Genomic DNA, 144,179 nt, shown 5'->3' with positions numbered 1-144,179 from the left:
GCCGAAGGCAAAGGCTTAACCCACTGAGCCACCCAGGTGCCCCTAGATATGGTCTTTTTAAAACTTCTCCTCCAGTTTGGGTAATCTCAGTGAGTAAAGCACTGAAGTCCAAATTTAATGTCAAAATTTAGATTTGACAACATGAGAATTAAATGGAAAACTAATTAGCAATCATTATGCTCATCAAATATAAGTCTATTTAATATCATTTCTTTCACCTGGTTCAATGCTTTCTAGGCTTCCATGAAGCAACACTCTTAATCAAATACCAATAGCACACTTGTTTCATGTGATACTACATTACAGAGACAGTAAGAAAAATGTTATGGAAAGTTAAGAGAAATGACTCTAGTCTAGATGAATGAAACACAATTTAATTGAGAATATGGATCAGAAGACTTGATTTTTAAAAAAGCAATTTTCTCCTTTGAGTTTGTCCTAGCTTTATAGTTCTATGCAATTTTTTAATACCCAATACAGATCTCGTAGGGTTATTACTGCCGCCCACAGCTAAAAATGCTCATTTACAAATGTTTATCTTACCAAAGAGATAAACATTAAGGTGCTCTGTAATGGGTTTTTGTTTTGAATTTATCCATTGATTTGTTAAATTCAGAGTGTGCAGATCCCTGTGTTAGGCTTTTAAATTTGCAAGCACTGGAGTTCAATCAATTCCAATTGTTGGAGTGGGACCAACATCCTTAGGTGAAAGAAAACATTACTTGATAACTCCTTTTATCTTCTTTAAGCTGAGAAAAGCAGCAGTCTCATTCAAATGCCAACTTCCCAATGAGAAACACATACTTTCTGCTTTATCTCCAAAATAAGGCAGAAAGAAAAAGAGAATACAGCAAGCAGGAGAATATTACATCGTGTCTGAACATCTGATAGCCCCACACATCAGAAACAGATCTAATTGAATGGCTCGCACCTTTTAACGGATATGCAGCTATTAAATAGACTTATTCCTTTAATCATAGAAACCAAGTCTTTATATTTCTTTTCTCACATAATAAGTATTAAAAATTTTTATTACCTTTTTCCTGATTTTAAGAGTAATACATGTTCATTATAGAAATGCATAATAAGAAAACAAAAATCATCCGTAGTCTTATCACATTTAGAGATAAACATTAATGCTTGTATGTACTGCTTCTCTTTTCTTTTCCTATATTCATACATGTTTAGTTTTCTATATTGCTGAGATTATAATGTGAATATCATATCATATCAGTGTGTATCTTATGCATTTATTATTAAATTCTAAATATTTTTCAAACCCAATAATTACTATTTGAGTACATAACTTCTAGTGACTGTATAATAATGTACTGAAGTTATAAGGCACATGAGCATCCTCCTACTGTTGAACACTTAACTCTTTAAAGAGGTTAAGAAGATGTTTTCAGAATCAATGACTTGGTTCAATTCCTGGCTGGCTCTGCCACTTATTAGCTATGCGACTTTAGTCAAGTTGTTAATCTCTCTGAACTGATTTTCTCATCTGCAAAATTAGGAAAATAATACCAGCTACTTTACAGGGTTGTGACAGTAAATAAGATGATGCATATAAAAGAGCTAAGCATAGTGTCTGCCTTTTCTCATTAAATGTTAATTATTTTGATGCTATGATAAACATCTTAGGTCAGACAGCTTTGGTCTAGTTTTTTAATTTAGATATATGCCAAGAAGATTAGAAATAGAATGGGAGAGTATATTTTAAAAAAGAACTTTTCAGCTTTGAGCACAACCAAAAGAAACTGTTGAACAGAGACTAGACTTTGTCTTAATACGTTAGATTACTCAGATGAGGGGCGCCTGGGTGGCTCAGTGGGTTAAGGCCTCTGCCTTCATTCAGCTCAGGTCATGATCCTGGGGTCCTGGGATCGAGCCCCGCATTGGGCTGTCTGCTCCGCAGGGAGCCTGCTTCCTCTTCTCTCTCTCTGCCTGCCTCTCTGCCTACTTGTGATCTCTGTCTGTCAAATAAATAAATAAAATCTTAAAAAAAAAAAAAATCCTTAAAAAAAAAAAAAAAGATTACTCAGGTGAAGCAAACCAGCAAGACAACATGGAAAAGCTAATGGATTTAAATGTTGCAGGAACAAAAACATTTTGAGAATGCCTACTCTCCTTGGAATTTTTCATTCATTTCTCAGAGTGTTAAAAACAGAAAGATGACTGGTCCACTCAGTAAAAGACATTAGAAACAGATGATACGGGTGCCTGGGTGGCTCAGTCGGTTAAGCATCTGCCTCTGGCTCAGGTCATGCATGATCCTAGGGTTCTGGGATCTGGCCTCACACTGGGCTCCCTGTTCAGTGGGGAGCCTGCTTCTCCCTCTCCCTCCCACTCTGCCTTCTTGTGCACTGGTCCTCTGTCAAATAAAAAAGTAAAATCTTTTTAAAAAAAAAAGAAGAAGAAGAAGAAGAAGAAGAAAGAAAGAAATGACAGATGATAGACAGGTAGGAGACATATAATATTCTGTACATATCTTAGAAGAAATAAAACCTTTAATATGCAGTAACTCTGACCTGCCCAGGCTTCCCATCTGTCTAAACATTCTCTTCTTTCCTTTTGTTCATTTCTTACTCCACAGCTAACCTAGAGAAGTAGCTGCTAATTGCTGATCTTCTGTACAGATGCTGACTTCACTGAAAAAGACTTTCATACACACAAAACCCATTTATCCATAACTCATCAAATATGAGAAAAAGGAGAAGAAAAGAGTAGTAAAAGGAACTTAAAAATATCCAAACTCATACCCCTGAAACAAATAAGACATTATGTGTTAATAAAAAAAAAAAAATCCAGGGGCGCCTGGGTGGCTCAGTGGGTTAAGCCTCTACCTTCAGCTCGGATCATGGTCTCGGGGCCCTGGAATCCAGCTCCGCATCGGGCTCTCTATTCAGCAGGGAGTCTGCTTCCCCCTCTCTCTCTGCCTGGTTCTCTGCCTACTTGTGATCTCTGTCAAATAAATAAATGATTTTAAAAATCTTACTCTCACAATACTCTTAAAAATAGAAGTTAGTTACCCTAAAAGTCAATTTATTGCATTTGTCATATGAATATTCGTGTATTAAGCAGATAATTTTTTTTAATCTACATTTTTAAAAAAATGAAAACAAACAAACAAAAAACCTCACAAAACTTGGGCAACTGAGTTTACAGAACAACTGTGGCAGCCAACCTCTAGGATGGCCCTTGTATAGTCACACTGAATATGGTTCACCTGCAAAGCCAGCAGGGTACCTTGGAAAGTGACTGAGTGTGATTTCAGAGGCCAGGTCATCAAATACATTGTAGCTTCCACCTTGCTCTCTCCTGGACCACTCTGGTAGAAGCCAACCACCATGGTGTGAGGACACTTAAGCAGCCCTATGGAGAGGGCCAGGCTGTGAGGAGTTAAGGCCTCCGGCCGCTAGCCAGCATCCCCTCACCGGCCTTATGAGTGAGCCACTGTGAAGCAAGGCCTCCAGCCCCTGTTGAGATGTTCTAGCTGACATCTTGACTGTAACCCTATCCCTGAGACCCCGAGACAGAATCACTTAACTAACCTCGTCTGGGTAACCCCACATTCTTGACCTACAGGAAATTTGTGATATAATAAATGTTTATTATCGTTTTAAGGCAGTAAGTTTTGAAGTACTTTGGTATGTATGCAATGATATACAGATTGTACAACTGAAGTTGGTGTTCTTACAGTATTATTGTTATTAGAGAACTTGTTTAACTCACATTAGCCAAGTAAAACTTTCCTTCGTGATGTATAAAAGGAATATAGAATAACAACTAAAAAAAATTAACTTTGGGGTCAGGTAGGTAGGATATTCAAGTTTTCTCTAAGTATTTGAAAAAAAATACTCAACCTCATTAGTTATTAGGGCAATTCGAATTAAAACCACAACAAGATACCACCACAAGGTCTAGAATTTAAAGAATTTAAATTTAAAATTAAATTTAAAAGAATGATATACCAAGTGTGCAAGTGTACAATCTCTTTGGTCAACTATTTGGCAGTACAGTATGTACTAAAACTAAATTTATCCAACCTGTGCACTCCTAGTAATAAACCCAACAGAAATGCACACATCTGGGCACCAAACAACATGTACAAAAATGTTTATAGTCAAACACTGGGAATACTCCACATGTCCCATAGCAGTAGAATGGAGAAACTGAGATGTATTAATGCAATGACACACTACAGAGCAATAAGAAACAAATTACAGACATACTCAACAATAAGAATGAACCTCAGATATCCAGTGCAAGAAGCTAGTCTTTTAAGGCAAGAAAAAAGAAACGAAGGGAGGTTGGAAAGGAAAAAGGATGCAGTTGTGTAATTCTGTTTACAAAAAGTTCAAAACCAGTCACAACTAATCTATGTTGATAGAAGCCAAGATATGGTTATCTTTGGGGAGGAGGAGATAGACAAGGAAGAAGTGACTGGAAAGGGACTGGGTGGGGAGATTTGAGGTGCTGATAATGATCCATTTCCTGATCCTCCTGGTGGTTACTTTGGCATGATCGCTTGGCAGAAATTCATTAAGCTGTGTATCTTTGATTTCTGTACTTGTTTTGTATGTAAGCTATTCTTTGATAAAAAAAAAAAACTTCACTTGAGGGGCGCCTGGGTGGCTCAGTGGGTTAAAGCCTCTGCCTTCGGCTCAGGTCATGATCTCAGGGTCCTGGGATCAAGCCCCGCATCGGGCTCTCTGCTCAGCAGGGAGCCTGCTTCCTCCTCTCTCTCTCTGCCTACTTGTGATCTCTATCTGTCAAATAAATAAATAAAATCTTTAAAAAAAATTTTTCACTTAAAAAATATACAACATGCTAAGTATCAACTTTAACTTCTTTATTTTCATGGTTGAACTTCCATTAGATGGGAGAGAATTCTTGTATTTAGGAACCACATACTTAAATATTAAGGGAGAAGTGGGCGTATGTCTGAAATTCTCAGGTGGCTTAGGAAAAAACCAAAATATATAACTTACACACACACACACACACATAATTATATTTTTACACATTTTTCTCATTACTGGGTTTCTCCCTCTTTATATATATAAATAAAATGTATAAATTATACATATATTATAAAAAAGAGAAACCCAGTGATGAGAAAAATGTGTAAAAAAAAAAGTTAACAATGGGGGGGTCTATGCCAAAGTATGTGAGAGTTCTTTGTGTTATTCTTATAATTTTTCCATGAATTTGAAATTATTTCAAAATAAAAAGTTAAAAAGCATATTTAAAATACATCCAACAGTTCTACTTACTGACTGCATTTCTATGAGTTTATGGTCAAATCTATAGGTAAAATTCTCTATGCCTTAGAAATCATAGAAATGGGGATATTAATATCTATCCTTCATTATAATGATGGGAGGAAGTAAGAGAAATAATTGGTAACAGATATGTAACTTACCCTATGTCATACACCTAGTAAGTGTGAGCCAGAAGCTGAACTCAGGAACTCTGACCCAAGAATCTGCACTGTCAGCCAGCATATAAATCAGTCAACCAAATGACACAGTGAATGCCACAAAGCAGATGTCATTAACAGTATCTGTGGTGATGATGATGATGATGATGATGCCTGCATTGTTAGTTTGCTAGGTCTGCGATAACAAAGTTCCACAAATTGAGAGGTATAAAACAATAGAAATTGATTCCCCCATAGTTCAAAAGGCTAGAAGTCCAAAATCAAGGTGTTGGCAGGCCCTTGATCCCTCCAAAACCTCCAGGGGAAGATCCTTCCTTCTTCTCATCTATTATAAGGGCACTATTCATACTGGATTCAGGCCCCTCAATTCGGTTTGACCTTATCTTAACTTGATGACATCTGCAAAGACCCTACTTCAACATACAGTCACATTCACAGGTACTGGAGGTTAGGACCTCAACCTATATTTTGAGAAGACATAATTCAGCCCATAAAAAATGCTTAAGAATTTTCTGTCATATTCTTGCCAAACAGAGTAAGTTTAACTGAAAGAACTTCCCTGCTGATTCCCTGGAAGAGAGAAAATGACACTTGGGCAAGAGGAAAAGAAATCCTCTTATGGCTTTTCTGCTTTAAAAAAGTGAAATGGAGATGCTCCATTTTGCTTTCAGAAATGCAGTCATTTCAAAGTTTATGCAGTTCCTTCTGTATTAAAAGTTATAGAACAAAGGCAAATAGCTCTAGAGTACTTTAAAAAAGGCAGTTTTGAGGAAATGTCATTGATGGGTACCTCAGGATAATAAACATAAATAAAGTGTTATACATACATGAGCAGTGACCCTGGCAAATTGTTACATTAAGGTAAAAGTTTCTCTTCCTCTCTGAGAAGTATCTTTATCCCTGGGAAATACGTGTGTCTGTGTGTGTATTAAACTTAGTAACTGGAGACTTTCACTGAAAGAATATACGTCTATTTAACACTGGAGGAGGAATGGGAAAGAAAGAATGGAGAAAGAGGTTTGACTTAAATCTAGCACCCACATTTACCTAGCATGGCGAAGCCCCCAGGGATGGTATTCTAGCTTGAATAACTCAGATATTCAGAAATGTCATGCCCTGCATTATTATTCTCGAGACTACATGGTAGAGGAAGATCAGACACACATCCTTGCAAACAGAGAGGTGGGTTTCCCAAAAGGGGACTAGAGGTTCGTACTGCATAGACATGAATAAGAAAGCAATTGCTGAGAAATGGGGCGTAGAGGGCAGGAGATCAAGGGAAGAACCTGTGTTGTGTCCACAAAGGATATACTCCACAAAGGTTCTAGCCTCTGGGAGCTTTTCCCTTGGGCAATGAGAATAAAACATGTAGCATACGGTTTAAAGTTTTTCTCTGAGTCATAATTCTCTTTATTCCCAACACAGTAAGTGAGTCAGATATATCTGTACAGCCTAGTGAGTGAGGTATGGGATTAAGTAATAAAGGCAAGTGTAGCCAGTTGTTCATCTATCCCTCTGCATTCTAATCAAGGGAGGCCTATTTTCCAGAAAATGTAAGCATTGTTAGCATCAAAAAAGAGTAGTGATCAGTCCCAAAGCTGAACAGCATCAGATGGGAAAGACCAAAAACCCAAGAAAGGCAACAGTTGGCGGACTATTCAGGAGCTGATGTAAGATAAACAAAATTTCCTTAAAAATCCATCTTGGGAGATCTATGAATAGAGAAAGGGAGTGTGTAATATGACAGTCACTGCAAAGCTCTCCCACAAAATCCCACCACTCTCTCATTACTCTTGTATTGTACGTTCATATTTTATGACTTGTATTAAGAAAAGTTGCCAGAAATTTGCAGAAAAGATGATGCTGTTATCTTTTTAAGATTTTATTTATTTCATTTATTTATACATTAAGATTTATTTATTTATTTGACAGAGAGAATAAGTGAGAGAGTGAGTGAGTACAAGGAGGCAGAGCAGCAGGCAGGGGTAGAGGGAGGAGCAGGCTCCTCACTGAGCAGGAAGCCTGATGTGGGGCTCGATTCCAGGACCCTGGGATCATGACCTGAGCCAAAGGCAGCCACTTAACCAACTGAGTCACCCAGGTACCCCATATGCTGTTATCTTTTAATATCACATAAATAAGATCACGTAAGGGCCATCTAACCAGAGAATGTAACTTTCTTTGATTTATTTACTGTTCATTACTCATTAGGGTCTGATGTCTGTGAAGTTAGGCGTTTAACTTGTAGAAACTGATCAATTGCAAATCATGTCTGTCCTAAAAAGAAGCTAACCCTGAAAGTTATGGTTTACTGTCATGCTGAACATTAACTAGATTTGCATGTAATTTAGCAACTGAAATTCAGGACTCCTTTTATTTATATTTTTTACTTATATATAACAGTCTCATATTCTTGTTTGCACTGGTTTTGTTAACCAACTCATTAAATAACAGTTTGATCTGTGCTATCTACTTGTATACAAATTACATTTGTATTTTGAAATTACATTAACACTGGGACGCCTGGGTGGCTCAGTTAGTTAAGCGGCTGCCTTTGGCTCACATGATCCCAGTGTCCTGGGATGGAGTCCCACATCGGGCTCCTTGCTCTGCAGGGAGCCTGCTTCTCCCTCTGCCACTCTGTCTGCCTGTGCTCGCTCTCTCTCTCTCTCTCTGACAAATAAATAAATAAAACCTTGAAATTACATTAACACCTGCATACACTTGTAGCATATCCTATCAAAAGACAAATATTTGGGGGGTGGTGCCTGGGTGGCTCAGTCAGTTGGGCCTCCGACTCTTGATTTTGGCTCGGGTCATGATCTCAGGGTCATGGGATAGGGCCCCACGTTATGTTCCATGCTGGGCATGAAGCCTGCTTGGAATCCTCTCTCTCTCTCTGCCCTCCTTTGCTTAAAAAAAAAAAAGACAGGGGTGCCTGGGCAGCTCAGTTGGTTAAGCATCTGCCTTCGGTTCAGGTCATGATCCCTGGGTCCTGGGATGGAGCCCTGCATTGGGCTCCCTCTCCCTTCCCTGCTTCTCCCTCTGTTTATGGTCTCTCTCTCTGTGTCAAATAAATAAATAAAACCTTAAAAAAAAGTGTATCTTCAATTTTGAGCCTGGTTGTTTAGAGACAGAATGGACAGAAGGGGGAAGAGCAAAAAAGAATATACTGGACATTTCAGGAAGTACATTTATAGTTTGTAAAAGCAAACAATATGATATTTTATATTTGACTATAGTAAATAAAGTTTCAAAATTGATTTTGGCTGGTGGGAACACATGGACAACAATAATTTTCAGGTAGAGCATTATAGTTTTAGGTTTATTAGAAAAGGGGGATTATAGTCAAAAGAATTCCAAAATGTTCCTTTAGGAAACTGTTCAGTATTGTAAACCTCATGCTTGCAAATATGATGCACTACTCTGTTTATTATTCCCCTTTTTTTAAATTATATAAATAAACCAAAATGCTGTGCTTGCCACAAATATACTTTAAGACTTTATCTTTGGCGTTCCATAAATAATCATTTTGTAAGTTACAATGGTGTGTGACCAATTAGTTCAGCTTGTTAGTTACTGTGCTAATGAGGCCAAGGGCTCAGGCTTGATCCCCAAACGATCAAGCTAGTCTCACAAACTCAGGCTGTATCATTAATCACAAGAGGGAACCTAACATTCAGTAAGAATGTGGATGAAGCAGCACAAATCCATCAACCCCAAAATAACCTCAACTGTACACCCCAAATTTCACAGGTTGATAGCATTCTTTATTACACTTTATTACACTTTATTACACTACAGAAACATGTCAAACCTGGAGATCACTATGGCCAATGACTTTTTTTCTCCCTAACTAAGGAAAAATAAGAATGTTGACCATAAAATTTCACAGAATGCTTTAGTTTTAATAATCCATTCACAAATATTAATAGCTAGGGTTTCTCTTAGATTGAAAAACTGACTTTGCTCTAATCATCAGTTACAAACTGGAGCTCCATCTCCTGCGGACCTACCCTTGGCTTCTATTTAACTCTCTCTGACTTACCTGGTTTATCCAGGGGTTGTGGTTTCTGTCATCAAACCAGTTCTAAGAGTGTTAAAACCACCTGCAGCTCTTCTTTCTCTGCCATAGGCTTTTGGTGGCTTTAAGAAAATGTACTCCTGGGGCGCCTGGGTGGCTCAGTGGGTTAAGCCTCTCCCTGTAGCTCGGGTCCCTGATCTCAGGGTCCTGGGATCGAGCCACGCATTGGGCTCTCTGCTCAGCGGGAAGCTTGCTTCCGCCTCTTTCTCTGCCTGCCTCTCTGCCTACTTGTGATCTCTGTCAGATAAATAAATAAAATCTTTAAAATTAATTAATTAATTAATTATTTTAAAATTGTACTCCTTCTCAGTATCTAAGGACTCAGTCTTCGCTGGTCTCCTTACAAAAGGAAGAATTTTGTTTTTCTGTTCCATATGTCAAAAGCAAAGAAGAAGAAAGGGAATCCTTAATCTTTACTGAATATCATGACATATTCTTACCACATATCAGGTATTTTTTACTGATTGATTTCCTATGCAAAGTCCAACAGGATTTCATATCAAAAACAGCAGGTTCCCTAAAAATTTTTTTGGTACTTAGTTTTTGCAAGGCTATTCTCTGTTAAAGAGATCACATTTTTTTCAGGCAACATTTTACATGTATTCAAATGAGAAGGGCTCCTTCCAGGGGTTTCTCAGACGCTATTTTTATTCTATTATTTCATTATGCAACATAAAGTAAGTTAATAAAATCATCTTCTCATTTATATATGAAATCCACAGTATATGACATGGTGATAAGGCTCTATATAGAGAAAATTGTGCAGAAATGGAGAGAAAGCATAGGAGGATGTGAAGGGGATTCGCAAACATCTGGGTAGCTCTCTTTCTTCTCCCTCCAGTCTTTCCTCTTAGTGAAACCTGTCCTGGTCATTGCAATTTTATCACTTTGATCTGCTATCACATGTTCTGCTTTTTGTCAATAAGACTCAGGGTCAAATTTTTGTCTTTATTATGTGCATTACTTATCAGCTGCCTCCCCTTACTCCACGAGGCAACAATTTTGTCCATTTAATTCACTCTTGTATCCCAAGGTTCCAGAGAATTACGTAACACAGAGTAAGGGCCCAAGAGCGTGCGCTCTCTCTCTCTCTATGGAATGAATGGAAAGTGTAGTCAGCGACAGCTTCTCTGGAAAGCTGACAATGAAAAGAGATATGAAGTTGGTGAGAGGATGACCCCTGAAGGTGGACTTATGCCTGGAGAGTTGAAGAAGGAACAGACACTCCACTGTGGTTGCAGTGGAACAAGATGGCGAATGGTGTAGGATGAGAGGAAAGTAAGGGACCAGATGCCCAGTGTCTGGGGGTCATTTTAAGTGCTTTGCCCTTTACTTGGAGTGAGAAGGGAAGCCACTGGCAGTTAGAGCCAAGTTAAATCAGGATTATATATACTTTTATTTTTTTTTTTTAAGATTTACTTATTTTTATTTATTTGAGAGAGGGAGAGCATGCCCGAGTGGGGAGGGGCAGAGAGAATCCTTAGGCAGACTCCCCGCTGAGTGCAGAGCTGATGCAGAACTTGATCCCAGGACCCTGAGATCATGACCTGAGCTGAAATCAAGATTCAGCCGCTTAACCAAATGAGCCACCCAGGTAATGCAGGATTGTGTATGCTTTTAAAAGAATTTCTCTGTCTGGCTACTCTGTTGAGAATGACTGCAGGGGGTAGACATAAGAAAAACACTTAGAAGATGGTTGCAATAATCTAGGAGGGAGACGACAATTACTTGGTGGTAGTAGAGACTGGTCAGATTCTGTACACATTTTCAAGATGTAGTTGATGGGATTTATTGAGAGATTGGCTGTGGGGTAGGAGAGTAAGAAAGAAACTCAGGGTGACTTCAAAATGTTTGACCTTAGCAAGTGGTTGGATATAGATGCCACTGACTAAGATGTAAAGACCATGGAAGACATTCTTGGGGAGAATGAAGAAAGGCACTGAAAATCAGTATTTGTTAAATAGCATTTCACTATTATTCCCTTACTTAAGAAAGCTGGGAGAAGGGATCTTCTACTGAGCTACCAGCACCCACTTCACATTTAACATTGGCACTGTCTTGATCTTACCATGGAACATTGAGAAGTTTGTTGGTTTTTCTTTTTTTTTTCGCTTGAAAATTATTTCTTAATCTTAATGTTCCCAGTGCCAACCTAGTATAAGACACAGAACAGGTGAATGTTTATTGAATATATAAATCTTTCAAATGATCTAATTCCTTCAATTCCTTAGCCCGTAGCTTCTCAGCCCTTTAAAAACCTGCATGTCAGAGCAATCGTATTTCCTGTGTGCTAAACATCATCTGGTCATCACTGGCAGATGGACATACAAGTAAAGCAAAAAAGAAGTGGTCTTTCATAAGGATACAAAATAAGGGTGAAGAATGTATCCACCCCACAGTGTAACTGAACAGTGCTGCAAAGTCCACCTCCAGCAAAATATCTTCTATTTTGCCACCAACCACCACGATTACCTGACCTCAAATTGAACATTGCTATTTTAAAGGAATAAATGCTTTTTTGAGAAGGGAAGCATACCTTAGGATCCTTCCCTAACTTTATTAGTAAGTCAGGAATCATCGGTAAACATTACATTGAAATTTCAAGTGAGAACTGGCCCTAAGGTGATATACAAAATAAACACACTTCAGTATGAAACAGAAAGAGGGAGAATTAGATAGAAAGACAAGCCCAAGAATGAAAGAGTACAGTTCCACTATCACTTTCTTTAAAAGGTTATTAACACGTGTATACACACACACACACACACACACACCCACACAAATGAATACCAAGACATATATAAATTGAGTTATTTACATATACTATTTCCTTAAGTTTACAACATACTTTCTTTTTTTATATTTTAATCTTCTGAAATTAAAATGCAACTTAAAATTAATGTGGAGTGTTATACTTCTCTTCCTACCTAGCAATAAAAAACCTGATATAAAACCGAACGGGTACCTTAGAATTGAAACATTCACTGGTTGCCCTTTTCTAGGCTGAAATTTATGTTCCCAGGAGGGTGCCTTTTAACACATGCTCACGATTCCCTGTTGGCACCAGCACAGACTTTGGAGTGGGAAAAGTAGTTTCAACTTTTCTACACTGTGACCTTGAGCTTCTACGGGGCCCTTCTTTTCTGCATCTGAAAAATGGGTAAGAATAGGATATCCTAGATTGTGTTATAATGGAAATGAGTGATAAGAACACTTCATTGGCTTAAAAGCATTATGCAAATGTAGTTGGCTATTTTTGACTGAGATTCTGAGTTGCTGCTGACCCAGGGAACAACCCTCTACTGCTCCCTAGTGGTGGTATGTTCTCCTGGGGACTCTGGTTTAGAAGTAAATCATCTTTGCTTTCATTACTCTTTGAGGAAATGCTTTTCATTGATATGCTGAAAACTGTCTGTAGAACTGCATGAACTCACTGCATGAATATGTAGAGAATAATCTAAGCAGGAAATGGTTTATGTATTCTTCTGTGACCGAAATTTCTTGAACATTCCCTTTTGTCTGCCCTCCTTAAGCTTAAATGACCTAAATGGCCTCCTTTTATCCATTCCAATCTCCTTGCCCTTAACTCCTTAGCAAGGATGAATTTTTGGTGATTACACATTTATGTGGTGTGGCCCCTTTCTAGTTCACATTATCCTTAAAAACTAAAACTAATAATTTCATTTAAATATAGCTTTTCTAGCCTCCTTTCACTCTTAACCAGAACAAGTTAAAAGTTTTTCCTAAGAGCAAAAATCATGTCTATTCTTTATTATGTTATTTAAAGGAACTAGTCATTGCCCTGTACTCTGCTGCTATTACACGCTTGTTGAATCACTACTGTCTCAAAAAACAAATAAAGGAGACACATTCTTTTTGTTTTTTTTTTTTTGAGACACATTCTTAAATGCTTATTGAAAACTTGGTATCAAAGAACCCAAACACATTACATTTGCGTTTCGCAAAAGGGATGTAAAAATCATCCCTTTGCATGTAATGACCAGATTAAGTAGTAATAAATTATACTGATGCTATTCTGAAACAATACTTCTGCCTGGAAGTTCTTTTGACATCCAGGTTCAACGATAAATTGATGCTGCATGTATTCTTGGGTTTGATATTTAATCTTAATCCTAAACTAGATTCTTTATGGGGAAAGGAGACATATGACAGATGACAACTGTATTTGTCTGTAATTGCACATAGGGAGTCTTTTTTCTACTCTTGAAGGTTACATTTTTTTTTGTTTGTTTTTTGGTTGTTTTTTTTTTTCTGCAAGAAAAGCATCCAAGTATCTTATTATGCTCTTATTATTTCTAGTGATCCAAAATATTTTTCATTTGCTATTGATTTTTATATGGAACCTTTCCAGGTGTTAGAGTGAAGATTTTACTTTAACCTTGCAAACTGTCCTTTTCTCTTCAAACACTAAAGATATTAGTTTTAAGTGCTAAAAATATGATGTAATATTAAAGATTTGATTTTTATGAATAAATTCTGAGAAAATACAGCTGATTAAATGAATTGATCTATGTGAAGTATAGAGAGAAGTATGCAGCATAGTAATATAAAATTATTAGTATATATTTATAATGACACATATTTTGTAATATGTGACATATAATGACACATATACTGCTAGAAATCAGTATAACGTATTTTGCTGAAAGAAGATATAAAATTAATATAAATAATATAATATAATTAATATAAAACCAGACTATTTCCTTTACAAATCAATGCAAACAAGAGTTACAAAAACCCTTAAAATACAGAAATTTACTTTCCTATGTGTTCAGCCAAAATGTACACTTTAAAATCTATGTATGTATTCAACTATTTTATTTCTAAATTTAAAAACTGACATATTGGCAAGCAACCCTGAAATGAAACAAAACTTTTACACGGTGATTACTTTTCAGCATGAGGGAAAGGACAAGGTTCACCCACTTCCTCAGAGTCTTATATAGGAACATAAGGAGAGTCTATATCAGGCTGTGTTCTATTTCTATTTTTTTAAATGATTTTTTTTAAATTAACTTTTCCTGTTGATAGAAACATACCCTATGACAGAACCCAAAATCCAGGGTTTTAGGGTTAAAAGAACTTACATTTCTGATCTAAAGAACTAAAATAGTACAATATGCATTTATTTGTTCCTGCATATTACTTAGTATCTCAGAGAAAGGAGGAAGATACAAAAAATACTTCTGTAGGATCTGGTACCCAAATCCAGAATGTACATAAATCCTAAGTGTCTGGAACTCTTAAGAATTCAGGTGAAACCTAATGGACAGCTTTCCTCATTTTAGGGAATTTCTAAATTTGCAACTTATATTTGTATCTTGCTCTATAAATAGTATTGTAAAGTGTCAAATATAAAGCATTTCAAGGAATTCTGTGCCTTATCTCAATTGGCAAATGATATGACAATTCTTGGATTCTGCCTAGATTAGTGCTGTCCAGTAAAAATAGGGAACTACATATCTTTAATTTCATAGCGGTCATTTTAAAAACAGTAAAAAGAAAAAAGTAAATTTTAAGAATATATTTAACACAGTATGTCATAAACATAGTCATTTCAACATGTAATCAATTAAGTTATTAAAAATATTATATTTTTATCATTTTTTTCTCAGTCTTTAAAAACATTATATTTATTTTATACTTACTGAACTCTTAGTATAGACTGGGCACATTTCAAGTGCTTAACAGTCACATGTGACTAGTGGCTACCATACTGGACAGCACAGGATAGTACAGTTAAATAGTCAACAATACATTCTGTTAAGTGGGGATGAGTCCTATCCCTTGTTAGTCTTTTTCTGAAACAATTTTTTTTTAAATTTCTAGGATTTTTAAGCTACTTGTGTAGAAGACAAAAGCAACTGGCTTAAACAACAACAAAAAGAAATTAATTACTCAAATATCAACAATCTGAAAGTGGGGTTGCTCAAGATTTGGCTAATCCAGAGGCTTCATAATGGTATCAAAAACACAGATTCTTCTCATCTTCAGCCTCAAAGTAAATCTTGTAGTTAGAAGAGATAGTTAAAAGATGGTTGCCACAGTTCTAAGAATCATATCCAACAGAAAAAGCGTTCCTTTTTAAGAGATAAGAAAAGTTTTCCAAAGGCCCTACAACAGATCTTCTACTATGTCTCATTACCAGAAAAACTGGTCATGTGTGCACTCATATACCTATCACTGCCAAGGGAAATAAGATTACAACAAACAGCTTTTTTTGTAAGTATTTTTGGTCCTCTGAAAGGGGTAAATTGGAATACAATTGGAGATCTGCCAGCAATAAGTAAGGTGGGGGAATAACATTTTGCATAGGTAATTAAGTGTCTGCCACACATTGTCTTTAAACAAACTTCCTAAGGGGACTTTTAAGTTTTTCTCCAATAGAAAATAGCAAGGTCCTTATTGTCAAGTTCCTAAACTTATGTATTTCTTTCTGAACAAAGAATTTATGTGTCTCAGAAATGCATCATTTCTGAGATATAGGAATTCAGAAAGAAACATGGAATGAATCTCAATCTGTTAAGTTTTTAAGGTGTTACATTACATTCTGTTAGGTATAACCATACATCCGTTTTACCAGAACCATAAAATTTCACACATTCTGTCTGACTGTAATTATTAAATAACAGTGATGTTCACTCTCAAGTGTCTTACTTATTTAAAAAAAAAAAAAGAGGCAATAAAATTGCCTTTAAGGAAGCTCAAGTTTTGAATTTAGTGGACAAAATTTTAAAGTACTTATAATAAATATGTCCAAAGAACTAAAGGAAATCATATTTAAAGAATTAAAGGAAAGTACAATGACAATAATTCATTAAGAATATCAATAAAAAGATATAGATTATAAAAAAAGAATCAAATGAAACTTCAGAATTGGAAAAATGTAATAATGGAAATAAAATATTCACTAAAGGGGCTCGAGAGTAGATTTGACCTGACAGAGAAAGACTGTGTGAACTTCAAGATAGATTCCTACAGATTAAACAATTTCAAGAATAGGAAGAGAATGAAGAAAAATTAAGAGTCTCAGAAAAATATGTGATACCAGTAAGTACACCGACATAAACATAACGGGACTACTAGAAGGAGAAGAAAGAGAAAGGAGGACACAAACAAATATTTGAAGAAATAATGTTTGGAAACTTCCCAAATTTGATTTAAAAGACATTAATTTATAAATCTAAGAAGTTCAATAAACTCTAGGTAGGATAAAATCAAAGACATCCACAACAAAAGCATATTGTAATAAAAATGTTAAAATCCAAAACAAAGTGAAAATTTTGAAAGCAGCAAAAGAAAATGATTCATCATGTAGAAGGGAATTCAATAATAGTCAGAACTGACTTCTAATAAAGACCAATGGAAACCAGAAGGTAGTGTGATGACATATTCAAACTACTTAAAGGAAAAAAAAAAAAAAAGCTGCCAAGCAAGAATTCTACATGTAGCAAACCATGTTCAAAACTAGAAAGCAAGACATTTTCAGATAAACAGAGACTGAAAAAATTTGCTGCTAGCAGACCTACCTTGCAAGAAATACTAACTGAAGTTCTTCAAACAGAAAGGATATTAGACTATAATTTGAATCCACATGAAAAAACAGAGTGCCAATAAAGACAATTACATAGCAATTACAGAAGATAGCGTAATTTCAGTCTTCTCTTTTTTCCTCTTAAAATTGAGTTTTTAAAACAGTAGCACAAAATAATACCTATAAAATGGAATATGGGGATTTATAGCTTATATAAGTTTATATAAATACGAATTTCAGGGCTTATAGCATGGAGATATATATTTATTATAGCAGCACAAAGTGGGGAAAGGAGGAAATTATAGTGGAGCAAGGAAATGACACCACACAGTGACTCAAATCTACAAGAAGACATGAAGAGTATGGGAACTGGTTAAGAATGTTAACATAAAAACTTGGTAAATATATTTTTTCTTAATTTTTTCAAAAGACATATGATTGTATAAAACAATCATTGTAACACTGTACTGTTGGATTTGTAACACGGAATGGAACTACAGTGGAGCAATTTTTCTGTATCTCACTGAAATTAAGTTAGTATAAATCTCAAATATATTCTGATAAATTAAGATTTGTATTGCAATTCTTAGAGCAACTACTAAGAAAAATAACTCAAAAATACAGTTAAAAATCAATAAAGGAATTAAAATGGTACATTAGAAATTACCCAGTTAATCCAGAAGACATTTTAAAAAGAACAAAACAACCAAGATATTAGCCAATTGGATCCAACAGTACATTAAAAGGATTATTGATCATGACCAAGTGGGATTTATTCCTGGGCTGCAAGGGTAGTTCAACATCCCTAAATCAATCAGTGTGATATACTACATAAATAAAAGAAAGGACAAGAACCATATGATCCTCTCAATAAATGCAGAAAAAGCATTTGACAAAGTACAGCATCCTTTCTTGATTAAAACTCTTCACAGTGCAGGGATAGAGGGAACATACCTCAATATCATAAAAGCACATATGAAAAGCCCACAGCGAATATCATTCTCAATGGGGCAAAATTGAGAGCTTCTCCCCTAAGGTCAGGAAGAGGGCAGGGATGTCCACTATCACCACTGTTTAACATAGTACTGGAAGTCCTAGCCTCAGCAATCAGACAACAACAACAACAAAAAATAAAAGGCATCATGGGGCACCTGGGTGGCTCAGTCATTAAGCAACTGCCTTTGGCTCAGGTCATGATCCTGGGATGGAGCCCTGCATAGGGTTCTCTGCTCAGAAGAAAGCCTGCTTCTCCCTCTCCCACTCCCCCTGCTTGTGTTCCCTCTCTGTCAAATAAATAAACAAAATCTTTAAAAAATAAATAAATAAAATAAAGATTTAAAAAAAAAAAAAAAGCATCCAAACCAGCAGAGGGGGTGGCAAATTTGATACTCTATATAGAAAACCCAAAATATTCCATAAAAAATCGCTAGAACTGATACAAGATTTCAGCAAGTTCACAAAATACCACCACTGTTATTTAGCATAGTACTAAAAGTCCTAGCCTCAGCAATCAGACAACAAAAAGAAATAAAAGGCGTTAGAATTGGCAAAGAAAAAGTTGAACTCTCACTCTTTGCAGATGACATCAACTGTGTTGAAAACCTAAAAGACTCCACTCCAAAACTGCTAGAACTCGTAGAGGAATTCACCAAAGTGGAAGGATATAAAATCAATGCACAGAAATCAGTTGCATTCCTATACACTAACAATGAAACAGAAGAAAGAAATTAAGGAGTCGATCCCATTTACAATTGCACCGAAAACCATAAGATACCTAGGAATAAACTTAAACAAAAAGGCAAACGATCGGTACTCAGAAAACCATAGAACTCATGAAAGAAATTGAGGAAGACACTAAGAAATGGAAAAACATTCCATGCTCATGGATTGGAAGAATAAATATTGTTAAAATATCTGTGCTACCTAGAGCAATCTATACATTCAATACAATCCCTATCAAAATACCATCAACTGTTTTCACAGAGCTGGAATAAATAATCCTAAAATTTGTATGGAACTAGAAAAGATCACAAATAGCCAGAGGAATGTTGAAAAGAAAACCAGCATCTTAATTGTTGGCATCACAATTCTGGACTTCAAGCTCTATTACAAAGCTGTAATCATCAAGACAGTATGGTACTGGCACAAAAACAGACATACAGATCAATGGAACAGAACAGAGGATCCAGAAATGGACCCTCAATTCTATGCTCAACTAATCTTCTACAAAGCAGGAAAGAATATCCAATGGAAAAAAGATAAGCTCTTCAACAGATGGTTTTGGGAAAATTGGACAGCCAGATGCAGAAGAATAAACTGGGCCATTTTCTTTACCATACACAGAATATACAAAAAATAAACTCAAAATGATGAAAGACCTAAATGTGAGATAGGAATCCATCAGAATCCAAGAAAGAACACAGGCAGCAACCTCTGTGACCTTGTCTGTAGCAACTTCTTGCTAGACACGTCTCCAAAGGCAAGGGAAACAAAGACAAAAATGAACTACTGGTGGGGCGCCTGAGTGGCTCAGTGGGTTAAAGCCTCTGCCTCTGGCTCAGGTCATGATCCCAGGGTCCTGGAATCGAGCCCCACATTGGGCTCTCTGCTCAGCAGGAAGCCTGCTTCCTCCTCTCTCTCTGCCTATTTGTGATCTCTGTCTGTCAAATAAATAAATAAAATATTTTTTAAAAAATGAACTACTGGGACTTCATCAAGATAAAAAGCTTTTGTACAGCAAAGGAACAGTCCATAAAACCAACAGAAAACCAACTGAATGGGAGAAGATATTTGCAAATGTCTTATCAAATAAAGGGCTAGAATCCGAAACTTATAAAGAACTTATCAAAATCAATACCCAAAAAACAAAATATCTAGTCAAGAAATGGGTAGAAGACACATGAACAGACATTTTGCCAAAGACATAAAGATGCCCAACAGACACATGAAAAAATGCTCAACATCACTCAGCATCAGGGAAAAACCACAAGGAGATACCACCTCACACCAGTCAGAATGGCTAAAATTAAGAAATCAGGAAACAACAATTACTGGCAAAGATATGGAGAAAAAGAAGCCCTCTTACACTGTTAGTGAGAAGGCAAGCTGGTGCAGCCACTCTAGAAAACAGTATGGGGGTTCCTCAAAAAGTTGAAAATAGAGCACTGGCTGTTATACACAACAAATGAATGATTAAACATTACATCAAAAACTAATGATGTAGTATAATTTGGCTAATTGAACATTAAAAAAAAAGTTGAAAATAAGGTTACCCTATGACCAAGCAATTGCACTACTAGGGATTTACCCCAAAGATACAAATACAGTGATCTGAAGAGTCACCTGCACCCCAATGTTTACAGCAGCAATGTCCACAATAGCCAAACTATGGAAAGAGCCCAGATGCCCATTGACAGATGAATGGATGATGTGAGATACACATACACACACACACACACACACACACACACACACACACACACAAAATAGAATACTACTCAGCCATCAAAAAAACTTGCCATTTGCAACAATGTGAATGGAACTAGAGGGTATTATGCTAAGCAAAATAAGTCAATCAGAGAAAGACAATTGTAAGATTTTACTCATATGTAGAATTTAAGAAACAAAGAGGGGTATAGGGAAAGAGAAGAGAAAAGTAAAACAGGTTGTAATCAGAGAGGGAGGCAAACTATGAGACTCGTAATCATAGGAAACAAGCTGAGGGTTGCTGGAGGGGAGGTTGGGTAAGGGGTTGGGGTAACTGGGTGATGGACATTAAGGAGGGCATGTGATGTAATGAGCACTAGATATTATATAAGATTGACAAATCACTGAGCTCTACCTCTGGAATTAATAATACATTATATGCTAACTAAATTTTAATTTTAATTTAAAAAAAATTTTTAAAATTAGAAAGAACAAAATAAAAAGAGACACAAGGCTAGAAAACAGTAAAGCTGTAGACATAAATTTAAATATATTAGTAATAATGTTAAATGTATATGGGACAAAAAAATAATTCAAAAGGCAGAGACTGTCAGGTTTGACTTTGGATAATAAATGTGGGTCCATCTAAATATAATGTCATTATTCATTATTAAGTAAAGTTCACATTGGAATAATAGTTCTAATAATATATTCATAGGAGTTTCTCAAGGACAATTCTAAGGAAATCTGCCACAGAGCGGTATCAATTTAAAGTTTTTGAAAACTTTTTTTTTTTAACACATGGAGTTGAGGAACTGAAAGACCACAATATTGAATGGGTCATTGATGGGTACAGAGATATAACCAAAATAATCATAGAGGTTGAGGTAGAAGAAAAGACTGTGAGCCTGGTACCAAATCTCTATAAGTAAGGACGGTGTTTATGAATTTGAGGTGATGAAGACTGAGAGTAGAGAGCAGCAGAGCCAGATCCTTTAAGCCTCTACAGTTAATGCCTGTTATCTATTAGTTATTATATTAGGCATTCAGGTAACTACAGAAAAATAAATCAGAGTCCCTGCCTATAAAATACAATGAGACAGACAGCTTTATAAAGATGAATGCAATACAATGTAAAGATGTTATCATTAAGGTAAGCTCTGGGATTAAAGGAAGGGAAAGGATCACTGATCTGGGGACACAGTGATAAAGAAAGCCTTTAGTAGGGAAGAGCTGTTTTTTTCTATCTTAGGATTAACTTATTACGACATTTTATCATTTGAAGCAGGGTAGCAGGGGTCCAGTTGCTGAAAAAGTTCTAAAAACTACAAAATACTGATGTGGTTATTTAGTCAAGGGTGAAATATAAAGGCGTCTGGGGCTAAGTAGGAGTCTCCAGCCCTAGTTCTGACAAACAGGGACACAAGTGATCTAATGTAAGTGGCAGAGGAATTCAACAGTTGGGCAGGGCTGGCCAGAAAGACCAAGATTATTAGCAAATATCTGAAAATCCAGGCAGTTATGTCTAGGAAGAATAGGATAGGGGCACTGACAAGGAAGAGTCCCAATCCCAGCTGGGGACTGGTGTAACTGGTAGATGCCTGGAAAAGGAACTTCAGATTAGAAACCAAAGCTAAAGGCCTTTTTTGGTAAATCTTTGCCCAGAATGTTCATTGTCTGCACAGTAGCTGGAGCCCCATTTTCAGTTTTAGCATCCACTGATGATTCTAGTCTAAATTAATTCTTACTATCAGAACTGCAAAACTGTGATAATTTGGCTTTAATTTCAAGTACCTTAAATACCCAGGGGAGCTAAAGTTATTGCCAAAATGAAAAAGATACCTGAAAATGTTAAATGTAACAGGAATGTGTGAGTATAATCCATTATAGTTGCCTTTAATAAATTCATATTTAATGTCTTATTAAAACTGATATTCTCTTTTTTAAGACTTATTTTATTTTGAGAGAGAGCGAGCGCAAGACCATGAGTGCGAACATGGTGGGGAGTGGCAGAGGGAGAGGGGGAAAGAGTCTCAAACAAACTCTCCCCCCAAAGCCCAATTCAGGGCTGGAACTCATGACCTGAGCTAAAACAAAGAGATGGACGCTTAACGGACGGCACCACCCAGGCGCCTCTAAAATTGATATTCTATGCTGAGTTATATTTTATTCAATTAATATCAAAATAATAAAAATTCCATTTGGACCATAAAATTTATTTTCCAAATCAAGATACTTTGAAGGTAGGAGTTGGTGCTATTTACAAGTACCAAAGAACAAGATACGTAAACTGGCAAAGTCCCGGGCACTCCAATTAGTTTCTCTCTACGCTCTATCTTAACTTCACACTCACATGACCACGCTCTGAATAGGGTGCACAACCCAAACTGCTCCACCCTTAAAAACCCATTCTCTAAAACAGTGCTTCCTTCCGTCCTTCCAACTTGCCATAACTAAAAACTATTCTTATCTGCACATTTGACCTACTAAAGCCTTCCTCTTGTCTTTACTTCTCTCCCCCACCCCCAGCTCAGATTTCATAGCCTATCAAGTAAATCACATTTGCCAAAATACCAAAGTCCCTTGACTCTTGTTCTTTTTTTACCCTCCTGGCAAAACCCCAATCCTGGATGAACTGAACCATCTACCTTCTTTGTGTCTGCATGAAGACTATCTATCGAGCTGCCGGAGGAAAATCATAGACTTCAAGTCTCCATAAATTCATCATCACCATAAACTGGTTTCAGCATTGCCCAGCAATCTTCCTTCACCCTGGCTTCTGCTACCACCACTCTACTGAAGCTGGTATTGCCAACATCACCATTAACCTTGATAATGACAACACTGCTAGTCAGAATGATCAACTTTTGGTCTTCTTACTGCCTTCTGATAATATTTAAAATAGCTGACAGCTTTTTTTGACTCTCCATCCTTGGCTTTCATGACATCTAGATCTACTTCTCACTTAAGACTTAGTCCAAAATGCTCTTCTCATTCTGCTTTTTTTCCATGACAGATCTTTGTATGTAGCACACTACAAATTTTATGTGTCTGTTTTGTTAATGATTGTCTTCTCCTCTGAGAACCTAAACTCCATGAGGGTAGGGATTTTTTTTCTTGGTCTGTTTGGCTTACCTTTGCAATCTCATTGCCCTCTAGCCTGTGCATACTAGGGCCTCAGTCAACATTTTTTGAGTGAATCTATGAGTAAGTGAATAGCATCCTTGGTAAATATTCATCAGATGAACATTTGCCATAATAGCAATTTTTTATTACACTATCAGTTACCGTATTAATTACATGAAAGCTAAGCAGTTAAAATCCACATATACTCCTAGTGCATTAAATGCTTGCTTGAGCAAATTTCCTTTTTTTGGCCTTCTGACTTGGTCTATCTGCTGGGACTAATCAAGAAATATTGTCTTATTTCAGGCTTAAACTACTACTTCAGTGTCATTAACCTTCCAAATTTATCTTTAGCCTCACCTCTATTCCTGCTTTGTATTTCCAAAAACTTTCTATTTTCATTTTGATATCAATCATTATTTGTATTTCAAACTCAACATTCAGAAACTCAAATTTACCTACCCAAACTCTCACACTGACTTCAAATAAAAATAGACACATGCCGAAAATGTTTTCTCTCATTTTTTAATGTTAATTATTTGCTTCACGGGCTACTCAAATGACCAAGCTAGAAACAATGCAGTTTCCCTTATTTCTTTGCATTTCATATTTCCTCTATGCAATTGATCTCCAGGATGCTGGTTTTACCTGATTTTGTCTCACACAAATCTCTCCTTTTCCACGCTTTCAAGTCTTTGGTTAGGAGTTTGTTAATGCAAAACCTTCCTAATTGGTTTCCCTGCTTCCAGATATTCAATTCATTTTTTGTATCATTCCCAAATTTACAATTCCAAACAGCTCCATTCCTTCAAGGAAAATGTTAAAATTTCTTAATACGCCATAATATACTCTAACCTTTAGATAGAGAGGGTGTTGGCAGACAACACTTAATCCTATTATCCAAACTCCTGGGAATCACTTCAGACGGCAAACCACACCCACGTGAGTAGATAAACCCCAGAAATAAGTTAGCCCCAAAAGGAGCAGTTTTACTAAATCTTAGAAGTTGGTAGGAAATCCCAGATTTAGTAATGAGATGGATTGGAGAAACGGTAAGTTTACACATGGAACAAATAACATATAGGTCAAACAGATTATAGCACAGTTGAGGAACTGAAATCACTTATAAATATGTTAAATGTTTAGTTACAGTAGTCCCCTCTTATCCGCAGAGAAAACGTTCCAAGACCTCCCGTGGATACCTCAAACCACAAATAGTACTTTCTGAACCCTGTATATAGTACTTTTTTTCCTCTACATAAGAATGATAACGTTAAATTTATAAATTAATCACAGTCAGAGATTAGCACTAATAACTAATAATAGAATAGAACAATTACACGGTAACAGTAGTTATATAAATCTAGTTCTTTCAAAGTGTCTTACTATACTCACCCTTGCGATGATGCGAGATGATAAAATGCCTTGGGACAACACGAGGACGAAGATGTAGCAACCCTGATGTAGAGTTAGGCTACTGTTGACCTTCCGCTGATTCGTCATGAGGAGGATCATCGGCTTCCCTACGGCAGTGGACCAAGGATAACTGAAACTGCAGAAAGCGAAACCACAGGTAAGGTGGGAACTACTGTATAAAAAGATGATCTCTGGGTCTTTAACTTTCTTTTGGGAGGGATGTGAAGTAAGAAGTGAAGAAATGAAAATATAATTGCTAGAGTGCATGCATGTTCTTTTCTATCTGAAACAGTAATGCTAGTGATAACCCTTAGAGGGATAAATTCATATCTTTGTGGGAGCTTCTTCCTTTTCTCATATACTAGCTTGCTTATGACCAGCATTTTTAAGGAGGATGTACTCTGAAGCCCAGAGAGATAAGCATTTATTCAACTGCATCAGGGGAATGAACCATGAAGGAGATTACAAGTTCTTTATTACTCTTACCAGCCACTTCACAGTTTATACTTTCTTTTTTTTTTAAAGATTTTTATTATTTATTCACTTGACAGACAGAGATCATGAGTAGGCAGAGAGGCAGGCAGAGAGAGAGAGGAGGAAGCAGGCTCCCCGCAGAGCAGAGAGCCCGATGTGGGGCTCGATCTCAGGACCCTGAGATCATGACCCGAGCTGAAGGCAGAGGCTTTAACCCACTGAGCCACCCAGGTGCCCCCACAGTTTATACTTTCAATAGATTAATTTACTTCTTACAATCTGAAGAAGCCTGCAGAACAAACATTATGTCCATATTACAGACAAGGCAACTACGGTCCCTAAAGTTGGAATGATGTGGCCAGGATCACAAAGTTAGCCAAAAATTCATTTACTCATCTTGCCATTTAAAAGGTAATTATCAGGTCTGAACTTTAAAACTATGGAGGGATTTGTCAGAATTCATTTCAGTAAGCATCTTTACATGAATTCATTTCAGTGAACGTCTTTACATGAAAAAGTTGTGTCTTGGTCTGGAACCCACAGTTCATTCTTTCCTAGTATATATGACAGCTTTCCAAAAGATCCTGCAAAAATCGGTTTAATCCTGGGGGTGCCTGGGTGGCTGAGTGGGTCTCAGGGTCCTGGGATCCAAACCCACATTGGGCTGTCTGCTCAGCAGGGAACCTGCCTCCCCCTGTCCCTCTGCCTGCCTCTCTGCCTACCTGCGCGCATGCTCTCTCTCTGCCAAATAAATAAATAACAAGTATTTTTAAAAAATAGGTTTAATCCCATTTTTTTCTTTATATATTGATATTTTCTCATTGTACCTATGTTTCTATACTTTCATTCCGTCGTGAGCCCCTTAAGGACAGTGAATAGGTAATATTCATCTATTTCTGACACCGTATTTCTGCCATTTAGGCAGGAAGGTCTCAATAAATATTCATTAAATTAAATATTTGAAATTCACATGCAGGAAAAGTATCCAATGCCTAAATACTATTTATTTTCCTCTTATCACTTTTCTCAGCTTCTTTTCTCTGCTTTCTACTTTCTATAAAAACCTAATGGTTACTGGGCAGGGAAATTCAAAGTTGGCAAACACAGACTGAAGACACTGATAATTTTTCTTTTAGAAATGAGAAATATTCAGAGCAAGAAGTTCACAAATTCAGAAGTTATAAAACAGAGCTCTTGATTCTCGCCAATAAGTATTCATTTGGGGAAGTTAAGAGACTGGAAAAATTACAGAGGGTAACAACAAAAACACACATAAGTAACATACAGGTAAGAAGAAAACAGACTCCTTTCTGCAGCTGCAAGCCCCAGACTAAGAATAAAAGACAGTACTATTTTGTAATATAATTCTATTAAGGAACGTTTTTAAAAATCTCCGTAAACAGTAATATGTATTTATTTTGTGGCAAAGTGTTTTGTTTTGTTTTTTTTAAGAAACAAGCGTGCAGTTTTCCTATTTTTAATGAATTTAGAAAGGTGTTCCCTCCTCCCCCTTGAACCATTATTTTTCCTTTCACCCAGACTTGAGTCAAATATTATTTACTGATCCAAGACACCATCTTTAAGCAGATTTCGGTCTATTCCATACGTGGAATCAAAAACTTAGACGAATATCAATTTCACTTTGTTTTTACCCTTTGACGTGAGCTGTGGGCTTAAACTTTAATCATCGGGTCTTCGTTTTATTTATTTTTTAGTCTGCTAAAATGGGAGTGGATGATTGCCAAGATGCTTTCTACCTTCTCGGCTGTAGGAATTATGTCTGGTGTTGCTCTTGCTTTCCGCACTAGTGTTTTGACACTTCTTAGCTGCATTCCAGCTTCCGGGGACAGGCCCGCCCTGGGGAGCAGGCATTTGCCCCTGAGGTCCTGCAGCCGCCTCACCTCCGCGAGAAGAGACAAGCCACGCTCAGAATGGGAGCCTGGGGCGGAGATCCCTTCAGGTTCCGGCCTAAGAAAGCCAGCTGCAACCTCCCACCCGCCTTCCCTTCAGCCCTGAGGCTCAAGTTCCACGCCCGAGATAGAACAGGGCGGGGCTCCGGCGGGGCGGCTGGGTCACGTGGCAGGTCAGGTGACCGCCCGCCGCGTCCCGCTGTCTGCGCGCGCGCGCGCGCGTCCTAGCCACTCGGCGCCCATCCGCACGTGGCGTTGCCGCCGCCGCCCCCGCTTGGTCCCGACCCCGCCGCCCGCAGCCATGGCACCCAGCCAGCTCGGTGAGCCCCCCACGCGCCCTCCCGGAGCCCCGCCCGCGGCGCCCCTGCCCCCCCGGCGTCCCGAGTCCGCAATGGCGGCACCGAGCGGCGCAGCGTGACTGTGAGTCCCGCGGCCCGTTGGCCGTAGCGCGGCTTGCAGGTGTCTGACCCGGGGGGAGGCCCCAAGCTGGGCTTGGCCACTGTGGGTCGCCGTGATGGCCTCGAGATTTCGCGACTGTCCTCCCTTCCGCCGCCCCACCACCCAAGGCCTTGAAGGTCTTAATGTCCTGTACTGCGAGTGATGAGGAAAATGTCTTGTTTCAGCCTTATTTAGTGTCTCTGACAAAACGGGCCTTGTGGAATTTGCCAGAAACCTAACTTCTGTTGGTTTGAATCTGATCGCCTCTGGAGGGACTGCAAAAGCTCTCAGGGATGCGGGTCTGGCAGTCAGGTAAGGCACAGCGGAGTTCTTAAGCTCAGTCCAGTCGGAACGCAGTGTGATCAGTCCACCGGAAAGTCACGCACCCCGGGCACAGTGAGTAAAAAGACGTCATTTCCCCCTTCCAGCACCACTTAACCGCGTTACAGAAGAGGAACGTGAGGCTCAGAGAGGTGTAGTAACTTGTGCTCGAGTTCACAGAGTTCAGTGAGGAGTTAAGTTTAGGGTTGGAACCCCAGGACTCCCCATTTCAGAGCCCTCTTTCTCAGCCACTTCCTATGACGCATTAATTTAGGAGGGCCCTTTGTTATTAAAGAAAAACTCAAGTTAAATGAGTCACATGATCTCTTTTGACTGGCTCTTGAGTGAAGCTGTTGACAGCGTTAGGATTCAAGTCTACCTGTGTTCCCCTTACTATCCCTGTAAATTATTTGAAGGCACAAGTCTGTCATTTGTTCCCTTACCCACAAGCTGGTCGTTACCTAAGTGATGGGAAGAAGGAATGAGCAAAAGGTAAGTCAGGCTGCCATTCCTGACCTCAGGGAGCTGGCGTTCTGGTTGGAGAGGAAGGAACTACTGAGGGGTAGAAAATGAAAAAGGCTATAGGACAGCTCTAATGAATGGCAGTGACACTTCAGCGGACATACCCCCTCCTGAAATATATTTCAGCAAAGAAATGAAAGATCTATCTGCTTTTGTTGCCACTGAAAAATTTTGCTGCTTGCCCTCTGGGTCAGATTTTTTAATCATATAATTCTGCCTTCTGTGGGCAGTACACAGCTTTCCTAAATTTGACAAGTTGAAATGGCAAGAATGCCTTACTTTACTTACTAAATAAAGGCTTTATGTTTTCTAAAGTCTTCTTGCATCATCTTTTTGATGTTCTCTTAAGAGCCCTGTAAGAATCATGAGAGACAGGTCATTCTTTGCTGAAGAGCAGCAGAGTGAGAATCCAAAATCTAGACTGGAGCATGTTGGATGCTGTTGTTGGATCCTTCAGTTTAAGCAGACTCCTTCTGTAGCCTTTTTTCCTCCACCAAACTGTATTATGGAAGTATTACGGATATAATAAAACATGGAATAATACAATGAGCCTTCCTATTGCATATCCATTCCTCAGTTTAAAAGTTTATAAACTGTTGAGTCTTATTTGATCTGTACCTCTGCTGACTCTTTGCTTACCCATTGTAGCTATGTATTTCTTAAAAATTGGGAATGTAAATGTATTTCTCTCCTGTTAAAGTATAAAACTGTTCACACATACACACACACACACACACACACACACACACACTCATGTAATCCTTACAACAACTTTTTGGTGTAGGTAGTATTATCTCCCTTTGTAAACAAGGAAACTGAGGCACAAAAAAGTTAGATAACTTGCCCAAGTTCATACAACTAACACAGCTAATAAAATGCAGAGCCAAGATTCTGTCCTAGGAAGTTAACCTGGAGGTGTGAGGTAAACTGATGAGATTTTAGTTGGTGACTGTACAGCAGTGAGCACACAGAATTATCTGATGACTGCACCTGTTGCAGGCAGATTCTGAAATCTAAAGATGCAGCAAGCTTTTTAATTACCCCACCTGGTTTTTCATTCTAAGAGCACATCTCCCTTCTTTGACTTTAGCAGTTATCTTCTGTTGGAGGAACTGGAGTTTATTTCACGAATGCCGGGAAAGAGAATGTTGAATTGGACGCCAGGCTGTCACCAGTTTTTCAGTTTATTGGAAATATGTGAACCCTTGGTCAGATACAGTCATCTGCCAATGGGTCTTAATGGGAGACTCTACCCAGGAAATTCTATACCCTATTGGAATTTGCTGCTTTAAAATATTTGGGGGTTTTTTTGTGTTTTTTTTTTTTTTACTATAAAGGCCCTGTATGTTGGTTGTAGAAATTGTGAAAATTGTAGAAAATTGTAAAGAAGATAATAAATAGCTTATAATTTTGTTGAACATGTTGACGTGCTTTCTTCCAATTGCTTATAAACATATATTTATTTTTTAGCTTATACAGAAGATAATTTTGCTTCTTGATTTTGTTCACCTAACATTGTTGGCATTTTCTCATGTCATTAAAATTAAAATAAGCGGGCGCATGGGAATTCATGCCAGTGTGGTGATCTGAATCAATATTTAAGTATTACCTTGCATTTGACCCTTTGTCATATTTTGCAGTTATTTTTTCCTGCTTAATTTTTTTTCAGTGTGAAACTTAACATTTTACATAGGCAGATCTAGTAATCTTTTCTTTAATGCTTTGAGCACATTCCTCATGTATTGAATTTTGGTAGTTCTGTGATTTTTTTTTTTTAAATGCTCAAACCTTTGATTCATTGGGAATTTATTTTTGTATGGGCTAAACCAGTATTTTAACACTAACACCACCTTACTTTTACTTTCCCATTCATTTGATTTGCCATCTTTACATTTGTTTAATCATGAAGATAAATGCTTGTTTTTACTTTAGTCTGTTTCTGAAACAAAGATGTTTTTAGTGGTTTTTGTATATATTACTATAAATTACTTCTCAACTGAATGTGTGGCATATGATTCAGTTTCTGAACTCTGAAGATTCAGGCTTTAGAAAATTCTCCCAAATGAGGACAATAGATGTAATGTTAGAAGATTTGCTTTAGAATTGTGTATAATGACAATTCAGCAGAAACAGCAATATTCTGTTCATCTATTTTCAGAGATGTCTCTGAGCTGACGGGATTTCCTGAAATGTTAGGGGGGCGTGTGAAAACCTTGCATCCTGCAGTCCATGCTGGTAAGTGTTTGGTACTTTTCAATTTCAAACAATCAGTGGTCTTCAGGAATATTTTGGTTGATCACTTTGTAGAATAAATGAGGAAAAGGCAGGTCATAAGCTCAGAAAATTATCTGTGAGTCTACATTGGTTTCATCACATTTGCTGCTAAAGTTCACAATTCATTAGAACCTGTTTAAAATCTAGTTTGCCTCATTATGCGATAGAATCACATTGTTTTCCTCTCCCATCTATTAGTCCTGACCTGATTTCTAATTTAGAATGATATTTTCTGCTGGAGTTAATGAAAATATTTCAGTTGCATGTGTGAAAAGACTTTTATTACAGTGCAAACTTAGAATAAAGTATTACAGTGTAACTGACTTCTTTAAGATTTATCTATTTTAGAGAGAGCATGCACATGTGTGCTTGTGTGGGGGGAGGGGCAGAAGGAGGGAGAGAATCCCAAGCAGACTGCCCAAGGAGCATGAGCCGAACAAGGGGCTCAGTCCCAGGGCCCTGAAATCACAAGTCAGAGGTTCAACCGACTGAGTTACCCAGGTCCCCTTGTAACTGACTTTAAAAGAATTCTTTTTCATAGTGCTCATCAGCCAAAAATGGTGAGAAACAGGTATATTGCTAATTTACCAGTTAAAGTAAAAATTTGGCAGAATAAAAGGCTGTTACGCTCAGGAGGATCATCAGATAAGCCATTTACTTACACTTATGAGAGCACATAGGTGCATGGAACTGGTAACAGTTACGTGAAAATTCTTTCATGTTTTATTGCTTAAAAAAAGGTGAGTAAGAGGGGGCACCTGGCTGACTCATTGGAGTACATGGCTCTTGATCTTGGGGCTGTGAGTTCAAGCTCCACGTAGGGTATAGAGATTACTTGAAAATAGAAAATCTTTAAAAAAAAAAAGGGGGGGGGTAATAAAGAACTGATACAAGAGCTTTTAAAATGTACTGTAAATTTTTAACTCTCTATTTTTTAGTCTTGATTAGGCAGTATTAGAGGCTTTTACTTGATTGGTGGGACCATGTTGGAAAGAAGTATCTTATTCTGATGTGTTTTTTGAACCTAATACTTTAACTTTGTTAAATTAGGAATCTTGGCTCGTAATATCCCAGAAGATAATGCTGACATGGCCAGACTTGATTTCAGTCTTATAAGGTAAAAATTGGAAGTTAAAATTTTAATACATTAAGGATCAGAGACAATAAGTATGCTAGACCTGGTGCCCTCCCTTTTAAGACCAAGATTAACATTAGGTTTAGTTTCCTGTTCACTCACTATAAACATTTATTGAATACCCTCTGTATGATATTGTACATACATAAGCTTTTTTTTTTTAAATTTTATTTGTTTATTTTACAGAGGGAGAGAGATCACAAGTAGGCAGAGCAGCAGGCAGAGAGAGGCAGGGGAAGCAGGATCCCCACTGAGCAGAGAGCCTGAGGTGGGGCTCGATCCCAGGACCCTGAGATCATGACCTGGGCCGAAGGCAGAGACTTAACCCACTGAGCCACCCAGGCGCCCTGGACATATATAAACATTTTTAATTTTGCCAATTTGATATAAAATTCCTAATTAAACTAAAAAAAAATTTTTTTTTAAAGGTTTTATTTATTTGGCAGAGATCACAAGTAGGCAGAGAGAGAGGAGGAAGCAGGCTCCCCTCTGAGCAGAGAGCCCGATGCGGGGCTCGATCCCAGGACCCTGGGATCATGACCTGAGCCGAAGGTAGAGGCCTTAACCCACTGAGCCACCCAGGCACCCTTGTTAAAATTTTTAAAATACAGTTTTTTGATGGCTGGATTATATAATGGGTAGCTATGTTTACCCAGGCAGTAACGTTGCAGTATGATTTGGAGGAAGTAATGTTTTGAGAGCACTTGTTGACCAGAGCCACTTTATTGACTATGTTATGCAACAGTGGGAGCTCCTGGCATTTCAGTATATTTTTTAGAATTCTAAAATGCTAGAATTATAGTTTATATTTTAGATCTTTAGACTCTTCGATCATGTTAAAGCTAGCGACTATCTTATATGTAAACCCCATAAAGTTTGCATTTCTAACAGCTGAATTCCTTTTTGGTTTAGAGTTGTCGTCTGCAATCTGTATCCCTTTGTGAAGACAGTGGCTTCTCCAGATGTAACTGTTGAACAGGCTGTTGAGCAGATTGATATTGGTAAGTCAGCAAAACCATATTTGAAGACTGATACGGAAGGATTACTTATATTTTATTTAATTTATTTATTTTTCAAATATTTACATTTTTTTATTAAAGATTTTATATATTTGAGAGCGAGAGAGCGTGCGCGCAAGCAGCAGGGAGGAGCAGGGGGAGAGGGACAAGCAGACCCCACCCCGAGCCTAGAGGCTGACATGGGGCTTGATCTCACAACCCTGAGATTCACGAACTGAGCCACCCACACACCCCAAACACTATTTATATTTTAAAATAGATTTTGTTTTGATGTTTGTGGAGAATCAGAACTTTGAGGGAGCAGGGAATCATTACTGCTTCCAGATTGTGTTCTGGGGTAATTGTAAGTCGTCTATATTTTCTAAGCCATTTCTTTGTGTAGAGATTCATCTTGGGTATGTTTTCTACATTTTTTAAGTCAAAAATTAGAAGTATGTGTACAGTGACTTTATTTGAAGGAGGTTAAGCTCATATGGAAATACAAATTGTTATTTGTTCTCCCAAGGTGGAGTAACCCTACTGAGAGCAGCAGCCAAAAACCATGCTCGGGTGACAGTAGTATGTGAACCCAAGGATTATGCGGCCGTGTCCACAGAAATGCAGAGCTCCGACAGCAGAGACACTTCCTTGGAGACCAGACGCCAGTTAGCCCTGAAGGTAGGGATGCACTTTTATCCAGTGCAGTGTGTGCCAAACCAAATGGTATTCAGTTTTCAGTAGGTTTCTGTGGAGCTGCTGTCCTTTTCCCATAAATGAAGAGACCCAGGTATTACAGAGGTAATGTCAAAAAGATTGAAAGAGCCTCGGAGAAAAAGATTGGAAGAGCCTTGGAGAGAATGATTCGTTGTGTTTTTAGTGTTATTGAGTGTCTTGCCTGCAGTCATGTGTGGGCAAGGACTGTAGTTTGTTGTGTGCTACCTAAAACCCTCTTGTTCCCACTTTGGTAAGTGCTGCCAGTGTTCCACAAAACTTACACTTTTTGTAGGCCTTCACTCATACGGCACAATATGATGAAGCAATTTCAGATTACTTCAGGAGACAGTATAGTAAAGGAATATCTCAGATGCCTTTGAGGTATGGAATGAACCCTCATCAAACTCCTGCCCAGTTATACACGCTGAAGCCCAAGCTTCCCATCACAGGTAAAGGCTGTGTGTTATGTGGCATAGTTTGCTATGTCGGGGGGGGGGGGTATGCGTGTCTTTCTCTTTATTTTATCTGATGTGTTTCACATTGAGAAGATAAAATAAATTACATAATGCCTTTTATAGCAATCTGCAGTATGAGGTGCCAGGTAGACTTGTGAGTGAAAACTGTTGAGATAATTAGGGGTTCTGGAGAGAGGTCAGGGTGGAGATACAATTTGGAATGTCTTTGGCGTATAGATGATTTTAGAGATGTAGAACAGGAAGGATAGATTTTATAGACTGAGGTTAAACAGTGGAGGAACCAGCAGAGGAAAACAAGGCCAGAAAACCTGCAGGGTTTCAACTGGTTTGGAATGCTACTGAGAACAGAAAAGTGACTGTTTGATCTGGGAAAAATTGCAAGAACAATTACGTTGGAATGATGGACCTGGAAGTCCCACCGAAGTGGGCCGAATTAGGAAAGTGAGGTTAGGAGATAACAATAATAAAGGTAATTCTTTGGACAGAAAAGTTAATTAGGACTTCCATGGGTCTATAGAATTATAAGAGACTTTGCACTTTTTTGTTCTCTTTTACTCTTGGTGGGGGGGAATGGGTGCACAGGGCAGGCAGAGAGTTGTAGGTACGAAGGCCTTGAAGGCCCAAGCATTGGTAGGAGGGCTGGCCTTGGGTGACAGCAGGGACAGCTTCTTCATGTACTGGGAAGGCAAAAACAGCACACACTGGTTGGTACATTTGGTGGTGGGAAGATGTAGGTACTCGTGTCTCTTTTCTCTTTGTTAGCAACTGAGGGAGAGGAGCAGGGAGCAGTGTCAGAGATTTGAGGAGAATCTGAAATACTCCTTCCCCTTCTCATTCATTGGATCAAGTTCTATTATTTCTCTATTTCAGATACATTTTGAATCTTTTCTAACGCTGTGGAAGTCTGCACAGTGACCCCCAACTACTCCCAGACTGCAGTAGTCTAACTGCTCTCTGCTTTACTGTCTTTTCTATTCACAGCAGAGGAATCATAAACATGTAAATCAGATGATGGTACGCCCTGAGACCATTCTTTGGCTTTCCCTCCCACTTAGATGCCTCTGCATGCCCTGCAGACACTGTTATCTGACTGTTCTTCTTCCTTGATAACGTACCCTATCCCTGCACCCTAGGGCCTGTTTTCCTTTTGGTCAGCAGGCCCAGTGTCTGGGGCCTTTGCTGTGGTCTTCAAGGTCTCACTCGCTTGTCATTCAGATCTCAGTTTTAAGTCACCTCCCGGGAGAAGCTTTTCTGTGATCACCCAGACTGAAGTAGCTGCCCATCACACTTTTATCACAACACTATTTTGCTGCATTTATTTATATTTTAGTCCTCTCCCATTTGATTATCTTTCCCTGAGAGCAGAAGCCTTGTCAGTCTTTGTTCATTGCTGCATTCTCAGTACTTAGAATATTGCTTGGTGTGTTCCCTAAGTATTTATTGAAGGAGTAGACAGACATTTTGCATGAATTTTTACTTTTAGAATTTCTTAAAACAGGAAATTCTGCTATTTTATCTGCTGTTATTTCCTGCTTATACTGTTTCCCATTTAGATTCTGAGGCAAGAAATATTTCCATGGGGCGCCTGGGTGGCTCAGTGGGTTAAGCCTCTGCCTTCGGCTCAGGTCATGATCTCAGGGTCCTGGGATCGAGTCCCGCATCGGGCTCTCTGCTCAGCAGGGAGCCTGCTTCCCCCTCTCTCTGTCTGCCTGCCTGTCTGCCTACTTGTGATCTCTGTCTGTCAAATAAATAAATAAAATCTTTAAAAAAAAGAATTCTCTTATTAAAAAAAAAAGAAATATTTCTATGTACTTTGATTTCCCATGTTTTTCATTTTCAAAGCCCTTTCATTGGTGTTGGTCAAAGGAACTTTTTTTTAGGTACTTTTATTTTTTTTAAGACTGACTTACCAGTCTTTTTTTAAGACTTACTTTATAAGACTTACTTATAAAGATTCCCCACACGAGCTGGGGAGAGGGGCAGAGAGAGAGAAAGAAGCAGACTCCCCACTGAATGGAGAGCCCGACACAGGGCTCAATCCCATGACCCTGAGATCATGACCTGAGCTGAAATCATGAGTTAGGCATAGATACATTCAATGGAATATTACTCAGCCATAAAAAAAGAACAAAATCTTGGCCATTTACAATGACATGGTTGAACTAGAGGGTATTATGCTAAATGAAATAGGACAAATGCCATATGATTTTACTCATGGAATTTAAGAAACAAAACAGATGAACTTAAGAGAAGGGAAGGAAAAATAAAATAAGACAAAAACAGAGAGGCAAACCATAAAAGACTCTTAACTTAGGAAACTGAGGATTGCTGGAAGGGAGGTGGGTAGGGGGATGGGGTAACTGGGTGATGAGCATTAAGGGGGGCACTTGAAGTAATGAGTACTGAGTATTCTATGCGGCTGATGAATCACTAAATTCTGTCTCTGAAACTAATAATATAGTTTATGTTAATATAAGTATATAAAATAATAATATAGTATATGTTAATTAAATTGAATATAAGTAAAAATTTTTGAAAAAGAGTTGGACGCTTAACCATCCAGGCATCCCCTTATTTTTTATAATAGACTTTATAAAGTAGTTTTAGATTTACAGAAAAATATCTCAGAAAGTACAGAGAGTTCCCAGACATTCCCTCCCTCTGGATCTCCTCTCCCCAGTCCCCCCCCCCTTTTTTTTTAAGATTTTATTCAACAGAGATCACAAGTAGGCAGAGAGAGAGGAGAGGGGGGAAGCAGGCTCCCTGCTGAGCAGAGAGCCCCGTGTGGGGCTCGGTCCCAGGACCCTGAGACCATGAGCCGAGCCAAAGGCAGAGGCTTTAACCCACTGAGCCACCCAGGTGCCCCCCAGTTTCCTCTTTTAATATCTTGCATTAATATGGTACATTTATTAAAATTGATGAACCAGTAGTGATTCATTATTAACTAAAGTCTGTTGTTTACATTAAGACTCACTCTTTGTGTTGTATATTCTTTGGGGTTTGACATATTGTAATGTCTTGTATCTACCTTGATGGTCTCGTGCAGAATAGCTTCACTCCCTAAAAATTCCCTGTATTCTGCCTCCTTGACAACTGCAGCCACTTATATTTTTACTGTTTTCATAGTGTCATAAGGTTGGAATCATATAGTATATAGCCTTTTCACACTGGCTTATTTCATTTAGCTATATGCATTTAAGGTTCCTCCATGGTTTTGGTGGCTCAAAAGGTCTTTTCTTTTTCCTGTTTAATAATATTCCGTTGTACATGGGTATACCCTAGTTAGTTTATCCATTCACTTTTTTTTTTTTAATTTATTTATTTGACAGAGGTCACAAGTAGCAGAGAGGCAGGTGAGGGGTGGTGGGAGCAGGCTCCCTGCTGAGCACAGAGCCCAATGGCGGGGCTCGATCCCAGGACCCTGAGATCATGACCTGAGCCGAGAGCAGAGGCTTTAACCCACTGAACCACCCAGGCGCCCCTATTCATTCATTTCTTGAAAGACATCAGAAATAGAAATACAGTTTTTGACAGTTGTGAATAAAGCTGCTAAAAACATTCAAGTACAAGTTTTTCTGTGGGTATGTTTTTAACTCTTTTATATAAGCACTTAATATTTTCTTATTGTTTACTATTAATTGCCTATTTTGTTTCTTCTATGTCTCTCCTGTAAGCTCTGTGTGGGAGGGGCTAGTTTATTTGCTGGTAATATCTCCAGTACCTAAAACAGTCCCCCACTTTGTGGTAGGCACTCAGTAAGTATTTGTCGAAGTTTATTTTTAAAAGTATGCGCTATCCAAGATAACACAAGATAACACAAAGGAAATGCAGTTATAAATTTGTTTTTAATTAATGGGCCCCATTTTTTTTGTATGTGCGGAGTTTATAATTTATTCACAAGAGATAATAACTCCTAAAAAATCCTGCCATTGTTAAGAAAATAGGCAATGAGAAAGTTGGAGGTTGTAATCTTTTTAAGTGCATTTCAACTTTAGGCAGAGCCTACTGAGTCTGGTATAAGGAGGAAAAATCCAACTCATTATTTCCCCTTATTTTCCACCCACAGCTCTTGCATTAGTTTGTGATAATATCCTTATATTGACAAGGTTTATAACTTAGATTTTGTAATTGCCACGATTGTGTTACCTTAGTTCTGTAGTGAAGTTGGTCTTGTCATTTCTCCCATTCCTGAGTTCTCTATTGGTTTATTTCTAGATTGGCTGGAGTTGGTTTCTCCAGTAGTATATGTGTGTGTGTGTGTGTGTGTGTGTGTGTGTGAGAGGGGGGGTGTGTGTGTGTGTTTTTTTTTTTCTTTTTTGGTAAGACAGGCTTAGGCTCTGGTGTTTTATTCTTTTTTTCATCAAGTTATTTATGTTTGTGTACATGTATTTGTCTCTTAATTACACTTTTCTGAAAACATACTTGTGCAACCTTGGCATGTTTTTTTCAGAAATGTACTTATATCTGATTTTGTTGATCCTTCTTGATGGTGTGTTATATAATGTTTCTATATGTAGTTCTAAATGGAGCCCCTGGATTTATAAACTTGTGTGATGCTCTGAATGCCTGGCAGCTGGTGAGGGAACTCAAAGAAGCTTTAGGCATTCCAGCCGCTGCCTCTTTCAAACATGTCAGCCCAGCAGGTAAAGTACTACTCTCTGGAATGCTCTGGATCTGTTCAAAATGCCTTTTTTTTTTGTTTTAGAAAGAATTGACATGTTCTAATGTGAATACAGACATTCTCTAAAGTCTCAAACCACTTTTGGGGACAGTTTTAATGTAGTAATGTGATAAAATCTGATAGTAACGTGTTATTTACATATATGTAACTGTATAATATTACTGTGAGATAGGATCAGGAAATCACTTTTTTGCAGTGGAAATGTATAAAAAATAAAGTAAAATGGCTTAATTCAGTATGACTGAATATTTTTCCACATGGTTGAAAATGGAACTGAGTAGACATAAGGGTGTTGTGACACCTTATCTGTAACTTCTTATAGCCATTGTATGAGATACGTTTTGCTTCTGTGGCTAAGTCAACTCTGTTACATAGTTCTTTGATGTTTATTTGATATTAAATTGATGTAAACAGGGAAGAAATAAATGGTATGTCATCTCAAGCAGGGCAGAGAGAGAGTCCTTACTGAAGTAAACTAGCTTTGTATACATGCATGGTGCTGGCGGACTCAGTAGTTGTTTCTGGAAGCCAGAGAGAAAAGATTCTCCCCTCCCCTGAAACTGTTATTTTTGATGTTTAATTATCTGGCCAGATGTTTGTTTAATTTGGCACAGGCACAAGAAATTATGCTGCATAGACTAGATGTTAAGAAGAGTGTTGTCTTGATTTAGGAGAGGATAAGTAGTAACTTGAGACTTGGAGGTTTATTTTATGGTTTTCTGTACCAGGTGCTGCTGTTGGAATTCCACTCAGTGAAGACGAGGCCAAAGTCTGCATGGTCTATGATCTGTATAAAACCCTTACACCCATATCAACTGCATATGCAAGAGCAAGAGGTCAGAAGAGTAATAGGGTCCTTGTTTGTTCATAAGAGAAAAAAAAGAATATTTTATCCTAAGTAAAATAAAGTAGTATATCCTTTGTTTCAGATTTCAAATTATTTTTAATTTGTTTTTTGTTAATACTTAGGAAATGATTATATGAGTGCCTTGGAATAAATTTGTTTATAAAAGTGTATATTCATATTTCCATGTAATAAATGGAAACACAATTAGAATTTGGTGCATTTGATTTCACATTAGGTTATTGAAAGCTTTTGTATTGTTTAGTATATGACTAAAATTATTTGTTTGGGTTTTTTTTTTTAAGATTTTATTTATTAGACAGAGATCATAAGTAGGCGGAGAGGCAGGTGGGTGGGGGAAGAAGCAGGCTCCCGCTGAGCAGAGCGCCCCATGCGGGGCTCAATCCCAGGACCCTGAGACCGTGACCGGAACCGAAGGCAGAGGCTTAACCCCCTGAGCCACCTAGGCGCCCCTATGTGGTTATTTTTAACTACAGTGAATATGTTTAGAGTTGTATTTTATATATGTCAGGAATATCTAATTCATGAGGTTAATAACCTGTGAATATTATTGTAACATTTTCAGAAGATCATCAAGAAACTTGATAGCACCATTAACCTTCCACAGTAGGGGTTAGCATACTATGGCACATGTGCTAAAATAAATCCAGCCTGCCACCTGTTTTTGTAAATACAGTTTGATTGGAATAGGGCCGTGTCCCTTTGTTGATGTGGCTGATTTCTACAACTGCAGAGCTGAGTAGGTATAACAGACCAGGTGCCTGCAAAACTTAAAATATAGTTGCTATCAGGCTCTTCTAGAAGTTTGCCTAGAGGGTAAAATTAAAGAATACTTTGTTGTGATTATTTCAGTTAAATGACTTACTAATCTGTTATTTAGATCTTACATGATACAATGAAGTTCTATTTAGAGAAATGGATTTTATATGATCACATTGGGGTTTTTTTAAACATCTTTTTCTTTGCAGAGATACATGTAACACATACCTCATTTTGATTTTTATTTATAGGGGCTGATAGGATGTCTTCATTTGGTGACTTTGTTGCATTATCTGATGTTTGTGATGTTCCTACTGCCAAAATTATCTCCAGAGAGGTTAGTGGACATTCCCAAGTATTGATCCATCCATAACTGAGTAAAGCTCTATTTATTCCTAGTATTCATTCATTGAAAGCATAACTTACAATATTTATTTATACTATTTATGAATTAAATTTATTGTTTAACGTATTTATAATTTATGTAGAACATGAATCCTTGACTGAATTGTAATTCTGAGGTTTAGTGAATGTTTCAAATGGATATTTTGCGATTATGTTTTAATTTATATGTTTAGGGTTTTTTTAATTTTCTAGTAGTCATTATCTTAATGCCAAAATTATTATTTCTAAATTATTTATTTCAAAATTATTATTCTAAGATGCTATCTTAGATATGTAATAATGAACCTTAGCATAAACCTTTGTAGGTCTGTTATAGAAGAGTTGTGTAGGGGAAGATAATAAACTACCCTGAAAAACTAACCCCATCAGTTGAATACCAAACAAGCATTCCAGAAGGGTGGGATTTTGGGGCGAGGAGGCAGAAAGACAAAAGAAGTTAGGTTAGATTAGCTTGGAGGGAAAACAAATAGGTAAAACTGAAGGCTACAAGGCCTTGATAATGTAGTTGCTTTAGAGATTCTTCCCATGAGCACTACCATCTCCACCCACAGTGAAGCTGACCTGCTGAGTTTTATGATGTAGCACAAGGCTTTGTAGTATGAACTATGACTTGTCTATCTTTCAGAGATGTTAAATCTGATCCCTTTGACTTGCTGCTGAGGTACTTGCCTTGCCTAAGGTTATTAGCGGAGATGTAATCTGATCCCCATGTCTTGCTCTTGTGGACCTAGCTTTGCCTAAGGTCATTTTGCCTGGTACTGGCAGAGTAGGGACTACTAGAACATGCTTTTTCTGGTGCAAAACACCACTCCACGAGCAGAATAGTGAGAAGTCATTTTTCTTCCTAAGGTACATGTGTTAGAGTGAATTGTTTACATAACTGAAACAACCAGAAACCATGAAAGGATAGCAAATCAGATAAGGTTAGCTGTACAAAGCCGTATTCTAACATAGGCTTATCTTTTCCAAGTGTAGGTTTTAACGTATCTGTTGGAGGTAGAAATGGGAAAATACTGCTGCATTAAGACAGACAATTGTGCTCAGATTGGTTAAGAAGTGTTGCCTAATTTTTGAAAGTAGAAATTATTGTTTAATATATTTATAGGTATCTGATGGTATTGTTGCCCCAGGATATGAAGATGAAGCTTTGAAAATACTTTCTAAAAAAAAAAATGGAAACTACTGTGTTCTTCAGGTTAGTTTGATTCATGTTTAAAACCGTAATTTGCTCTTCTGTTTTGTGTTGCTTTTTCCCCATTTTTAACCTTTCTTTGATGATGACAATCTTTTAATTTATCCTTTTTTACTGTGGTTCCTTTAATTCTAAATCCTACAGTTTTCTTTTTCCGTACTGTTAATTTTTAGGTTGTAGGTGAGGAGAGCTTCCTTAGTCTTGGTTTCAAATTTAAAATTTTTAAGAAAATAGTTAATGTCTATACATGGTTTCCTGTTCAAAAGGTATTAATGTTATTTGATGAAAAGTTTCCCCATCCTTCCCTTCTGCTATTGTTATGTCTTTAAAAGAACTAATATTTTTAATTTCTTGCTCATTCTTCCTGAAATATTTGATACTTTACAGCAAGTATTTATATTTCTTTTTCCTTTTTTGTTGTTTTTTCCCACTAATACAAATGCATATAGTTTCACCATCTTGGAAGTTTGCCCCGTGTCTGTGTAGCTTGTGTAGGCAGTAACCAGTCTTTAGCTACTGCACACACCCTGCAGTGAATTAGAACCGGGTCGCAGTCAGTGGGTATTGGTAGTTTTGATAGGTCCTGTTCCTCTTTGAGGGTGTTCCAACAAATTTTATGTCTTAATGGGAATGTTAAGGGTACTGATTTCCTAATAACTTCACCATCATCGTGTCCTTTAACTCTTTCATCTTAACAATATGATAGATAAAATGACGTCTCATTGCAGCTTAATTTCCCATTATGTGTGGGGTGAACATCTTTTCATATTTAAGAGTATTTTTAATTCCTTTTTATGAAGTATCTGACCATATTCTTTGCCTGTTTTTCTGATTAATTGTTGAGATTTTTCCTCACTGATTTTGACCAGCTCTTTTCTATTAGGGAAACTAGCCCATTGTCTAAGATTATAAATGGATAAAGCAGAGTTATTTGAATTAAAATAAAAATTCATAACGCTGTTTTACAGCAAGTGCTCATGTCAAAAGATTTGTGGAATCCTAACTCCGTATAATCGAAGTTCTAAGTATGTAGTCTTCATTGTAAGATACCATTAGTTGTATGATACACCACAAATTCAGTGTTAGCTTTTCAAGGAGAGAAGAAAAATATTGCATTAAGTATACATACTCTTCTGTTAAGGCCCTTCATTTAAGTTCAGCCCTTCAGTCAGCAGAGGCTGTATTCTTCAGTTTCTTAATCCAGTGGTCTTTTTTTAAGGGTATTAAGTACTTACAGTTCTATTTAATACTTACATATGTCATCATGGAGATTGTTTTCCAAACTTTGGACTCATCGTGACCTCTTCAGCACTTGACAGCATTACATTTGAAGATGTCAAAAGACTATACCGGGCCTTCCCCAATATATTATTTGAGAGTGTAGCCAAATGCACATGGACACATAATTATAGCTGTGAAATAGCTTTATTCCTCTGTCTGGCTGTAAGTTTCTTTTGACATCAGTTAATAAGGAGAGCGCATCCCAGTTTTAGAAATTTGATAATACGGAAGAAAAGGGAACATTTTGGAATTCAAGAAAGTACAAATTAGGAAGAATTAATTATGAGGGCTTGCTTATAAGTTACAGATATCAGTGCTTTCTAAGTCAAAGATCCTTTAAAGAATAAATTAAGAGATACTGTGAAGTTTAGAAAAATATCTAGGGAGAGAGTGGTCTTATGTAGATTATTCTCATGTCTTGATACCTTTTCAGTTCAAAATTTGTGAGAGAAAGATAGCAACAAATGACATATATTCCTGGGATGCCTGGCTGGCTCAGTTAGTAGAGCAGGTGTCTCTTGATCTCAGAATTGTGAATTCTACATTTGGGTGGAGATTACTTAAAAAATAAAAAACGACAATAACAACATATATTCCCTTTCAAATAACAAAGACCTTGACTCCAAATGTTGCTTTCTCCCTTTTAATTATTTAATTCAAGTGTTTACTCTGTATTTTATAATAGATTATTAGAAAGAAGGGAAAGTTAGAATTTATTTTTTATGCTACTACCTGTTTTTTTTGTTTGTTTGTTTGGCAAATTTGTTTTTATCCGCTGATCTTCCAAAAGGAAGATACAGACAGTGCTTTCAGTTGGCATAACCAGAAATGCTGTCACTGGAATCATTGTTTTAGTATGTTTGTTGTTAGAAAACACCACAGGGTTGTAAACCTCTAAAATTTTTTAGAACAAAATACTAGTGCCTGACCATTCTGTTGTACCTTTACTGAAGTGATCTTACACAGGCCTAAGTTAGAAAAAAATGCATATAACCTTGCTATGATGATTTTTTTGTACATAAATTAAGTGAAAAACGTTGAAGGTTATAGATATATTGGTTTTGACTCTAAATTTTTATTTTAGATGGATCAGTCCTACAATCCAGATGAAAACGAAGTTCGAACTCTCTTTGGTCTTCGTTTAAGTCAGAAGAGAAATAATGGTGTCATCGACAGGTCATTATTTAGCAACGTTGTGACCAAGAATAAAGATGTAAGTTTAAAAACATCTGAACTGGGGATGCCTGGGTGGCTCAGTCGGTTAAACATCTGCCTTCGGCTCAGGTCATGATCCAGGGTCCTGGGATCCAGTCCTGCATTGGGCTCCTTGCTCAGCTGGGAGTCTGCTTCTCCCTCTGCCTGCTGCTCTCCTCTCTCTCTCTGACAAAAAAATAAAATCTTTAAAAAAAAAAAAAGTTATCTGAAGTGAATGTTAGTAATTCAGTAAGTCTGTTTTTAATATTTATAAGCTTCTGCATTTATTAAGACCCATATTTAAAACTGGTTGATCTGCAAATGTCTGGCTTATCTTTGAGTTATCAAATAAGTTTAAGAGCTTAAAAAAAGAATAAATGACCATATTAGGAGCTTCTGTGCATTTGTATGTACTTAGAAGTATTTATCTTCAGTTATGCCTAAGTGGGATCATGTTTCTCATAATTCTGTCCAATGACTTGAATTTTTTCCATGCACTAAGCTACAAATACATTTCTTTCTTTCTTTTTTTTTTTAAAGATTTTATTTATTTGTTTGTCAGAGAAAGTGAGAGTGCACAAGCAGGCAGAGTGTCAGGTAGAGACAGAGAGAAGCAGGCTCCCCACTGAGCAAGGATCCTGACGCGGGACTCGATCCCAGAAACCGGGGATCATGACCTGAGACCCAAGGCAGACACTTAACTGACTGTGCCACCCAGACGTCCCTACAAATAGAAAGGCCACATGGCAAGCCATGTATAGATATACTCTGATAGATACTTTGTTTCCATTTTCAGTACTGTGGTCAAGTTTTTGCTTTTAGACTGTTGTCATCTTTTAGGAAGGACATACTCCTAGGATGAAGTGTGATTTTTTTTTTCCACATACATATGTGTATTCTATCATTTACTATGCATAGCACTCTTATGTGGGGACTGGCAGTGGGTGACTACTATCATCTCTCTCGTAAAGATCACAAAATTGTGATATAAGTTATGGCTAAGAAATTTGTCCAGGTTACATAATACGAAAATGGATAAGCGGGCACCTGGGTGGCTCAGTTGGTTAAGCGACTGCCTTCGGCTCAGGTCATGATCCTGGAGTCCCAGGATCGAGTCCCACATCGGGCTCCCTGCTCGGCAGGGAGTCTGCTTCTCCCACTGACCTCTCTCCTCTCATGCTCATTCTCTCTCTCTCTCTCTCAAATAAATAAATAAAATCTTTAAAAAAAAAAAAAATGGATAAGCTAGTATGTCTTCTCTGAAATCTCTTAATTGGACCTTCAGTTTTTTGTTTTGTTTTGTAACAGTTTTGTTTTTTTGGACCTTCAGTTTTGAAGGATTTTTTTGCGGTTCTAACATTGGCTCTTCTCCCCTCACCCCCACCCCACACAACCCCCCCCCCCCACCCTTAAGATGTGTAGCTGCATTGTTTTGTGGCCTTGTCTGCTAGTATGTCTGGTATTTTTGGTTGAATGCTGGGCATTGAATGTGAAAAAACTGTAGAGGTATTTTGAGTGTTTAGATGGAGTCTTTTTTTCACTCCAGAACTGACTTCCACTTTTGGTAGGCAGATGAGGTGGAAGTCAAATCATCTTCATCCTGGCAGGAGTTAAGCTGATTTGAATTTGGGCTTAAGTCTTTGTGAGGACTGGACCTGTTCTGCTGAAAGCACCAGTGTCTGCTAGTGTCACTTTTCCTTGGTGTTCTCTGAACTCCATTTTTGCCACTTAGTGCTATAACACCGGCAGGAGTGGTACTCAGTCCCTTTACCATTTAGCTTATTGCCTTGCAGCTTGGACAGTGCCTTGAGGTGAAAAGCCAAGATGATCACACTCATTTCTTCTTGCTTATCTCTGGAATCTTTGCCTCTCAGTACTTGATATTTTACTGCCTCGGTGTTGAGCTTTCTTTGTTCCTAGAAAAGGTTTAGTCTGTTAATAAGTCATTCCTTGTAACAGAAGAAGAAAAAGAAGAGGTGCAGCTGTTCCCAGGTCTGAGTCCCAGGTCTGACTTCATTCTCATCATCTTTAAGTAGAATTGCTGAAAATAAGCTTTAAAACCTTTATTGGGTAGTTCAATCTGTTAATAAGTGTATGGTGATGAAGACGTGATCTTTGTTGATTTAATAGATACTTTTTCACTTTTATTTTTGAAAATTAATGGTGCCCTGAAGTAAAGGAACATGGTGTAGGCATCATGTGTAGAAATAAATACCTGTAAGTTCATTGCCATCTCCTCCTGTGGTCAAGGCTGTGAAGTACTAGGATTTCCAGTTGGAAGCAGTGTTTTGTACCAATATTACTTACTGTATATGAGCATCTCACATGTGCCCCCCCCTTTTTTTAACACTTTATTAATCTGGCTGGTTAGTGTATCTTTTAAAATACTGAAACAGGGAGCACCTGGGTGGCACAGTTGTTAAGTGTCTGCCTTCAGCTCAGCTCACAATCCCAGGGTCCTGGGATCAAGCCCCACATCGGGATCAAGCCCCACATTGGGCTCCCAGCTTGGCGGGATGCCCTCTTCTCCCTCTCTCACTCCCCCTGCTTGTGTTCCCTCTCTTGTGGTCTCTCTCTGTTAAATAAATAAATAAAATCTTAAAAAAAATAAAATACTGAAACAGTATTGACCTAGATTACATGGTACCTATGTTGGCAGCTCTCCCTAACTATTGAGGCTCTTACTTTTTTAAGTTTTCCTTATAGGTTTATAGATATTGGACTGATTAATAATTTAGCAGTATTTGATAGGGTTTATACCCTGGCTGTGCTAACTTGGATTTTTTTTTTTTTTTACAAGGAGTGAGTTATAGCTTTAATTCATCTTTTATCTAAATTCTTCTCTACTTGTTTCATATGTATTTTTAATTAGAAATTTGGAAGCTCAAGCATAATTATGAGTGATGGTTTTATCTTTCTTTATAGTCCTCTTTTCTTTTAAAGCAGTGTTGTGTTAACATGTCAGCCTAAAAATCCTTTTAGGTCTTAGAACAGTGGGAGAAGCAGAAGTATACAGTAAGCATTAATAAACATGTGACTGAGTTATTACCTCTTCCATTTTTCTTAAATAAAGCTTTAATTTGTTTTAACTGTGTCCCTCACTCCAACTCCGACTCCATCCCCCCTTTTGAAATGGCTTATATTCCTTGATCCTAACTCAGAATACCAGAGTTGCATTTCAAGGCAGACCTGTAGGAAAGCTGATTTATGTTATTAATTTTTCTTAGAACTATAAGATTAAAATATATAGTTGGTGTCTCAAACAGCAGATAACAGATAAGAAAGGATATACTACATTAATACTATCTTAGAATGATAAATTCTTAAATTCTAACAGTGTGTGTGGGGGGTTTTGTTTTTGTTTTTGTTTTTTCCAAGATTTTTTATTTATTTGACATACAGAGATCACAAGTAGGCAGAGAGGCAGGCAGAGAGAGAGAGGGAAGCAGGCTCCCTGCTGAGCAGAGAGCCCGATGCAGGGCTTGATCCCAGGACCCTGAGATCATGACCCAAACAGAAGGCAGAGGCTTTAACCCACTGAGCCACCCAGGCGCCCCCAACAGTGTTTTTTAATTGAGGTTTTAATTTTAAGATTAAAATGAAAATCTCGGGGCGCCTGGGTGGCTCAGTGGGTTAAAGCCTCTGCTTTCAGCTCAGGTCATGATCCCAGCGTCCTGGGATCAAGCCCCGCATCGGGCTCTCTGCTCAGCAGGGAGCCTGCTTCCTCCCTTCTCTCTCTGCCTGCCTCTCTGCCTACTTGTGATCTGTCTGTCAAATAAATAAATAAAATCTTAAAAAAATAAAATGAAATGAAAATCTCAGGTTCACATGCACTGTTAAGAATTCCCATGTACCCTTTGCCCCATTTCCCCTGGTGGTAATATCTTACAAAACCGTTGTACAGTATCACAGCCATGATAATGATACTAATACAGCAAGGCACAGAAAGAACATTTCCATGACCAAGAGGGTCCCTGGGGTTGCCCTCTTAAAATCATACTCATTTCCTTCCTCCTTCCACCCCTCAACCTTGAGTAACATCTTATCTGTTCCCCCTTTTATAATTTTCATTCAGTGTACATTTCATGAGTGGATTTTTATGTGAACGTAAGTTTTCATTTCTCCGTTATAAAGGCCCAGGAGTGTAATGGTGGCTGCTGGGTAGTATCATAGTTGCATATTTAGTTTTTTAAACTGCCAAATTGTTTTCCAGAGAGCCTGTGCCATTTTACATTTTACAACAGCAACATATGAGTGATCCAGGTCTGTGCATCCTTAACTCGCTTTTACTGTTGTCACTTTAGTTAGGTATGTGGCATGATTTTCATTAGCATTTTCTAATGGCTAATGATGTTGTTTCATATTTATTTGCCATCTGCGTATCCTTTTTAGTGACACGTCTCTTTGTGTGTTTTGCCTATTTCCTCATTAGATTGCTTTTGTCACTGAGTTTTAAGAGGTCTTTACGTATTTTAGGTACTAGTTCTTTTTTGGATATGTGGTTAGCAGATATTTCCTCCCAGTCTGTAGCTTGTCCTTTTATCCTCCTAATACAGGGTTTTTTGCAGAACAGAAGTTTTAATTTTGATGAAGTCTGATTTTAGGTTTTCACTTAGCTAATTGATCAGCTAGCTGCTACTTACAGTCTTTGTCCACTCAGTATAGCTATATAGATCATCTTTCTTTTCAGTTTGTATTTGTTCTTTTTATTAAACATAGTGACATTTTTGGCTTTAATAATTGTTTTATTCTGTTTGGACTGGGGTAGTTCACAAGTATTTTTGAACAGTTTCTACTTAGAATTTCTGGACAAAGCAGAAAATGATCCTTTTTTTTTTTTTTTTTTTTTCCCCTGAACAGCCTTGGCTGTGTATGGGCATCACAATTGTTCGTAATGTCTGTGAAAATGATTCTCGGTGTTTTTTCTGAACATAAATTTTTATCATTTTTCCATATAGGTTTCTTGGTTCTGTGGCTGAGAAAGTATTTTTTGTCAGTTTGGGTGGATATGGTATTTTGTAACTAATGTGATGTGTAAACAGGCTTAAGCCTGAGTCGGTGCAAATGACTTTAATCTGAGTCTGTGATGCATTAGGCACTGCTGAGTTCCATAAGTATGTTGAATGTTGATTTTGTTTTTTTAGTAAAACACAGTAGAGTTTCCTATGAACAGTTCATTTCATTATGTCCTTCGACATACATTTCGACAGACATTACATTATGTCTGTTAAAATAAATAACATGTAAGATGCTTCAAGTTAAAGGGAATTACAAAAGTCTGATGCAATTGACCATCCTGTGTTTTTTCAGTTGCCAGAGTCTGCGCTCAGAGACCTCATTGTAGCCACCATTGCTGTGAAGTACACGCAGTCTAACTCCGTGTGCTATGCCAAGAATGGTCAGGTAACCAAGCTCTCAGACCCACTTGGGGCAGACTGTTTTACAAAATGATACCCATCCCTCAAGTCCTAGACTGCTTGGAAAGGAAAATCTGTCCCACCTTTCTCTTCGGGGTTTGTCAGTATTTACTCAGTAACATAGAGGACTGTTAAAGCTAGTGATGATCACAGACTGTCTTTGGAACGATGTGTTAAAATTGGTCGTATTGCTTCTTGCTCCGACTGAGTTGACACATTTGGATTCGTGGGACTGTAATAGCTGCTCTAAAACTAGTTCATTTGCTCCCCTCCTCCTGATTGGTGTGGTATTTCCAGTGAAGAGAGACTAATGAATGGTACTGCCACCCATTATTCCATGTTTTTGCAGGCTTGTTGGGTATTTTCACATGTATTTCTAAGGTTACTTTACCAAGAATCTGTAGACTGCCAAGTTAATGTGATCTTTGAAAATCCAGTTTACTGAGACATAATTTATGTACAATAAAATTCACTTTTTAAGTGTCGCGTTTTGAACAGTTTTCCCCAATTACGTAGTTACGTGACCACAACCACAGTCAAGATATTGATTACTGACGTTAATTAAGCAAGATATTGAACTTGTTTCCTAGTGCACTGAGCCATAGAATGCAGAACCAACCTAGATCATCACTGGGGCCTCTCCTAACTCTGTGGACTAATCTGGTTCTGGTTTTGCCATAACTTCAGCAGCATTGGGAGCCCTTTTCACTGTGTCTTGAGCTCTTCTCTTACCATTTGTTAAATTATTTGACCCATAAGTAGGGGAGGGAAAGTGTGGATATAAATTAGCATGTGACCTGGAAGACTTTTGAAATTCAGAATTTTAGTTGATTGTCAATTGTAAAAAGATTGCTTGTCTCTAATAATGAAAACTTGGGAGATTGTGGCTACTGGCCTCCTTTGACTCAGGTTCTAAGAAGTTCCGGTAAAATTTTGCTTCACTACTGATGTCCAAGAGTTCTAGAAGCTTCCACAGTATTAGTAACCATACTTCAAATGTCACTGAAGAGGTAAAATGTATAAATAGTAGTTATAAACTTCTTCCCTTACCTTTTAATGCCTTAAAAATTACTTGTATTTTGGACTGATAATTTTCCACTAAATTGATAGATTTTAGAGAATTTGCACAAAAGATCTATTAAGAAAAATATGTTGTTGGAAGAGATAGTCATCTTAATGTTCATGTTCTTCAGGTTATTGGCATTGGAGCAGGACAGCAGTCTCGGATACATTGCACACGCCTTGCAGGGGATAAAGCAAATTATTGGTGGCTTAGACATCATCCACAAGTCCTTTCAATGAAGTTTAAAACTGGAGTGAAGAGAGCAGAAATCTCCAATGCCATTGATCAGTATGTTACTGGAACCATTGGCGAGGTAAAAGTCTCGTCATTGGGTTTGTGGGTAGAGTATACTGGTACACTCACCTTTTTCTGTAACAGACACCTTCATCACTACTGAGAGAAAAATACTATTCTTGAATTTTACATTGTCTAAAACTGTAATTCTAAACTTCTCAACAATTCTTCATTGTCTTGCCTTTGACTTTGTTCACAGTTCTTCATCCCTTTCTGACACCATAGACCTTCCCTGTCTTAAATTATAAATTGGTTTAGTTTCACATGTTTGTACTTTAGTTTTGTATGTTTGTACTGATTTTATTAAGCTTTTGATGGCAGGGACTTTTTCGTCACTTATCCTGAGGTTTCTGTCACATTGCCAAGCATGATGCTTGCTACATGATAGGTGTGTATTCAACACGAAATACAAATTAATCTGATGGCACATAATTGGTTTCTTCTCCCCCCACATTTTCTACCAGTGCCTTTAACAACTCTATTTTTGTTATATTATGTGTACTTTAATGTCTTCAGTTTTAAAGAAGGCATAAGAGAATAATAAAATTACAATGTCAAGTAGCCTGCCGAAAATACAGAATTTAGCTCCACTTTTGCTTAACCCTATACGGAAAACAAAAGAAAGAAGTCTGGTAATCAGGCTCTCAATGGTCTTCTGAAGGGGTGAGTTGACCACACTACCTTGTCTACAAATTCAGGGACAGGAATCCATGACATAGTAAGTGTCATTGAAGAGTGTGCCTTATAACCATAAAATATTTAACATGTAAGCCTTTCTTTTCTTACTCTAATATTTGTATTTCCCTCTTTAAAATTACGTAGCAAGATCCTGTTCATAGTTCTGTGAACAAGAGTTAAAAGTACACTGTTTAAGCCAAAAAGTCATCCAGAATGGAAGCATCTTTTTTTAAAATACGAATACCATGAATCATACCTTGATTCTGTTAGGCCTACTGTAGGCTTGAGACTGTGTAAATGTAGTTCTGCAACATCCATCATCATCTGCTTGCTTGCTTTGACACAGAGATATAAAGTAGTAGATCTTACTTAGGCAGAGATTAAAAAGCAAAATATATTTAAACTGATTTACAAAGTAAATAGTACAGTTTTTATTTGGTACACTTAGAATTACTTTTCTTAATGAAATGCTAACAGCATAAGTAAAAGATTCTTAAAAAAAAAAAAAGACTCTAGACATGTAAACTGTAGTGAGCTGTTGTAATTAAATCCTGGGAGAAATGCCCAAGTGCTTTCTGGCATTCTGATTTGCATCAGAAAGTACTAAAGATCTCATCCAAAATCTTTCTTTCCTGTCTCCGCCCTCTACTCTTAGGATGAGGATTTGATAAAGTGGAAGGCATTGTTTGAAGAAGTGCCTGAATTATTAACTGAAGCAGAGAAGAAGGAATGGGTCGACAAACTTAGTGAAGTTTCTCTCAGCTCCGATGCCTTCTTTCCTTTCAGGGATAATGTAGACAGAGCTAAAAGGGTAAGTATGGAATTGATGTGTATTTGCATAGAATTGGTTATAATGTAAAAACTATTTCAGGGATGCCTGGGTGGCTCAGCTAAGCTTCTGCCTTTGGCTCAGGTCATGATCCCAGGGATCCTCATCAGGCTCCATTCTTAGTGAAGGGAGCGGGGGGTGTTTCCTCCCTCTCCCTCTGCCCCTCTTCCCTACTTGTATGTTCTCCCCCCACCCCGACAAATAAATAAAATCATTAAAAAAAAAAACACTATTTCAGAAATCCTGCTTCTGTTTAAGTTCTGTGAATTCTATATCCAAGTATGGCAGTGTGATATATCAATAATACTTAATTATTTTACTTTTCTATTTGATGTATGAATAACCCACATCCTATCATTTTCCTGTTTTGACTGGGTGAATCAGTCTGCATTGTGAATCGTTATTAGCTTATGCTTTCTAGAGGAGGATTTTGATTTTTGCATGTCTTAATCTAAAATTGTGTTTTGAAAGTCAGTGTCTCTTCTTCCCTCAGAGCGGTGTGGCCTACATTGCTGCTCCTTCTGGTTCTGCTGCTGACAAAGTTGTGATTGAGGCTTGCGATGAATTGGGAATAATCCTTGCTCATACGAATCTTCGGCTCTTTCATCACTGATTTCATTGCCCCATATTTTATGGTTTGCTTATGTGTAGGTGAAAAATCATATGTAACATTTTGACAATATCTTTTTTAAAAAATAAAACATTAAGTCTTAGTTGTCTTGGATCCATAGCTTTTGGTTGTATTTAACTTCTTACGGTTACAGGCTTTCTAGCATGACAAATATTACCCATAAATATTTGTGTGTAAGAAATACAGGAACATCCCTGCCTCCTGGAGCTCAGCTCATCCCAAAACATTGCCTGTGTGAAACATCTAAAAATCAAGTAAGCCAGAGAAACTGAGCAGACCCTGGAGTTAGACAGCATAAGCATCCTACAGTCTCACTGGTTTTCTCATAGGGGATTCTGTTCATGCAGCTTTTCTTTTAGTCAGAGTTCTAAAAAGCTTGGTTGTCTCCTTTCTAAGCACAGTTTTGAGATACTTGAATTTTAGTGTGATGTATGGGTTGCGTTTCACTTTCTTTCCAAACGTTTATCCAGGTGTTTCACTATCATTTGAAAAAAACTATTGGATTGCCAGTTCCCTCAGCTAACCATTATTTGCCATGGGTCTGTTTCTGGACTCTGTTCTGTTCCATAGTTAAGTTTGTCCTAACACCAATACCACATTGTCCTGAAAATTGTAGCTTTGTAGTAAATTTTGAAATCAGATAATGGGAGGCCTTCATCTTTGTCCTTTTAAAACTTGTTTTGGCTATTCCGGGGCTTTGGAATTTCCATATAAACTTTAAAACTAAATATAGTCTATTTCTATAAAAATATTTGTTGGGATGTTGATTGAAATTGCATTGAATCCATAGTTAATGAGATTAATTTGACATATCTCCTCCTTTCCCTTTGACGGTTGATTCTGTCTGGTTTCCACCACCTTTTGGTTGCTCTCCAGTGGTTTCAAGTAGATTTTGTAACATTTTTGTTCCATGTTCATAACTATCTGTAGGAGGGTTAGTCCAGTACACTCTACTCTGTCCTTCAGAGAATCAGGAACACATACGAATATCAGGAAAATTTTAAGTCACTGTTTCCATTTCTTTTTTTTTTTCCTTAGTCAATTCTAGCAAAGTATATATTTTTTTCTCCTAGGAATTTGACCACTTTGTCTAAGTTTTCAAGATTTTTGGCACATAATAGTAGTATTTTTCTGAATTTTTAAAGGGTCTTTTTTTAATGGAAGTTTTGGGATGGACACAAATTAGTTAAACTGTACCTGCCATCCAAGTATAACTCATGATCCCTAGTTTCATCTATAGTTTCCCCACTTAACCATTCCTCAACACTGATTATTGTGAAGAATGACATAGGTATTTCCTCTGTAAATATTTCAGTTAAAGTGACTCGAAGAAATTTTTAAAATAGTATATATACTTTCATGCCGATCTACTGTGAGAGGCAAGAAGTAATGATACCCCAGTAGCAATGAGCATACCTAATGCAAGTTGCTGGTTTCTGATGCCACTCTGGTAGAAGGATTCCAGCACTCCTTGGAGGAATAGCTGACTCTAGGACTGGGGCAGAAAATAATACAAGATGAGATGCCTGGAGCACCTTACAGTGCCAGAAAGTCAGGACATACTGTAAAAATGAACACATGATCATAGGAGTATGTCAAAGGATTCTCAATAGCCAAAGCTGGAATCATTTGAGCAGCGAAGTAATGTAGTATTGGATTATAACGCAACCTATGAAATATCTGAGTTCATGGCTGACCTAATGAATGATTGAATAAATAAATGGAGAATAAATCTGCAGAATTTTAAGTAATTTATATAGATAATCCACTTCCAAGAAGATGAGCATAACTCGCACCCCTTAAGTGTGGGCTGTGCCTAGTGACTTCTTTCCAAGATGTGTGGCATGGAAAGGGGGATAAAGGAGTAACTACAGAGGAGAGACCTGACTGACAGCACCTCAGCCAGGTGCTGAGGGTTAAACAAGCATGTCACGTTGATAGTATGTACCTCCAAGTGGGAGTGGCATTTTACCTGTTTGGTTGTCTTTCCAAAACTCCACAACCCCAGTGTAGTCCTAGGAGAAGCATCAGGCAACTTCCAGTTGAAGGACAGTACTGAGAATTGTCAAGATCCTGAAAAACGAGGGAAGTCTGAGAACTTCAGTCTAGAGAGACCAAGGAGGCAAGTCGACCAAATATAAGGTCGCCAGCATAGACCATTTGAACAGAAAAAGGATGCCAGGTAAAAAGTCCCAGTGAAGTATGCACTTTAGTTATGGATCGATATTGATTCATTAATTGTAACAAATGATAAAAGGAGAAACTAGGTGTAGGGCATATGGCAACTCTATACCAACTTAATTTTTTCTGTAAATCCAAGTATTAGAAAATAAAAAGTTTATTTAAAAAAAATATATAACCATACTTCAAGTAGCACACTGAAAGGCATAACAGAATATCAAATACCCAGTCCCTGTCCAGATCTTACACATTAACTTTTTTTTTTCCACCTGAGCTTGTTGGTAAAAACATCCAAGCCTGAGGGGCGCCTGGGTGGCTCAGTCGGTTAAGCGTCTGCCTTTGGCCCCAGTCATGACCCCGGAGTCCTGGGATTAAGCCCTGCATCGGGTTCCCCAGTCGACGGGAAGCCTGCTTTTCCCTCGCTCACTCCCCCTGCTTGTGTTCCCTCTCTCACCGTCTCTCTCTCTGTCAAATAAATAAATAAAATTAAAAAAAAAAAAATCCAAGCCTAAGATACACATTGATTGCACTTGATTGGTGCATCTGAAGTCAGTTGTTGACTGTTTCCTCTTTTTTTATTTTTATTTTTTTGCAGGCAGTTATTAAAGATACCAGGTTTTAGGTTCCATAGAGTTTCCAGTATTCTGAATTTTGTTAACTGGATTCCTGTAATGTCATTTTATTTCATTTGTGCCTCTGTTCCTTTATTTCTTTCAAACTGGTAGTTGTAGTTTAGTGGTTTTTTTTTTTAAGTTTGATCTAACAGTAGAGAAAGATGGATTGAAACCTCCCTCTGTGAAGATGAGTTTACCAGTTTCTCCCTGCAGATTTATAAATGTGCTTCATGTATATTTGAAGCTAAAAAAGTGCATGCATTTTTTAAGTTAAGTTAAGTTACTATTTTTCATAGTGATTTTATGTACTCCAATCCTACTAACACTTTTTGTCTTAGATATAATAATTAAAATAAGTTGTTTTATTGAATATGAACAGAGCTAGACCACCTCTTTTTTGGTTTAATATATGTCTAATACCTCTTCATTCTCTGGTGCTCTTATGCTTTAGGTGTAGACATATCTGGAATCTGTTTTTGTTTTTAATGCAATTTGCCAACCTTTACCTTTGCATTCAGCTCATTTACATTCATTCAGTTGTTGATGTATTTGGACTCTATTTCTACCATCCTATAAAGTTTGAACCACTTTTGAGTCCCTTTGTACTGTTGCTTTAAATTGATAGCTATATTTCTTCCCATAATAAGAACTTCCGCCTGCTTAATGAACGTTTCCCCATTCCTACTCCCAAACTCCTCTAATGTCGATTCCTAGACTTTTCAGTTCTAGGTTAGAGAGAGACATTTTCTCTCATGTTTAGTTGTTTTTTAAGACAAGTTTTCCAGGGTTTCTGTTAACCTTTACTTCACATACCTCTTGCTATTTCTCCTTGAGTTTCTCTCTCCTCAGGTAGAAACTATATGCACTGTGGTCTGCTAGGCACAAATTCATTTTTAAAAAATAAGTTATAGGGGCACCTGGGTGGTTCAGTGGGTTAAAGCCTCTGCCTTCGGCTCGGGTTATGATCCTAGGGTTCTGGAATCGAGCCCCGCATCGGGCTCTCTGCTCGGCAGAGAGCCTGATTCCTCCTCTCTCTCTCTGCCTGCCTCTCTGCCTACTTGTGATCTCTGTCTGTCAAATAAATTAAAAATTTTTTAAAAATTATAATTATGCCTGTGGAAAGTGCATAAAACACCTACAGTTTAAAGAATAATTTGTAGGGTGCCTGGGTGGCTCTGGGTTAAGTCTCTGCCTTCAGCTCGGGTCATGATCTCAGGGTCCTGGGATCGAGCCCCACATCGGGCTCTCTGCTCAGCAGGGAGCCTGCTTCCTCCTCTCTCTCTCTGCCTGCCTCTCTGCCTACTTGTGATCTCTCTCTGTCAACTAAATTAAAAATTTAAAAATTACTAAAAAAAAGAATAATTTGTAAACAAACACCTATGTTGCCACTAGCCAGCAGCTAATAATTTCACCAGCAGCTCTCATACCCACTGCGATGCCTCTTCTGGATTATTTTCCCATTTTTCCCTCCAGAACACTACCTTGTGCCTCGTGTGGTCACCACTGACTTGTTTCGCCTCACACCAGTGGGGTGATTTGGGGCATGTTGTTGGGCCTCTTGCAGTTTGTTTCCTCACCTATAACATAGGGATGGATTTGCTCCTGGAGAGGTCGGGTAGTTTTGGTTAAAACCACATGAAACTAGTTTGTCAGGTTTGAGTCCCAATTCTACTACTTAGGAGCTGTGTGATGTTAGGCTGCTCACGGCCTGCCCTTCACTTTCTGTTTGTAAACTGAAGGTGACCGCATCCACTGTATGGTGGTTATGAAGAGTAGAGGAGACAGAGTGTGTAAGAACACTTACAGCACCATCCGGGACACAAGAAATACCGTTTGTAAAAAAATGCTAGGGTCACCTGGCTGACATAGTCAGGGGAGGCATCTGAGTCTTGGTTTTGGCTCAGGTCGCAATCTTAAGGGTGTGAGATCGAGCCCCGTGTCAGGCTTCATGTTCTGAGCAGAGTCCACTCGAGATACTCTCTCCCTCTCCCTGCCCGTTCTGCTTGTGCTCTCTTTCAAATAAAAAATACATCTTTTTTAAAAAATGCTAGTTATTATTCATAATGCCTTGTGTATATGAAAGCGTGGAAGGTGTTGGGGGATGATATAAATGCATGGAAATTGCTTTAAAAATAGTGTATATTTAGGGGCGCCTGGGTAGCTCAGTGGGTTAAGCCTCTGCCTTTGGCTCCGGTCATGATCTCAGGGTCCTGGGATCGAGCCCTGCATCGGGCTCTCTGCTGGGCAGGGAGCCTGCTTCCTCCTCTCTCTCACTCTGCCTGCCTGTCTGCCTACTTGTGATCTCTGTCTGTCAAATAAATAAATAAAATCTTTAAAAAAAATAGTGTATATTTATGGAAGATCTTTTTCAGTTTCTGAATAGGTAGCCAAAAGATTTCTGAGTCCTTTCAACCTTTCATCTACTGTTTCCTCACACCTCACTACTTACCATTAAACCAAAGGATATTACAGAGACTTTCTGTGAGTAAAGTGACATTTTCTTCTTTTTTATTGAAATCAGATTCACGTAACATAAAATTGACCATTTTAACAATTTCCAAGTGTACAGGTCAGTGATTTTAAGTGCTGTATATTCACAAATTTATATCACCATCACCACTCTCTAATTCTGGAACATTTTCCTCAACCCAAAACAGAGCCCATCCCCAGTAGCAGTCATTCTTTATCCTTTCCCCCACCCCTAGTAACCATTAATCTACTTTCTTTTGGTTTGCCAATTCTGGACACTTCATATAAATGGATTCATATGATAAGTGGCCTTTTGTGCCTGACTGCTTTCACTTAACATAGTGTTTTTAAGGTTCATGTTGTAGCATGTTTCAGAACTTCATTCCTTTTAACAAATAGTATTCCATTGTAGAGATGGATCACATTTTGTTTACCTGGTCATCGGTCAATGAACATTTGGGTTGTTTCCACCTTTTACCTATTATGGATAATGGTGTGATGAACCTGGGTGTGCAAGTCGGTTTTTTTTTTTTTAAGATTTTATTTTATTTATTTGACAGAGATCACAAGTAGGCAGCAGCAGGCAGAGAGAGAGGGGGAGGCAGGCTCCCTGCCGAGCAGAGAGCCCAACGTGGGGCTCCATCCCAGGACCCTGAGACCATGACCCGAGCCAAAGGCAGAGCCTTAACCCACTGAGCCACCCAGGTGCCCCTGTGTACAACTTTCTATGTGAACATATGTTTTCAGTTCTCCAGGGTATATACCGAGGAGTGGAATTACTGGGTCCTATGGTAATTCCGGGGTTAACTTAGAACCACCAAACTGTTTTCCACAGCAGCTGGACCATTTTACTTTTCCATGTATGAGGGTTTCAATTTCTCCACCAAAGCGGCATGTTTTTGAGTCAAATACAGCTTTTAGCGCTTGGCTCAGCATCTTACAACTAATGCTGAATTACACAGATCAGTAGATGTCATTGTAAAATCCTGTCCAGTGGTTTGCTGGCAGAGGCCATATGTCCCTCTGGAAGAAAATGGCAATTTCCAAAGTACCGTAAATGCAAAGAGAGAAAAGAGAAGGCTAGGGGAGAATCCTTGGCCTTCGCTGCATTTTATGTGAGAGGAGCCTACCTTGGTGGGCAACATGCAGGATGCGGGATTCCAGCATGAATCCCAGTGAGCCCAGGATGCCATGGATCGCCCACGCCGACTGCCTCCCACAGCCTCCAAGCAGTGCTAATCGTGAGTCTCGGGGGCTCCACACCAGAGCTATTTTAGGAGAAATTTGGCTGCTAAGATTGTTGAAACCCACATGTCTCTAAAGAGTAAGTAAAAAGGAATTCAAGGAAATGTAAAACATGCTTTAATATCTCCTACCTGACTCTACCGAGGAATGTTAAAAAAGGAATTTCCGTTTTTGGCTTTCAGTTGAAGCACCATTTCTCTGCTCTTTTATTGCAGCATTTTCTTTCCTTCCTTTGTAATTTATATAGATTTTTGTTTGCAATTCAAATTAATCTTCTATTTTAATGAAGATACAGAGCGAGACAATGTGGCAATGACAATAACTCTCATTTCAAATATGAGCACCATATACTCTTTAGAAAGAAAGTCTGAAAAACCCAGGGCAGTGCATGGTCAACTTTGGACGGCTTCTGCTTTATCAGCCTTTATGGTTATCTTTAAATGTTCTCAACATGAGAGGTCCCAAGAGTGGTCTTCCCCCCGCCTTTTTTTAAGGGTTGAAATGTATCTCCTGAAAATGGGATTTTTTAATTGTAGCCTGCCACTTTCCCTACCACAGTAATGGGAATTTACTGAATAGGAAGCAATTTCAGCATTTAAAAGTGCTGATGGGATGTTTCTTAATCACTTTAATGAGTTTCATGCAACTAGAAATGGAATAGAATTTTCAATGGAAATATAATTAAATAGAAAAGTCATTTCCTATACTTATAATTTCCACCTGATCATTTCTTTATTCACCGCCTTAGAGAAAGTGTGCCTCACAGGCTTATAGTGATATTATTATACACACCAATTTGCATCACTTACTTAGGTCATTAGAGCTGAAAACAATATAAATACACAATAAATTTTGTTACAAATCAAACTCAGCAAGGCAAAGTAAAGCTTCAAATCTGCAATTTTTCTTTTAAATCTGATATATTTATTAGTTTTACCTGATTTTTTCTTGAATTGGCAATTTCTTGCCTGAATCAAGATTGGTCTTTTAATTACGCCTTCTCAGTTTGGACTGTTGCAAAATTTTTAGGGGGAAGAAGTATCATGAGTCAGTAAAAACTATAAAGTACTTTGGAAAACCTCTGGGGTTAGGGTTTGGATGATTTTACTGAGAAATAGTAAAAAAGAAAGTTTTACCACTCTTGCATTTGGATGCCAAAACACGAAAGGCCATTTAAATTTGTTTAATTCGTTATTATTATTTAAATGTAGTTACTGATTCACTATTGAAAGTTTAATTTGTAAGATTAATAAACTGCTTTTGAGAATCTAGAAGACATTTTGGAAAAAATGATATTTTAAAATCTAAAATGTGGAGCCTGTCTTTTTTTTTTTTTTAAAGATTTAATTTTTACCTATTTGACAGACAGAGATTGCAAGAAGGTAGAGAGGCAGGCAGAGAGAGAGAGAGGTGGGGGAAGTAGGCTCCCCGCTGAGCAGAGAGCCCCACACGGGGCTCGATCCCAAGACCCTGGGATCATGACCTGAGCTGAAGGCAGAGGCTTAACCCACGGAGCCACCCAGGTGCCCCGAGCCTGTGTCTTTTACATTTCATTTATAAATTGTCAGAAAGGCTTGCTCTTCATTTGATTAATACAGTCCAAGTGGATTTACTTAAGCTCACAATTGGGAAGAGAGTTTCAGGTTTGCAGATAGGCAAGCGGCTTGAAGCACATTCTCAGCCACTATCTGTTCTTTCCTTGTGTCTTATAATACAAAGACTTTTAAGCAAGATGGAGCTGATGTGCAGACCTTCTCCCACACGTCACCTGGGCCTCTTCTTCACGTATGGAGACAAGGGGGCCAGCCTGCCTTCTCTCAGGCCCGCATCTTTAGTGGTCCCCACTGCACCGCAGTGTGTAGGGGTTTTTGGTTGTTGTTTTGTTTTTTTAAAGATTTTATTTGACAGAGAGAGATCAGAAGTAGGCAGAGCAGCAGGGAGAGAGAGAAGCAGGCTCCCCGCGGAGCAGAGAGCCTGATGCGGGACTTGATCTCAGGACCCTGAGATCATGACCTGAGCCAAAGGCAGAGGCTTTAACCCACTGAGCCACCCAGGGCGCCCCAGGGTGTAGGTTTATATTGAATCACATTGTCTCTTCGGTGATCAGCGATGACACATGTGAGACAGTCACATCAGCACAATGTGTTTCTTCTGTGATTTATCTTTTCTTTTTTTTTAAACATATATGAGCTGCTGCTGTCTTGGTCATTACTAGCCTAATAAAGCTGAACGATTGGGAATATTAAGTAGAAATCTGGGGTTTGGGTCTGTGTCTTGCTAAGGAAAACTAATCTGAGCTGCATTCTTTATCAAATTAGACTGCAAAATCTCCTCCCAATGACATACTAAATGTCAGGGCATTTTGTAAACTCTAAGTAATTCAAATGTAAAATGTAAAATTTCTTTTTTAAACAAATGAATCCTGAGGAAATCTCTTTCTATAGTTAGTCTAAATACTCACTGACAGGTATTTACTGAAATATTTTCTTCCATTATACAACAATGTCTAAAAGAATTGTACATTATGAATTATTAATTTTTTACTAATTAAAAATCAACTATTCCCAGTGCCATCATTTACTATTCTAGATGCCAGATTTAATCTCAGAGTTTGTTGTTTCCCCAAAGCCAAATTGAAAAGGAGATGTCCTTTGTAGAGGAGGAGTTTTGCAAACTCTGTTCTGCTGGGGCACCCTGAAAGTGTCAGTGGCAGGTTATCAAGACGAGTGGGGTTCAGGTTCTTTGTAGCACACCTTTTCCCTAAGACAAAGCTCCTCTAGGATGCGCTATTCAAGTAGTTTCAACATCTCTGCCATCTTTTTTTCTTCCTCCAAAGGTAAGCTCTTTGGATAGGTGTTATTTATTCACTGAAGGGAAGAAGGGAGGAAGGGGGAATGATGTTTGGAAAAAGAACATAAGTTCCTTTCAATCCCACTTTTGAAGAGCTGGCTAGTGAGTTCAACAAATATTTCAGTCCACTAAAGTCTGGGAAAGCAGAAATATGAAACTAGCTTCATTACTGAAAATATGACATATCAAGAATGAATCTTCGGTAGTGACAGACTGGGGAAAATTTTGTACTTAAATCTCCAAGGAGAGACCTATACACATCATAGGTTTTCAAATGTTAGCTGAATTGAAAAGGAACATTCATGGGGGTTCTTCTTCTCCCCCAAATTTCTTGATGCAAGAAAGAAGCCATGACCTTCAAGTGGTGGAATGTAAATCTTTTATTAAACGGTTGTCTTTCCACAGTAGTAAAGCTTTGGCACATACAGTATAAAAAATAATCACCAACCATAATTATACCAAATTCCTCTTATCAACTGCATACTAAATGTCTTCAATACAATTTTTTCCGTATAAAAATACTGGGAAAAATTGATAAATAACAGATAAGAGAAAGATATTACTAGACTCATTTGGAAAAGGTGGATACTGTGGATATTTTAAATACCACAGTAACAAGGACATGCCATTCGTACAATATTGCAGGCCAGTTAAGTGGAAGCAGAAGTGTTTGGGTAACTTTCCTACTTAAAATTCTGAAGATATCATTTCAACGCATTTTTACGCTGGTTGGTGTCTGTGCTTCCCTAGCGATCCCAAACCAAATCACAAGTGAGAATCATTTCATTTAAAATACTGAGCGGTACTGAATACTTCAGAGCAGAACAGGCAATATACTGCCCCCATTTATGAGAAAAGTCTCAAAACACTCCCAGGGTGATGCTTGGAGAAGCTGTGAGTTGAGCTGAAGCTGGAGAAGTTACTCCAGAGCAAAGGGCTTAAGAAAGAAACACTCTAAGATGGGGCTCTGCTAACATCACTCCGGTTTGGATGGACCTTGACAGAGATCCATGCTCGTTCCTCTGGGTTGAAAATATTACTCTCGGGAATCGTCTCTGTCAGCCTGTACGTCTAAAGGCATGAAGCACTCAATCGGGCAGTTGACATTCTGTGAAAACAGAAAAAGAAAAAAAAAAAAAAGGCAGCATTCTGTTAAAATAGAAGAAAATTTTACCAAAAAATCCTGTGACGTGTACAGAACAAAAGAGGAGAGGCTTTTTATGACAAGCCCTTACAGACAGGAGAGTATTTCCAGCTTCAAAACTTAGCAATGTTCTGGGCAATAGATATCCAAGAGTTTTGAGAAATTTGAACCTAAATTATGTTCCAGGGTATAGTCTTCTGCTCAAGGCATTTAAAAGATTTTTTAACAACAAAGAACATTTGGTTCATTCAGAAGAAAGGTGCCTATAGGTATCCCTACTAGGTATCTAACGGCATTTAGGGGACGAACACTCAAGGTACAGGTGCACGTACAGTGTTAGTTCTCTGATGGTATCTTTGCGAGTACTGGTTGTAGTGGCCGGTGGAGCCTTCGTGACCGGGTTCAGCCCCTGGTCTGCGGCAGTTGTCACAGCGCCAGCCCTGAGAGGACACAGGCATGAAGTCAAACAGGGTTTACAATCACCCGAGACCATCACCATTAGTGCTTGCGTTAAAAGAATTTCAGCTCTTACCCATTGGAACGTATGAGCAGTTAATCATGAAGGAAGCTCTGATGCTGATTTTATGCATTTATAACTTGCAGAATACACTCTGGTTTATTAATCATACCTTCTGATCACCCCTGTCTATTTATGCTTTTCCTGAAACGTCCTCCTTTCTGTTCCCATTCAAATCCCACGCATCTGCTAAGGCTCCTTCCAGCCCCAACTTCTGAAGTATGCTTTCTGTACCAGAAGACACAGAGAAGTTTCCCAGAACCCTAGAGCTTTCTACAAGGGAGTTGAGATCACAGGGACAAACATCCTCTTTTTATAGGAAACTCAGCCCCAAAGACTGCCTTGCTTGAAGCGAGAGGGAGAGCAACCTAGTGAAGTGCTGGTGGATTTGGCACTGTCACCTGCTGATTGACGCCTGGCCATGTTCCTCCTAATGTGGGTAGGAAGGTAGGAAGGCTCTCCCTTCCTACCCACATTGTCACGGCCAGTGAACACTGTAGCCTTTCATCTGGCCAGACTTGGGATAAGAGACGGGAAAGGGACTGAGCTGGGCCACTAAGACTTCTTCCTGAGATTTTTGCTAGAAATGTGAGGAAACATGTTCTCCTTCATGGTTGCTCCTCAGCCTGGAGGGGTTAAACATGGAGCTGACAGAAGTCATTTTTCTCACTATCAGCAGAAGCTTCTGGAAAACAAAGCCAATACACAGGAACAAAGCATATAAGAGAGTGAGAGACTCAGAATGCCACTGTTGGAGCAGCCCTGACTCCTCCGTTATGTGAGGTGTTTGGGTTTTTTTTTTTTTCTTTTTTTTTTCGGCCTTAATCAACCTGAGTTGAGCTTTCCTCTTATACCCAGAAGAAACTTAAATAATACAATCACTTTCTTTCTTATACTGTCACTTAAATATTCCAGACATATTTCTCCATTTAAAAGAATATTCCCCAGAACACCTCATACAATACAGGTAAATACTACTTACAGAGTCACTGAATCTTGCTTTCACATAAAAATGTCACAGTTTCTACTGCTGTCTTAAGTGTTTCATTTAGCACTTTCTTTAGAACAGACTAAGTGTCACAAATGAAAGGTCTCATGTGCATAAATACTGAGGAGATGCTGATGTGAGACCACATTCTACAAATTCACTTTCCATCACACATTTCTATACCAACCACTTACCAGAAATGCCCCACCATCACGGTCTTTACAAGTGTTAATGAGCGACAGAGAGAGTGCCTCCATAGCTTCTCTCTGTCAGAATGGGAAGCCTCTCCCTCCCCACCTAACCACTAGGGGTGGAAGAGATCAGGGTAGTTTCCATGGGCTGCCCCAGGTCCTCAGGTGGGGGCAGAGCCGGACCCCTGAAGACCCTTTCCTGCTGCCGGACTAATTTTCCTAAAAACCACCTTCCATCATGTTCTCTTTCTTCTTGGGTACCTACAATTGGCCAGTGCAAAAGGCATTGGCCAGTGAATCTTACCCTGGGGTGGGGAGCATGGTCTTCATGTATCAGAATGCGAAGAGCTGTTGGGGAGGGTATGTTTTAATTAAAAATGAAGGAATGTTATATTCTGTTGCTCTTGAGTTGCATGAGTCATCTTATTTTGAAATTTCAAATAACATTAGAGGAAAGCACAGTATTTTTTATTATAGTGAAGGGGGGCACAGATTAGAAATCGTTGAGAACTTCTGGCTTAAGTAATGGACTTCCAGGCCCTTCCATAAACGGCCCCCCACTTCTTCTCATCTGATTTGTTACAAGACACCAGGCAAAGGGGTGGCTCACTGGAACCCACCTAGGCCAACTGCTTCCCATCCCGGGTGATACGCTTACTCTGCTCTCTCTGCTTCCTCCTCTTCCCTAAATCTATTTCAAACATCCGAAACCCCAGCCAGAGTACGTTTCTCTTTTCCATGGAAACTTTCTTGCGGATTCCAGCCTACCTGGAAACTATTTGTCAGATCCACTAAGAAACTCACTTAATTAGCCTGACTTTCAATGTATGCTAACTTAATGTCGCCAATTATATCCTTAACAGCCAGAACCGTTTCTCATTCCCTCTGTTTGTCCCATATTCCTTAAGCCCAGTGCTAGATCTGTATCAGGAATCTATAATCGGATTGAGAGAGGGTATTTTCTAGACCCTTTCCTGGATCTTAACAACGCCATGTGAGCACCTATCCCTCACTGTGCATCTCAAGGCCTAATGCTACCCAGCATGTAACCCTTGAGTTGCTGAAGAGTAGTGACAGCCTGAGAATAATAGGTGTGGGAGTGGCTGAGGCTGCCACAAGGGGAGAACTGAGAAGGGGTGTAGGGTAGCCTCTTGCTGGCAGCTCTGTGCCAACAGGAAATGAGGTATTTCAACTTTCATTAGGGGTGTTACCACACTTTATGTACAGCACACACACAAGAAGCTGACTTCTCAATCACCAGGGTAGGGGTCTCCCCTTCATCTTATCTCAATTACAGGGAGGCTGGCCTTACCCGCTGGCCTCCGAAGCAGGTGCAGGAGCAAATGGCACCAAGATATTCCTTCTGCCACTGTTCTCCCACATGGTATGTCTTCCCATCATCATAACACGTGGCCTCATCTACATGGAGACACAAGTCAGAAGCTCATGGAAGATTGAGAACAAAACGGACTTCACCTTTCTATATAGGGTACGTTCTGATTCTCTCCAAAATGTGCATCCTCACAGCCAAAATCGCACAGGTTTATGGGAACCATTGGTAATAGAGGTACCGCTGTATGGATCTTAGGGCAGCACGTCCAAAAACTAAATCGGATAAACTGGGAAAGGATCATATTTTAAAAGTTGGATCTAAAGACCCATAAAGCTTTCTGGTAATATTTCACTGCAGATTATGGTCAAAATACTCAGGTCGGAAAAGTGCTAACATGTCCTGTAATAACGTTAAATCATGGCTCATTTTGGAAGCCTGTCTCCACTTTCCCAAATCAAAAGATTAACAAACCCACTCTTTACTCCTCAAGGAGACCTAAAGTCTCCAGTCATCTCTGTGAATGAGAGTTACAGCTCAGTAATAAAAGCGGGAGTGCTTAATAAGGCACTAAAAATGATCTGTGGCAACGAACGTACGAGGATCACACTTGAATTCTCCTTTTCCATTTCCAAGACATGTGCAGCTCATCATCTGGCCATTTTCCCCCTGACGATCCCACTTCTCTCCAATCTTGTAGTTCACACCATTATCATGGCACCATTCTGTGGGGTAGAGAAAACCAGAGGCAAAGAGTTATCAGTGTGTTCTGACTCACAAGACGGTGCTCTGGGACACGGCCATGGGATTTTAAAGGCTGGCTACCTGGAAGGAGTGACAAGAAAAGTTGAGGATCATGATCTCCACGACAGACCACTTTTCGGTTGGATTTTAAAATATTATCTTTATCATTTAACATTTTCTAGGATATTTTAAGATGCAAGTCATCCCACCATAACCATGTCACAAGAACAGTCGGGGACCTTCATTTGCATTCTATTAAGGCTTAATAATATTGAAAACCAAAGTAGGATTTAAATAGTCTTTTGGGAATGGATCATAGATGAAAAGTCACTTTTTGGATTTACAGAGAACTTGGATACAAAGTAGTTCTATTAACCAAAAAACAAACCTCAGCTGGCCTCTACATGCCCTAACCTGTTTCTTGTAAATGGAAAGAGTGAAAGAATAGATCTGTGTATCAAAACAAACCAAAAACCAACAAAATGATAAATCACTGGTTATTATCCCAACAGAAAAGACCGATTCTGAGGAATATCTAAAAGTCACAGTTCTCTATCTTTAACTGCTATCCATAAAAGATGACTTTTTAATCTCCAAGGTTTTTACTGAAAAAAAAAAAAAAACACACACTTCAGAAGTTTGTGTAACAGGGCAGCTAGTCCTTAAGCTTTTTTTCCCCCATTCTTCAACTTTAAACATGATTTGACAATTATGACATCTAAGCAAAGAAAATGTCAGTTGAGCCAAAGAATCACATAAATCACCTTATAGCTCTGTTCCCACAAATTGTGCCTAAGTACTTACCTCAGTAATAAATATGCAAACTTAAAATAGTTCAGTTTCAGAAATGAAAAACTACCTAACTGATGCCAAATGTTAAAACTTCCAACTCCTAAATGTCATAGGACACATCTGTTCCATCTTTCCATTTTCAGATGGTCAAGCACAGTAGTCTGCATTGAAAAAAATGAGCTGTCTCCATATTTTAGTCTGAATTAAACCATTTCATATTTTAGTGTCAAAGTCTTTAAAACATCTGTTATGTTGGATTTCCCCAAATATAATGTCAGGATATATCTGTAGGAGGCTTGATGATAAGCCAAAATGGGGTAACACCTATAAAAATAGACCAATTGTCAGTAATAATCACATCCCCTAAGAACAAAGCATAAATGGAAGTTTTACAAATTCTAATGTTAAACCTCAAAGCATAATGTTATCTCTAGGATCATTTTAAACTGAAAATATCATTAAAAATGTTAAAATCTTCTTATAGTTTGAAAATCAAATATTTTTCCGCTGAAGTTGATTCTTAATCATCTGTAGATGATTATCAGTACTCTCTACATTACTTGGCAAGATTCAAGCTACCTGGTGGGTGCATGTGTGCGTGTGATAGGACACTGGATATATTAAGTTATGTGCATAACTGGTTTGTGTTGAAGGAGAGTGTGAGTATAAATGTTCACCTCTGAGCTTACTCAACATTAAAGATTAAACGTGATTGGGGATTCCTTTGTGTTTCTGATACTTACTTGTCATTAAACTGGGCTCCAGAGAGTTTGACTTTATTATCTTGACACAAAATTTTAAAAAATCATACCATCACAAATGTATTTTTAATTACTAGTCATATTGACACAGAACCCTTGAAATGAAGCAAATATTCAACAAGTAAAATTTCCCATCATTCTTTATGATGCAAAATGTTACTTTGAGTCAAGCAGTCTCCCCTCGTTTGCTTCATGTTTGGAAGAGTCTGTGTCTGCCAAACATGCTTCCTTGGCACATTGTGCAAATGCATGGAACCAGAGGAGATGGACAAAGCAAGCTACTCACTAGATGAGTCACATCTGAAATGACCACTGCCAAAACCTAAGCACTGGCACGAGAGCTTAAAGCCGGATTCAGACAACCGCTCCCACTCCTCTCCAACTGCATAGTGGGAAACCGTGTAGGGGTCGAAGCATGAGTCATCTGTAGGTTGGTTTAGGCCTTGGTCAACTACACGAAGAAAAGGAGGGAAAAAAAAAAGACAGCTTAGTGGTGATTTGGAACCATAAGAAGAAAACTGAATTATTATTACAATGACTCTGGTCTAAAACAGAAATCCCAGCAGCATGAAGAACCATTCATCTGTTTTACCAAAGCATCAGTTGCTCTGATAAACAATACTTAGATGCTGCCAGGGCACATTTGCCACAAGCACCTGAAAAGGAGCCCCTCTTCCATTTTTGCCATTAGTACTAAAAAAAAAATAACCATTTCTGGCAAAACTAGTCTATAGCATATGGAACATATCTTGAGGCATTTTAGGCTAGTTAAGAACTCGAGTGGGATGCAAAAGCTGGAATGTCTCTCCATCAATATCTGAGTGACCTTAACCTAGTTATTTTCTATCTTTGTGCCTTAATTCCCTCATCTGTAATATAATATAAAATATAATATAATATAATATAATATAAAAAAATATATCTACCTGCTCAGGATCTTGTAAAGATTACATAGATATCATGAATTCAAAGCACTGGTCCATTGCCGGCACTTAGAAAGTGCCCACCAAGTAAAGAATAATTATTAGAGAGCATCCTTTGCTTTGAATGCAAGAGACTTAGCCATTTTTATATACCATTGTAATGCAATATTCACTTTTATTATTACATTTTTTGCATCAGAGCTAGATTCTGTACATTAGTATGACAGCAGTAGGACAGCTTTACTTTACCAATAAAATCAACTGTTTCAAATAAGAGAAAGCAAGGGATACGAATGACTTAAGAATAATGGAGTCTCTTCGTGTTGCCTAATACACTGGATCTTTATGTTTTGAGAAAGCTTAAAGCAATCTGTGCAAAGCATCCTTCCAATGAGTCTCTAAAAATTATATAAACTAATTTCTGTGACTTTAAATCCCACCATGTATATTTCTTTTTACAGTACAAAAATCAAAGGCTCAAAACAATAGATATTTGAAGTAATAGTTTAAAAGACATCACCCTGGAAGAAAATAGAGTTTGGGAGAAATGAACAAGTCTGACATGTCTGAAAGCCCAGAGAACGGGGCTGGAATGCAGAATATTGCTGCTGGGGATATGGGGTCGGAAACAAAGTGAAAGGAACCTATAGTGTTACTAGGGGTTTCAGTAACCCTCCCCAAATAGCCACCAGTTAAAATTCCACCTGACTTAAGTTATGGAGATGGAATCTTTAAAAAAAAAAAATGATGTGGAAAAGCACAAAGACTTTTGTGCTTTGAAAATTCCTTTCACGTGGCCTTCTACTAGTAAAACCACACAAGGCAGAAGGCATGCATTACCATGGAAACCTAACACAACAAGCACAAAACGGTCCCCGCATCAAATAAGCAACTGCTTAAATTCATAGGCATGTATACGTGTAAAACAGCACGGTCATCTGCGACCCCTACATTCAGTAACCGGCCCTAGGAATAAAGCCGGTCACTCGACAGACAGAATTTAGCACTCCCTGCTGCTGTGGGATAGAGAACCCTCCGTTGGGAAGACTGAAGATTCGTGGTTTTGATGATTCCCTGTCTCTCGTGATCCTTGGTGAATCTTTAGCTGATGCAGGCTGAAAAGCCAGGCGATTCACTACTGCTTTCAAAGGACTTTGCAGGTGCTGCAAAGAGGAGTCAGTGACCCTTTCACTGCTATTTTAGCCTTGGGGTTGTATAATTAGAAAAAGAAATTGAAATAACATTGGAAGAAGGTAGCTCTTTGAAGGGAAATGGGCGATGTTGGCTGCATTTTGCATTAGAAACGAAAACCAGCAGTCGCTCCTGTCTGCAGATAGGGAATTTCCCTTAGAGGTAATCCTTTTTGGTACTTAAAGGATCACTCAAGAGGACAGCAACGTGGTGAGGGGAGGGTCTGGGAAAAGAGATCGGGAGACCTGTGCCCTGGGTGAATCTCAGACGCTTGCTAGCAGGGAGTTGGAATGTTGGACTAAATCATGCTTCGGGTTGCTTCCAGGTCAATTATCGTATCACTCACTGACTGAGACTACTTTACAAAGGAACTAGGGTAGTATGAGGGAAAAATAACTGAATTTAAAGTTGCTCCTTGACTTCATGCCATCACTTCCCGAAGTTAAAAGACAACAGCAACAAAGGAACGGTCGAGAGAAAAGGTGTCTTTGGGGTTAGTCCAGAGGGGAGCCTGCGCCTGAGGACGCAGGCCTTCACATACCAGAGTTGCCCACGGTAACAACCTCCTCCCGAACCTTGTGCCTCTTCTGGTCTTTCAGGGCCTCCACTATGATGTTGTACGTGGCCCCTCTGGTGAGGCCTGTCAGGGTGGCACTAGCGGAGGTTCCAGGAACTCGGAACTGCAGTCAATGGCACATCCAAACGGAGGGAGAAAGCGTTATGGGGGAAATTGATCTGACTTTCCCTATTGTCTTACTAACAACCTGCACTATGTAAATAAAGCAAAGGGAGACGAAGAAGGAGGGTGGAACGATCCCAAACCAGCGGTGGAGAGACGTGGAACTCGGGGAAGGGGCCATCCTTTCAATCTGCCCAATTTTCCTGCCCCAGATCTGTGTGTTCCATAGTTATCAGGAGCCCTCCGTAATTCAACAGACAGCCTCCCGTCCATCCCGCTATGGCTGCAGGTCTGTGCAAGCCTGCTGGGATCCCCAAGCCCCTTTCGCATAAATTGCGGACACTGCTCTACCTGGCAGATATCCTCATCCTCTGCAAGGTGCCCTGTGACCCTGACGTGGGGTCCTTAAAGCCTTTGGGGAAATCCCCAAACTCTTGTTTCTAAGCTCATAAATCTTTCACGGTGTAGTCAGGTTTTTTTTTTTTTTTAATTCTGATGCTTTCTAAAAATAAGAACCCACTAAAAATTGGTATCAGCAAAACAAATTAAAGAATAAAGGTTTTAAAGAGTCAGTCACTTATAACAGCTGATGTGGGCACAGTTTCACGTAAGTTCCTTTTCCTCAGACATATTGTAGATAATGGGATTCTTCAAGGACAAACTATAGGATGGCATTTCATTTCTTTATTTTTAAAGATTTTATTTTTAAGCAACCTCTATACCCAACGTGAAGCTCGAACTCACAACCATGAGATCAAGAGTCACATGCCCTTCCAACTGAACCAGCCAGGAGCCCCAAGGACGGCATCCAAGACCTTCCTGAACAAATCCAAGTTCAGGCAGAATATCTCTCTCTCTTTTCAGATCATTTCTTTGTCCATATCACTAAGGAGCCTCAAATGTGTGCGACTAATAGAAATGATTTTATTCTCTCTACTAAACAAAACCTGATGCTACTCTTTGGTATACCCCCAAAGTACAGCCATATTGAGATTTAAAAAAGAAAAACTGGGGCTTACGTGTACTACCTTTCTAAGAGACCCTAGAATATTTATATTAGAGCTCTGGTCACTTCTGTTACCTAGCTTACTTATTTCTAGGCCGCCCAGAAGTAAAGGGCAAAATCAATTACCTGTAAAGGTTCTTCATCAGTGCCAACCGGATGACATGAAATGATATACTCAGAGCTTTCTTGGAATGGGGTCCAAGAGATGGTTGTCTGAGAGAGAGCTTCTTGTCCTGTAGAGGCATTTGGATTGAGTCCCATAACGTGAGGGTAGAGGTGATGGTCAACGTCTCCCCTGGGGACGTGACCAACTTGGATCTCCTCATTTACATTCGGCGGATATGGTCTTGGCCTATGCCTTACAGGGGTGGCCGTTGTGGGCGGTGTGGTGCGCCTAAAACCATGCTCCTCAAAGATCATTTGTTGCCCGACACTGGGCTGCTGACCAGAAGTGCCAGGAAGCTGAATACCGTTTCCAGTGTCATACCCAGGATTGGTGATGAAAGGGGTCTTTTGAACTGTGGAGGGAACATCCAAGATCTCTGGTCCGTGAAGATTTGGGTGTGGAAGGGTTACCAGTTGGGGAAGCTCATCTAGCCAAGAGAGGTTAGAGCCAAAAAAGCAAAGCGTGTTAAGCTCCCAAAAGTAGCAGCAGTGGTCATTACCAATTCAGGCAACAATGAATGTGTATCAATCTGATCAAAGCCCCTAGAACATTAGCAGTTCTTAGATCACAAGACATTTTTTTTCCAAAAAAGAAATCTTTAAGATTTTTCTCAAAGGTTTCTTTATAGTTTAGAACGAAAAAAGCGTTAGTATGAATTTATCATACACACAAAGCTTTGAACCACTAAGCCCCATAGAAGCTACTTCTGCTCAAATTAAGCTTAATGGAACTGAAATGTACAGGCTCTTTTCTTCTTTTCTTCATTTGAGACTCATGTTACAAGGACTAGAATCCAGATTAATTATTTCAGCATCTGAAGTATGAAAATTCCAGTTTTTCAGTAATTTAAACAGGAAGAATAGATAAGAATACATCCATGTTTGTTTCTAAACTTCTTCTATTAGTATAAATATAGAATTTTCTTCAAATTAAACTGAAATCGGTTGAAAAAAATAAGATTCTTTAGTTCAAGTTTCAGAAACCAAATAATAAATAAAGATAATGGGAAGGATTAATTTCCCTTTTTTTTTTTTAACATGAACTTCAACAGAAGGTATAGAAGAATAGTAATAATAGCAACCTGGTTTCTACATTTTAATACCTGGCTTAGATTTTTTAAAGGTGAATAAAAGTCTTTATACTGATTGGCTAAGAAAAAAATAAAACAGAACTCGGCCCATTACGTTACATTATTTAGGCTATCCAAGAGCACAACGTATATATGCTAAGCTGTTAAGAAAAATTTCCATGAGAGAGGAATCGAAACCTGGAGAACCTTTTCACTGCAAAATTGATCACTTCTAGTTAGTTTTGTTTCGATTATCTTCCTAGTACCCAGAAGGTGCCCTTTACCTGTCTTTTTCCTTCCAATCAGAGGCTCACTCTTCTGGTTGTTCTTGAGGGCAATGACTTGGATGGTGTACTCGGTGCCCGGTTCCAGACCTGATGGAAGGACAGACATCACGTTACGTCTGTGGGCTCAGCTAGTCAAATGGGAGTTGATCTTACCAGGAGATGCTACTGAGAAGCAAGCATCCTTTCTCTAGCTGGCCTTTTTGGCCTCCTGAAAGGTAAAATCTACTTCACTTTTCTTCCACAAAACCCAAATAGTCCACACATGATGGCCACTTGGTAAATTAGTAACGTCTCTACCACATCTGGCACCTGAGAAAGTACTTTTAGTCTAACATTTTGTGGGTTTTCTTTTAACGTGTGGTCTTATTTGTCCTTTTGAATTCAAGAAAATCTATCAGCATCGTATACCACCAGTGGGATATACATTTGGGAGAGATCATTGCAGATTACATGAATCTACTTAGGGCCTAATAACCAGATGGTCCTCAGTGGCAGGATCAATGAAAAGGTAGACTGCAGGTAAGTACTCTATAGGAGAAAGTGGCCAATCTTTGTGTGATCCCTGTAGGAAATATCCAATTCAACTCCTTCCATAAGTGATTCTATTTTTCTGTCTCCAAATTTTCTAAAAAAACAGAGTCTCTCTCTGGTATCTCTGTGTTCTCTAGGATTTTTCAAGTCTGATGATATCCTGTACAGAGTCTAAAAATTTAATCTCCTGGACAAAAATAATACCAGAGGCTTATGATCTTTCCCAATGAAATGGACAATCCTTCTTTCACATTCCAGGCATGCTCTCCAGTGTGGGTGGTTGGGAATCACTTGGCCTCAAGACCCATTCTGTGAACCTGGGTAATGAGAGCGGTGGCAGGTGGCCCTCTGGCAAGGCCCATATGATCATCAGATCTTTAGAGAGCTAGTGGGAGGACAGGACCACAATTAGCTAGTTTGTTTTGAAAAAATGTCTTCTTCTAGGACAGAACTTCCAAGTATCTGGCAAACACACAGCCAATAAAAAGATTCTAGTTATGCCATTATGACACTATTAAATTTACTGTGTTTTCATGAATTCTTGTTTTTTGAGATATACTGAGCTCTGCGACTCCTCAACAGAAGATGCTTTTTGAAGTTATCAGAAATGGGGTCTCTTGTTCTCATGATACAGCATTGAAGACACAGTTGGAATATGCTAAGCACTTTGTGTGTCCTAGGGAGTCCCATGGAAAATGGCGACAGCAAAGCAACAATACCGGTGATAGTAGCCTCTGTGACACCAGGGCGGGGACGAGGGACCACTTCTCTGGGAGGGGACCCAGGCTTCTCATACTTGATGATATAACCAGTAATCTTGGCGCGGGGTGGCTGCCACGATACCAGCAAGGAGTTGGGTGTTGTGGCCAGGAAACGTAGATTGGATGGCGCATCGATGGCTGAAAGAAAACAAGATTAAGTCTCTAAGAAAGTGAATAACCAGGGAAATTATTCCCACACTCTTTTCCCACCCTGAGAAACAGAACCTGAGAGATTCTGAGAGTTCTAATAACTGTAAAAACGATTCACTGCCAGCCTATTTGTTTCTCAAGTTCGCACAACCCATCACATATAAGTCAGTGGCATTTCTTCAGTAAAAAAGTAGTTACCAGTGGAGGCATCAATGACCACGGGGGAGCTCCGGGCGTTGTCATTCAGGGTGTACAAGTAGATCTTGTAGTCAGTGCCGGGTTGTAAACCTATGATTTGTGAAGAAATGCTTTTTATCTGATTTTCATTTACTAGGAAAATTTTTAAACTCATCTGTTAATTTGTGGTTCCTTTATCATCCCATACATATACAGACCACAGAAGTGGTCCACATTTGAGCAATAAATGAGAGCCTGGCATGGGTGTTAACTGTTAATGAGAAACATTATCTCAAAAGGAAATCACTGATGCATACAAAGATACTGGCTAGAGTAAATTTGAAAAATAAAAAATGCTATGTTAAATGTAGAAGAAGAGAAAAAAAGAAGTCGTTGAGCATCTGACTCTTGGTTTTGGCTCAGGTCATGATCTCACAGGGTTGTGAGATGGAGCCCCCTATCGGGCTCTGAGCTCAGCATGGAGTCTGCTTGGGATTCTCTCTCTCTTCTTCTGCCCCTCCCCCTGCTCCCTCTCCCATTCTCTCTAAAATAAATAAATAAATCATTAAAAAAAAAGAGGTAGCCATCTTGGAGAATGAGGGGCAAGCACCTACTGAGTGTTTTCCTTTTATTATCATCAGTCACTGTAACTGGAATCAGAATTTTAAATCTTGGGGCGCCTGGATGGCTCAGCCGTTGAGCCTCTGCCTTTGGCTACGGTCATAATCTCAGAGTCCTAGGATCGAGCCCCGCATCAGGCACTCTGCTCAGCAGAGAGTCTGCTTCCCCCTCTCTCTCTGCCTGCCTGTGATCTCTGTCTACCAAATAGTAAATAAAATCTTTAAAAAAAAAAAAAAGAATTTTAAATCTCAAAAAGACCTAAATTGAGCTGGATATTGAATATTCTCTGACTACAACTTGGATCTATTATATTTTAAAATTTAATTATGTTTTATCATCGAGGTTAATGTTAAGAACAGTATGCCACTACTGAGTTTCTTTTGGTTTTAAGCATTACGTTACATTTTTTTTGATATGAAAGGTATATCGATAAAAGATTAAATTTAATAAATGGAACTTATGCCATCTCTCTGGCAAACATTAGACAAAATCAGGCATTCACAGAATACAACTATTTCTAATTATAGTATGAAAGTAGGTTTTTAAAAATTATAGCTGCATTATTGTAAAATACTGACAATAAATTCAATCAGCATAAGTGGTAGAGTAACTGATAAGGAATTTACGTTGGGAATAGCCATCAGCAAACATGGTCAGTACAGTGAGTTCCCTGACCTGTGATGGTGTAGCTACGGACATCTGGCCTGATGGTTCTCTGAACTGGAGTCTGGCCATTTGCTGGGATGGCATCAACTTGGAAGCCAGTGATCGTCTCCGTCTTGGTTCTCCAGCTAATGGTGATGGTGGTCTCAGTAGCATCTGTCACACGGGCCCTTCTTGGAGGGCTGACATCTGCACAAATCACAACTAGAGATCAGTGCCTGGCTGATTCATTTAGGGAAGATTTTGATGTTTTAAAATCTGTCTTTATTATACACCAAACATATCCTTTCCCGCACATTACTAGTAACGTACAGATTTTCTCCTGTGGCATCCAGAAAGAAAGGTTGACAGTAATTAAAAAATATGAAAAGACTCAGCTCACATACCTTTTTTGTTGTTGTTGTTGTTAACTAAAACCCTTTACAGATACTACCAGTGGTTCCCAAGCCTGGCTTAGACTATCTACCAATACCCCAATTAGTATTAAAATTATTAATTTATTATAACATAAGTGTAATAGAGGAGTTACAATGATATGGCAATAATATATATATGTATTGTTAGTACTGACTTTTTTTATATGGTTTCATTTTTTTCTTTTCAGCATAGGCAATAGCATCCCTATTTTGTAGATGAGAAAACTTAAATATTTCCTGTGATTTCCGAAAGAGCATATATAAATTATTGATATAGCACCAAACTGGAATCTGGGCCTAATTTTGTCCAATACTTACTCTACTGTTAAGGTACAGCAGAAGCCAGTGTGTCCTCCCCAAACATCATGAAACCAAACTGCACCAAGTAGAGCAAGCAGTAGATAACCTAGGTGTCAGTCCTAGCTCCTGACACTAACATGGGAACATTTGGAAGTGACGCTATTTATGTGCCAGTATACCACTCTCCAGAGGGTTGTAAAAGGTGACAATAGTAAGTCAACAAGAGATGGGTGAGCAAATCAGTTTCCAAGCTGGGAATCCTTTGATCAACTTGGTGATCTAGAAAATCATTTACCACTTATGGAGAACGTTTGTTGATACTAAAAGGCTTGATTACTCACTCTCCAGAGTAGTGACGACTCCCTGAGCTGGTCTGCTTGTCAAAGTGTCCTTAAGGGCATAGACGCTCACTTCGTATTTGGTGGCCACCTACAAAGAAGAACACAGTAAACTTTAGCAATGGGATCTTCTAAAGCACAGGTGTTTCACTGGAGCATTAGAAAGACACAATGGTTATAAAAGAAAAAAATTAACTAGCAAAACCCACAGCACTATAAATTCCTACATGAATTTCATTTCTACACTGCAGATGATCAACAGCACATGTAAATTATATGAATTTAAAAATGTGCTTAGAGGTTAATGCCAAGTAAGCTATAACTTACATACTTACACGGAATTGATCCAAAATGGGGAAAATGGGTATTAGCCTGTTTTTCTCCTTTATGATTTGGCAGGTGCCAAGCATTTCTTTGTCTGATCATGGAGAAGCAGAGAGAATGCTCTGTTCTATCTCTGAACCCTCTCTCTCTGATTTCTCTTGGAATTGGCCTTATGTTAAGAAGTACATCAATTTCCTAGATTCCTGGCTAGTTTTCCATATGCGTGTCTAAAGGATTAAAAATGTTTCAATGAAGGGAGGGTCAGGTAGGTTGGGTACAAACTGGAAAATATCCTTGCCAAGGCAACAGTGCTCAGAAAATGCATAATCAAAAAGGAGCTATGCATTCAGTCTATGGACACATGAATTGCCTCCTCCACATACGCACATAAAATCTTTCTAAAATAAACAAAATGCATATATAAAGAGCTGTGCAAAAGCCAACACTATTTATACAAGTCCATCCCAGACAGTCATCTGGAAGAGCTAGGTCAATATAGAGAATTCTATCTGGCACAAAATTACAATAAAATTATTTGACGACAGAGGCAAAGAACACTAATTAGATTATTATGGTATTTTTATCTCCACCACCTTAAACTGTGAAAGAGATAACTACAGTTGATCTTTGAACAAATCAAGGGTTAGGAGCCCCGAACCCCTGCACAGCTGAAAATCTGCTTCTAACTTTTGAATCCCCCAAAAGTTAACTAGTAAAAGTTGTACTGTTGACCATAAGCCTTATTGATAAATTGCTGATTACCACACACTTTGTATGTTATTTGTTATTATATAATGTATTCTTATAATAAAATAAGCTGGAGAAGGGAAAATGTTATTAATAAAATCTAAAGAAGGGAAAATACATTTGTGGTCCTGTACTATTAAAAAAAAAAAATCAGCGTCTAGAAGTGAACCCACACAGTTCAAAACCACATTGTTCAAGGGCCACCTGTACTTTAAAATTCCAATGAAAAAGGGCACTTCTCACCATGAGTCCTGACACAACCACAGATGAGCTGTCAGGAGCGAGGTTGATCTCCTTCATTGGTCCGGTCTTCTCCTTGGGGGTCACCCGCACTCGATATCCTGTGAGCTGAACATTTGGTGCCGTCCACTGGGCGGTCAGGCTTGTTGGTGTGACCTGAGTGAACTTCAGGTCGGCTGGTGCAGGAATGGCTGTCGGGATGGCCACTGGTTAGAGGTTATCTTATAGGAACTGGGGAAGAGGGACAGTACAGTGGATTCCAAGAAGCAGAACAGATGTGCTTGTTGGGTTAGGTGGGTTCCCTCGGGCAAAGATTCAGTATGAGAAAGCACAAGAAGGGATACAAAATAAAGAAAACGTTTGCTGAAAAAATGTGTTTTATATCCACCAATCCTCAGAATCACTGGAGGCACTTGAGTAAATGCCCGAAGTCTGAGACACTTGAGGTTTTAGAAGTCATTTTTGCTTTGTTTTGTTTTTTTTTGCTTTCCCTTAAAAAAATAAAAACAACAATAAAAAAATCAAAATATCTTCTTGGCCATTAGGATTGATTTTCCATTTGTATGGAAAGAGGAGCAATAGCCGTCTTCCTCGATAAGCGATCTTTGCGTGGAAAACCATGTCAGGGGTATTCCATCCCCCAAAAGACAGAAGCATGTTTTTATCCTGTTTATTTGAACCCCACAGCAGACAGTGCTGCTAAATTTCAAGTATTCTCTGTGGTGCAGCGTAAGAAGAAAATTGGCTCACAACAGAAGCAGAAAAGAGAAGCGAAAAGCAATAATACAGATAGCCACCCCCAGGGTTTATGCTGTCACAAGGACACACATTTAGCATTCCACTCTGCTTCGGAAACAAAGCACGAGCAGATAAAGTATTGTGGGAAGCATTTGCCCTAAACTGCCTCCTATGTGTCTGATTCTCAATCCTTTAAGCAAATCACACACTCAGCACAGGATCTCCACCCAGAGAAGGAAGGTCTTACCTAGTGTTCTCAGAATCGTGCCACTAGGAAATGGCCCAGTTTGGATTCCTTTTTTAGAGTAAGTTCTAGGATGCCAAACTTCTTTCCTTTTTGCACAGTGAGCATAACCACCGGGAGTCAGGGTTTAAGGAATAATCCACAATTTTAGGATGTCTCACTCTATGGCCTTATCTATAAGCCAAGCCACTCTAAAAGGTCCCTTTATTCAACTGTATCTGAATATCACGTAAACTTTACTTTTTATGACGATTCCCTTCTAAAGAGGGTCTGTCCTAATAGAGAGGATGTTTTGTTTGGGTTTGTTTTACCCCCTTACAGGGACTCCAGAGCCCGATAGAGTGTCTAAGTCACTCAGTGGGGCGTGGAGCCGCGGCGCCCGCGAGCACCCATGCTGCAGTGGACGGTATACCTGTGGACTGGGTTCCAATCAGGGGCTGGCTCTCCATATCATCGTGCAAGGCAACCACACTGACTGTGTACTCAGAACCCGGCCTGAGGCCTTGCAGCTCTGCAGTGTCCTCTTCACCATCAGGTGCGGGGAAGAGCTCACGGATTCCATCCTCAGGGCTCGAGTAGGTCACCCTGTACCTGGAAACTTGCCCCTGTGGGCTTTCCCAAGCAATTTTGATGGAATCGACATCCACATCAGTGAATGCCAGTCCTTTAGGGCGGTCAATGTCTGTTAGGCAAATTAATGGTAAGAGGTTATGTGAAAAGCAAGTTGTGAAATGAGCATTTTTATAACGTGCAAAGCAGTTCCGCAGATACCATTTTCTCTGATGGATTCAATTCCAATTAACCCACTAGCAAATGGGAAATTACTTGACACTTGATTACGTTTCTTTCGGTTTAAAAAAGATTTAAAGTCACATCACTTATTAAGACGTAGGTGTATGTGAGACACACAGGCACCCTGCAAAATAGCCCCACAGTGAGGATTTTTTGCCATTAATTTTCTGGTATTCCACCAAGATTCGTTTTTGCAGTGTGATGTTAGTCTCATAGACCTGGATTTTCTATACCTTGGAAGTGGTAAGGTTGATTTTCAATGTTAGATTCAGATGATTATAATCCTTCTTTAACTCATCTCTCCCCCCACCCCCACTATTTACATTAGATGCTGCTCCAGGCAGTTTTCCAAATGCTCCAAACGTAATAGCTTCATGAAGCACACTGCCATCAACTTTACCATCCAGTCGTAGAAAAGAAGATCCAGGCAAAATATTTTGTAGATTTGGCTATAGGCAAACAGGGTTTTGCTGAGGCCATTTGAGCGAACGAAATTCAAAGCACAGCAACTATGAGAGCTCCATAACTTCTTTCCCTGGATGTTCATTGCTTGGCACCAAGAAGGAAAAATGTCTGTAAAGGACTCAGCTCAAGATAACAAACTAACCAAGTGGGCTGTCTCTAAGTGTACTTGCAAAAGACACGTGGAGGGCATTCAGAGGCCTAAGAACAAAACTGACTTTGAAAATGGGGAAGAAGCACGGGTTACGTACTCGTTACTGCAGTTTGAACCAAAGGCTGACTCTCTCCGTCTCGATTCTGAGCATAGACACTAACCACATACTCCACTGTGGGCTGCAAACCTTCAATGGTCATTTCTGTTTGATCTGCAAAGGGAGGGAAAAGTAAATGCAGCACCTGTGTCATCCGCTGTTAAGGCCACGGATGTGACCTTCTGCATTCAGGACTAAAAGCCTGGTGGCCTGGATTTTTCATTTGTAGAATTATCACAAAAACATGGATGAGTCAGATATGATTTCTCTTGGACAGATATACTCATGGCTAATACAAATTGTCATACTGGAGGAAGGTCAAACTAAAGGATACACTCTAATATGATGCCTCCAACAATGCAGGATGCCGCTCGTGGAAAACATAAAAATTAGTTTAACTTTAAGATATTCCCTTAGAATCCTAATTTTACCAGGATTTTATATAAAAACAAAAACAAGAGCTAAAAAGATCTTAAAAAGGTGGGCCATCTCTCTACTTTATGTGCATGACTAAATAAAGCCACAAAGAGATATCTAATAATGCAAGATGTCCACACCATCAAACAGAACTTTGCATGTAAAAGGAGAAGTGCACTTCTCCAAAAAACTCTACGGTGGAGGAAGTCTGTAACAATCTCAAGCCCTGAATTCACAAACAGGGAAATTTTTACATATGACATAAAAATGTACGGTACTCAGACCTAGGTGGCCATGTATTTTAAAAAGCATATTGTGGGGCCCTCTTCTGTTTATCCCGATGAATGGGAGATGCTGGTTATTCTTACCTGGGCCTGCGGTTTTCGTTTTTGATGGTCCTGGGCCATTTTTGGGAGTAGTGGTCACTCTGTAACCAGTAACAGGGGAACTTGAAGGCAGCCACCTGACACTGATGCTGTTGTCCTGAACATCCGTCACTTGCATCTGGGATGGTTTGTCAATTTCTACAAACAAAAACAAGGAGAAACCAGTGAAGCCCCAGTCGGTGGGGACAAGAATGGACAAGGATTGATTCCAGTCCTGGTAGGCACAGAAAGATCTCTTACTACCATTAGTGACTCCCAGGTATTCCTTTGCAGAAACACGCAGGCGGCCTTCGGGAGGTGGGATCTGCATCTAGATGCCGTTACCTATTTCAGGATGGCTGCTTCCTACACAAACAAACTATATGCCAAGTAGGTGTTTGTCTTTTTACTTTATCAGCTCATTCAGTCATTCATTAACAGATATTTACTGAACACCCTTTATGCCCGTCTCTATTGCAGGCCCATGGAATATATCCATTAACAAAATACACACAATCTCTAAGCTTTGCGGTGCTTCTTTGAGTATCTGGCTCAAAGCTCTGTTAGATTCATCTTGTTAAAAAAGAAAAGCAAGTTGGTGCAGCCACTGTGGAAACCAGCGTGCAGATTCCTTAAGAAATTAAAAATAGAGCTACCCTATGACCCTGCAATTGCACTACCGGGTATTTACCTCAAAGATACAGATGTAGTGAACAGAAGGGCCATCTGTACCCCAATGTTCATAGCAGCAATGGCCACAGTCACCAAACTGTGGAAAGAACCAAGATGCCCTTCAACGGATGAATGGATAAAGAAGATATGGTCCATATACACAATCGAACATTATGCAGTCATCAGAAAGGATGAATACCCAACTTTTGTATCAAGATAGACAGGACTGTAGGAGATTACTCCGAGTGAAGTAAGTCAAGCAGAGAAAGTCAATTATCATATGGTTTCACTTACTTGTGGAGCATAAGGAATAACACGGACGACATGGGGAGATGGAGAAGAGAAGTGAGTTGGGGGAAATCGAAGGGGGAGACAAACCAAGAAAGACTGTGGACTCTGAGAAACACACTGAGGGTTGAGGGATTGGGTGAGCCTGGTGGTGGGTATTAAGGAGGGCACGTACTACATCGAGCACTAGGTGTGGTGCATAAACAATGAATCTTGGAATGCTGAAAAAAATAAAATTTAATTAAAAAAAAAAGAAAGAAAGAAAAGAAAAGAAAAGCAATTCTGCAATGAGGAAAATGCCGCGGGAGAACATCACAAACCTATCTGAGTAAATATTCCTCTGTCTTTCCAGAGGAGGAGTCAGTACCTGTTCGATAATCAATGGAAATCGGCTTGCTGCTTGCGGGGCTGTCTCCACGGCCAGTGACAGCATACACGGTGATGGTGTAGTCTGCTCCAGGTTTAAGGCCGCTGATGGTAGCTGTGGACTTGCTCCCAGGCACAGTAAACTCCTGCACAGGGCTATTTCCTCCTGTGTGAAAAGGGGTTAGTTCAGAGCGTGAAGGGCTGAGAAATAGTTGGGGACTGCTGAGCAATGACATTAACATACTGAGAAAATATTTAGTCACACCCTTGATTATTTCCTTTAAAAGAGAATTATTCGTAGGGCCCACATGGAAACATATTTATTTATGCATGTAGTGAACCTTAGTAAGTGTGCAAAAATTGGGAGAAAATTGCAGTTAATGCTATTTTAACATTCCAGCGTTCAAATGTCACTGAGCTGTAGATTAACATTAGAAGGAGAAAGAAGGTAAGTCCTCGACCCAGGAGGGCATATATTGGGTTCCTTTTTCAAAACATTAATGTAATATATTCACGTTAAATAAAATTCTGAAAATATAGGAAAATAAAAAAAAACAAATCACTTATTATTTCACCTATGATAATATATTTGTGAATTTGTAATTCTTTCTTCCTCAGCTCTACTGTTCCTCCTTTAGTAGGATACAAACAACTCTGTATCTTGGTTTTGCCACCAATTAGAGCATACATATTTTTTTTCACATATTCTTGGAAAAGAGGAGGCTCCATTGAATGGACTTGCCAAAGTCTCTTTAAATGTGCATCTGCCCTTGGGCTTTGAGGTTACCCACAACAGAATCTGGCTCGATGGGAGTGAAAGAGCATTTCACTAACGCACCTGTTTCTCCGTAGGTGATCCTGTAATATCTCACTGTGACAGCCGGAGCTTCCCAGCTAATCAACACACTGGTGGGGGTTGCAGCAATGACTTCCAGGTCCCTTGGAACATCAGAAACTAGAAAAACAAGGCAAAGTTTCCACATCTATAACTTTCAAATGACGCCCAGATTGATTCTGCTCTTTTTTTTAGATAACTGCCTTTATAATTCCCGCATTTAATGATGCAGGTATTATGCAAAATTAGCAGAATTTAAAATGACAAACAATTCAAGGTAAGGGGTCAAGGAGGCAATTCAGATTACGATAAAACGACTATTACAAATTTATTGAAGCATTTTTTTCCTTCAACTTTTTATTCTGAATAATTCTAAAACAGTGGCGCCTGGGGTGGCTCAGTCGGTTAAGTGTCTGACTCAGTCTCAGCTCAGGTCTTGATCTCAGGGTCATGAGTTTGCGCTCCACGCCGGGCGTGGAAACTACTTAAAAATATAAAAACAACAGAGAAGTTACAAAAATAATTTAATGAACACCTACATTCCCTTCTCTTGGGCATTTGCTAATTAGTAACCATTGCCACAGTTGTTTCTCTCTCTTTCTGTGTCTTTCTCTTTTTGTTAAACCTATTGAGCCCGAGGTATAGGTATCATGATGCTACTTCTCCCCTAAGTACCTCAGCATCTGTCTCCTAAAAATATCAACACTGTCTGATTTAATAATTCTCTTTTTATTTTTTATTTTTTTTTAATTTATTTATTTGACACAGAGAGAGACACAGCTAGAGAGGGAACACAAACAGGGGGAGCAGGAGAGGGAGAAGTAGGCTTCCTGCTCAGCAGGGAGCCCGATTCGGGGCCCGAGCCCAGAACCCTGGGATCATGACCCAAGCCAAAGGAGGCAGACGCTTAATGACTGAACCACTCAGGTGCCCAATAATTTTGTTTTTAAAGGAACTCTGAAACAGGGATTTCTTACTATTTTGAATATTTTCTGCGATAAAGTAATCTTCAATAGAGTCTAAAGAGGAGATTTCCTCTACGTATTCTCTCACTTCTCTCTCCATGCCTCATAAGCACAAACCATTTTTTTAAGAGATGATGATTCAGACAACATAAAGCTGCTTCCCAGAAGATTCCACCTGCCCAGAAAGTCCTCTGAGTGTCTTTGCAGACCAAAAAACAAGTTACCTGTTGACTGTTGGCCAATCAAGGGAGGACTTTCTTCTCTGCCATTCAGAGCAACGATGCTGACCACATATTCTGTGCCCGGATTGAGATTGGTGAGGGTGATGGAATTCCGAGAGGGGGGCACTCGGTCTTCCCGAGGTCTTCCGCCAGTGTGCTCGGGGTGATGGCGAATCCGGTAGCCAGTGATGGTGGCTCGAGGGGCAATCCAATGGACAGTGAAAGAGTTGGCAGTGATATCAGAGAAGTCAATGCCAGTTGGGGAATCAAGACCTGTTGTTTCCACCCAGGGGGAAAAAAAAAGGTATCACCAGTTTAGGAGGTGAGGAAGAATGTAGGAAGGTAACCCACAGCCAGTGTTTCTGTCCTTTCTTCTCAGCACAGCAAAATGCTGTGTTGATTCTAAGCCACACATAAATTTCAAAATCATAAACTGCCCCAGTTCCAAATGGCCAACTCAAGCTTTTTCTTTTTTCTTTTGCTAAGTAATCCGAGTTATTTTTACATGTTGTTACCAAAGGTTTCTGCCTCACTTTTGAAGACAGGTGTTCAAGATAATCTGGGAATTGTTTTTCAAATGCTTCAGTGTTCAAGTATTCTGTGTTTCTATCCTGTAAGTGTGTCTCTCGAAATAAGGCAAGATATGCCCACTTTCAAGTTAAGTGTTTGGTTCTCAAAGAAGCTTTCTGCACTCAGGAGGAAATTGTTAGGTCAACAGGGTAGTAATAATGCCAAACATAAAACTCTCAAAAATGAAAATAAGACATCATCCTGGCCAGATTACATGCAAGTAAATCCTCATGAATTGAAAATTTAGTGTACTGCAGAAAAATTAGTAAGAATTTAGAATATATCTCAAATTCAAATCAATTAATCTCTCTGGGGCTCGCCAAAATTTTTATTTTAGTAATAATAAATTGAGATATCACCATTCCTTTTTGGAACCAAGGGTACTATAATAAATAAATTAATGGGTATACCACCCCACACTGTTTTAAAAGGGAAAAATTAACAGAAGCCCTCATATTAAAGAAGAAACATAATATTACAGGATTCAATTAAACTTCTTCACATAGCAAATGAGTATTTCACCAAGCAGAAAAAAACTTGTTGGCTTAGCAAAGGAAGAAAAAGACTTCCATGGCAATGACAGTGTTGGGTCAGCCTTAGACAGAGCCACCTAATGAGAAGGAATGGTCACCATCTCTAAACAACAGAGATGATATTGTTCTTAGGAGATTTTTTAAAAGGACAGATAAAAATGTTTCTGGACTATTTTGAGTCCTCTCTGGAGGCCAAGAGTATAATCTTAGCGACTGAAAGTCGGGGTAATACTTGCAGAAGTGTCATTTAATTTTTAAGACCAGTGATCAGAAAGTAATGACAAGGCTGTCAGCACCACTACCACCCCAGAAACGGAGGCACATTTTTAGAAGCAGCATTCCGTTCTGCTATTTAAAATTGGTAGGTCAAAGCTATTTGATCCGCATACTGCCAACACGACTCACCTGTTTTCTGTCTCCCTCTAAGGGGTATGCTCTCGTGCTGTTCGTATACACTGGAGACACTGACCAAATATTCTGTGCCAGGCAGGAGATCTGAAGAGGCAAGGAGGACTTATTTTTAAATTGTGCTCAAAAGCATGAAAAAAGCAAAGCACTCTTGGGACTATTTCAATGGATAAAATAACACACACAAAAGTTGAGTCCCCTGACTTACTCATACCGACGTGAGTGTCACTACCTGCAAGTAGGCTGTAATGAGCTGCTAAGGAAAGGTCACCTTGCCTTCTAATGTCTCTAAGCTGTGCCCTCAGATGCACTTCTGAGAGTATGATTCACCCCGATCTGCAATAAGATGGTTGCTGCCACGTAGCATTCTCTCTGTCAGCCACTCAATATTACATCTGTTGAGGGCATGTGATAATAATCATTGTGGCTTGTCATTGACTTGTCACCAACAACCGTAGGAAGAAGTTTGCTACTATTTAAAGCAAGCTTGTGGCCATCCAATAAGCTGCAAATATTTCAAATGTACAGTTTAGACAGGTTTTTGCCTATGTATGAACTTGTGAAATCATCACCACATTTATGACAATGAACATATCCATCACCTCCAAAACTCTGGTTTAAAACTATTGCCATTTTACACATGAGAAAATGGAGGCGCAGAGAAGTTGTCTTCTTTGACATCCTTGCCTGAGATCCTAAACAGTTTGACCCAGGCCAAGATGGGTGGTCTTAATTAATCTTTACTGGAAAAGAGTCATAGTCCATGGGGAAACTGATTGGTTTTGCCATATTGAAGTAAGAACAAAATACTTAACAAAATTACATACACTTTCCTGAGTATCCTCTTCTCTCATTTTCAGGTCTCCAAAAAAGTACAGAGTAAGGGTTCTAGTCTTTGGATTCTTCCTCATTAGACCCCATTCCCCTCCATACCATTTCTGTAGAGGCCCCTGCAAGGCTTGGATGCTCAGACCCCCCTTTCCTTGTTCCTGGTTGCCCAGGGGTAATTTATTTAACCACTACAGACCTCAGTTGTTTCATCTATAAAACTGGGTAATAATAGTTTCTCTGCGGGGGAGATGACTACTTTGCAATCTAGAGCAGGATCTAGAATAAGATCTGAGAACACATGATGAACATGTGACCAGTCTGTGGGGCAGACCTGGTCCTGAAGCAGGGGTTGTGTACTGAGCGATGCCATAACTACTGATCCCAGAGTGCTCCAGAAGACAAATAAGAGCCCTGTTGATATACAGAAATAAGGGTGTTCTCACCTTCAGTCATGAAATGAGAAGACGGAACTGTGGTCACGTTGAGCTGCCTTCCCTGCTCTAAAACATGTTCACAATATGGAGGATGTTTTCAGACCATCCTTTGGTACTATACTACATGTGAGCTCTTTCTTCCCTTGTGTGGAAACCTATGCTGTTCTCCTGTGTTTATTTTACTATTCCTGTGAGAAGGATGAGAAGGGACACTGACAGGAAACACAGCACCATGTCTCAGCCTCCTTCTATATTCTTTAATCAACGATGTCTATTTCAAAAAGGTAATATCTAGAAAGACACAATTTTCGTAAATGGTTGCTGTTTTTACAGGTCCTCAGCCTTCAGAGAAATCCTGCCAACAGATTCTTCCTGAAGTACCAGTTACCCTTCTGGCTCTTTTAAAACAGCATCCTGATCTATCCTGAGTCGCTGTTTCTATGCTTTCAAACGCCAGAGATTACCTGCTCAATGCTTTTTTAAAAAATGAGAGTAAAACAGATATGGTGACACTCTTTTCAATCCTCATCATTTCCCTCTCCAAACATTTAGATTTAGTCATACGGTTTCTCCTGACATTCGTTTATTTTTATGTGTTCATCTGGAAGCAGAATTTGTTTGAAGTCTTCAAACTTCGCTGCTGGTGTTTTTCTACTATGATCTTTAAAAAGTTGTAGATCTCAGAGATATAGACATGAAAATCTCAATAAACATGACAGCTTTCAAAATGTACAGAGCTGCATATCCAATGTGGAGTTCAGCTTCTAGTCTTGTTGTAGCTGTCTTCATCTTAATGCTCCTACCTGAGAACTTGGAACTCTTTCCTGGGGCTCTAGCTTAGTATTTATGGAATAGATACGGTCGACTGCTTACTTGTCAAGACCACTGCATTGTCTGAAGGAGAGATCGACAACTCCGCAACATCTTCCTCATTTTTCACCGGTGAGTAGCGCACCAAGAGGTTGGTCAATTCAATGGATGGAGGTGGGGCCCAGGTGACACGCATCGTGTCCGGACCAACATTGGTGAATCGCAGGTCAGTGGGAGGAGGGACAGCTGGTTTCAAAGAAGGAGGAAGACCAGGTTAAGATAGTTTGAAAATGAAAGCTAACCCAAAGAGCTGGGAAGCTAAAAAACAATAATTCATGCATAAAGGAAATGAGTCACCATCATGCAAATGATCTAATCTAAATCTAATCTAAATCATAGTGAACTACTGTTAAAAATAAAACACTACACACAGTACTGTTAGGCCCCTTTAACCTTTCTGCCATCAGTACATATCCAAGAATAATTTGCATCTGCTTCCAAATATGTGGATTTCAAGTACATTATTAATACCACTGACAGTTATTTTATCCCAGGCTGAAGAGGCTTAAGTTGCCACACAGCAGAGAGAAACACAGCGGTGCTTTCTGAAGAAACACATGCACACAGACAAAAAGACAAGAGGGTCCTAAGTTTCCCCTGACCCGAGGTGACTACAGCTACTGGCATTGCTACAATCCCGCTCCGTGAACTCTACCTACAAGTGAAGAGGTTCATGCAAATTGGTTCTCGGCATGTTTCTTACCATGCAGGGCAGAGAACCTTTGTAATGTTGCATGCTCAGCCCCAGACTGGTTAAAGAGGAGTTTGTTTTTTTTTAACCTAGCCATGGCAAGGCAATCTACCATGCTCCAAAGTTTCTTCTTCTCCTCTGTCAAAACACCCCTCTTCCAATTCACCCTACATTTGACTGGGTTTTTGGTCAACTACAAAAAAGGAACACAGTGGGCTTTCTCGAAGAGTAGAAGGAAGGGCATTCTGGTATGTTTTGGAAGTACCTTTCGTCTTAACCAGTGCTCATTACACAATTTGGTATTCAAGCAAGATATGTTAAAAAAATAAAACAACTCCAGGTGGGCAAATTCATTTTACCTTTGCCATTTTGCATCGAACAGATCAGCTCTCTCTAGCTTTCTGCACATTTGTGGTTTAAATGAAAGTGTATTTAAGACCACATGCATATGTCTTCAACCCATCGGCTTAGCCTATACGTCCAATTCCTCACCCGCCCCCAATCCACCCTCCCTCTCGTAACGGCTGGCAAATTGCTGGCTTTCCCCGTGAAACATCCGTCTTTAACCAGAGTGACTGTTGGCAGCATGCAACACCATCCATGTCTCAAACACAGAAGTTTTCAAAATTCACCCGTTTGCTGTGTCAGTGTAGTAGGGGCACTCTCTCCGCCATTAATGAGAGTGATAACGCTGATGTCATAGTCAATGCCCGGCTCCAGCCCTGTAACTGTGTAGTATCCTACTGAGGAGTCCACAAAATCTTCAAAAATAGGGATACCTTCTCCTGCCGCAACTACTGTGATGCGGTACCCAATAATGGTGGAAGAGTTTAGCGGGGTCCACCTCAGGCCGATGCTTGAATCGGTTATGTCAACAAAGCTTAGGTCAGTGAGTTGGGGCACCTCTATTGAGTTACAAAGCAAAGGGGAGGGGGCAAAAGGAAGATGGAGGCAAAAAAGAGGAAAAAATAAAGCAGTGTACATCAGGTTACTAGTGGCAAACTTGACAGAATGTTAAAGCAATGATGGTAATATGCGATCTTTCCCAATGTTCCGAAAAGACGTTCTAAGCACCATGAATAAGTTTGCTTCCCTGGGAGAGTAAAACAGGTTACAATATTCTTAGGGATCTTCTCGCATTTGAAAAGGATCTCTAAACAGTAGAGTTCGAAACTCTCAGGTTCTTGTAAGTTACAGGGCTGTTTAGGATGTCAAAACCGTTCTTAGAATCTAGACATAGTATCTGTAGTAAGTATCAGCAATGCTTTAAAAAAAAATGAAAACTTTTTTAGTAGGAAAATAGAGCTTACATGAGGAGGTTTTAAAAAAAAAAATCGGTCAGTGAGTTTTTCTTTCTTTTCCCATAGAAAAACTCAAGACAACATTACGGCCATAATGTTGGCGCATTATGAATGTATGGTGTGAAACGTTCAGGAGGAAGACAGGTATACTGGAGTCCAAGACCACTGCCAATATTTTGTTTAACTCATAATCAAAGTTATTTAATCAGCATTATTAAAAGCATTCTCCCAAATAGTGCAAAGGAGAACACAATCTGTCCAATGCTTTCATTGGGTCACAATCCAATTTTGGACAAAGAACAAACCTATCCCCAGATAGGTCTTTTCAATGTTGTCTTTCAGTCCACCAAGAAAGAACACCCGAAGGCATGGCCTTTATTTCATTTCTTTTTTCAATTTTATAAAGGTAGGATTTGAAACTTTAAGATGAAGAATTGAACGTATTAGCCAAATGCTATGTCCATGCTCACGTATGGACACAGGTATGATTTTATAGACAGCTTTTGAAAATTGACATGGACTGTAAAATCAGGGACAAATGTGCCGATGGGATGCATTTACCATATTACTTTTAGCCTGTCAGTACTGAGGACAGACACATGACATCATTTTAGTAATATTTCCACGTGAGCAGACAGTACAGAGTTCAAGCCGTCATGGGCACTCAGTTACATCCCCATCACCACAAACAGCATCCTGGTGAAGCGGACAGGAAAGCAGTGTAAACAGCAAGCACTTGTCCAAACAGTTGCTCTGACCTCACGGTTTTGGAGAGTGTGGGTGGGGGGTCAGAAGTAAATCCCAAATGTACTTGACACCCTCAACCACCTGGGGATTAAAATCTTAAGCCCTACTCTAATCGAAACTGCCACTCTTAGGATAATAGCTTATTCTTCCATTACCTGGGATGACGGTATCAGAGATAGGGACACTTTCCTTGTCATCTTTGACAGTGTAAACACTGACATTGTACTCCAGGCCAGGACTCAGGTTCTCGAAGGTGCAAGAGCTCTGATCTGCATGGACCACTTCTTCCAGAGAGTACCCCTGTTGGCCATTTAGAGGGGTGGTGGTAATTCTGTAACCAGTAATGTCTAGAGAAAACAGGAAGGAGGAAGTTACTGCACAGAACATCTGTGACCCAGGTCACCTTAAACCCGACTCTATTGATGGACCTGCGAAGGGGAAAGGAGGAAGACTCAGCATTTATTGAGGACTCCCTGTGATTCAATGTCACAACGACCCTTTGAGGCAGGTATTAATATCCTCGGTTTAAAGAAGCTCTTGGAACAGGGGAGCCATGACCAAAGGCTTGCCCTCTGATACATCCCAGGCTTACCTGGAGTGGTGCTCCTCTCCCAGGAGACGGTAAGCACTCCAGTGTCAGGGTTTGCTTCCAGGTGCAGGTTTGTGGGTGGAGACAATGCTACGCAGAAAAAATTTTTTAAATTAAAAGTTAAAGCTAACACCAAGCACCTGACCTGTGGAAAGTACTTCCCTTTCTTTCTTTCTCTCTTTTCCTCCCTCCTTCCCTGCCTCTCTATCTTTCTTTCTCTTTCTCCCTTCCCCATCCCTTCCTTCTTTACAGGAGTCAGTAAAAATAAAGACGTTACACTATGAAACAAGGGTGGACGGTGATTCCCTGAGAACATTTCTTTTTACGGTTAACGATTTTGCAATACTATTGAAATTCTTCCTGTCTTGCCAGTTCATAAATGTTTTTGACGTGGAAAGAACAGTTCTGATAGCACAGAATATATGACATGAGATGAACTTGCTGCTCCAAACCCAGCAATAGCTAATAAGGTAAGTAGGGATGGGAGCTTCTCCTCGCGCCATTACCAGAAGCAAAAAGTGATACTAATAGCAGCTATGTTTAAGAATCGGACCAGTTTTAAAAACTAAGAGAGGCAAGGAACTCCTCTTACGTGTCACCACTTTCTTTACAATCGGAGCATCTCTCTCCTGCCCATCCCTCAGGACGGAGACGGTATACACATATTCCACGCCGGGAGTCAGGCCGGACACCACGATGCTTCCTGACTCTGAAGTCACTTCTCGCGGTGCTTCCCCTCCCTGGCTTGGTCGTACACCCAGCTAGAAGAAGGAAAGCAAAATAAACACCAAGGACAAGTATTTCCAGAGCTGGATTACTGCCGAGAGGTTGCGGTTATGCTGTATATAACGGAAACTCGTGCACACTGCATGTCGTGCTTTGTTAGGGGATGAGTTGGGGCCTGCCTTTAGCTCTAGTAGACACTTGAGTGGGAAATTCCCTGGGCTGGGGGGCTAAGGTGGGAGAGGCGTCTTCCAGAACTGCATGACATTGGCTTGTCATGGAAGGTTCTAGAAAAATGGCATTACGTGCTGTTTTGCTTGATCAATAATCTGCAGATATAAACCAGAAGTACACAGAGGTTTTGGGCCACGTGGCAGTTCAGTTCTACTTTCTTTGCTGCTGGAAGAAATCCTCCAGCGCTCTCTTTAATGAGTTATGAACATTCAACTTAAAGGTAGTTGCCCTTTTAACATTTTCTACTTCAGAAACATTCCTTTTGAAGAAGTACGTTCATAGCTTAAACTGCAGGACAATATATTACAAGAGAAGAATAAAAATGAAGGTGCCCATAATTTTCATTTTTTAATATTTTGTTTCAAAACCTAGGTAATATCGTCTCATCAAACAGTGTTCAACCCCAGAGACGTCCTTTGTAGGTTATAAGGCTTCTGAAAGTCAGAATGACACGATTAAGGGAAATTTAAAACAGCAGTCTTCAAAAAAGGCTTCTCTATATTTAAGTAGCATAATCATCAACATGGCCATTTGTGTATTTCAAAAAAGAAGTGACCTTTGGTGTATTTTTTTACACAAGCAATCATGGGGATTTAGTCTTGATTTCCAATTATAGTAAATATTTCTCTCCCCACACTCTAAATGCTAAGGAAAGGAATTCTTTTAAACATATTCATTTGTATTCATCACTCCCCTAATATCATTACTTTAAAGAACATGAATCCAGATATCTACAGGGAAGACCTTAATCTTAGCTTCTATTAAGAGATTCACCCAAGGGGCTTTGAATAAGTAGAGATGAAAATGATTGGATGGAAATGTGATTTTTAAGTGACTCTGAGTCTAACTGGTCTCCCTAACTTGGTTTTCGTGAACTTGTTGACACCCATTTACAACAACACAACAAAAGGCATTTCCCTGTATATTTTAAAATGCCGTTCCCTGGGGGAAAGGACAAGAGAAAATGAGACCACAACAACAGTTCTAGATGAATGTTTTATCCTTTACAAAGCACTTCCCAGCCTCGGTCCATCCTTCCAGCAGTTTAGTGAGGGGATGGTCATGTTATACCTGCACAATGGACGTCACAGAGACACAGATGAAGGCAGCCAACAGACCCCAGGTCTCCTGACTCCCAAACACCCTGTTTCTGTCACATCCAGAAACAAGCACCTCGGGACTCTATCAAGAGATTAGGAACACCAGCAACTTACCTTAAAACCAATTCTTGGAGCAGGTGTCCATGTGATCACAATGGTTGTCTCAGTGACCTCTGTGTTGTAAGGTGGAATGGAGCTGAGAGGCTGCACTGTGAGACAGAAACAATGCATGTGTTCAAACCTTGGAGTCACAGACGATGGCAGAGAACGTACAGAACGAGCATTTTTACAGAGAACCTCAGTTTACCCAGCTAGTGGATCCTACATGTGATAGCCTTCACTGGGTGGGAATTTGGAGTAGGTCAGTGCTTCCCGATCTTTCATGAGCCACACAAATGATCTGACAGCTGGCTAAAATGCAGGGTCTAATTCTGTGGGACCAGGGTGGGGTTAGGACTTTGCATTTTCGTGATGCCCATGCTGCCGGTCCATGAGTCATACTTCAGTAACAATGGCCTCAATGACCTCAAAAGACACTTTTGAGACCTTGGATTCTTTGATTTGTGTCTTTTTATCAAGTTTGGGATTTGAGTTTTATGATAATAAATTTCCCTCTACAGTCCGTATAAAATCCCAGTTGAAATGTAAAACCAGTCTCCACAAACTGGTTATCATTCTGCTTTATAATCATTAATTGGAGAACAATTGTTAAATCATAGATGTGATCTGAAAATAGCTCTGTGCTGAATTATTCCATAACGATGGTCAATTACTTTTGGTTGCAATGAGAAATACCACATGAAAATTCAACAAAATCTGCCACTATGGGCTTACTTAGAAATCCTAAAGATTCCTTAAATACGTGATTATTCGTTTAGGATAATCACATTACAAAAATTTGGAATTAGGAATTAGAACAAGTTAATTTGGCATCTCCTAGCGTCCTGACCTCACTGTTGTTATTTCTCTCAGTGAAAATACTACTTTAAAAAAAAAAAAAAAAAAAAACAAGAGAAGAAGAAAAAGAAGTGTGTGTACACACACTTAAGACAGACATTTTCAACAGTCTACAAATCTTATTACAGATTTAGAACCTCTAAAATATAATTGGATGAACAACTAAATCTTTCAATAAGGGGAATAAGCATTGCCAAGACATTTGAACAGTGTGAGTCAAACTCAAGGGTTTTGAGTGTGTTGCCAGCCCGGGTCACGTATTTGGTGCCTTCATAATTCCTTCCTTTTTATGTCCCAACCAAATTCTGCATCCACTGGAAAAAAAAAAAAAGATTAAATGCATTTATGCTAAATTATGAATGGCCAGGGAGACAGTTATCCTCTGGAGGTACACGATGGAGATTCAAAGTCTTAAGACCCCGCTCACTCCTCAACTCCAGTCCCTTGTTTTCCCTTCGACCATGTGGGGAAGTGGCACCAGGGCAATTCTCCTGCTTGTTTCCAGGCTGGACTTGAATGTGTGATTTTTTTAAAAATTGTTTTGAAAATACTATGTGGAAAAAAAAATAAAATATGTGTGTGGACTACTCTGTAATGACTCCTCGAAAGGCTGACCTGACATTCTACCGTTTAGTGAGCTATTTCCTAACTACGCTATTATTTCGATGGTGTCTTCGGGGGAACCAGGACTGGTGACCCATGATGCTTTCCAGAGTCTCTGAAAACATACACCACTTGGCTGCTGCTGACTTTGCCAACATGCCGTGGACTGCCCCATGGGACCATGTTAATAGCCACAAAAAAAAATTAAAAATTAAAAAAATTCCGAGAGCAGGGAGCTTCTCGCACAGAACATCTGTGAAAGTCACAGCTTTTTCACAAATTACATTCTCTTCAACTGTCTTGGGCTTTAAGACTGGGTGTTTTCTATTGCTTCAGCCAGCCAGCCAGCATCTTCCCAAGTTTAAGATGATGCTCTCTGCCTGGGAAGACCATTATAGGAAAACCTCCAAACCACAAAGCCACAAACTGATGTCAAACAAAGGATGTGACTGTAAGTATGAGTTATGGGTTCTGGCAGCTCTTGTCAGGTGAAGAACAGCCTGGCTGTTAAAGAAATAAAATCTGCCCTATTTATAAAGGAGCAAGCTGTATTTTCCCCAGAAACAGCAAACTAGCCCCCCTCCCCGCACCACTGCACCCCCCACATTTGTTTTAAAGAATTTAGCATAAGTATAAAATCCAGGAAGGTTATTTCCACAATTAAGCCTGGTAAGATGGTAAAAAGCTACAGAAACGTACAGCAATGGCAAAAATATGCAAGCCATACTAATGTTGACAGCCTCAGAAAGTACTTTAAGTTCAAATGAAGTTGTGGAACTGCCTACTTAAGTAGGTTTATTTAAATTGAAGCTTTGCTTGGTTGAACTGTTTTCGTTCTCATTCTTTCCTCAATCATCTACTCAGTGAACAGTTTTTGAAGGTAGACTGCGTGCAGGCACTATGTTAGCCTTTATCTGGTAGAAATCAGTTTTGAAAATCAGTCCTTTAACTCAAATAGAATTGTATTTTACAGAAATACACTGTGCAATGCATCAATGTAACGTGGCCAATATATCAAAGTCTGCAAAAGTACTTGGAATAGTCTATATTGACTCATTATACTTAATTATTGCTACTTACTTAACGATACTTAATTATTGTTAGTATCGTTAAAAGTGTTTTTTCTTTTATGGGCACTCTACCCAACAAAAGAAACTACATAAAACAGGTCTCATGTTAAGGAGTGAAAAAGTAGAAAGTATAATTTGTGGAATTAGATGTGGTCAGTAAAATGCTTAATCTACTGAAATCTCTATTCTAATTCATGAAGGGCATCTATAAAAATAGATATTTACAAGAAATACATTGACCCTGATTTCATATTAATAGATTCTAGAGTATCTTAGTAACACATAACATAAAACAGCAAAATTAAGAGATTAACTTATGAATGGAAAGCAGATCTTACTTGCTCATAATTAGCAATTACTTAAGAAAATGACTTCACTAGCCCAAAATCCTACACCCAGTTTAAGTAGAAATACATTTTTGGTAAGTTATGAATTCTTACTGGGAAAAGTTTGTGGAGAATTTTCTTTGGGAAGTAAATTCCATAGTTACTTACCGCCAAACCTACATTCACTTTTTGAAGGTTTCTTTAACATCTTTATTTTTAAACGCTTCTGGAAAAGTGCAAACTACTTCACAGTCGTAGTATGTGTTGAAAAGGGCTGGGTGCTTCTATAATTCAAAATGTCGAGTTAAAAATAACAACTGAAGCTCAGGTAGAAATTGGGGGTTTCCTAATTCTTTGTAATGTAATTCTTTGTAATGAGAATGTTTTTAATAGAACTCAATTTATGAGTTCTTTATACATGTGTTTATTGTGATGTAGATACGTAGGAGATTTAAGGCCACTTTCCATAAAGTGTAGAGCAGAAAAGGACAGACGTGACCAAAAATTGTCAGTCTTCTTCCCTCTGGGGAACTTCAAGAGTCATTTAAGGAAGATGAAAAGAAAAAAAAAATGTATTCTGTTCTGCAGAAATACTTTAATCTGCTATAGTCTCATAAAGAAATCCTTTCCTTAGCTTCTTGCTCTGTTGGTTTCCACTCAGTTGGTAACTGTTTTCATTCTACACTTAACTGCTATCATACGACACCCAAAGTGGCGGGGTGTAGACATCCGTGCTGGTTTGGATTCCTCCCTCAACTGGCGTATGCTGTAAATTCCTTCAATACAACAGCATTCGACTTTCAAATAACTGGGTGCTTTAGACTCACAGTGGTCCCACAGGAAATAAGACGTTTGGCCACATTTGTAATTTAACCATCACCAAGAAAATCTTGCTTCTGGGGGCACCTGGGTGGCTCAGGGGGTTAAAGCCTCTGCCTTCAGCTCAGGTCATGATCTCAGGGTCCTGGGATCAGCCCTGTTTCAGGCTCTCTGCTTCGCAGGGAGCCTGCTTCCTCCTCTCTCTCTGCCTGCCTCTCTGCCTACTTGTGATCTCTGTCTGTCAAATAAATAAATAAAATCTTTGAAAAGAAAGAAAGAAAGAAAGAAAATCTTGCTTCTGAAAATGATCAACTGAACTGAATTGCATGCTTCGTGATTTCTATCCCAGCACGAGCTCCTCAGTGTCCGATAACCACCCACGGATCAAGGGGCTGGTCCCTGGCCACACTTTGAGTAGCACTGCTTTAAATCTTCCTTTTTACTTAAACCTCATACTAAGGTATTTTAAGTTAAATTTTTTAAAAAATTGGATGAAGCACGGAGGATGTAAATTCAGTAAGAACCTATGACATCACTAAGACAAGACATTCAAACATTGGCTTACGAGTGGTGAAGACCCCGGTGACTTTAGGGCTCTGCTGGTTGCCTTTGACTGCGACGAGGGATGCGGTATACTCAGAAGCGGGCTGCAGATTCCTCAGTGGGTACTGCGAGGCCGAGGGACCCACGTTGTACTGCTTGGGCTGGCCTCCCCGGGTCGGGCCCACGGTCAGTCGGTACCCCGCTATCCGGGCCCGAGGAGGAGTCCAGGTCACTAAGACAGTCGAGTCCGTTTCATTGGTAAACCGGAGGTTAGTGGGAGCATCCAATTCTAGAAAAAAAGATGAAACACACCAAGAAATATTTGACCCTCAGTCATGATCATCCCGAAACTCAAAAGCTTGACTGAATTTTCTAAACCTTCCTTAAAGCTGAAACTCAGTAACACTCAAAACCTTGGAAATGTGGAGATAGTATGAGATGGAGGGCTACAAGGAACCTGGCAAAATGGTGTCAGTCATGAGAAATGGCTTTTTTTTTTTTCGCTTGACTTTGATCCTGAGGAAAGTGCAATTTTCCAGCATTACTTTCCCATCACCCTCTGAAATTATACTAACATTACAGAGATAGCATCATCAAAACAGAAACAATAACCAAAAAAATAAACCTCTCGTGAATGCCACAATGCACTCTGAACCGAACAGGTTAAGACATGAGAAACAAGCCCAAAACAACGAGGGCAAGATGAAACTCTACAGGGGACGGAAAGAATATTGTGTGCATGTATTGAGTGAATAGTCCTTTGCTAGAGAAATAAAAGTAATTTTCTCATGATCCATGTTAGCTAATAATTATAGCATATCTGTCAGAATCGCGGCAGGATGCTGACGAGTGCGCACTATCAGACTATCAGAAAGAGCCACACAAACCGTGAGTGTTCTTCAGTGTGATAGCTAGAACTTTCCCTGCAGTGAATTAAAACACTTTCCAGATGAAGGAAATGCTTACAAGGTAGTCCAGTGCAGTAAGTGAAAAAAAAAATGGGACAGGGGGTCACAATGACAGCAGTCTACGTGGGCCAGCCCCATTGCCTCCTAGCTCTGCGACTTTACAGACTGCAGAATTTTCTATCAGTTTCAATTTCTTCACAAACCCAATGCAAATGAGAAGACCTTCTTCATTAGGTCAAGGAGAGTATTAAATATAAGGACCATGCTCATAAAGAACCGAGCAGAGGCCCTGGGACTACAGATGCAGTAACTGTTTCAGCAATTACTATTTATAAATAATTCTATAAAAGGTTAAGGCGTACATTTGGATCTTGATCTAGGTATTTTTAGTTACAGAAAATATCCTCAAATTTACAATCCTTGTCTCTGTCAGCAAAGAAAATCAGGTTCTCTTAAGTTGCCTCTCTCGGTGCCACCCCATGGGTAGGCATATTCGAGAAATGGGTCACTGTTTAGCATCCGTGGAGCTGGTCTCAGAGTAACGACGTGCTTCACGTCCACGATGCATTCCCTCACCCACCGGGTATCTCCCTATCTCTAACCCGACCCCCAGGACTTAACGGTTTGCTGTGCATTCACCACAGACTGGGAGTCAGGGTGGAGAATTTGGGGCGTAGAGAGTCGGGAGCAGGACATACTGGTCGTTTGTTCCGCCGTCAGAGGCTTGCTCTCCCTCCCCTGGTTCACAGCGAAGACCTTGAAGTGATAGGTGACCCCGGGGGACAGTCCGGTGACTTCCGCAAAGGCGTTCCTGCTGATGGGCAGCCTCTGGCCGTGTTCCCCAGGCAGGTTGACGGGGATCACGTCCACGCGGTAGCCGGTCACTGGGCTCTCAGGGGGGCTCCACATGATGGTGATCTTCACGTCCGTCACTTCCACAAACTGCAGGTCCCGGGGAGGAGGAACTTTATCTGACAGACAAGAGCCAACCGGTCATTCACAATTCCTCCTGAGGTGTATTTATTTCAAGGCAACTTCCTGGATGTATGCAAGGAAATTCGTGGTGCCTCTCATTTCAAAGCAATGCTAAGTTTTGTCTCTTCACCAGAGAATATGTGTTTTTGTTTATATTTTCATGGTTCAGTCATCCTGTTTACACAGGACATCTGAAGATTTTAACTTCATTTAACCTAAAATGTGCAGGTGAGCAGATAAGTTTCCAATGTATTGAGTGTCCTGTCAAGGAGTTTAAAAATACACACACACACACACACAGACACACACACACACACAACCAAAAAAACAAAACAAAAAAATACCCTAATTGTGACAATAGAAAAAATATGGCTTGCATTTTACTGAACCATTTTGTAAAACTTTAAAGTAACAGTGGAATGAACACTGAAGTTTCTGGGGAAAAATATGAAGGTTTTATGTGTCAGTTTTTAATCAGGAAAGCCAATAGCCAGCTTTGATAAGTTAGTTTACAGCATGGACATTTCAGCCAAATTTCTTAAGCTGCGGGGTAAGCTGATCTATAACATTACTTGCACATAGGAACTGTTGACAGAGATAAAACAACCGTCCCAGAGAAATAGTAATTCTTCGGTCTCCCACTTCTGGTCCACCCCAGCAGGCTCATGAAATGAGCCTGGTTTTATTCCTCCAACAAAGGGGAGGTTAAGCCTGTTGTTTTGGTAAGCCCTGACAGGTAGGCTAGCACAGGAGGGGGCTCTCAGTTACCTGAACGCGGGACACCCGTGGTTTCCTGTTGGATGAAGACAGGAGTACTTTCTTGGTTTTCTTCCACTGCATAGATGGTGATGTTATACTGGACACCAGGTTGCAAGTCACTAAGGGTGACGGAGTTGGCAGTTTCAGGAAGGTTGAGCTCCGTGCTGCTGCCTTCTACCGAGGGCGAATACACTATTCTATATCCTGCAGATTTCAAGGGGGAAAAGTTAGCCACACAGTTTTATAAAACAGAGGTTTAACGAGTCCTAAATCTCTCTTCTCGGAAAAGCCCTTAGCCTCTCGCTTGATTAGTCTAGAACTAGAGATGCTTTCTCTTTACATGTTCCCACTTCCTATCAGGACTATTCAGTACAAAGATAAAATAAGAGCAGTCTTGCAATCCTTTTTAATAATAAATATCATCCTAGAAGACTCGAGATCCTTAATAAATGTGTATTAGAGATGCTATGAGGTGAAAATATTCATGTGAAAACGACTTCTTCTCTTTGAGCTCTGGGCAATGAAAGCAATTAACGAACCACCTTGAGCACAGATCGTCTAGCGCTGTCTGCATCTTTCCGAAACTTCAGAGGCAGTGGAGTAGCTTAATGAGCTAAGACGGCAACTGGGCTACCTCTTTAAGAGTAAGTCCTAGAGTGAGGTTTTCAGAAAAATTACCCCTCTTCGACCTCAGAAATGCCTGGTTTAGTAAGTCAGGGAGCTGGCTTTTGAGGTTTTGTGTGTATGTGTGTACGTGTGTAGGGGGTCCATAAAATGGACATGACGGGAAATGATCTGTAAGAAGCAGAGCTTTAAGACTTGAAAATAATCACATTCTGAATTACCATTATACACACACGTACATACACACACCCCTCTACTCTAGTCTAGAGTTATGTAGGAGAGTTAAGTGGTATCCCTGTCCACGGGTCAGAACTGGCTCCCTCACCACCCGTGGTGTCAAGATTAACATGGCAGCCAAGAGGGAGGCCTGCGTCACCTGTGATGGGCGCCTGGGGTCTGCTCCAGCGAACAACAATCGAGGTGTCGTCAACTCGGTCCACAGCGGGGTCAGGAGGCGCGTCCGGAGCTAACAGAAAAAGAAAGGAGCACACGATGAAAAGAGTCAGGAAATACTGCTCGAGGCCTGTTCTGCAGAAAAAAAGCTTCTCTTTACAGAGTGTAGGACACACGTACCTGTAGTCTGCGAAGTAGACAGGATCAGGCTCTGCTCTCCTTCCTCAGATATCTGATAGACATTGACAATGTATTTCCGGCCAGGAAGCAGGTCAGGGATGTTCACAGAAGTGGCCGTGCTTGGAAGATCTTTAAAACAGAAAGGAAAGGTTACCAGTCGGAGCAAACCAATCCCTGAACTCGCTCCACAGCCTAGAAGAGGGATGTTGTTAAAACGACACATTCATGAGGGAAGGGGGCGAGTCTAGAAGGAAGTGTTCTAATGGAGAATCAATAATACCAATGCATTATGGGATAACTTTTCTTTTGTTCACCATTTTTTCTAAATATTTTTCTGTAAAGAGATATAACTTGTATAATCCACCCCCAATTTGTAAAAGTAGCTCTCTGTAGTTAAAAGTCAGGGTGATGGTTATGGGCAGGGGACGATGGGGAAGGAGGTATGTTCTTTTCTTGTACTGTGCACCTCCAAAGGCTAACATTTTCTACTGTGGTCCTCAAACTGGCAATCGCTTCCCTAAAGAAAACTCTAGGAGCTCCTGGGTGGCTTAGTTGGTTGAGCGTCTGATGCGATTTCAGCTCAGGTCATGACCTCAGGGTCTTGAGATCAAGTCCCATGTAGGGCTCTGCACTCTCTCTCTGTTCCTCTCCCTGCTCTCTCGCTCACATAAATAATTAAGTAAAATCTATTTTTAAAAAAATTATTAAAAAGAAAACACCATGGTTGCATAGACCTGTGCCCAGGCAAATGGGTAATGTTGCTCATATTGGGAACCAGGAAAACGTGAGCATGGCTCAGGAAAATCCCAGCTTCGTTCTAGAAATGCCAGCTCTGTCCCTTCCTCACACTGGAAGTTTGTTCAGTCCGAGCCGTCAACCGGTTCCAAAGCCATCATGACGGCACGTTCAGCTTACCGAGATACTGTGGTTCATCTCCCTCCTCACTCAGCTCGTATTCCACGCGGAATCCTGACACGGTGTCTGAAGCCGAGACCCACGAGACCACAAAGCTGCTGGCTGTGATTTCAGTCACAGATTCAGAAGTGGCCACAACGGGAGAAAGGGGTGTCGTCTCTCCTGTCACGGTGTTGCCTAGAGGGTCACAGAAAGGGAAGAGGGGACCTTCAGCCGTGGAGAGCATTTACGACTGTCATCTACGGAACACCATTAAAAGAAAAGGTTGGTGCCATCTGTGGAAGAATAGGACTCGGGAAGCCAACCGCTTCCTGAGGAACACGGGAGCCACTTCGTGAGGAACCGCAGGCACAGCCATGAGGATGGGTGGCATACGTACTGGTCACAGGGGGGCTGGTGCTGGTGGTGGTGAAGTCAAAGCGTGTCACCTCTCGGTGGCCATAGTGCTGGACACTGATGAGCTGTCCCTCATATACCACACCTGGCGTCAGGCCTTTGATGGTGTATGAATTCAAGTGGCCAGGAATGGTAGCTTCCTTCCAACGGCCTGGAGAATTTTTCTAAAGATTTAAAAGAAGTCACATAAGTATTCACAAGGATGAACATTCAGAGATGACATTGATTAGTCTTCAACGAATGAGGGACCGAGGCAGCTCCACTGTGGAGGAAAAATCATGGAAAATAGGAATCAGAACAGGGACCTATAGCAGAGTTTAATATTAATAATAATAACTATTATAGCTAATATGTACTGGTAGCTCACTATGTGCCACGAACTGCGCTGTTTTACTTGCATTTGCTCATTTAAACTTCCTCTCTCTCTTCCCTCCAAGTTAACAGTATAGTTGCCTTCATGTTACAGGTGAAGAAACAGTGTTATGTGACATGCCCAAGGCCACAGCGTCACAGGTGCTGGGCACCTTCCTTTTTGCCAGACTGATGAAGAACCCAAGTTTTGCCTCTCCCATTTTTTAAATTTCTACAACGAACAGAGCTATATTCTTCTCTGAAGTGGCAAAGGCCATATATTCTATCCTTCACTAAGTAGGATACAAATTTCTTGCCTTGCAGAAATAGTAAAAAGTATAATCCTTCTTTGTGACTCAGTTCCTGGGACCATCACATATAAGGTTCCACTGGTCCGGCTGTATGACTCATTCTTGGATATGAATTACCCCATCAGAAGTAGTTCCCAACTTTGGGCAAGACTGCAGAAGAATGTGATTTCGGTTTATTTAATCTTTGATTCCAGTTTACATTTTCGCATCCTGTTCAACTTCATTAACATGTCATGGATCACAAAACTCATTGCAATAAAATGTGTGGAAAAGAAACAGCCTTACTTCAAACAAGATGAGATCCTTTTAAGTGTAAATATTCTAAACTAAGTCAAAATACATCTTTAATGCCCAGTGACTTTTTTAAATTATCCAATCAACCAGTTCCTCAATAATTCAAATACTCAAGTGTCCGTTTATATTTTTGACATCAACGGAACAGATCCTAGTATATTTTAAATTCAAATTTTAACTCAAATACCCTGAAAAAACCCTGCAATTAGTCAGGACAATTAGCTCAGATTTATTGATAAATCTTTTGTTCAATGTGAACTTTTCTAGACAGTTAGCTATCAGAAGAAAATACTCAAAAACAAAATCTCAGGTAACATCCATTGAGGAAAAACCTGAAAATTCTTTTTTTTTTTAAGACTTTATTTATTGTTGTCAGAGAGAGAGAGAGCGAGAGCGCAAGCACAAGCAGGCAGAGGCAGAGAGAGAAGCAGCCTCCCCCCTGAGCAGAGAGCCCGATGTGGTACTCCATCCCAGGACCCCGGGACCATGACCTGAGCCGAAGGCAGCAGCCCAACCAACTGAGCCACCCAGGCATCTCTGAAAATTCTTAATTGTTAAAAATCTCAAAGAAATTCATCACTGCAGTTTCTTTGAAGATTTTCCAATTCAAAATACATTTTATACCTCTCTGTAAATGTTCCTTATTACAGAGATCTCTCATAACAACTCAGAGTTAGCTTTAAAGTAAGTAAAATTGGTGATGAAACAAAAAGGTGAGAGACAAGAAGGTTTTAAGGGGAAAATACAGTGATCTCACCAACTAAAATCTACTACATACAAAGTTCTGGAAATGGCTGCTTCATAAACCAGGATAAGAGTACGGAGTATACTACAAAAAGAAAATGATTTTACAGCTTGAATGTTTTCTCCAAGAGTTTAAATACAACTGCACAGGGCAGTCAAAGGTTTCATTTTGTTGTTTGTTTTTTTATGTTTGTTTATTTATTTAGAGAGACAGAGAGAGTAGGTGTGGGGGGGGAGGGGCAGAGGGAGAAGCAGACTCCCTACTGATCAGCGCACTGACAGACCCTGGGATCTAGACACAGCTGAAGGCAGATGCTCAACAGACGAAGCCACCCAGGCACCCCCTCCCCATTTTGTTTCTAATTGCTAGAATTTAATAGCTATGACTAAAAGTGGGGATTTTTCTCCTGTGTTTAAAATAGTGTTTCTCAAGTTACGAGTCATGAATTTTGGAGGTATAGCAGGCAGGTCTGAAGGATAAGAAAAACTAAAGCTAACTAGACCAATACCTTCCTCTGTAGGATTTCTTCAATTTCTAGATGGTTCTTATTAGAAAATCACAAGGTTCACTTTTTAAACAAACCATCATTCCTCATGTATTCTTCCCTCACACCCTCTTTTTCCTCCTATCTAAATAACTTCAGAGGATCAAAAGTAATGTTTTAAGAAGTGCTCCCTTATGAAAATGAATCCAAAGAGCTAAATACTAATTTTTCAAATCATGGAAATGATGCCAATCATTGTTTTCCTCTGATAGAGTTCCAAGACATATGAAACCTTCAGATTCTCTTCCTATATTGGGGAAGAATCGTTTCTGGCATTATTATTTCTAAGTCCTTGTTAAGAAGATCTTTCTAAATACCAAATCTTTCTAAATCCTCCTAAATACCAAAAAAGCTAAATCTTTATGTCAAGCCACGGATAGTTAGATCTGTCGGCTCAAAAGCTGGAAAAAAGAATGTTTAGCACGTGTTAATTTCGGTAGCCTCAGTGTGCAGAGTTTCTGAGTGGGATACTCACAGGCTTCCATCTGAGAATGTACTTGGAAATGTGAGATGGTTCTGGGGCATTCCACTGGATAGGGTGAGAATTGGGTTGACTGGGGGTCTCGGTGATGATTACTTGGACGGGACCAGTTGTGCCTGAAAATGAAAATGTGAGATTTGGTGATCTTGGGTATTCACTTACTTTAGCTTAAAAGTTAGTGAAATGTATGATCATCATTAAAAGACGGTTTTACTTATCAGTAAATGTGAGTAAAAAAAAAAAAATTCTGGGATTACTTTTTTACATCCTGACCTTGGAAATCAATGCAACAAAATCCTTTCTTAGTCAATAGATCATTGTCCATCACATGAGAAATGCAAATAGAACTTGTTTATAGCAAATAAAATTTGAAAAATGCCACTCAGTTTGCTTTCCTCTCCATTTTCAAAGAATTTTGAGAAAATTGCGAAACTACCCAAACCCAAATAAAGCGACACAGAACCCAAACTCTATGTATCATACTGAGCTGCTTTAAAGCAAATTCTCATTTGTAAAGGCTTTCATCAAGAATGCAACTACCCACGAAGAAGGAAACATTCCAAAGGTCATGGGACATGATGTAAAACACATATTTCTAAATGGGATAGAATCCTTAATGAATAAATTACAGACTCAGTTTTCTTTCTTTTTTTTAAGTAAGTCTTATTTAAGTAATTTCTATACCCAATATGGGGCTCGAACTCATGACCCCCAGATCAAGAGTTGCATGCTGAGTTGACTGAGCCAGACAGATGCCCTAAGACTCAGTTTTAGTTCTTATCAGCCTAAGCATCCTATTAGGGGGAAAGGTTAAGTTTTAGTTTTACTCAGTAAATATACTCTAAAATCCTACCACTGAGTGCTCAAATTATTAAGAGATCAAACTTCTTTTTTTCAAAGGCAGTTACCAACTGAAATGGCATTTTGAAGTAAATACTAAATTCAGTATTTCCACATCTCAATAAATATGACTGTTTCCAACAAAATTTAAAGTCTGATTTTGGTTCTTCTTTTTTTTTTTTTAAAGAAAAAACCATATAAGGGAAGTAGAATTAATTTCTTAGTAGTGTAGACTCCATTTAGGATAATAATGAAATAGAGAATTTAAGCTTACAGCATAGAACACCATCTTCTTCCTAAATACAGTCTTTTTTTATGATGTCAATCAATGTTCTACTTATTAGATATAAAAATAAAGTTCCTTGCCATAACCTTTCCAAGAATTTCTAACTGCTACTCTATCAAAAGAAAGCAACACTTTGCAAGTCTCATAAAGCATTTCACCAGTATGTTAACAAATTTAAGTTTTCTGAAAGCTCTTAGGAAAAAAAAGTCATCTTTGAACTTGTTATGCTGTTCAGTCCTCTCTGCAGACAAGATATTCTGTAGCAAAATAAGTACAAAGCTTGAATATCTGTGTAGATTCAAAAGTTTTAGGATAATATACTCACTTCTGCACAGGGAATAATTCAAAGTGGTTGGAAGACTAACAAATATTCTCTGAGTCTTAATTTCACTTAATGCGCATATTTCTAAACCAAAATACCAAATGTAAAATACCAAAGTCCATGCATAAGATTCTCAATTTTCCATTCTAAAGGAGGGTATATTTCACAGAACATGGCGGGATGTGTGTTTTCATCAACTGGCAGAAGTTAATTACACGTCACTTTTTAAATTATCCCTTCTGTTCATGAAGATCCTTGCAAATATAAGTGTACTTAAATTTATTTAATAAATTTAAATAAATAAGACATATAATGAAGTAAAATGTCAGAGATGTGACTTCTGGGAACATCAGTAAATACGGGAATATCACGTCCTTAAATTCTTTACAATAATTGGCCTAAGGTTGTTTAAATATCGATTCTCTAAAGAAGTCCTACTACAATTTCCTTAAGTAAAGAGACACCTGATATGTATTTTATTTAGTTTGGCAATCATGATGTAAAGGGAGGAAGAAGTTTATGATGCCACAGCTTGTACAACACCAACAGTGATCCTTAGTTAAACCATAGACTTTGGGTGAAAACAGTGTCGATGCAGATTTCTCCACTGTAAGCGATGCACACGGCAGAGGGGACAGTCTGTAACAGGTGCCTGGGCATGTGTGAGGGCAGGGGCTACACGGGAAAGCTCTGTACCTTCTTTTCAATTTTGCTGGGAACTGCTCCAAAAAAATCCCAGCCTTTAATTAAAACCAAAAATTTGGATGGTAAAATGCCTATTAAGTTTCAGAAAGACAATACGAATGTCCTTTATGGCTCACCTTTAGGTGGGAAAAGGAAAAGATGACCCAGTGGTTTTTACCTTCGCGATGGAGGAAAACTACAGAAGTTTCTTTTCTTTCTAAAACTTCAAGCACTGGTTTGAAATTGTAGGTTTTGAAATTCACACTTGTACCGCAGCCCACCCTTAAGGCGGCTGCACTGAACAGCAGTGTGGGTTCATGCATTTAGTATATTCTTGTTCAGAAAGAAAACAGACCGTGTCCATCATTTGTAAGGTCAACTTAATTCTGATTACCACTTTACCTTAATCTACATATGATCTGAAGACAGGAAGTCTGAAAATTCCGACATCATTTACATCAGTTAGATTCAATAAAACTAAAATTAACCTAATGGTGTATACTAGCAATTACCATTGTAAAAACTTGACTTCCTCTCTTACTCAGTCTGATCAGGCTTAACCAGAAAACAGTTAAGTAAAAATATGACACGATGTGTACACTTTTAAAATCGGTTTAAAATAAGGCTTAAAGGAATCATTTCCAGTAACGATGACCCTGGGGAAGTTAAATATTTATGAGTTTGTGACTCAGTCCTTTTTTCTCTCTTTTATTTGCTGAGATCTGTGCTTTTCCTAGCTGTTTATTGACAAACCAAATGCCTCTTATCTTCTGTTCCTTTGAACAACTCCATCAAATCCTCCCTGGGCGGAGCCAACGGGGCAAGGCTCCGAGACAGTCTCCTGGTCATCTGTGGCTCCTTTACTCTTCCCACACTCAGAAAGCCCTGTGTGCTAGGCGTGAACCATTGAGTAAACCAGACATGGAGATAAGCACCCAACCTCGAACCGAGGGCAAACACCAACCCCCTCTCTAAATCTCCTCCTCCGTGTTCACTGGGCATTCCTCTGACCCTTTTTTAAAAAGTAGGAGCAAACTCAACCTGTAAAACTCCGAAGCAGAAGGCTTCCTTCCTTCCCATCTAGATTTTACCCTTGTCGTGTCCACCAAAATGCTTCTAGTGAGCGGCTTTGAGAAACAGGCTAGTTTTAAAGTGAGAAAAAAAATTCCTCTCTTAAATCATTGAGGACGATTTTCAACAAACCGCCACACCAGTTAACAATCTGAAACACAGAAACTAGAGAGCATTTCTTTAAACGTTTCTATTCTTCAGTTGCCTCATTAAAGAAGAAAACCAATGAACTTAAGGTTTTTCTGCAGATTTTTAAAAAATTATTAAATAGGGGCACCTGGGTGGCTCAGTGGGTTAAAGCCTCTGCCTTCGGCTCAGGTCATGATCCCAGGGTCCTGGGATCGAGCCCCGCATCGGGCTCTCTGCTCAGCAGGGAGCCTGCTTCCTCCTCTCTCTCTGCCTGCCTCTCTGCCTACTTGTGATCTCTGTCTGTCAAATAAATAAATAAAATCTTAAAAAAAATTATTAAATAAAAAATATTATTTTAAGTGATTCCTACACCCAAATCCACCTTAAAATACAATTTAAGAGCCAAGTTCATTTATGCCGTGGGCTTGTTAAGACAAAGGTCACCTTCGACAGCCCTGACAGTGACTGAGGGGTTGGGGAAAGGCGAGTTTCTTCTAAGCCTATGGAAAGGGTTTATCTGGGTGGTTAGTATTTAGGACCAGAGGTCCGTTAGATGGTTAGTGCTGGAAGGACCTTTAAAGGCAATCAGCTTTAACCTCCCCATTTTACAGATGAGAAGCTGACGAGTAGAGCTTGACATGGATCTCTTTCACAGCACCTGTGCAGCTGGGACCCATGTCTTTGGCAAACTCTAACTTTGATCAAATTGTTCCATATCTGGTTCTCAAGATAGTGAATCTCTTGCTACACTGTGGAGGGATATAGATTACTTCATCTTAATTTCTGTCAGAGGCAGGTTCTGATGTTCTGAAAACCTGGTTTTGTTTCTGAATGTGGGCCATGTTTCAAGTCTAAAACCAACAGAGTTCTAGGAGGCTTTGTACCTCGGTAGTGGCTCAAATAACTGGTACCTAAAGATGAAAGCTTCCTAATTATTATTAATTATTATTAAATTTAAAAAATCTGTTTTCTTTTCATTTTTAAAGATTTTATTTAGTTATTTGACAGAGAGAGATCACAAGTAGGCAGGGAGGCAGGCAGAGAGAGAAGGGGAAGCAGGCTCCCCACTGAGCAGAGAGCCCGATGCGGGCTCGATCCCAGGACCCTGAGACCATGACCCAAGCCGAAGGCAGAGGCTTAACCCACTGAGCCACCCAGGCGCTCCATAAATCTGTTTTTTTTCTAAATGAGTTAATCACACCTATAGCTAGGCGTTATGTCCTATGACCTTAAAAAAAAAAAAAAAGCAAAATACCAGCAATAACCATTTGGGAGTATTTGAACTGCGTGGGCAGAAAATTGACCGAATTACTCAACTCTTGACCCAGAATACTTTGTTCTAGACTCCAGTTGATCAAACAAATGAAAATTTTGACACAAAGCGGCCCTGGCTGAAATGCTGAGTGAACACACATACCCTGCATTATATTCCATGTCATCTCTGTATGCAACCTCTCTGTCAGGAGTCATAACATAATCCCAACACTCTGCTCCCAGGGTAGCTCACTGCATGGTTTTTATTTACATGTGCCGACGGGAGATCCAATTAGCTGGAGGTTTTAACCTTATGGAATGTTCTACAGTATTCAGAAACAAACTGACACACAGGCATATTTTCCCAGCCTCGCATAGCTTTTACTTGACTGGGGAGGAAGGAAAATCATTTGAGTCAAAAATCTGATTGTTAGATAGTGATTGGCGAAAAAGAGGGGAAAGAGGAGAGGCTGATTCAGGGAACAGAGTGTTAAAAACAAGGATCCTGCCCAGTTTTTACAACTAAGTTGTAAAAGTTGGAAGTTGGAAGCTGTCGGTTTGCATGAATCGAGCTACTTACCTGGATAGGTCTGCAAAGGCTGGCAATGCCACTCTCCAATGCCACGGCCATAGCAATAGCACTGGTACCTGACACCATGCACGTACTTCTCCCACGAGTCTCCAATTTGATAAAATGTTCGGGTTTCTGAATCCTGGCATTGGTCTAAAATATATACAAAGTAAAAGAAGCGTCATCGAAGATGGAGAGTCACAAATCGAATCTCAGTGTGCTCCACCAAGTGGGCAAGGGAGCATACATTCTTAGTTTCAATGGGAACTTGCAGGTGTCCTCACAAATATATGGGGTTACGAAATAGTTCGTTCCTGTCTTTTACCTTACAGGATGGCTAGCAGTAAATAAATACCCACTGGAAGAAATGTTTAGTCTTCTAAAAAGATAGTAGTTCTAAATAAAAATTTTGTAATTTAGATTTCAGGATATCCTGACGTTCTGAATACCAACTTGAGAAAACAAACTTAGATGTATTTTGCCAACATGAATGCAACTGACTTACCATTTGAAGAGTAAGGACAAAATATCACTTTATATACCTCTTTAAATTTTGGAGGGCTTAGTTTTACATGTAAATGGATGAACTAGATTTTCACTATGAATACTTGCCGAGCAGTTTCTGAAAAGACCTCTCAGGCCTCTGTCTCAGCTTTGATAATCTCAGGTCAAACAAACCCATCTGATTAGTTTGTTTTCTTAGTGAGCAACAGGTCTCTCTTAGTAAAGGAATATTAATGGGTTACCTTAAAGCTGGCCCACAGCTCTGTTAGGGCTCAACCTTCGCTATTTGCTTAGACCTATTATAAAGGGCAGCCAAGAAAAATAAAGTCTTTGGAAGGAGGTATTTCCTGGCACGAGAATCTGCACAGTCAGCAAAGGAAGGTTCTCCTTCATAACATGGATTCTCTTTACGATCCAGAACCAAAGAACTGATTCTATTCCATTAAAATAAACCTGCATGTTACTAGACTCATAACAACAGATGACTACCAGTATCAAGTTGATATACTGGGTCATGATTAGAGAAAAGATTTTACAAAGCTCTCTGCAACCCACTGATCAAAGTCTGAAGTCAGGAACTAGCTCTCCTTATCTGAAACTTGTTAACTAGTCCCAGCATCCAAAACCATCTAGAGACACGAGGGCTAATTACCAACGGGATCACACTTCCATCTTCCCCGGCCCTGACCAAAGCAGGTACAATTCAGCATGTGTCCCTCTTCATGACGTTTGTGGAATGTGTCATTCACGTTGTAAGTGATGTCGTCAACAATGCACTGATCTGTTTAGGAAACAGTGGGGAGGTGAAGAGCTTTTTTAAGTTTCATGATGAAATTTAAAAATGTCATGCTTTTTTTTTAAAGATTTATTTATTTATTTTAGACAGAGAGAGAGAGAGCATGCGTGCGCATGCACAAGTTGGGGGAGGGGCAGGGGAGAGAGAGAGAATCTCAAGCAGATGCCACGCTGAGGGTGGAGCCTGATGCGGGGCTCAAATTTACAACCCTGTGATCATGATCTGAGTTCAAATTAAGAGCGGGATGCTTAACCAACTAAGCCACCCAGGTGCCCCCAAAATACCATGCTATTCAAAGCATACAGTTGTTTCCACTAATTTATAACACCTCCCACTAAACTTACTATTCTACTAGCATAGAACGAACACTTTGTTAAAGCTTAGTCAGAAATACAATTTTTGGAAAAAATAATTCTTTCATAACCTTTCTTATAAACTTCAGTATCAGAGGTCAAAGTGCATACAGCTAGAGAATGTGGTAAAATATGCCTTCCTGTGGAAAGGCGATTTTTGAACAAATGCGTATTTCACTTTTGGAGAAGTTCTTGCTTAGTTGATAATGTCCATCAGATCTCTGCTTGCTCTGAGAAATCGGGAGGAAGATGAAACGTGCTTATGGAACACCCAATATGGTGTGATGGTCTGATCTCTGGAATGGCAGGGGTGGGGAGATACTTGGATTTGGGAAATAAAATAACATCTATGGCATTTGTGAAAGTAAAAAGAAAATTAGGGCAATTCTGTTCCTAACTCTCTGAGAGATCCTGAAAAAATTACTTTCCCCTTGAGGTCTCTCAGCTTCTTCATCTGGAAAGTGAAGAGTTAGTCTATATGTCTTTCTAGGGTTCCTTTCAGTTCGGCAACCTCATATGGAATTATTATTACTGGAGTGTGTTACTCACAAAAGAAGAACAAGTTCAGGCCAATGTCAACATACCAGTTACATGAACTATTTATTAGCTCAGAGTTTTCAAGTCAAAGACACAGAAGTACTAAAAGGGCTTTAATAAATCATCATCCCTATCTTATATACTAGGATCCAAAGAAAAAAAAAATGCTCTGAGCGAAAGAAATAAGTTTCTGTCACCTTCAGTTTGGACCCACAAGGGTCTGATGTCAGAACAACAGAGTCTCAGGGCACCTGGGTGGCCCAGTCCGTTAAGCATCTGCCTTCAGCTCAAGTCATGATCTCAGGGTCCTGGGATCGAGCCCTGCATCTTCTTCCTCTCCTTCTGCCTCTCCCTCCACTTGTGCACATACTCTCTCTCTCTCTCTCAAATAAAGAAAGTCTTTTCAAAAAAAAATAGAAAGTCTCTTTTCTTTAGAGAAACTATCCAATCTTTCCTAGACATAACTCCAATGGCCTAACGAAAAGCTAAAACGATCAGATGATTGTGTTCCAGCCTTTGGAGTCATCTTCTCAGCTCAGTGTAAGTACTTACCTCCTGGGAATGCTTCTGAATTTTAGAATTGCTTTGCCAGCTTTTCTCCACTGGCTGCCTGACATGAGAAGCTCACCGTGCACAGGAGACTCATGGCATGGCAATGCCTACTTCCTCTCCTACTTTTGGTAAAGTACAAGTTTTTCCCTACAAAGTTGGTCCTCTCAAATGTTCTCATCAATGAGCAAGCATACCTCGGAGCTGGGAGTAGGCAACACAAGTCCATTCTCCACGACCATTCCCGACACATGTGCACCTCATCATGTGACCCATATCGTGCTGTTTGTCCCACTGATCTCCAATGCGATACATGACCCCTTCATTGGTTGTGCAGATTTCTTCGTGGGCTGTGTGGAAATGGATGGAGAAATGATCACAAGGTCTAAAAACATACACACTATTATCCGTCTAGCTTGGTTATCCTAAGAACTTTCACTTGGAAAGCAGTCTGGTGTGCCTGAAAGAAGTCTCAGTGCCGCTGTGGGCGTGTATGTGTAGAGTTTTGAGTCCTAAAGAGAGCAAACCTAGTCCAAAGGTGAAGTATGTTTTGGGAAATAATTGCAGGAAAGGTGGGAGCATGTTAAACCATGATAATACCTACACATGCACACAACAGGTCTGCACTGTTCTAGAAGACCGATGTTGACTACTGCCCCATAACTTTTTCTAGTTCTGCTTTATTTGATCCCAAAGGGAAACTATGTATTTGGGTAGAGAATTGCAAGTGAAAGCACGGTTTTCTTCTTAATCCAACAGTCTATTTGTTGAAAGTAATAAAAGTGAGTATAAGTAGCGTTCTTGGGTTTCATTGCCTTATACAGACACTTGATGACAGTGCTACAAATAGTGGGGTTCTACAAATAGAAGATCAAATGTAACCTGTGGGGTTCTTGAGATTTGAAAACAAAAGGTTTTGGTATTGGCTTCCTTTTCACCATTCATACCAACTATATCCCTCTTGAAACCAGAAAAGATCCCATACTTGTCAGAAAACATAGAGTTTGGGCCATTTTGGTATTTCATAAGTGAGAGAATGTATTCTAGTTGAACCACAGTTAGGTGTAAATATAGTAGGTCTGTGACTACAGCAGTTACACATGAAATGTGTTAAGATACTCAGCTGTGTGTTCCTTACAAATGACAAACCTGTGAAAAATGCGCATTTCCAGACATCTTAAAAAGTATTTTTAATGTATTTATATATTTTTGGATATTAAATTATATCAAAAGGATTTTATGATTACATAAATATATACTAAATATGTATACATATAATATATACTATATATACTATACATATGTAATGTACATACCATTTATGTAATAGTATATACACTTACACAGATATGTAAGTATACCTCATGAAGTTTTGTGCTGTCTGAAAGTTAAGACTGAATGGGTAAACTGGGAGTAAACTGGACACTCTTCTTCTGTCTTACTACATAAATCGGTGCCTACAGGGCTTCATCTTACCAGCCATGGGGCAGAATCCAAACTTCTGGTCAGCGTCGTAGTTGGGCGTGGTTCCACACCACTTCATGTTGTCCCTCCTGCCCTCGGAAGTACAGTCCGTGTAGTTGTGGTTGTTGTACAAGAAGGGGAAGTGGCACAAGGCACCATTGGAGTTCCCACCTCGAGTCTGAACCAAAACTGCCCAGAAGAGGACACAAATAGGAAGACGAATATTACAGCGGAGCACAGCAGGGCGCAAGGACAGGGAGGCTCTGAGCCAGCCGGGGTTCTGGAGCTAATTCATAGGGAATCCACCCCCCAAATCAAGAATGCCTGATCACAGAGCTGCAGGCTGCCCTCCTTCTACCTTCGAAATAGACTTAAATCCAGTTCCACTCTCGTTTTCCCAGCCCAAAGAGAAAAGATCAAACGGTTGCTGGGAATAAAACATAGTTTTAAACCAGAAGAGCAGCAGAGGCTCTGAGGCGTCCATCCTGTGTAATCTTCAGCCCTGTGGGATCGCCTATGGATTTTAATATACCGTATCTTTAATCACATCAGAATCCCAACTGTGTCAAAAAGAATTGAACTGGAGGGGTTTCCCCTGGGTGTCACTTCCCAGGAGGACTGGAGAACCCGGAAGGGTCTTCAGTGGCTAAGTTAGCTTCATGTCTCTTGGGTCCAGACGGAACAAAAGCACTACATCTTCGGCAGCCTCAAGATGAACGGCTAGAAGCCTGGCCAATGGAAACAGGAGAAATGGCTTTTTCTCACTGCTCTGTTTCCCCCTGGGGAGACTCACCGGTGTGGTCTGTGCAGAAGGAGTATTTCTGGTCTTGCTCGTAATTGGAGGTGGTGCTGCACCACAGGTGGCCGTCCTGTCGCCCTTCCGTGGTGCAGGAGTAGAACGTTCTACCGTTGTAGGTGAACGGTAGGACACACGGCTCCCCATTGGAATTGCCACCGTAAGTCTGGGTGACGGCTACAAGCATAACCAAAAGGCTCTCGGTAAATAAGGCTGCATTTATCTCCCACCAGGAGCTGCTTCTTTCTAGCTTAATTGAGACGGAGCGTGTGCCCTCAGGCTGCTAGTAGAGCTCACCACCTAGTTAATGTCAGTCAAAACTTGTTACGCAGGAACCCTAACCTTTGCGCCTAGAGGGATGCCTGAGTCCTTTTGCCCATGTCCTTTGTTGCCACCTCTGCTGTCGTGCCTCAGTTTCCCCATTTGTAAAGGTATGTTAATACAGGTTCATTAAGAATGCTGCTTAAGGTATACTGGAGGGATACAGACGACACTGTTGGTGCCTTAATAATTAACACACGAGGTTCTTCTAGGGGAAAAGTCAAGTGTCCCGATTGCTCCTGTTATCATTACTACCACGTTGTAGCCCAGAGAAAATGCATTAGGTTGTTGAGGGAAGTTTACACTGAGAAGCTCCAGAAATTGGTGATTTAGAGTCTAAAACACGGCTGATTTGCTATTCAGAAGGCAACCCTCTTGTAACAACATTTTAGACAAAAAAAGATAATACATAGCAGCTGAATTCCCACTACAGGAAAGAAACTACATAGATTAAAAAGATTAGAAGAAAATATATGAAATGCCAACCCTGGTTGTTATCACAGGGTGGAAAGATTATAAGCTTTTCCGGTTTGTTTTAGTGTTTCTCTCTTTCTCTCTTTCTTTCTTTTTTGGTAGATGAATGTATTGCCTTGCAAAAATTAAGTATTAAGAAGTTATCAGTACTATTTTTTGAAAAGTCAATGCAGACCTGTCTCTTGGCAGCTGACTCCATTGCCCAGGCAAGTGCAAAGCATTTGCTTATTTCCTTGTGTCTTCAGCCACTGCATCCCCACAGAGTAAACCACACCACTGTCTGTGACACAGTGGCCGTACTGAGCAGGTTGGGGGTGAGGCTGGGGCTGGTAAATGGCCGTTCGGACATCTGTGAATGGGCCAGATCCTAGGAGCGTGAGAAAGGACAGTCATAAACCTGGATAAGAGAAAACAAATAACCTCTTCTGGACTTGGGATCCTCAGGGTCCCACATAGATCACTCTGAAATCCATGGTGTTACTGCCCTGGAACTGGAAAGAAATGCCCCTCCCTTTCTGCATTAGCTTCTACACTCAGCCTAGGAAATAATCTGTAGGAGTCCGCCAAATGGTCGCCATCTTCCAGCTCATCTGGAGCTATTGGGATTACATTTCTAAATCCCAGACATTATCCTGTCACTCAACAGAGCAGATGCCCTCAACAGTTCCTCACTCACTCCAGGAAGCTCATGGTCCTTTCCTTCATAATCCTCCACCACTAAGTTCCTTCCACTTCCTTCTTTGCTCTGTGCCTCATCTCCCCATTCCCTCACGTACCCTGTGCTGTCTTCATGCCTCTCCCTTCTCCTCACCCTCCATCTCTTAGCAGCTCCCAGAAGTTCAATATCACTGAACATTTCTCTTCTCAATATTGTTTTTGAGAAGTGCCCACCACCCTGTATGAGACCCATGGTCAATCTGTTTAACTCTGAGCTCATCAGAGAATACCCTGGAATTCTCTAGAAGTTGCCCCTCCTTCCACATTTTGTTTCTCCCCAGGATTATTTGGGAATTTGTTTGTGTGTTTCTAAAACCAATCAGTCCTCTTAACATAGCTTTCCTTTCAGAGGAAGACAACAAAATATGTTGATTTTTAATTTAAACTTTTGGAAATCTGTTCTTCCAAAGGCCAGGCCTGCAGAAGAAGAGTCAGAACTGACGCCAGGATAATGGGTAGACTGAATTCACCATCTATCTAAGTGTTGCTCAACACGAGAACCCAAAGACACTTCACAGATAACAGGTCCCAAGGCCACACACATGGGGGAGATGGCATTTGTATTAATATACGCCACTGAAGAGGTACAATGCAAGAGAATGTAAAGATCCTACAGGAGGACGTTCCATTTTTTTTTTTATCCCAGTGTTTATCAAACTTTTTGAATAATTGAAACTTTCCCGTACACTATTCATAATATTAATAGAAATAGACAACATTTATTCAATCTTTACCCTGTCAAACCCCAACTATCCTCTAAACCTATTTCAGGAGATTGATAGTTGTATTTGTTTCTTTCTTTGGCAGTAATTTCACTGATAATAATCAAATAACTCCTAGAGACTATCAAATCTAATCTTGTTCGCCTTCAAAAGTGCTCAGAACAAGATGAAAACTCATCAAAAGGAGAAAAATCTAAATAAATAATTAATATTTTTAGCTAAATGACTGACTGATAAAGCGCTAAGCAACAATGCTAGTACATAATGTAGTGAAAACGTGATGAGAACGTATTAGGAATGGTAACAAGTACACACCTTCGATTGTCGTATTTCTGTCTCCAGACTCTTACAAAACAGGCTACAATGCAAAGATCTTATTCTTGCACTAGAAGTAATAAAAACTTCTTTTTTTTTTGTCCTAAATGCTTTGACAGTGTGTCATTCATTCTCATCTCTAGGCCTCCTCTGAATTTCTCAAATTGTGAATGCCAATACATGAAGAAAATGATTGTGCGTTATTTTATGGAATGCAACAAAATCTGCTGGAGCATGGAAACCACACATAAAGGATTGTTACCGCTGCAAAGAGAGCTGAATGTCAGGACAAGGAAATATATTCCATTTTGAAAAAGAACAAATGTACTTTTTTCCCTTGTCCTAGCAGAGGAATCATGTAGTCATGTAACTCATCATAATTCCTTCATTTCCATTAAAATCCCCTTTAGGTATTAAAAATGCATCTGCATGGGAATGTGTATGGGTGAATATTTATCTCCATAGAAATTGTGTAGGTTTCATAATATCAGCATTTCCTTAAAGGTCTGTTTACTCTCTTGGGGCTAAAACTGCTTCCACCCTCCCAAGACGTTTCTTCTAATTTTTATTTAAATTTAAAAACTGATACTAAACAAAGTCTTAACAACCAACATCTGTAAATGAACTCAGATGATTGGCAGAAACCCAGCAACTCATCCTCAAATGGCAGGTCAAAGGAAAGATGGATTCGGAGAAATACGTTTTGAAATGACTTCCTGTTTCCGGCCCCGCTAGCTCCGCGCCTCACCGGTGGATGTCGTCTGCACAGACGCGTGGCGTTCGCACTTCCACTCCCCTCGGCCGTTGCCCGTGCAGATGCACTGGAGAAGGTTCCCCCGATTATCCTTCTTGCTCCACGTATCTCCAATTCGGTAGGATGTCCTGGTGTCCTGATCATTGCATCGGTCTGTTTCAGAAAGGAAGCATTTAAATATGCAAGTCAGGTCAAGCGGGGTGGGGGGATGGGGGGGTGGGGTGGAGGGTTGGGGGGGTAGGAGGGGAGGCACCAGGGTCGACCCTAAAAGAAGAAGGTCATGGTTTAAAGTTTGGTGAGCTATATTTTGGTGATATGATTATATGGGGCTCTGGTGTCACAGGATCCCATTCGTTTCTGCAGAAAGGGAGATGTGTGATTTTGCATGATTTAGTCTTGTTCCACTTCTCTGTTTGCCAAAATACTTTTTCGTCATCTTTCATTTGTTAATTTAAAAAAAAAATGTTTTCACATTGTCCTTTGATCAAATTCATTCTTTGGCTTTCTATTTTTCCCTCTCTTTCCTTCCCAGGCTCTCCCGATATCTCTTGGTAATTACTGCATATGACTGTCCTTTCAACAGGGGTCCCTCCTTAGAAAATAAGAAACAATAGAGGCAATTAGGTTTCAAAAGGTCTCCCCCAATTCCCTAAAGAAGCTACAAAAAGATAACAGCACCTCTTTCTTCATTTGCTATGTAAGAAAATTCAGGAGACTACCACTTCTTTGACTAAAATGTTCTCTTCTCTCCTTTCTCAACACACACCTACTTAAAATCACCAATAAAATGGTTTCTTTTAGATTGCTCAGTGGAATGGAAAAAACTAAACTGCCATCAGTCTATGTGTTCAATTATCTGGCAAATAGATTGTTTCAGTCATGATCCAGTTTTGCCCATATGCTACCATGAGCGAAGGCAGGATCTGATTTGTGCATAAATCAGAAAGTCACTGCCCTGGATGAAAGAAAATAATTAGACGGTTGAAGTAAGTCTACACAAATACACACCCACATTGATCTATCACCAGAAGGGAGATCTGGATGAAGATATTATGGCTGCTTACAGCTTTTCCCCAAATCCCCAACTAAAAGGATGGTCTTCACTGAACCCCCATAGCACATTTTCAGTATTCATCCCTTAATACCGGACCTTGTGGGAGATGAATATATCTAAGCCTTTCTCATCTCCCTGACCGACTTACTAAGTGCTCTTTGGAGGCTGGGCTAATGTCCAGTTCAGTTTTGTGGTCCTATACAGTCTTGTACACAGTGGGGACTTACAAAATTTCAAGGAATGAATGACTTTGCTTTGAGGAACGTTTCTCAAACTTGTTATTAGAAGAGCTTTGAATAATAGATGAGGGTTTGAGTCATTGCCACCAAGGTCTTGAAAGTCTGACGATCATAATAACATTTTAAATGCAAAAGATCTAATGAACCAGCAAGTTTCTGGGAAAGACTCTGTCAGAATTATTATCACTTTCTGTGAAAGACTTATTTTTTTTTTATTAGCAAAGAACTCAAATTTGGATGATGAACCTTTTAAGATGGTTATATACTTTAAACTCGATAAAGAAAATAGGTTCAATGTATTTAGATTTGATTTAGGATTTATTTATAACACCAATTGTTAATGGCTGTTTTGCTTCAATAAATTCTATATTTGCTGTTGGTTTGAAAGTTCAAAAAAGGAGCCTTGGGTCCCCAAAGCAACATGGGCCTAGAGGCAGATTTGGAAGGAACAGAAGAGGTACCAGAAGCCAGCTTCTTTATGGCACTAATATGCCTATATCGGAGCTTTGGGTAAGAGACACTGTCTTTAGCCCCAGGTAGTCACATAATTTTAACCTATAAGTACTTTTTATTTTTATCAATTTTGTCGATGCATATGCCTTATTTAAATTTCAAACATAGAAGGAGACCTAAGACTTCAGAGCTTTGCCCCATTCTATGTCAATAGTATCGACATACCCAAAGAGGTCTTTGCATGTTATTTTAATTATTTCTTTGCTCTTAATACTTGGAAAAGAGCTCAGTGATACTTTAGATCAAACATTTGCAACTAATCTTCAGGTCCACAGCACATTTGGCCTTTGAATGACTATTTGGGTTCTTTCTTAGCAGCTGATAGCCTAAGACCTTATTAAAGGTCTTTTCTTTGAAGAAGCAGAATAAATTGATTGTGGATTTTTCTTGACGTCCAAATGTTACCAAAACCTGCTGGTGTATCAGGTGTGTGCCAAGTGACACCACATTACAAGTCTCTCTAGGAATCCAGAAAACAATACCTGGCCTCATCTTGAGCATAAAGAGCTAAAACATACTTCTAGAAGTACAGGTGATACGTCCACTGCCTTCTCCCAGACAAGTACAATCCACCATCATCCAGCCTTGATATGGCTTTTCCCAGGTCTCTCCAACGACATAGGAAGTCCCAGCAGCGTGATCAAAACATTTCTCAGCTGCAGGGAAATTTGGATGAAAAACAGGAAAAAAAAATAGTTATTTTGAATTGTGCAGTCTCCTTGTAATTTAAAGTGTATCGTGTAAGCAAAAATCCAGCCGCATTTTTTTTTAAGTGGTACTCTGTTCAAAAAGAAAGGCACGCCCTGTAACTAAGCACACAGTAAGTAACCAAAGTGAAAGAAAGATCAAGCCAAGCTGGCAGGCAGAATTCCTGTTCTCCTAATAAGTACACGGACTGGGTACATTCAGCTAGGACCACTGTTCACACCATTACTGGGGTGCAAACGATGTACGTATGTGTTCGTCTGTGGGAGACTGTGCACAATTCTAATCTTAATTATAAATGCGTTAAAAAAAAGACAAAGCTGTCGAAACTTTGATTTCTGGAAAAACAGCTACAACATAAAGCAAAACTAAAGCCTTTGAATTCACAAACAAGAAGTAAACACAGTAAAAGTTATAGACAGAAACTCAGATTTGTATTTATAGAATTCAACTAAAGCAGCTCAAAAATTTTCATTGTGAAGAAAAAATCCCTAAGGTGTGACAGAGAACACACAGCATTGTTTAAGAAAGAAATATGTCAAAAGCACCACTGTGGGCTCCTGGGTGGCTCAGTCGATTAAGCATCTGCCTTGAGCTCAGATCATGATCCCAGGGTCCTGGGATCAAGTCCTGCAACAGGCTTCCTGCTCAGTGGGGCATCTGCCTCTCCCTCTGCCCTTCCTCCCAACCCCCGTTCTCACACACTCTCTCTCTCTCAGATAAATATATATATATATATATTTTTTTTTTTTAAGCACCATTGTTTTTTCTTTCAAATAATTTACATCTTGAGCAAGGGGAAATCTGAGACCAGATATCAGACAAAAAAAATGACTTTTTCCTAAATCTTTCAGTTCTATCTTGTGCTTTTGAAACAAAATTAAGACTTCCATCAGTGCTTAGTACTTTCTGATCTGATTCCTTCGGGACTTCAGGAATATGAAGAATCCTAATCCTTCAGGATTATAAACTATTTCAGTATTTGAAAATTTCCATTTCATTCTTTTTTGAATTGGAATCTGGATCTTGTGGCCACGTGGCTTTCGGTTGACCCAGCACTGTGACTGTGCCTCCCCACCTCTCACTCGTCTCTCAGAGACACACACCTACAGGCTTGCAGGTCCATTCTCCTTTCCCATTGCCAAGACACACACACTCCAGCATGTAACCACCAGTCTCATGTGGTCTCCTCCAGGTGTCCCCAATCTTGTAGGACTGTCCGCCTTCGTGGCAACGATCTGTTCAAGACAAAAAGCAAATGTTAGAGACAGAGACAGAGAATATTAAAAAAAAAAAAAGGAGAAAGAAAAGTAAAGAAAAGGTCTCATGTTCCAGCCATGTACTAAGCAGGTACTTGGGTTAGACAAAGTGAGCACACAGAGGACAGCCTTCCCATCAGAGGCAGGGGAAAAGTTAATAGGGCTGGTCATTTTGGGTCATTCAATTAAATGTCTTGTTTAAGCACGATGGGAAATCACACAGAAAACTGAATGGCAAAGCAAGAGGTCATAAATCCTGGTTCCTCGGAGAGATCACAGGAAATTGGGTCCTAAAGCAGCAGAAAAGAAAGGCTGGCAGGCATCCCCTCTCCACAGTCACAGCAGGTTGAGCCTGACTGAATGCAAAGGCCGCCTCACATCAGGCATAGCTTTCCAGCCTTCTGGGATGGGAGAGCCCATATTTTACCAAAGGTTAAAAATGTCATATTGGTAGAAATCAAACAGACATCTCCCTCTCAGGTAAGGAGATCTGGGTACTCTTCTAAGCTGTTTAACACAGTGGCACATCCAAAGGCTGAATGCCCACGAGACTATAAACACCATGGACCACGGACTCTTCAGGCTGCCAACACACTTGAATAAACCCTAATGTTAAATATGGGAAAAGCTGATTGGGTCTGTTCACAAGGGACTACTTTGTTCTTTTGGACAGAAGCCTTTCAAGTAACTTACACTTAAAGGGTAGATTAAACAAACGAAATGCTTTGTTCATGGAATCCATTGGTAATCCAGTGAATCACAGTGGAAAGTTGCCTTGACTAAACTAGAACTGATGAGAGTCAGCACAGTGCCCAAAGGTCCTTGGAAACACTAGTAGGCTAATCATTCCATATTTCCCCTGAGGACAGAGAGATTAGCTTCCTGGGTAAAAACTATAGGTTTCAAAGAAACCAGACTATATCCATGAGATGGCAACAGGTCTCTCACTCACAAGCAAGAGCCGACCACACAATGGCTAATTCACTCTTCCAGACCATCTTCCTAATTACTGCACATATCACTTAATCAGTCTGACTTGATTATAAATAATGTAATATAAATATAAATTTATATTACATATAAAACGAGGTAATATAAAACGGACAACTCCTCGGAACATTTCTTACTGAAATGGAACTCAAGCGATCCCTTGGTACTCCTAACTCCACACAGACTGCTTCCCCCTGTGCACAGAACCATCTTCCAGAAGCACAGGGACTAGCTGGGTGACCACAGAAGAGCAACTGGTCCCCTGGGCGTGAACCAGTCACGCATAACAGAAAGTGACAGCAAAGGCGATGGAGAAATTCACATATACGCTATCTTAGCATCAGCTCACAGAATGTCTTTCTTACTTGCAATGGTGCAGCTTATTCGCCCTCGCCCGGCTCCAATACAGGTACAGTCCCAGATCATGGAGTCTTTAGGTCGCTCGTAAGTGTCCCCCACTCGGTAGGTGTTCCCCGTGTACTTGTCAAAGCAAGTCTCTTCAGCTGAGGAGACAAGGAAAGTCCATGTGAGCCTCAAGTATGTAAAAGCTTTTCTATCCCATTAGTCCCTTCCAAAGGAACACTCACAGTCTTCCATTCTGGGCAGCATGGTACCACCAAGTATGTAACTAACTTAAACGGGAGATCTGGATTCTACCCCAGGCTTTAACAAAGCTCAGCTTTTGAGTTTTGACCAGTTCTCACTTTTTTGGTAAATGAATTTCTATTGTAAAGGATTCTCAGGCCCTTAGGAAAAAGCCATATTAAGTCCAACTTTAGGACTGGCTAGCCTGTGAAGGAAGGTTTCAGATTCTGATCTCTGACTCAGATGGTCAGACCAAGGTCCACATGAAAAGCAAACAATTTGAAGAGCCCCACTGCCCACCAGGCACTGTCATTTCTTAATGCTACTATTTCCATTCTAGCCTCATCAGGGCTTCTCTGGAGGAGTTGCTGTAATTACAAGAGAAACAGAACAATGGTCCTAAAAGAACGGGCACTTTGAAGTAAGTGGTTAGTGGTTTTCTTTGCAGCTGACAAATCACTTCACAGTTTAGTACCCAAAGAGTTTTCCTGGCCCATAATCTTACAGTTTAAGATCTGAAATTCCTTTCTAATAAATTAAAATTTTATAAGCAATTTTTTTGGAGGGAGAACACGAAATTTTCCATTTTCTCATCAACGGCTTTGGGACAATAAAACAAAAAGAAGACTCTGGGAACTACTTTGGGACACACTGGCTCTTCGGTTTTAAAGGTAGAAGTAACATGTGGAAGGCGAATAGAAGAACTTATTAACAGTTTTTAAAAAGGAAATGACAGATAATTCTATTGGGAAAATTTATAACTAGTGCTAAGTTTAATTATCAGGCACCAGTTCTCCATACATTCAAAGATACTAACTGCCAGGCTCCCACCACTTACGTTCAGGTTTGCTCTCGCAGTTAAAGCCTCGGCTCCCTCCGTAACAGGTACAAACCAAGGCATTTCCCAGGTAGGTCCGCTCCCACTGTTGGTTTATCTGATAGTGTTTCCCATTGTCGTAACAACCAGCTATAAGTGATTGAAGAGAAAAGTAATTACATCTGCATCTCCTTTTTCCAAAGTATGGAATTTTCGTGCACAACTAAATCGATGAGACTAAGCAACAAACCTAGAAAAATAACTTAATCATGAGAACATCAGAATTAAAAACAGTATCCCGCAAAAACATACAGAAATTAGCTACCTGAAGAGTTAATCACAAGTGTATGCATAGATATTTAGGTATTCCTTTTTTTTTTTCCTTTTAACTTAGATAAATATTATTTACAATGATGTCATTTCTATCTGGCCAGGGGTCTACATCAAAGGAACAGAAACATTTTGAAAAGCAGATACCTGGATTACTTTTTAAAATATGCAAGGACCTTCAATGCTTTGGGAGGGGGAAGAAGAAATCAAAACGGACTTTAAGCAGTTTCCTTTAGCCAAGGCTAAGGGAGGGTGTGTCTTTGCAAAACTGGAAGAGGAATTCCGATCTCTGTTCTTGGAGAAGTATCCTGAAAGGCCTGAAGCACTGTGAACCAATTACATCTCTTCAAGTTAGTTAGGAACCACAGAGCTATCTAGCCACCCTCCTCCCACCCCCATTTAAAAAAAAAAAAAAAAAACTAAATGATTAACCAATCATTTAGTAACAAAGAAAATCCGAGACTTAAGAGCCGCACTAATCCCAAATGGAAAGTTTGAAGGCATACATAATTTCCCTCTTTCAAGTAAGCTTGGATGAATGCATAGGAGGACGACTTGAATAAGCAGAGTTGACAAGAGCGCTGCGGGACATCGCAAAACCCCTGTCCTCCCAGGCCTGCGTTTATTCTAAGGCCCTCGAAACTAGCCTGCTCCAGCCACGAGCCTTTTGTGTCCTGAGCCGGTTGCTTTCATTAAGGCGTGCACACACGCCGCACACGCGCGCGCTCAAAACTTCAGCCCAACTTTGGTTGGCCTCAGGTCCCATCCCCGCGACAGCCTGTTTCAGCCCGCGGTCAGTACTCACGCTTGCTCTGGCTGACAGCCACCGGGCTCTGGGGCTGAACGATTTGCTGAGCCTGCCTTTTGCTCTTCGAGGCTCCGGTGGAGGGCACCGCTGTCCCCAGGGACAGGACGGCCAGCAGCAGCAGCCGGGGCCCCGGACCCCTGAGCATCTTGAGACGGTGCGGGGAGAGACACCCTCACCAGAAGGCAAGTTGCCACCAAGTTTGGCTCCCTTTGCAACCTGCGGGGAGACTCGAGTTGATGCCCCCAAGAAAGCAGGGGCCAGGGGACGGGGAAGGGGACGGCTGGAGGGACAGAGAGGAAGAGGACGAGGGAAGTTGTGGCTGCCGGTCCCCTCTCCCGCGCTCGCGCCTGGGGCTCCCTCTCTTCCCCCTGCAGAGCGCAGCCGGCGCGGGCGGCACAGCCCCGAGCGCCGGGGTTTATATGGGACGGTCCCCTCCCGCCCCCCGCGAGGCCCTGGGCGCCGCGGAGGAGGGACGGCCCGGCTCCCCCCACCCTCGGGCCGCCGCCGCCGCCGCCGACCGCGCGCGGATTGGCCCGGGCTCCGGGTGACGTCAGGGGGACTGTGGGTTCGCCGCGAACAAAAGAGATGCTGATCGCCCGCCAGGATTGGGGCTGGAGAACTTTTTTTCGGTTTCCTTTGCGGTCGTCAAACTTTCTTGGGGCCGAGGGGGAGGGATGGGAAGCGGCTGGAAAGGGGTAGACTGGGAGGAAAGGGAGGGGCTGGAGTTGTGCGAGGCGAAGGGGTTTGCGAGACACCCCCCCGCCCCCGGTTTTCCTTTCCTTTCCTTTTTTACTGGGGGCTAGGGCAGTTGAGGAATTGCGTCACCTCTGGGGGGGAAAAAGTCTGCTCACTGGAGTGTTTTGAGGGGGGGGGGGGGAGGAAAAACCATAAAGTAGCCACCACCTTGCAGCTGTAGGAATGTAGACTTCGCAGTCCCAGGGCGAGGCTGGCTCTCCTCCTGCTCCTTTTCTTTGGTCTAATGTGCACAGATTTGGGACTCACTTTCTCTGCCTTCACAGCTTCCCTTTCCAGACCTCTCCCCTTCTGAACACTGTACCTCCCCGGCTCCGAGGAAGGGCTGGTTGGGGAACAGGGAGGAAAGCGATTTTTTTTTTTTTTTCATGAACTTCTACTAAGTCTCTTTAATGAGCTTCTACTAAGTTCTGCGGGGGTGCTTGGAGGATCTGGGGGAAATTCAAGGAACGGGTTTTCTTTTTGGAAGGACAAAGCAGCAGTTTGCTTTTTAAAATGTGCGGGAGACTTTCCTCAGGATGGACTGCCTGTTTCCACTCAAAGCACAATCAGTCGTGGACGATCTGAAACCTGGAAAGTTGGGCCGGCCGTAGAGAAAGGTCTTCATGTCGTTGCCCACGGTCACCATTCCCGTGACACACAGAGCAGGGATCTTGTTGACTCACTAAAAGCTGAGAAAAGACCATTTACAGCCTTCCTTCCCATAGTCCCTTCCTTGCTTTTATGTGGCATTTTCATTTGGTAGACATCAGTTTCATCACAATGCCCTTCCCCCAGCCCCTGCTGCCAATTTTTTTTTTTTTTGATACTTCAATTGTTTTGTATTCCAAGAATGTGGAAAGTTCCCATTTAAGGTTTCTCCCTCTTTCCCTCTAAATGCAGGGGCTTGAAAGGGAATCTGAGCAGACTCAGAACATTTAGCAACTCGTCACATCAGTCTGTTTTCAGACAAACACAAGTCACACTTTAAGAGATCTTCAAGAGGACGACTCCACAATTTCCTTCCGCGACTTCCACCAGACCCCAACTCAAAACTCTGTCTTCCAGTTATGTTAGTGGTACAGACCTCTTGTTTCCTTTAGAACCTATGAAAGCTGCTAGCAAAATGTTTATTTCTGCATGTACTTGTTTTCTCCAAAAGTTCCACCTCCAGTAATTGCCACAGGGTAAAGAACTCTATGGTCTACAAAATGCCCAACACATCAAAGACACAAAATAACATTTGTTTTTACCAATGCACGGATTTAAAAAAAAAAAAACCCACAGCAAATATAAGTTTCTTACAAATAGTATAAAATAACTTCATGAGTAATCTTTGTGACCAACATTTCAAGTTGAGAGAGTGCCATGGATTTCTCCAAATTTAGAGTCCTGTCTGGGTTAGAGGTTTGTTGTTGTGTGTTTTTTTTTTTTTTAATTAAAAAAAAATTCTCATCATCATTTGACAAAGCAGTTTTCTTTTTCAAATATAAAAGGGCCCCTTGTAAAATTCCTAGTAAATTTCTGGGAAGCCAGAGGGAAGTATACCTGGAAATCAGGATGTAAGCAAGATAAACCTGAAGCTAAAGCCTTCTTAAAATACATATTCTAGGGGAAGGAAATAAGTGGTTAGAAAAATATTTTGTCAACAAAAAGCATGATAGTTTGATATATTTACTGTACTCAAAATACTTTAGAATAATATACATATGAAGCTTGGAGGAAAAAGGACCACCTTACATTTCAGAAAAAAACTTTTCTATTTCAATCCTATTGAAAAATAATTTGTTTAAGGAAATAGCATTTCTCTTATAAATTATAAGCAAAAATATGAAAACATTTGACTGAGCTTTATAGGACTGTGTGGAAGTTTATCCTTTTCCTTGAAATTTTTTGTTGTCATATTTCTTAAACTTTGCAGACAGAGACATTTCCTTAGTTAAGATAACAAGGCTTACTTTGGTATTCTTTCATTATCAAAATCCCTTGTAACTATGTAAGTCTATTATCTCTAACTGGACAGATAACTAAATATTGAATACCTCACTGACCAAATTCAACTGATATGCCTGGGGTTCAAGATGCCCTTGCATTTCTTGGGGTGCCTGGGTGGCTCAGTGGGTTAAAGCCTCTGCCTTTGGCTCAGGTCATGATCTCAGGGTCCTGGGATGGAGCCCTGCATCCCGCTCGCTGCTCAATGGGGAGCCTGCTTCCCCCCTCTCTTTGCCTGCCTCTCTGCCTACTTGTGATTTCTCTTTCTGTCAAAATAAATAAATAAAATCTTTAAAAAAAAAGACTCCCTTGCATTTCTTAAGGATGCTGGAGACTATTTTGACAGGTGGGCTCTTTAGTAAGTAGTGTTCTTCTACTTGTGCGTTATATCCTTGAGTCAGTTTCTTTTTCTCCTCTTGGTTTGGAGAGGGAAGTGTGACAAAAGAGACAGAAAGTAAATTCTTAGGTGTCTGGGGCTTGAGATGGGCCCAGGAATTAACTGTAAATGGGCACAAGAAATCTTCCTGGAGTGATGAAAATAAATGTTCTAAAACTGGATTATGATGATAGTGCACAACTTGGTAAAGTTACTAAAAATCTTTTTAGTGGGGTTGTATGCTTCAAATGGGTGAAATTTTATGGTATGTAAATTATACCTCGACAAAGTTGTGTTTTAAAAAATTGATTAAAAAGTAGTATTTCTTCATTCTTTTTATTTGTACCTCTTCTGATTTTGTTTCAAGGACACACTGCCAAGAGGCTGCAGCACACACAAAGCAACTTCATTTCTTCGCTTTTTTTTTAAAAGATTTTATTTATTTATTTGGCAGAGATCACAAGTAGGCAGAGAGGCAGGCAGAGAGAGAGGGGGAAGCAAGCTCCCCGCCGAGCAGAGAGCCCAATGCGGGACCCGATCCCAGGACCCCGAGACCACGACCCCAGCCGAAGGCAGAGGCCCAACCCACTGAGCCAACCAGGTGCCCCTCTTCGCTTTTTTAAGAGCAAGTTTACCTTTAATAAGTAGTGGATTCTTTCCTCTACACTTGAAACTCCTTATGAAACCCAGTATTTGTGTGATGACATGTATGTTTCGAGACAGAACAAATCCTCACTTAGAACTATGTCTTGTTTCTCCATGGAAATGCCATGGTGATAGGATTTCCCTAGAATTTAGAAAAACTTAAAATTTCAGTATTGCAAAGGCGCACTTTTGTTTGTGTGTTTTGGGGAGAGGGTGGAGTCGTTATTTGGATGTTTTGTTAATAGAGGAGGTTATTGAGGATTATGAGCAATTATGGAAATCTGAACTGAATCGACTTCATTAGTTGGAAGGTTATGGTGAAGCACAAAAAGAATTTCTCAGACCTAGTCATTTAACAAGGATTGAAATTAAAACAATTTAAGGAATAAATTTTAAAAGGCAATTTTTCTGCAAGTGAAAATGAGTTTCCTTTCCGAGTAACACACACATTGCAGACAATATTCTTCCAAGTCAAAACCCTTGCCTATTGGGGAAAAAAAAAATCCTACCCCTGAGAAGAAATAACTCCTTGACCCAACGTTTACTTAAAAGGAAGGCAGGCTGTTTTTTCTGAAAACCTTCGGCTTTTATCCTGTTCTTAATCTCTTTGGGTCTGGTTAGAAGGGAGGCCATTGACTAGTGACCTTTGGATCATTCTGCCTTCAGAGCCGGTAGTGTCTTTTTCTAGCTCATGGCTTTCTACAAGAAGGCTGGATGGAGATAAATTGCATTAGTTTTGTATCTTATCTTGACTGTATTTTTTCAGCAAGAAATCCTTTCCATCTTCTTCCCTTGAAAATGGCCAAGCTTGCAAAACGGCTACTCATTAAACACAGGTGTGAGAAGGAAAAATAAACTGCCCCATGGGCAGTTTGTCTGCAATTGACAGGGCACCTGCAACCAGGGGAAAATACCTGATAAGGGTTTTAATTTGTACCTTGAAAGCTAGCCAGTTTAACTTAATAAGCATTTTGTTTATATTTTAAGTTACTTTGTTATTTAATCAGCACTTTTAAAAGCCTTCATCTATGCCCTTTGTTTTTTAACAGGAGGTCTCTTTTCTCATTGGAGTAACTCCCAAAGGCTTTGCAAAGGAGTCTAAATCATCCAGTAAAATGGAACTAACTAACCCCTGTGCAACTGGAACATTTCACTGAAACTAGGATAGAGAACATTGCAGCTTCCCATAGACCTGTTACCAAGACAGGTGACAGTTTCTGGGAAAATTTTTATTTTTGTAGATTGCTCCTTTTTCCAGTTTATTTTATTTTAGTTTGGTGGCTTTAAACTTTGTGGGTTTTTTTTTTTCTTCTTCAAGATTTTATTTATTTATTTGAGAGGGAGAGGGAGGAAGCAAGAGCAGAAGAGCAGTGTGAGGGAGAGGCAGACTCCCCACTGAGCAGGGAGCCGGATTCTGGCTGGATCCCAGGACATCAGGATCATAACCTAAGCCTAAGGCAGCATCTTAATGGGCTGAGCCACCCAGGTGCCCCTCAAGGTTTGTTTTGAAAGGCTGAAATTTTTTTTTACTAACTTAAAATATTTTTCAAACACGTGAAGGATTTCCACTATTTAAATTATTTTCTAACCTTATACAGTCATATACTTTCAGTATCTCATATGCAGCTAATCACAAAAGTTGTGTCAGATATTTAAAAATAACGGTACACATTACCTCTGAAATTAACTTTCAAGCCAAAAACAGAATACCATGATACAGTTAGTCAATTGATGTTCTTTCTGTCAACTTTTTTTTATTGTTTAATTAGTTATATACATTAAAGAGATGCAACTGAATTATGAAAGTGAAAGTATAAATACATTTCTAAATCTATGCTAAATCACTTTCTAGATAAATTTAAGATACTCTCTCATTAACTATAAAAATTTTACTGAGATGCAATAAATATTTAAAATCATTACGACATTGGGCCGCCTGGCTGGCTCAGTCAGAAGAGTGTGTGATTCTTGATTTCAGGGTCGTGAGTTCAAGACTCATGTTGGCTATAGAGATTACTCAAAAGTAAAATCTTAAAAAAAAAGAAAATTCTAAAATTATTCCTGTGTCAAACATGGAAAACAAAGGCAAGCTGAAGTGCCTGCATCAGGTCATAAAGATTCTAGCACCTGAAGAGAAATACGTTTAATTAGCTAGATTTCATTAAGCACTTACTTTGAGCCAGACCCTATACTAAGTGGTTTTTGTATGCGGTTTTTTTAGGTTTTTTTTTTTTTTTTCCCATTTAACCATCAACAACCCTCTGAGGTAATTACTGTCCTCCACTCACTCACTCTTACACACAAAGGTCTGAGGCTTAGAGTGATGTGTTCTGCATCTCCAGCCTCGTTGAAATTGTGGTATCACTGAATGATCCCCTTCTGGAACAAAGGTATTGGTCAAGCAATTGGCTCAAGAATTGAGTGGGTGATTTCTTCAGCATGACAGTCATTTCTTCAGAAGATGTCACACACAATGCTGCTATCTGATTCGTCACCTGTGGCATCCAGGGGCATTCTTTCATGAACCGATTTCCTTCAAACAGTCTGATTACGTTTTGATATTCTGAATCGCACATGGAGGACCATTACCTCAGACTCCACTGGACTCCAAGCACGGTGGGACGGAAGCTCTGTCATGTTTACCGTGTGCCCAGCACAGAGCACAAGGCATCGTAGGGTAAATACTTGGCACGTATGAATGAAAGGAGAGAAGGGACAGATGAAAAGGGCTCTCGCATTCACATTTAGGGATTATTTATCCAGCCAGTCACATTACTAAGTGCTCTGCCCATGTTATTTTAGCTTACTGTCAAAGCAACTGCCAGAAATAGATATAAATAGCCCCATTTTTCTCTCTGAGGCTTTGAGAGTTTGAAGATGGTCCTTACGCTTGTGCAGTAAAGGAGGGACAAGGCTGGAACCTCAGTCAAGGTCTTCCTGACACAAAATCCATGTGCTTGGCCAGGACGCACTGGGCTTCCCCCAAAGACATTTGCCTCATACAAATTTTAAGAGATTTGGAAACATTCTTGGATAGTAACTTTTTTTTAGTCCCCTCAGATCTCCATGCTGTGCCCTTCACCGCCCTGCTCTGCAGCTGGGGGCTGAGCCTTGTACGGCAGAATCCTCTGCTTCTTTTGAAGCCCTCTCCACAGTTCAGGGTCACAGTTCAGGCGACAGTTGCCTCTCTCTAGAACATTCTCAGAGGGGGCAATAGTGCTCCCAAGAGAGTGAAAACTGGTTCTTGAGGTGTGGGTAGGAGTTAAAAAACCAACCAACCAAACAAACAAAAAACAACTCAACCCTACCTATAAAAGCTCATTCTTCGCTGTTCATTTATTTCTTTAGGTAGAATTTGATTTAGATTTAATTTTTGGAGGGAGAAGGGAGGTTGAGGGAGAGGTAATAACTAAAAAGAAACGGGGAGGAACACTTGTCTGGAACCACATCTCCTGCCAGACTGTTCTCTGAGGCTCCAGCTCTCATTGGCTTCCTCCTATGATGGCAGCTCTAGAAGTGACAAAACTTCGCTCCTTGCCAGTCCTTGAGAGTCTCCGACAGCCCTTCATTCCTTGGCCATGCCCACACCTCTTTACCAGGGCCTTTGCCAAAGGGATTTTCTCCTGAAAGACTCCAGGGCAAATCATTTGAATTCTGTTTCCTCATGAACTCTGACAATACAGATTCCAACGGATTCTAACGATGACATGAATAGTTCACATAAGCTATGGTTTAAGTTGTAAATTATAGCCAAATAGATTTAGGGCACATGAATTCTTTTCCAAACTTAGCAAATAATATGACTCAGTGCTTTCTCCTTGCATTTCCCATGTCTTGGCCTTTTTTTTTTTTCTTTTCTTTTCTTTTTTTTTTTTTTTTTTCTGGTCTCTCTCTGTTGGTTATGTAGCCCTCAACTACTCTATCTTTCCCAGAGCAAAATGCTGTCATGATTGGAACAAATGATCTAATGATTATACAATTATAAAGAAAAGAAAACAGGATTTTATTTTTTAAGTATACATGTGGTAACTTCCTGACTCCCTTGGAAATAATTTGATTTATCCACCAAGAAATTTGTTCATACAAAGAAGACTCAAGAGCCTTACCACATTAGAAACAGAAATTTATCTTTAAAAGTCCCTCGTGAATCTACAAATGTCATATATGTGAAAGCTAAAGATTTTTACACATCTTTCATATATGTAAAGATGCGTTTTGCTTTTGAATTCATTTTAGATACTGAAATAATTTAGCTGAGAGCTTGCAAAGTCAAGGAAAGCTTATTTGGATTTCTCTGCTTCCTCGAGCAGTAAACTCCAAGGTCTTATCAATATTTAGTGTACAGAAATTCCTTAGCGGAAACAAAACTTTCTTGGGCAGACTTGATGGATCAGCAATCATTTAAGCCTTTCAGAGACTGTCCATCAAAAACAAGCAATAGTCTGTCATATCTTTAATTTTAGAAAACAACATGATATTTAGAAACACATTTTTTTCATAAAATGGTTTGAATTTCCTATAGAGTTTTGTTAATTTTTCAATTTTCTCACCTTTTAAAAACTAGAAAATCCATTTATTTTCAGGTTAATTTGGAAATTAAAAGTAATTATAATGTGTTCGTCAGCTCTGTGTGATCCGTTACAGCTCATTTTAAAGATCCTTGGTAGTTTATCCTCTATTTTTTACAGCATAGTGGTCACATTTTTGTCAGTTGTACACAATTCTAGAAAGATTCCCGATAGCTTACCCACTTACACACTCAATTAATCTTCCCATTTCCTTTGTCCAATTAAATTTTGAAGAAAAATAATATGGTTACAGACCCAAATTATAAATTCATTTCAGTTTGGAAGGGAGCAGTACTAACTATGAATTATTAGAACATCAAGTTTGTTCTGGTACTTTCTAATCTATCTGAGGAAGTGTTTTTCAGTTTAGTCACACAATATATCAAATTAGAAGGTATTGTCCTTTACTTATAAAAGTCTTTGTCTTTCCATTGTGTGTTTCTTCTTCTTCTATTTTTTTTTTTTTAAGATTTATTTATTTATTTGAGAGAGAGAGAAAGCGTGAGCACACAAGCACGGGGTGGGGCAGAGGGAGAGAATATCCAAGCAGACTCTGAGCATGGAGATCCAGGCGGGCAGGGGAGGAGGGTGAGGAGGGTGAAGAGGTGCGGGTGTGTTCAATCCTCACAGACCATGAGGGCAGGACCTGATTTGAAATCAAGAGCCAATGGCTCAACCAGCTGAGCCACCCAAGCACCGCTATTGTCTCTTCATTATCAAATTTATTGTTTAATTGTGGGTTAATTAAAATTGCCTAAAGTTACAACCTAGACTTCTAGCAAACTGCAATTTTGGTTATTCCCAAATAATAACAGATTATTTAGAGAGAGCTACAGTGAGAAAATTAAAAAAAAAATTTTTTTTAAGATTTTATTTGTTTATTTGACAGACAGAGATCACAAGTAGGCAGAGAGGCAGGCCAAGAGAGAGGGGGAAGGAAGCAGGCTCCCTGCTGAGCAGAAAGCCCGATGTGGGGCTTGATCCCAGGACCCTGAGATCATGACCTGAGCCGAAGGCAGAGGCTTTAACCCACTGAGCCACCCAGGCACCCCAAGAATTTTTAAAAATTTAAAAAAAATGGACATACTATTTTCTTTAAAATGTTCCCTTAAGATTTTTTGACAGTTTAGTGGTATAATTAACATATAATAAGTTGCATTTACTTAAAATGTACAATCTGATAAATGTTGGTGTATGTGTACACCCAAGAATTGATCACCACAATTAAGGCAATGAACATATCCATCACCTTCAAAGGTTTCCCTGTTTGTTTAGACAATTCCACCCCTCCTGCCTTGTCTGTCCTCCTAATCTGTTTTCTGTCACTATGGATTAGTTTGCATATTCTAGAGTTTTATATAACCAGAACCATACAATATATACACATATATATTAATTTATATGAGACTTCTTCACGTAGTGTAATTATTTTGGGATTCATCTATCCTGTTGCTTGTATTGATACTTCATTCTTTCTATTACTAAATAGTATCCAATTAAATAGATAAACCATGATAGATTCATCTATTCATCTGCTGATGGACATTTGAGTGGTTTTTAATGACTAGAAATAAAAACTGCAAAAAATACTTGCATGTAACCATTTGGACATATACTTTCTTTTCTTTAGAAGTGAAATGGCTGGATCATATCATAAGTGTATTTATTAACATTTTAAGAAAATGCCAAATGGTTTTCCAGACTAGATGCACCATTTTATATTCCCACCAGCAATGAATGAAGATTACATTTTCTTTCTTCTTTTTTTTTTAAGATTACATTTTCTTAACATCCTTGTCAACACTTACAATGATCCATCTTTTACATTTTATCCATTCTAATTAGTATATAGTGGCTTCTTTATGATTTTAATTTGCATTTTCTTAATTACTAGTGATGTCAAGCTCCTTTCAACATGCTTACTTGCCATTTATATATCTTCTTTTGTGGCTCTTCAAATCTTTTTCTTGTTTTTAGGTTTTTTTTTAAATTATTGAGTTTTGAGAACTTTCTATGTATTCTAGATACAAGTTATCAGATATATGCTTTGAAAATACTTTCCCCTGGTGTAGAGCTTGTCTTTTTTTCTACACTGGTGTCTTTTGAATTGCAAAATTTTCAAATTTGTTTAAGTACAGTTTACAGTTTTTTTTCCTCACTTCATTTGTTTTGGGTCTCTTAAGAATCACTGTCCTTTGTTGCCTGATGCCCAGTGTCTTGAAGACCATGGTTTCATATACTTCCCCCGCTCCCCCAATTTCTCTCTCTCCCTATTTTGTTTGTTTGTTTCAGGTGAGGTTGTAAATTTGTTTCCTCTGATCCTATGTTAGCTGAAAGTGGGAGTCCTCTTCAGTTTTCAGAGATTTTAAATCTATTAATCAATAAGTTGAAAAAAAATACTGTCTTCCTTCAAATATAGCTTGAAGTTCTATTATGCATTTTTAGTTTTGTGTATCTTTTATTTTGTGCCCAATAAAGGTGTTACTTTATTTTTAAGATTTTATTTATTTATTTGACAGAGAGTGAGCACAAAAGAATATTACATATTCTCTTTCACTATTGTCTTAATATTTCCTTTTAGCTTAAAACACATTATTTCCTTTACTACCAGTTTGCTCTTTGAAAACAAATTTTATTTCTCTTGGAACATGATGTCAAAGACTGAAATCAGAAGAAAGTCTAAGCTCAAATCCAGGGAAAAGACACCACAGGAAACAAACACTATAGCCATGGCTTCTCTAGGTGTTGAATTAAATGGTTATTAAGCTAATTGACAGATCATCTCGGCATCTATTATCGTTTAATATAATTAGTGTGTAAGTAAGGTGATACAAATTGTGTTCTGTGTGAAGTTGTTACTGATGATTATTGTCTCTATGTGCAAGTGAGAAAACCAATGAGAAAGTGATGATTATTAGTTACAATGATAATAATTATAGGCCTTCTCTGATTACTCTAGCCCAATCTGATTTTTTCTTCTCATGTTGGTTATGCTTACATTCTTTTCCAAGTAGACTGGCTCCTTAAAAAATAAGTTTCTTTTCTCCCCAATAGCACTGTGAATTCTTTGATGGTAGGCATTGAATTCACTCCCACTAAAAAGACTTTTTAAATCTGGGGGCACCTGGGTGGCTCTGATGGTTGAGCATCTGCCTTCGATTCGGGTCATGATCTCCAGGTGTTGGGATCAAGCCCCGTGTTGGGCTCTCTGCTCAGCAGGGAGTCTGCTTCTCTCTTTCCCTCTGCCTCTTTCCCAGCCGGTGCTTGCTTGCTCTCTATCTCACTCTGTCTCTCTCTTTCAAGTGAATAAATAAAATCTTTAAAAATAAATAAATAAATTTCTATTATTTGAAGTTCTCTAAGGAATATGGTGGAGATTGTCCATCCAGATCCATTTTCTTTGTGTACAACCAGACTACATTTTATAGCTTCCTCTGCAGTTAGGAATTGCAATGGAAATAATTCTCACCAGTGGAATGTGAGAAATGACGTGTCCCTACTGTGGGGTCTGGGACTTAATTCAATGGGCATACCTCCTCCAGATTCTTTTATTCCTTCCCACCAGCTGAAATGCAGGCATGGGAGACATCCAGCTTTCATCATGCAGATGAAGAAAATCTCTTGGAAAAAGGTTGGGGCCTGAATCATCATGAGGAGCACAGCCTGGCCACTGACCTGGACCATTCATACCAATACCATTGCATGATAAAGAAATGCATTCCTTTCTTTAAGCCTCAGTGTGGTTGATCATCTTTTTCTAGTAGCCCAGTTCCACATTAACCGATATGGTGGGGTCTGTCTCAGTCTTCCTTACATGGCCAGTAGTTGAGTTGTCCTGTTGCTGGTGACTTCATGGGTTTGGTTTACCAGCTTTGCACTGCTGTTTTCAGTTTGGCTTGTTTCTTCTATTTTTCTGGCTATCCATTTGTACACGGAGAATTTTCACTTTTATGATAAACTCGTCTGATATTTTACCATTTATTTATGAATAATAGATTCAGGTCATCCATCAAATATTTTTGAGCCTCTGCCTAGTGCACTGTTATGTATTGAATTGTTTCCCTCTAAATTTGAATGTTGGAATCTTAACCCCTAGTCCCCCAGAATGTGACCTTATTTAGAAATAGGATCTTTACAGAAGTAATCAAGTTAAAACGAGGTCATTAGGGTAAGCCCTAGTCCAATACCATGGGTGTCCTTGCAAAAAGGGGAAATTTAAGATGGACATATACAGGGAGAACACCATGTGAAAATGAAGATAGAGATTCAGGTGATGCATTTATAAGCAGGAAATGCCAAAGATTCCTGTCAACCCACCAGAAGCTAGAGGAGAGGCCTGGAACAGATTTTTCCCTCTCAGCCCTCAGAAGGAACCAACCCCACGATATCTTTATCTTGGACTTCTAGAACTGGGAGTCAATAAATATCTGTTGTTTGAGCCACTCAGTTTTGTGTGTGTGTGTGTGCGCGTGTGCTTTGTGAGGGCAGCCCTAGCAAACTAACACACACATAGAATAACAACACTAAGAAGAATATAGCGTTGAATTCAGATTAATAGCCAGAGCTCTAGAGGAGTGACATAACATGGCCAAAAGCAAATTTTTAGTCACTGAAGAGCTGGGATAATTGACTTTTTGGTCCACGCTCTTTCCTGCAAATGGTTCTGTGCAGGAAACAACGTTTGCATTGTGTTTAGGAGACAAAAGCAGGCAAGACATAGGTCTTACTCTTAAGGAACATAAAGTTTAGTAAAAAATTGGCAGGGATGAAAAAATTAAGATTCACAAACTATTGGCAAGTGTGTTCATTTAAAAAAGCTATGCATGTGTACAGATTTAGGAAGTATAAATTGGAGCATTCTTTTCAAAGGGCATTTTGGTAACACTCAAAATGCACGTAACTAGAACATGGTAGACAGAGCATGTGTATTTCTTCTACACACTCCTGAAACCACACTAGTACCATATTTCAGAGAGAAAAACAGTTAAAAAAAAAAAACCCTGCAAGAATAAAGAGACTAAAAAGAAGACAGCAGATAAAAGAAATCAGCATTTTGAAAGAAGGAAAGCAGATGGAGAAGTGATAATTAAAGTCACGGAATTAATGGCTACGTGCCAATGAGAAGAAAACTGAGTTATGTTCAAGAAACATTCAAGAACACTTGTCAATAAGTAGAGGCACCAGATACCTCTGAAGGTGGGGAAGAAAAGGACTGAAAAGTGAATGTCTCTCTATGAGCAGGAACTTGACACCCTCTTCAATCTCTCCCTTATTCCACCCAGCCAAGGACCAAACCACCCCTCCTTCACCTCATCAAGGTAGGAGCCAGGAATTTGGCTGACTGTATAGATAGAGCCAGAAACACCAAGTGCAGTGGCAAGAAGAGTGGTAGAGGCAAAACCCAGGGCTGAAGCAAGAGGATTGACTGAAAGTCTGCATGCTTACTTTCCATGTGGCAGATGGGGGACTGACTTTCTGGACTGAGTCTCTTTGGAAAGGGTGATCTGTAGATACAATGAAATAGCCAGACGCCAACCCAGTCACCTACAGCGATGCCAGTCCATTGATAAGCTCCATCATGCGCAGAGAGCTTCCAAGTAGGTCTTTGGTGCCTCGATTCTAAATCTAAATGAACAGCCAAAGGTCACCAAACATTTAAGGAAAACCTTTGACGTGAAGAACGATCAGAATGGACTTACAGAGGACAAAGCAAAAAGATTTAGATGAGTGACAGTGCAAGAAGTAGAAGAAAATGAAAAACGAAATAAATGAAAACCTGAAAATCAGTGACTGCAGAGAGAGGAGAGATTTATTGTATGAATAAAAAAAGTATTTATATGTGTATGGGCATTCAGAGAGTAAGAAGTAACACTCAAAAAACTCTGAATATTGATTGTAGCAGAAACTCTGAATATTGATTTTACTAGAAATTATGGTGGAATTGGGAAGATGAGAGAAAAGGAATTGTGTTTGAGAGAGAGGGTAGCGTGATGGAGGAAGGGAAGATGAGGAGTGATAGGGTAAGAAGAGCTGTTTTTCATTATTAACTTTGACCTAATTACATCTTGATATAGATTAAAGTTATAAAAAAAGCAAAATAATAAGGAAAAGAACTGTCAAGACACTTGATTTAAACTGAATGTTCTTAATTATTCTAGTATTGGAGATAGATGTACTTTTCTCTAATTCAGTAGCTTTCCAAGTTAGAAGGACAATGAGAGGGCAGGACAAACGAGAGAATTCCACTCCCCAAACCGCAAACTGTCTTTGGCAAGCAAGATTTATTTCAGCTCCTTGGGAAGGAAACAAAAGTCTTGTCCTAGAGCTCAGATACCTCAACATGTCCTGACCAAGAGGATGTTTGAACAACGAGGGGATGGTAGACACTACATCAGAAATCCAAAGGGAGGACTTGTGATTATTTCTAGAATGTGCTGATGATCTAATGTATACTTAGGAAAAATATTCAAAACTCTCCCATAGCTATACTGCATTAAATGAAATTAAAGAAACACTAAAAACAAAATGCATATGCTTTTTAATGAAGCAATCCCAAATTCCTGTCTTTTTTTTCCCTTTAATCAGCAAACGTAGGGGCCAAATCTAGCTCATCTTTTGTTTTTGTGCAGTGTGTAAGCTAAGAACATATTTTAGATTTTTAAATGGTTGAGAAAACCAAAAGAATAATATTTTATGACATGAGACAATCATATGAAATTCAAATTTCAGTGTTCCTCAGTGAAATTTTACTGGAATACCGCCATGCCCATTTTTTAACATATTGTCTATGGCTGCTTTCTTGCTACAGTGACAATGTTATGCAGTGAGAGAGACCATATGAACCACAAAACTGAAACCATTTATTATTTGTCACTTTAGGAAAAAGTTTGTTGACCTGTGATGTAGACCATCTGAGTGAAGTATCTTTCCAGATTACTATACTATTTCTTCTAATTTTTTTAGTTGTCTTGCTCACACCCAATTCAAAAACAGTATTTTACATTCTCCATTTTATTATGTTTTTCCACAGGAATTCACATTAATTTTCAAGGAAAGTACTCTTCTTCACACTTCGATTTCAAAGGTTCAAAAATATTTAGGGGCGCCTGGGTGGCTCGGTGGGTTGAGCCTCTGCCTTGGGCTTGGGTCCTGGGATCGAGTCCCACGTTGGGCTCTCTGCTCAGTGGGGAGCCTGCTTCCCCCCGCCTCCCACCCGTCTCTCTCTCAGCCTGCCTCTCTGCCTG

At 39.5% G+C, this 144,179-nt stretch overlaps 2 protein-coding genes across 8 annotated transcripts; one reads left to right on the top strand and one right to left on the bottom strand.

Annotated features, from left to right (window-relative positions):
• The first annotated feature begins 27,630 nt into the window (after nt 1-27,630).
• On the top strand, nt 27,631-53,700 carry ATIC (5-aminoimidazole-4-carboxamide ribonucleotide formyltransferase/IMP cyclohydrolase). Of its 2 annotated transcripts, XM_080798728.1 has the most exons (16): nt 27,631-27,760; nt 28,064-28,190; nt 30,880-30,956; nt 32,046-32,112; nt 33,043-33,131; nt 33,655-33,806; nt 34,135-34,291; nt 38,836-38,961; nt 39,728-39,835; nt 40,875-40,960; nt 42,134-42,223; nt 44,586-44,714; nt 50,006-50,098; nt 51,306-51,488; nt 52,803-52,958; nt 53,470-53,700. In XM_080798728.1, the coding sequence occupies exons 1-16, from the start codon at nt 27,742-27,744 to the stop codon at nt 53,587-53,589; spliced, it is 1,779 nt and encodes a 592-aa protein (XP_080654854.1). In that variant the 5' UTR covers nt 27,631-27,741; the 3' UTR covers nt 53,590-53,700. The 2 variants fall into 2 exon arrangements, with proteins under 2 accessions (XP_080654854.1, XP_080654855.1); XM_080798729.1 differs by lacking the exons at nt 27,631-27,760; nt 28,064-28,190 and adding an exon at nt 28,675-28,691.
• A 9,628-nt stretch (nt 53,701-63,328) lies between these two features.
• Nucleotides 63,329-129,014, bottom strand: FN1 (fibronectin 1). Of its 6 annotated transcripts, none has more exons than XM_080798859.1 (45): nt 128,620-129,014; nt 127,506-127,634; nt 126,448-126,585; nt 124,940-125,071; nt 123,647-123,784; nt 121,317-121,475; nt 118,990-119,181; nt 118,017-118,196; nt 117,236-117,412; nt 115,957-116,109; nt 114,177-114,305; nt 113,030-113,173; nt 107,858-107,979; nt 105,121-105,301; nt 104,742-104,918; nt 103,827-103,955; nt 103,630-103,719; nt 102,639-102,833; nt 101,594-101,866; nt 100,010-100,276; nt 95,784-95,878; nt 94,205-94,373; nt 93,616-93,702; nt 93,179-93,370; nt 90,288-90,470; nt 88,147-88,236; nt 86,642-86,911; nt 85,456-85,572; nt 84,619-84,783; nt 83,295-83,450; nt 82,510-82,623; nt 81,417-81,686; nt 80,026-80,213; nt 78,715-78,802; nt 77,670-77,846; nt 76,395-76,484; nt 76,005-76,184; nt 74,752-74,841; nt 73,359-73,825; nt 72,089-72,227; nt 69,720-69,884; nt 67,736-67,861; nt 67,119-67,225; nt 64,443-64,550; nt 63,332-64,074 (listed from the first exon to the last, which is right to left on the bottom strand). In XM_080798859.1, the coding sequence occupies exons 1-45, from the start codon at nt 128,765-128,767 to the stop codon at nt 64,003-64,005; spliced, it is 7,158 nt and encodes a 2,385-aa protein (XP_080654985.1). In that variant the 5' UTR covers nt 128,768-129,014; the 3' UTR covers nt 63,332-64,002. The 6 variants fall into 6 exon arrangements, with proteins under 6 accessions (XP_080654982.1, XP_080654983.1, XP_080654984.1 ...); XM_080798860.1 differs by having other exon boundaries at nt 73,359-73,750; XM_080798861.1 differs by having other exon boundaries at nt 73,359-73,465.
• Nucleotides 129,015-144,179: the final 15,165 nt, after the last annotated feature.

The sequence above is a fragment of the Martes martes genome, assembly GCF_963455335.1.
Source record: "Martes martes genome assembly, chromosome: 3".
Taxonomy (NCBI): Eukaryota; Metazoa; Chordata; class Mammalia; order Carnivora; family Mustelidae; genus Martes; species Martes martes.
This window is presented reverse-complemented; position numbering and strand designations above follow the sequence as displayed.

Excerpts from the sequence above, each read along its gene's own strand:
- ATIC (XM_080798728.1), top strand. Across the intron at positions 42,224-44,585 it reads GAAACTACTGTGTTCTTCAG|ATGGATCAGTCCTACAATCC; the intron begins GTTAGTTTGATT and ends TTTTTATTTTAG. Across the intron at positions 44,715-50,005 it reads TTGTGACCAAGAATAAAGAT|TTGCCAGAGTCTGCGCTCAG; the intron begins GTAAGTTTAAAA and ends GTGTTTTTTCAG.
- FN1 (XM_080798859.1), bottom strand. The coding sequence starts at position 128,767 with ATGCTCAGGGGTCCGGGGCCCCGGCTGCTGCTGCTGGCCGTCCTGTCC. Across the intron at positions 126,586-127,505 it reads CTGCGAGAGCAAACCTGAAC|CTGAAGAGACTTGCTTTGAC; the intron begins GTAAGTGGTGGG and ends TTGTCTCCTCAG. Across the intron at positions 64,551-67,118 it reads CCTGCTTCGGAGGCCAGCGG|GGCTGGCGCTGTGACAACTG; the intron begins GTAAGGCCAGCC and ends GTGTCCTCTCAG.